The 134,361-nt window shown below is 37.1% G+C and overlaps 1 protein-coding gene across 1 annotated transcript; it reads right to left on the reverse strand.

The window, feature by feature from the left end:
- Positions 1-37,714: 37,714 nt before the first annotated feature.
- On the reverse strand, positions 37,715-110,138 carry NDFIP2 (Nedd4 family interacting protein 2). Its single transcript, XM_023185824.2, has 8 exons — positions 109,741-110,138; positions 72,494-72,659; positions 60,012-60,145; positions 53,651-53,744; positions 49,782-49,906; positions 45,153-45,219; positions 42,464-42,569; positions 37,715-41,067 (listed from the first exon to the last, which is right to left on the reverse strand). The coding sequence occupies exons 1-7, from the start codon at positions 110,062-110,064 to the stop codon at positions 42,466-42,468; spliced, it is 1,014 nt and encodes a 337-aa protein (XP_023041592.1). The 5' UTR covers positions 110,065-110,138; the 3' UTR covers positions 37,715-41,067; positions 42,464-42,465.
- Positions 110,139-134,361: the final 24,223 nt, after the last annotated feature.

Genomic DNA, 134,361 nt, shown 5'->3' on the forward strand with positions numbered 1-134,361 from the left:
TGGCGGGCGCCTGTAGTCCCAGCTACTCCGGAGGCTGAGGCAGGAGAATGGCGGAAACCCGGGAGGCGGAGCTTGGCGGGCGCCTGTAGTCCCAGCTACTCCGGAGGCTGAGGCAGGAGAATGGCGGAAACCCGGGAGGCGGAGCTTGCAGTGAGCTGAGATCCCGCCACTGCACTCCAGCCCGGGCGGCAGAGCAAGACTCCGTCTCAAAAAAAAAAAAAAAAAAAAAAGACATATTTACGAATCCAACAGAATTTGGAGGGGAGATGAACAAAGGTTTCTGACTTGAATAACTGGGTGGTTTGGGGAATAGTTTAGAAAAGAGACAGAAAAGATGGTTCAATATAGCTTATGTTGAATTTGACATGCTGCAAGGTACCCAAGAGAAGATGTTAAATGGGCAATTGGATACAAGTACTTAACATGTACCAGATTCTGTTAGGTCCTTTCACATGTATTTTCTCACTTAATTAACTAAAGACAAATGTAGATAGAAACAATTAACTATATGACCTAATTTTTTAAAGTACTTTCTACACTATGTTAATGCAGATTATGAATATTCCCATATCTATTTATCTGGGGAAATGAGCAATTTATCATGGAGGAATTTAAAAACTGTTTAAAAACTGATTTGAAACGTTTCATTTCTAAAGTATCCCTACAGCACAGTTATGGGAAGACTTAAAGAAACAAAAACTAGTACATGTGGTTGGGTGAATATTTCATTCCCATGGAGCAATTTTAGCCTGTCCTGTTCTTTTGCATGAGTAATCATGGGGCCCAGCTTATTTTAAATCAGCCCAGTTGAAGAAGAAAATATCCTATCAGTCCTACATCCAACAAGACTCATTACTCCCTATCACTTTCTAAATCAGTTTATTCAGGAGTTCCCTCTTCCTGCTTTTGGCAACGTATTAAAAGCCAAGTATGTGGAGTATTTCTTCTTCTTAGTTTATATATTTTATACATTTTTGTTTCTAGATTCAGCTTTATGCATTGAGGCTGCAGTTCCACTGCATCCTTCAAACCTTCAGATTCTAAGCCCATCAGCAATAGAGCTAAACACTTGACTCCATCATATTTTAGAACAGTGCTTCTCAAAGTGTGGTCTGTAGCCAAGCACATTGGAATCAACAGGGCTGCTTTCTTAAAACACATACTTGGGTTCTTAACCCCAGATCCACAAAGTCATCATTTCTCAAAATGGGGAAAGCTCAAGAATCTGCATTTTTAAATAGCTGCCCAGGTGACATTTATACACACTAAAGTTTGAAAATTTGGGTAATTAAAAACCATGCAAGGCAGCTAATTCTCATTACACACCTTGCCACCAATAATGGCTATGAGCTACCTTCTCACAGAAGTAATATACCAGAACAATAAATACATTAAATGAAGGTTTGAATTCAAGTAAAAACAAGAGGCTGCTTGAACACTCTGAATCAGACTCCATGAGAGACATTTTAAAAAGCTTTTATTTACCAACTGGTGCCACTACAGTAATTGCTGGAAAACTGAGTTACAGGTATTTTACATGGAGCTACTAAATACCAGATTAGTATTCACTGATTACAAAAAAATAAGCTAATTGAATGTAAACATAACCAAAGGGGAATGCTTCACATTTAAGATGTTTTATTGAGAATAGGGAAGATACACATTACAAAATGATTCCTAGGTTATGAGGTTTTAATTTTTAGATTTTGTTGTTGATTTTGTTTGTTTGCCTTTCAATGAAGTTTCCTAAAATGTATGGCAGAATTGATTGACTGAATTAAACTCAATTATTGCCCACAAACCTTTATTCAATGTCTTTATTGTTACTCGTAGAAAAATTGTGTGTATAATATATATAATTTTTAATACTCAATTCCAAATAGGGATATTACAGTTTGGTTAAAACTTTGGTTTTCCAAGACAAATAAATACTGTTATTTGAAAGATGCTAGGCAAATGGAAGTATATATGACTAGATTTCTGCTTAAGTGTCTAGTCTGTACTTTTTAAATTTGTAAAAGAGAAGGAAAAAATCATTTCTGTGAATATTTTTATTCACAAAGCTGCAGTCTTTTTTATTCAGATCCTAAGAGGTTAATTTTAAGTGCTTTTCTTTTGCAAAAGGAGTAGAAAATTCTATTATCCATCAATTAAACATAGGTAAGAAGTAACAGACAGCGAACAGAAGAGAGATACATATTATGCATGCAAGGAAAATTAAAACTCGGGATGTTGAGGGGCGGGGTGTGCTTTGATGTACAAAAGAACCATTGTTAATGTGGGACAAAACCTCCCCAGTATGGAACAGAGATAAAAAGGAGGGAGTTTCTAGCAGATCAAGGTCAACAGAGATATGTGAATAACATAAATGCTATTAATCTAGTACCAAATGAATCACAGGAGTTCAGCAGGGTATGCTTATGTGGCAGAGTTCATGGCAGGAGTTTTTTATGTCACTTTGTATTAGATAATGAACATATTCATCAGGATTCCTAAATACCATCCAAACTGGCATAGAAGAAGCTTTAAGGAGCTTGAGAGAACAAATCAAAGCACTAGATCTGAGGCTCGGAAAGGTAATAGGGATGTTCAAACAGTGCAGCGAGTTTAGATACTTGCAGGCATCCATACAATCTCACTCTGCAGGAAATGGCGTGAGAAAGGATTTCTTAGTTGGAAGACTAGCAGCTGATTATGTATAATGTCATTTCACTCATTATGTCCTAGTTTAATAGTTGGAAAAGATGCAGACAGTATTACCTTAAAAGAGTGTATGCTGGAAAACATGAAATTCTTTTCCTCTTATGACTCATTTAAAATATAAAATGAACTGCTTCTCCTTTCTTCAGATAAACTATAAAATTGCTAATTAAGTATCATCCTCTCTTCTCAGATTCTGCCCAAATGTTTCAGACCCCTTTGATCTAAATCTTATTTAAGTATACAAGACTTAAGTCAGATTTAAGTCTTATTTAAGTCATTAGACTTAAATAAGTCATATGTGTATATATATGATTAATACATATTAGTAATATGTACTAACATTTTATACATATAATTTATATATAATACTAGTATGTGTATATATACACACACATACATACACACACATGCACATCATTCTAGGCACATGCCTTTTAAAAGCACAATTATGAGGAATTGAAAAAAGAACTGAGAAGAAAACAGAACACTACTAGCTGGTAATCCAACAGAAAATAAAAAAGGAAGAAATCAAAGAAAGAGAAGAAGAGAGAAAGTAAAAGTAAGAATTTAAGGATAAGTTTTTCAAAAGTAGACTACAAAGTAATACTGTTTTCAATAGTAGGTTACATTTCCATCTATCCAATGAGGTGTAGAAGCTTATATAAATATATCGAAAACTCTAAGAACAGGCATCCCAGATTGGCCCATGAATGACATCTTAATTTGAATGTCGGCAACATGTAATGAGTTCCTATCATTTCAACTTCAATCATTTTTTAAAATATTAAGTGCCTTGAATGTACTAGGTATTGAGGATCCTGTAGTGAATAAGGCAGACACGATTCCTGCCCTCATAAAGCTTATTGTTTTAAGACTGCTGTTGGTGGTTACAGTAGGTTGAAAAGTGTAACTCAAAAGGTCATGTCCACTCAGAACCTCAGAATGTGACCTTATTTGGGAATACTGGTCTTTGTCAATATAACTAGCTAAGGATCTTGATTAAGTCACCCTGGATTTAGGGCCCTAAATCCAATGACTTGTGTCCTTGTAAGAAGAGCAGACACAGAGAAACACACAGAGAATAGGTCAACTGGAAGGTGGAGGCAGAAATTGGCCTGATGCCTCTATAATCCAAGGAAGGCCAAGGATTGCCAGCAGCTGCCAGAGGCTAAGAGAAAGACCTGGGATAGTTTTTCCGTAGAGGCCCCAGAAGGAAACAATATTTTCAACACCTTGATTTACTTTCTGGCCTCTAGAGCTGTGAGAGAATCCATTTCTGTTTTTTTAAGCCATGATGGTAATTTGTTATGGCAATGGTTCATGGTAATTTGTTACGGCAGCCCTAGGAAACTAATACAGTAGTGAACAGGGTTAATGCAAAAATGACTACCCACACTGAAGTCTGCCTTATCACAGTGCCACTGAGCACGGGCATGGCCTGTCAAAAACAAAGATGCAGATGTGGCATGGTCTTTAACAAAATCCTCAAAAAAGAAATCAAAGAATGAGGAATGGATTCACTAATAGTTGCAGAGGCTCTTAGTGTTGGAAGGGACTTTGAGACCAACTAGAGTCATCCTGTTCAGTTGACAGCAGAAGAAACTGAAATGAGTTGTCTCTTGGCTTTCTCTCCCCTTTGCCTCAGGAGAGATGCAGATGGTCTGTCTTATCTCCGGCAGGAAATCTCCATCTGGCTGGCACCCTAAGTGATTCAGCTGGATTCCCAGGGAGGGGGAATTTCTCATGAGTAAGATGGTAACCACAAAATTCATTTATTCCAGTTATTCTAGAGCATCTACTCTGTAAGTCACAATGGTAGAAGCAAAAAATACAAACTCCTATTTGTTAGAAACACATACACAATCCCAAATATAACCCCTCTTACATTTAAATTGTAAGTAAAGTCAAAACAAGTATATTTTTGGTTCCTTGGGTTAAAACTAAAGGTTGGAAACAAGGCAGACAAGAAAGGAAACTTGCCTTGGTCTTTTCTGGTTTCTATAATAGAATACCTTAGACTGGGTGGCTTACAAACAACGGAAATTCATTTCTCACAGTTCTGGATGGAGGGAAGTCTAAGAACAAGGTGTTCGCAGGTGTAGAGTCTGGAGAGGTCTCACTTCCTCACCAGACACCAAATCTGTCTGGCAATGGCAGATGGCAGTCTTCACATGTGTCTTCACATAGTGGAAAGGTAAGAGGGATCTCTCTGGATCTCTTTTATAAGGGAATTAATCCCACTAAGGGATTAGTTATGATCTCTAATTAGTTATGAGTGGTCCGATCTCATGACCTAATCACCTCCCAAAGGCCTCGTCTCCTAATGCCATCACTTTGGGAGTTAGGATTTCAACATAGGAATTTGGGCAGGGGGCAGGGGGAGGACATAATCATTCAGTCTATTGCAAAACTATAAAACATTTCCGACTGTGGTAATTAAAACAAGGGAAAGATTTTGCTTTCTGACTTATAGCAGAGCAATGCTTCTACTAGTTTTAGAAAAACTGGAAAAGAAGGACAACAAACACAAACACACAACCCTATTTAATAGCATTGAACTATAAAAGTAGTCAAACTTCAGGGGTAAAGATCCTTGATTTCCTTGTTTTTTCTTTCAGAAGAAGAAATTAAGCCTAAGTAGAGAGACTGAGAAGCTGAGCAAAGCTTTTAGCAACCCCATGGGGCTGGAGAAACAGAAATTGAAGTTCAAGACTATCAAGAGTCCCATGATGACAGGAACCAAGATTCTAGAGAGAAAGAGAATAACTTTGATATTCAAGCTACTATTCCTCTGGAGACATTCATCCATTTCTTTGTGGCTTAACCCAAGAGAGAGACAAGCTGATCCAAGAAGTGCTTGCTAGGTGGCTGAAAAACTGAGCAGAGCTATTGGCAATCTCAGTGTGCTAGGGCGATTTTTTTTTTTTTTTAGATGGAGTCTCCCTCTGTCACCCAGGCTGTAGTGCAGTGGCATGATCTTGGCTCACTGCAACCTCTGCCTCCTGGGTTCAACGGAGTCTACTGCCTCAGCCTCCTGAGTAGCTGGGATTACAGGTGCACACCACCATGCCCTGCTAATTTTTTTGTATTTTTAGTAAAGACAAAGTTTCACCACGTTAGCCAGTCTGGTCTCGAACTCTTGACCTCAGGTGATCCACCTGCCTTGGCCTCCCAAAGTGTTGGGATTACAGGCATGAGCCACTACACCTGGCCAGGGGATTTTTTTAAATGGCATTCAGGGACTTGTCAGGTGGAGGTGCTCAAGGGTATTATTAGTCCATTTACAGGCTGCTAATAAAGACATACATGAAACGGGGTAATTTATAATTAAAAAAAAAAAAGAGGTTTAATGGACTCACAGTTCCACGTGGCTGGGAAGTTCTCACAATGATGGCAGAAGATGAAAGGTACATGTTATATGGTGGCAGGCAAGAGAGAAATGAGAGCCAAGCATAAGGGAAAACCCCTTAAAAGATCATCAGATCTCATGAGACTTATTCACTACCAAGAGAACAGTATGGGGGAAATTGCCCCCATGATTCAATTATCTCCCACTGGGTCCCTCTCACAACACATGGGAATTATGGGAGCTACAACTCAAGATGAGATTTGGGTGGGGACACAGCCAAACTGTATCGTCCAGTAAACAAACCAGGGTTTCATTTGAGACTTTCTACACCCTAGACATAGGGTGAACCCAAGGTAGTCAGAGCCTTAAAGACAGGCACAGCCTCAAATGCCTTGCTCCCTAATTAGATGAATGTGATCTGCTGTATACTAACAGTCTCCCAGAAGATAAATAACACTCTTTCTGAAGAAACAGATCACCGTCTAGACCCTCTACCATTTTCCACACATAATGTCCAGACTCCCATGAAAGATTATTAGACATACCCAGATAGTCAATTAAGAAACAAACCAGACTCTGTAGTAAATCAGATATTGAAATAATCAGGCACAAACTTTAAAACAAGGGCAAATTCCACCCCCGCCCCCAACCACAGATAGTTTATAAAGGATCATAGATGAATTTGTAACACATGAAACTGGAAGGGGACCTGGCTAGAAATCTTGGTAACTCAGGAATGAACTCCTTGTTAACTCCTCTGAAGACTGTTGTTCTGAGTGAGTAGTCCTTGTTTAACAAGAGCGAACTTTGACTATTGCCCACAGGTTCATTTCTTTACTACCTAGTGATTGTTCATGAAGTCAGGACCTCTCAAAATTCTCAGAGTCTGGAATTATTGAACAGTACACAGTACTTGAATTTTTTTTTTAATTTTTTTTTTTATTTTTGAGATGGAGTCTTGCTCTGTCGCCCAGGCTGGAGTGCAGTGATGCAATCTTGGCTCACCACAACCTCCAGCTCCTGAGTTCAAGCGATTCTTCTGCCTCAGCCTCCCAAGTAGCTGGGACTACAGGCCCACACCACCATGCCTGGCTAATTTTTGTATTTTTAGTAGAGAACAGGTTTCACCATATTGTCCAGGCTGGTCTCAAACTCCTGACCCTGTGATCTGCCCACCTCGACCTCACAAAGTGCTGGGATTACAGTTATGACCCACTGCACCCAGCCAGTACATGAATTTTTTAATGGTAAAGCTGAATTGTGTGAGAGGCTGGGAAATTTAGGACAGACGTGGTAGGTGAATAATAAGGGCTCGGAATATCAACATTGTATTTCCTATGAGTTACAGTGGGGGTCAGACGCCAACACAGACTGTGGGAAGAAAGTAAATGGATTTCCCTCATATAGATTTAATCAATAGTCCTTTATTTTTATTCATCAGAGGATAAGAGAGAAAATGGGACAGGGGGCTCTGAAAATTGTAATTCCCTGTCCTATCTTCTGCCCCCACACTCATTAAGCCACAAATTGAAAATTAATAAAATTAAGACAAGCCTCCCCATTACCTGAATCAGTTTACTTTTTTTTGTCTTTTCTTGCTTGCTTTTCTTTCCCTGGTTTTCGCCATAGACACTGCATTTTGTGCTCTTCCCTGAAGATGTCCGAAAAGCTATGCACACTCTTCTATCTTCCCCAAAGTCCTGGCATGGAACTCTCCCTGAGGTAAGAGTTTCTGGGACCAAGATCAGCACAGAGGAAACGGGACAGGGTGGGGGGCACTCAGCCTCCTCCCCTGGCATCATTAAGAACTTTCAGAATAAGGGAAGAGCTCTAACCCTGACAAGTTCCTGCATGGGGAATGAACCACTCACTCTGCTGTAACAGGGCAGCTTTGCTCTGGGTACCACGTTTGTGCAATGTGTGTATTTCTAGGCTGAAAACAAAAGAGTTTTTTACCTTCTCAATCCTTTCCCATAATTACCTTTAGTGGTGAAGCAGTTAATGCAGTATTCCTCCTCTTGGCTAAAAGTTTTCATTTTTTATTGGCACTATTTTACCCCTGGAGACAATAGCAGATTGTTTCTGGTGTGTGCAGAAGATCTTGTTCTGGCAGGCAGGCTTCCAGTCAACAAGCTTAACATCCTCTGCAAAGAACGTGTGAGTGTCTTGTTCAAACCTGACTTACAAGTAACTTTTATAAAGACAGTCATCCTAATCACAACCTGCCATGGTGTTAGAAGCTGGTACAAAACCGAAACCAAAAATACGCTCAAGAGAGTCTGAGGTAGAAGTAAACCCAAAAGGGTAGGAGAAGGAGGCTATTAATGAAATCCTTGGGTTCAAATGCTTCTGACCTCAGACTCTCTTCATAGCACCCGATTAGAAAAAGCTTTTCTTTTTCTCATACCTCTGACCTGGTTAACAGCCTTCAAACATCTATATTGGGTAATCTTAACCACAGCAATCGCCCCAGATTGGGAGTGTACCAGGCAGAAAGGGAAGGAATTTAAAGCAATGCCGGGATCCTTACTGTCTGGGCCTAACTCTCTGTCCCCAAGGCAGAAATCACGGGCCTCCACCCTACCCTAATTATGGAGGAGGCCATAATTCCTCTTCCACTAATAGCTGCTCAAGTACTCCTGATACCCAGTGGAAAAGCATTGTTTAGGTGGCCTCCATGAGAGGATCTCTCTCTGGGGGGACAAGGAATCTGAATTAGGAGAAACAATTAGTAAGACCTTCATAGAGTCATACTCTATAAAGCATAAAGCATTTTGCCTTACCATATCTCACAAAATTATGTGAAGAAGGCAGAGTTGAAAGATAGGGAAATAAACCCAAGGTAAATGGACTTGCCAGAGATAGCATAGATGGCAAAGACAAAGCTGATTATTAAAATCAGGTTTCCAGGGGAAAAAGACCAATCTCCCATGAAGAAAAATACCAAATAAGTTATGGAGGTACTGTGTCCTCAAGGAAGTGGGACATAACTCTCCACTCCTTGAGTATGGGCTTGCATAATGATTTCCTTCCAAATTACGGTTGGGAGGTGAAGTCGTTTCACAGTGGAGAAGCCCAACAAACACTATCTCAAACAGGCAATAAAAGTGAACATCAACAGTGGTCCTTCATGTTAACAATATATACCCTTGAACTGTTGTGATAAGAATGGCGCTTGACCTCTGTGGTCTTCCTCCCAAACTCTTAACCTCAAAGTAATAATGAGAAAAACATCAGACAAATTTCAATTGAGGGACATACTACAAAATACCTGCCCAGTATTCATCAAAAGTGCCAAGGTCACAAGACAGGGATGCCCTCTCTCACCACTCCTATTCAACATAGTGTTGGAAGTTCTGGTCAGGGCAATCAGGCAAGAGAAAGAAATAAAGGGTATTCAATTAGGAAAACAGGAAGTCAAATTGTCCCTGTTTGCAGATGACATGAATGTATATTTAGAAAACCCCATCGTCTCAGCCCAAAATCTCCTTAAGCTGATAAGACTTCAGCAAAGTCTCAGGATACAAAATCAATGTGCAAAAATCACAAGCATTCCTATACACCAATAACAGACAAACAGAGAGCCAAATCATGAGTAAACTCCCATTGATAATTGCTACAATGAGAATAAAATACCTAGGAATCCAACTTACAAGGGATGTGAAGGACCTCTTCAAGGAGAACTACAAACCACTGCCTAACGAAATAAAAGAGGACACAAACAAATGGAAAAACATTCCATGATCATGGATGGGAAGAATCAATATTGTGAAAATGGCCATACTGCCCAAGGTAATTTATAGATTCAATGCCATCCCCATCAAGCTACCAATGACTTTCTTCACAGAACTGGAAAAAACTACTTTAAAGTTCAAATGGAACCAAAAAAGAGCCTGCATTGCCAAAACAATCCTAAGTCAAAAGAACAAAGCTGGAGGCATCATGCTACCTGACTTCAAACTATACTACAAGACTACAGTAATCAAAATAGCATTGTATTGGTACCAAAACAGAGATATAGACCAATGGAACAGAACAGACGCCTCAGAAATAATACCACACATCTGCAGCCATCTGATCTTTGACAAACCTGACAAAAACAAGAAATGGGGAAAGGATTGCCTATTTAATAAATGGTGCTGGGAAAACTGGCTAGCCATATGGAGAAGCTGAAACTGGATCCTTTCCTTACACCTTATGCAAAAATTAATTCAAGATGGATTATAGACTTAAATGTTAGACCTAAAACCATAAAAACCCTAGAAGAAAACCTAGGCAATACCATTCAGTACATAGGCATGAGCAAGGACTTCCTGACTAAAACACCAAAGCAATAGCAACAAAAGCCAGAATAGACAAATGGGATCTAATTAAACTAAAGAGCTTCTGTACAGCAAAAGAAACTATCATCAGAGTGAACAGGCAACCTACAGAATGGGAGAAAACTTTTGCAATCTACCCATCTGACAAAGGACTAATATCCAGAACCTACAAAGAACTTAAACAAATTTACAAGAAAAAATCAAACAACCCCATCAAAAAGTGAGCAAAGGATATGAACAGACAATTCTCAAAAGAAGACACTTATGCAGCCAACAGACACATGAAAAAAATGCTCATCATCACTGGCCATCAGAGAAATGCAAATCAAAACAACAGTGAGAAACCATCTCACACCAGTTAGAATGGCAATCATTAAAAAGGTCAGCAAACAACAGGTGCTGGAGAGAATGTGGAGAAATAGGAATGCTTTTATACTATTGGTGGGAATGTAAACTAGTTCAACCATTATGGAAGACAGCTTGGTGATTTCTCAAGGATTTAGAACTAGAAATACCATTTGACCCAGCAATCCCATTACTGGTTACATACCCAAAGGATTATAAATCATGCTACTATAAAGACACATGCACACATATGTTTATTGTGGCACTATTCACATTAGCAAAGACTTGGAACCAACCCAAATGTCCATCAATGATAGACTGGATTAAGAAAATATGGCACATATACACCGTGGAATACTATGAAGCCATAAAAAAGGATGAGTTCATGTCCTTTGCAGGGACATGGATGAAGCTGGAAACCATCATTCTGAGCAAACTATAGCAAGGACAGAAAACCAAACACCACATGTTCTCACTCATAGGTGGAATTGAACAACGAGAACACCCGGACACAGGGCAGGGAACATCACACAACAGGGCCTGTCATGGAGTAAGGGGATGGGGGAGGGATAGCATTAGGAGAGATACCTAATGTAAATGACGAGTTAACGGGTGCAGCACACCAACATGGAACATGTATACATATGTAACAAGCCTGCACTTTGTGCACATGTACCCTAGAACTTAAAGTATAATAATAAAAAAAAAGTGCCAAGGTCGCCAAACCCAAGGAAAGTTTGATAAACTAACAGCCAAGAGGCACTAAGAAGATATGATGACTGAATATAAATAATATGGTATCTTAGATGGAATCCTGGAGCAGAAAAAGAACATTATGTGAAAAACAAAGAAAATATGAATGGAGTATGGACTTTAGTTAATTAGAATGTATCAATATAGTCACACTAATTGTAACAAATATACCAAACTAGTGAAAGATATGAATACGAGGGGAAATTGTGCTGCACTCCATATATGAGAATGCTATTACTGACTCTCAGTTTTTCTCTAAGTCTAAAACTGATGTAAAATTAAAAAGTTGTTAGACAAAAAAATCAGGCTCTCTGTCCCAACCCTCAAATATTTCCATACAAGCAAACACACTGTTCTGCCTCGTATGAAGCAAACATTTTCCTGAGATGGCTGTAATTCAATTAATGTCTCCCCCACCAGAATCTGTAGGCTCTGGGAAGGGAGACCAAGGCAGTTTTTTCTGAGCATTAAATCTCTAGGACTTTGTACAGTGCTTATCATGTAGTAGATACTCAATAAATATGTGCTGAGTGAAGGTAATTAGGTCCAGGGTGTTTAGAACTGGTTTGTCTAAACGAATTAAATTCAACACATTCAATCCTAGGTCAAAAAGGATGCTAAAATATTTTAAATATCAAAATAGAAAAATAGAATTACAGAGCCTCTTTCAATAATGTTTTAATTCTATTAGTAGGGTTCAATATGGACATTCAAGAACAAAGCAGAAACTAGAGCAAAGTTAAAAGTGCCAATTAAGGCCAGGTACAGTGGCTCACACCTATAAATCCCAACACTTGAGAGGCCAAAGCAGGAGGATTGCCTGAACCTAGGAGTTTGAGACTAGCATCTCTTTCAAAAATTAAAACAAATAGCCCGGCATGGTGACATGTATCTTGTATTTGCAGCTACTCAGGAGGCTCAGGTGGGAGGACTGCTTGAGCCTAGGAGTTCAAGGCTTCCATAAGCCATGATTGCACCATGGCACTCCATCCTGGGCAACAGAGCAAGACCCTATCTCTAATAAATAGAAACACCAATTGGAACCCACATAAGAAAGAGGAGGAATAGAAGAGTCAATGAACAGTCCTGCCTTCAAATACATGTAGACAATATGGTTTCACATTAAAAGCCATTGATAGCAGTGTGTACCCTCAGAGAAAGGTCACAGTTGTAAGACAAAAATTATGCTTTCACTTTCCTTGGCTTTTTAGATTTCCTCAAAATTGTGTGGACAGTTTGAATTTCCCTACAGAAAAATAAATATGAAATATTAAAATTAAAGAATAAATAATACCCCTATGAGAAAAATCTCAAAAAGTTGAGACAGTTTAGCTAGAAAAAGGAAAAGTGAGTATGTGATTCAATAAATTCACTTAATATATAACAAGTTTTTGTAAGGAAGACACTGATCACTTCTACAGCATCACACAAGAACAGAGAAGAGAGAGATGAGCTTAAATTGCAATAAACCTTTAACAGTAGAAACTTCCTCTTTTACATCCTGGATAGCTTTAAAAACATAATGGTCAAACATCTGGTCTACGTGACTGCCATGGAAGAAGGAGGGTGCTCGTGAAAGGCCCTTTCACCATTGTCAATCCATGATTCTATTATATCAACTCTGTCTTGACTCTGCAACCAAAAATGATGGCTGTTATGCATTCTTCTGACACCAACCAGACCACAACCTTAATGTGGGCAGAAACCATTTCTGTTTTGTTCACCTCTCTCCTCCGCACCTAGCTTTAGTGCCTGGCAGTTGATGTCCAATAAATACTTGTTGAACAAATGAACCATCTTGAACGATGAAAGTAGATGACCAATTACATTTGGCCTTTTTAGACTCCTGAGAACATGATATAGAAGAACAGAAATAAAAGAATGTTGCTAACATCAATTTCTTTTTTTTTTTTTTTTGAGACAGTCTTGCTCTGTCGCCCAAGCTGGAGTGTAGTGGTACGATCTCAGCTCACTGCAGCCTCTGCCTCCCGGGCTCCTGTGATTCTCCTGCCTCAGCCTCCTGGATAGCTGGGATTACAGGTGCACACCACCATGACTAGCTAATTTTTGTATTTTTAGTACAGATGGGGTTTCACCACGTTGGACAGGCTGGTCTCGAACTCGTGACCTCAGATGATACACCCGCCTATGCCTCCCAAAGTGCTGGGATTATAGGCGTGAGCCACTGCACCCAGCCCATTAATTTCTATTCAATCATCTAAAAAAAGTAAGTAAATATTCTAAAGAAAATCACAGAAAAATGTATTAACAGGGCCTGACACATAATGGGCAAGTTGTATTTTCTAAAGATGGCCACACTTAATATCTATCCCATCCCATATGCTCTTCTTACAAAGTGACATCAACACACAGACCCTGTAATTGTCCCAACTGATAGTATGTTACAAAAATGAAGCTGCATGACTTCTGAGGCTAGATCATATAAGGCAATGCCTTCTGCCTCTCTCTCTCTCTCTCTCTCTCCCTCCATCTCTCTCTCACAAGCTCTCTCTCTCACACACATACACATATAATCTTACTCACTGGATGATTAACTTGGAACCCAGCCACCATGTTGGGAAGAATCCCAAGCCACATGGAGCTCATAATTTTTTGTTGATAGCTAGACATGATGAAGTAAATAGGTCTTTAATATGAGATTTTATGTTTGTCTGGCTAGGAGTTAGGTTGTATTAATAGTTTGCTGTAGACGTAGGTGTCAGAAGCTAAAATTTTTCCTAGTGTCCTCATTTTTTCCTTTTCTGTTGTCTTTGGGTTTCCCTAGAGACTCTTTCTTAAATAGAGTCTGAGGTTTGCAGTCCGTTCAGGTGTAATTCCTTGTTATTATATATACAGGGGCCTGATTTATGCAGTGGTAATGCGTGGTAATGCATAGGAGAGGGGAAACATTCTCCATTCATTAGGTCCCAGTCCTTGTGAGTCTGTCCCTGGGCTGTGACCTTCACAGTGCTTGTCAATTTTTTTTTCCTCTTTAGGTAAAATAGAAAGGCTATTTTAGAGGGGGATGCAGTTGTATATTTCCCTTCCTCTAGGTCAGTTAGGCTCTAATGAAACCTGTGATAATTAGGCTCTGGTATAATAATTTCCCTTGAGAGAAACAGAATGTTCTGGGCATATTTCAAAATGGCCACTCCCTTTAACTCTACTGGAAACATAAGCAGATTTTTCTCCAGTATTCATGCTGAGAACCCAGTGGGGCTCCTGGAAGTAAAATTCACACACACACAAAAATGGGAAACCCCTAAAACTTGTCCCCCAGAGTGTTTAACTCTTAAGTTTATCCAGTAATTTCTCAATTATAGTTCAAATCTTCCTACTCAATACTGGCTTCTGCTCACAGTAAGCTATGATTCTCTGTATTTGCCTGTCTCTCCAATTTTGTGGGCAACATCTTGCCCCATTACCTCAATCTTCTGACGGATCTAAGAAGAACTGTTAGTTTTGTTAGCTTTCAGTTTGTTTAGCTTTGTCTTATTGTGAGAACAACCATGGTGACTTCCAAGCTTTTTACATGTCAGACAAAAAACAAGCAGCTCACAGTTCATTCTGCAAACTTCTAAATTTTATAAATAAAACTTTATAATTAAAATATTTAAGTCTTGTTCCCTTCTACCTAAATAGCACACTTACAGCATCCATGGAAAAGGAAAGAGAGAAAAAATCAAAAGTAATAGGACTGTCTGGTACGAGGGGTTTGTTTCCTGATGGGCAAGGCATTGGCCACTGGTCTGGATAGGTCACTCCAGGGGACACAGGGGACAGAGCTGAGAACCAAAAAAAGAAAGAAAAAAAAAAAAGAAAAAACAACAAAAAAAAGCAGCTGTGCAGGAGGATGTGCTGTCCCATAAGTGCTCTCAAAACCCCTTTATTATTTTTCTGTAATAGTAAAAAATATACAATATACATAATCTGGCAGGAATAAGTCATAAAAGAGCACTTGGAATCTTAATTTCAATTTCAAGCCAACCTAACATTTTCTAAACACATCTGCAGATATGAGTGTTCTCTAAATCAGATTTGTAAAACTTTCAAGATTATTTTCAACTATAATCTGGGACAAGGACTAAGTTGTACAGGTCTGGCTCATCAACAATTGTGAGCTGATTTCAAAAAGAACACCTTGTATTATGTGTGTTCTGTATATGTTTGAAGAGGGATGTGAAAAGTCTTGTGTATTCAGGGAAATAGAGGCCACCACCCCAGTCAAAATCTGATTTCACCCAAGACATTGTAGTAGGGCCTTGTTGCCTAAGGTCAATTCTTTCTTTTCATTAAGTGAAGATATTGCTGTAAGAAGAACGATTGAGGACTCTTTCAGTTTTAAGTACCAAAAAGCAATGTAGCTAACTTAAGGAAAAACAATGGAAAGAGCTTTAGAATGGCTCATGAAATTCAAAGATTTTTGAAAATCAAGGCTTCAAGACTCCAGTGGGAACTTCACTACATGAGTTCCTTCCTCCCCACATATGTCTCAGCTACTAAAACTCCTAGTCTGTGTATTTTACATTTTGAATTTCCAGAAGAGAAAATCAGTTGTCCACCTTTGAGCCAGTTATCTATGGCCACGGGACTGTAGAAACACAACAGCTGAAATAGCATGTCCATGGTTTATGGGGAAGGCTCTTCTCATAGAAACAGAAACAAAGGCATCATTACAGGGACCCAGTATTTAGGATTTACATTTTCCCAAAAGGGGAGGGCAAAAGCCTAGTTGTAGCCTATTGGTTCTTCTGAATCAAGGTCTTCATTTAAACTTAGTTTTACATCACAATATTATTTTCTCCACCAAGAAAACTACTGTAATAGCACTGACATTTATTTCACAAGAACACTGTTGAAATTAGAATGGGAACTCTTTCCAAATATATTAAATCTTGATGGAACTAAGCTATAAAGTGAAAACCTCCTCCCCAAAGGTTGATATTTAAACTTTTATATATACTTTAAGATATTTTATTTTATTTGAATATGTAAGATTCTGATATAAATTTTTGACTAGATCTTTATACTAATAACTATGTAGAGACATTGAATCTCATAGGCTGCAATTCAGGCATGTAAAAAATATTTTTCCAGAAAATGGAAAGATGGCTGACTAGAAGCAGCGGCAATCAGAAGCTCCCATCAAAAAGAACCATAATAGCGTGCAAATCCTGTACTGGCAACCAAGGTATCCAGATTCTCTTATCAGAACCGACTAGGCAGTCAGTGTGATCCACAGACAGGAAGGAAGAGCAGCATGGTGCCCACCTGAGAGCCGCACAGGGCAAGGGAGACCCCACTGCCCCAGTGGAGGGAGGCAATGAGTGAGCATGCTATCCAGCTGGGAAAACTGCTTTTTCCACGGAACTGTGCAACCCACGGATTGGAAGATCCCACTCCCAAACCCATGCCACTGGGGCCTAGGATCCCAACCCCAGAGCTGCACAGATTATCAACAACTACAATCTGCTTAAGCCTGCCAGGTTCCTGGTGGGAGGGACAACCAGCACCACAGCTGTGGCTGCCTGCTGTCTAAGCCATTTGAGTTCCTTGGGACAGGGACAGCAGCCAGCACTGGGACTCATAACTGCCTAACTTGCTAAGCTCCCTGGGCAGGGGAAGGGCGACATCTATCTCTATAGCTCCAGGCTGTGCTTTTACCCTGCTGGAGCCAGGAAGGTTGGATGGCCTGGTTGCAAGAGGTGTCCCCCACAGCCCGACACACTGGCTGTGGCTGACTGCAGCCAGAATGGCTCTTCAGGCCTGACCCTGACTCATCCATCCTCACTGGGTGGGGCCTCCCTGCAGGAGCTCCAACAATTCCAGCCAGAGATTCAGGGACAGAACCCTGATCCCCCTGGGCCTGAGCCCCTAGAAGGAGGGTGGTCACAGTCTCTGCAGACAAGCAGACTTAGCCTTTCCTCCTGGTAGTTCTGAGGAATCCCGGCAGCCCAGAATAGTGGGTTTCCCCCAGCGAGGCACACCTCCTCCACCAAGGGACAAAGTGCTTCATTAAATGAATCCTGTTCCCCATGCCACCCAATGGGTGAGACCCTCCAACAGGAGTTCTCAGACACCCGATACAGAAGCAATCCTACTGGTATCCGGTTGGTGCCCCTTGAGGTCAGAGGTCCAAGAAGAAGGAGCAGGCACCCATCTTTGCTGTTCTCCAGCATCCTCGAGTGACATTTACAGGCATGGGAGCAAATCAGATAAATAGGGCCTGAAGTGAGCCCCCAGCAAACTGCAGCAGCCCTACAGAAGAGGGATCTGACTATTAAAAGAAAAACAAACAAGCAGAAGGCAACAACAACAGCTTCAACAATAACAACAAAAATCCTCCAGCAAAACCCCATCCAAGGGCCTCAAAAACTGAAACTAGACAAACTAATGAAGGTAAGAAAGAATCAATGAAAAAATGCTGAAAACCCAAAAGGTCAGAGTGCCTCTTTTCCTTCAAATGATCACAGTTTCTCTCCATCAAGGGCACAGAACATAATGGAGTATCAGATGGATGAACTGACAGAAGTAGGCTTCAGAAGATGTATAATAGAAAACTCCACTGAACTAAAGGAACATGTTCTAATCCAATGCAAAGAAGCTAAGAACTTGATAAAAGGTTGGAGGAGCTGCTAACTAGAATAACCAGTTTAGAGAGCAACATAAATAAATTGATGAAGCTGAAAAACACAGCATGAGAACGTCGGGAACCATATATGAGTATCACTAGTTGAGTTGACCTAGCAGAAGAAACAATATCAAAGTTTGAAGACCACCTTGCTGAAATAAGGCATGCAGACAAGATTAGATAAAAATAATAATAAGGAATGAACAAAGCCTCCAAGAAATATGGGACTGCATAAAAAGACCGAACTTATGATTGATTGGAGTACCTGAAGGAGACAGGAAGAACAGAAATGAGCAGGAAAACACACTTCAGGACATTATCCAGGATAAATTTCCCAACATAGCAAGACAGGCCAACATGCAAATTCTGGAAATATGGGGACCACCACTAAGATACTCAATGAGAAGATCAACCCCAAGACACATAATCATCAGATTCTCCAAGGTCAAAATCAGGAAAAAATGTTAAGGGCAGCCAGAGAGAAAGGCCAGGTCACCTACAAAGGGAAGCCCATCAGACTAACAGCAGACCTTTCAGCAGAAACCCTATAAGCCAGAAGAGATTGGGGGTCAATATTCAACATTCTTAAAGAAAAGAAACTCAAACCCAGAATTTCATATCCAGCCAAACGAGCTTCATAAGTAAAGGAGAAATAGAATCCTTTTCAAACAAGCAAATGCTGAGGGATTTTGTCAACATCAGACCTGCCTTACAAGAGCTCCTGAAGGAATCACTAAATATAGAAGGGAAAAACAGGTACTAGCCACTGCAAAAACACACCAAAATATAAAGACCAATGACACTATGAGGAAACTGCATCAACTAGTGTGCAAAATAAGCAGATAGCATCATGATAACAGGATCAAATTCACACATAACAATATTAACTTTAAATGTAAATGAGCTAAATGCCCCATTTAAAAGACACAGAATGGCAAATTGGATAAGGAGTCAAGACCCATCGGTGTACTGTATTCAGGAGACCCATCTCACATGCAAAGACACACATGTGCTCAAAATAAAAGGATGGGAGGAAATTTTACCAAGCAAATGGAAAGAAAAAAAAAAAAAAAAAAAAAAAAAAACCCAGCAGGTGCAATCTTTTTTTCTATTCTTTCCCCGAACTGCAGTAACATTATGTAGTCTAGGAAGGTGGGCTACCTGGATCTGTCCAATATTCTTCTATGCCTCTCATCTTTGGCATAGACTTCAGCATTCTGACTTTGACATCAATTTTCTTACAACTCAAAACCTTTATTTCTTATACTACTATCCTCGCCATGAATGCCAAGTTTGTGTTTGAGAATTTGAAACTGAATACTGACTTTTTTTGTTAGTTAAGGCCTTTACTTGCTAGTCTTTACACTACTATAATGAACACACCTTGAAAACTGTTGGTACTACCTTCCCTGCTGTCTGACTAGGGAGCACATGGCAGGAAGTCACAAGAAAGACCAAGGAATAAAGCACAGATTAACATTTCAGGCTATCATCTCATTGCACTAAAGAAAAGTATGTAATTATTCTTGATATTTTATTTTAAAATAAGTATGCCTTTAAAATTATAAGATATTTTCCTTTAACTTACCATAAATGAGTGAAATGGAACATTTATTAATGATATATCAATGAACAGCAAACTTATGCATGAACCGTCTGATCCATCTGTATTTGGGGGTTTTATTTTGACATATTTTAAGAGTCTTTATTAAAGGTAATGACGTTAATTAAAATATTTCTTAAACATATTTCCAGTGCAATGGAATATTCGAAAAGCATCTAAGGAACAACAACCAACCATATCCAATGAAAACCCAACACCTCGATTTGACTTGGCCAATTTGCCCAACCTATATGAACATTGTTCAGAACTCAAAGACACCCTGGCATCAGTCATAATCTTGGCTCTTTCTGTTGAAGAAACAATTGCAGTTTGTGCTCAGCACAGGCAGCTGAAAATTCTGAACTAAACTGAACCAACTTCACCCAGGCTGCCAGCATCCAACATTTCAAAGCAGTTTAATCCCGTCTCTCTACATTGTTTCTTTACCTATCTCCTCTTCTGGTTTCCACAGCCGGGTGACCTAAGTCAACGCAGCACATTAGTCCTTCCTTATAGAAAAACCTGACGGGAAAGAATAATGTCTACAACTTGTCCACTCATTTCTGCTTATAGTACTGCCAAATAAGGGGGTTTGTTTCACTTTTGTTTTACTCTAAATGTTCACAAATGGTTGGGCCATTCCTGGACCTCCTCTAGTTCTATAATTCAATCTGTTATGTGAGGATGTTTGTAAGAGACCTAACACGAGAGGCAGCACTGAAAGATGAATCAACCTCCTGTGAAATTCAGCTTAACGATCAGAGCCCTTGAGCTGACCAAGAGCCGTGATTAGAATCTTCATTCTTCCGGCTACTGTTGAAAGCACTGACATCATATTCCATCCAGTGTCATACAGGCCATGATTTACTACTGCCAGTCAAGGAATATGCTCATCCTGCTATTTTCGTGAATAGGGCTACCATGAACATCTTTATGTATTTTTTCTTCTGTTGAATATTTTCCATGTGTTAAATTCCCATAAAGGAGATTACGAAAATGATTACAAATGATAATTATGACAATTGCATAAAAATAGAATTTAAGATAAAACACTTAAGAAAAATAGAATGCAAATTTACCTGAATAAATAACAGTAACTGTGCATGTGGTTAAGGGCCTGGAAGGAACATGCCAAAATGAACATTATACCAAGATAATGGGGTTATAAATAATTTCCTTTTTCTTTAGAAAATTTATAAAATGATGTTAAATTTTGTTGGAATTTTTTAAAAGACCGCTAAAGTTTTCTAATTAGAGGAGCACTTTAGTTTTTCATTGAAATGATTGTTCTGATTCTGTAAAGAGCATATGGAAAAAGAATGACTTTTCTTTAGCGCATTATAGCTTTTTAATGACAAACTGTACTTGCATTGTTTGCTGGAGGTTTCAATATTTGAAAAGTATCGAAGGAACAATAACAGTAAAAAAAGAAATGGTACCCTTTTATATTGTACTACTCTTCCCATAATTATGCATATTTGGGGAGTTATAATATCAGCTGATCTAATTAAACATAGATGAATAGCAAGTTTTTATAGTTTAGTTCTTGTTTATTCAGATTTTAATTTAATTTACATTTTGTATATACATTTCAGAGGAAAGACAAAATAAACAATAAGAAAGAAATGAAATGGGGATGGAGTTTAGTGGCTATTCTTTGGGTGGATAAGAGAATAAGACATTTCCTGTATTTGTAAAATTATCTTAAGACAGCTAAGAGCCATTAATGCATGCTAGTTGCCTACTTTAAATCAAAATAGAGCAGACCCCAATTCTTTCTTTGTTTCCAAGTATCATTGTATGTCACTTTATCTCTACAATTCAACAATTAGGTAGGTTCTAGCATTTCATCGAGAGCTTTTGTTTTACATCAAAAAACTTCCACATGGGCAAAAGCAGATACTGTTAAAAAACAAAAACAAACAAACTAAACAACGTGCCTAATTCATCTCCCTCAGAAATCACAGCACAAAAATGCTGTGGACTGCTGCTTTGAGTGTTGTATTTTTTTATTTATTATTTTTACTTTTTAAAAGTTTTTTTGGCTGATGAGTTGTGTGTGTGTGTGTGCGCGTGTGTGTTCCCTCTTGTAAGATTCAATAGGGGAAGGTATAAGGAAAGAAGGTTAAAAGAAAAAAGGCATTGAAGTTCTCTATCAACTTGTAGTTGCCAGTCTGGAAGGGAGTTTTACAAATAGGTCACTCATTAAAAGTTTATAGGGTGAATTCAGGAAGGCTGATCCTGAGGAGAACAACAGTGAAGGTTTAATGGAGCATTCTGGGTGGGCATAAGCGTTGAGCAGAATCCAAAGCCTACAGAAACCATTTTTTTTTTTTTCAGATATTCATCTAGCCACTCAGTAAGCATTCAGTTAGTGCTTACCCTTAAGTAAACTCATCTAATCTCTGTTTCTTCTTCTCAGGAATCAAGAGAAGAAAAACTTGGTGACACAATTAATGAAGTCATTTCTCCCTCATACCCCTTCTGCAGATGTGTGAACGTTGATAAATGCCAGACCTAGGGGATGAGAGGATGTAAAATAAGGAGTTAGTAGTGCTTTTTTTTCCTTAAGAATGTCATCTTTTTCTATTTTAAAAACTGTTCAAAATTTGCCCAAAACTGTGTAAAAATCAGCAACAATGTACACTAGAGATAAAAATGTTTAAGATTTTTAAAACATTTTAAAATTGTACTAACATGGGCAACTAACATATCTACTTAGAAAAATATAAAAATCTTTTCCAGTAAAAGCTACAAATACTTCTCTTGTTTTGTTTTCCAGATATTTCTAGAAAAAAATCCAAGTATACAGGTCTCATTCTGTCTGGACACATTTCATCTCATCATTCAAGGTCACTACTTCCTGGTTCTCTGGATGATCTTGCTTCCTTTCCTTCATTCTCCTTCCAATCTCTCATCATGAGGGCTCTTTTATGCATTCAACAAAGCATCAAGCTCAAAGCATAATAATCACAAGGCTGTACCTGCTTCTCTCTAGTAACATTCTTCAAAGACACTGAAACAAATAAATAACAAATGACTAATCAGCTGTACTTTTTCTCCAATCTAAATCACTTGTGGTCAGGTGCAGTGGCTCACGCCTATAATTCCAACACTTTGGGAGGCCAAGGCAGGAGGATTGCTTGAAGCTGGGTGCTCAAGACCCCATTTCTACAAAAATCAATTAGCTGGGCCTGTTAGTGAACATCTATAGTCCTAGCAGCTCAGGAGGCTGAGGCAGGAGGATTCCTTGAGCCCAGGAATTGGAGGCTGTAGTGAGCTATGATTGCACCACTGCACTCCAGACTAGGTAATAAAACAAGACCGTGGCTCCTCTCCCCCACAACCCCCCCAAAAAACTCTAACAGTCACATGAGGATTTATGGATTTTTTTTTCCTGGTTTTAGATTTTTAGTAACTGCAAAACTGAAATCCTTGTTATGATGAGTAATTTTTGTAAAATCTGATCACTTCGTATTTTAAGGCTCTGAATGTTACTTAAACATTGTTTTTGCTGGTTTTCTCTAGCAAAGGAAGGGAGTTGTTGCTTCAGTTACTACCTAATGGAGGTAGAAGTCCCTGTTCTCAACTCAGTCTACTCTGATGCCTGAGAAGGGGCACTCCTCATTACTGCTGGGGAGGGAAGGGTGTTTCAGCTCCCTCGGTGGTCTCCACCCACACCAAGGAGGGGTTAACTTTGTTACTGCTGGGCACTGGAGAACGTCCTGATTCCCCACTAGGCAGCCTCTGATACCTTATTTGGTCTCCTCACTCCAGCTGGGGATGTAGGGTGCCTGTGACAACCTGGCAAGTGTGGAAGTCTAGGCTTCCCATTTCATTGGTGGAGGTACGGGTAGAACCACAACTTTTCCTGTGTTATTGATTGCAGTAGAGTGGCTATTGTCTAGAAGTTTTCCATCTGCTAGTCTGTTCCTTTCCTGGTCCTTTGCATAGAGAGGCCAGAGTTTTGCAGGTGGCCTTCTGTGTCTGTGCCCTTTGGTATTTCTGGGCTGCTGGCTTCCTCAGTCCCATGTCTGAGATAACTCAGACAACTCAGGGAACTGCACCTGTGTTGTTTCTCATATCATAAGGCCCCAAGCCAATGTACTGCCTTCCCTCCACCTTTTGATGTCTTCTAGTGTTCATTTTTTACATAATGTCCTGGGTCTTTAGTTGTACTTAGTGGGAAACAGGAAAAGTGTATCTACTTCATCCTCCTAGAAGCAGAAGTTCTCCGTTACTATCTTTTAACCTGTAGTATACCTAAAACAAATGGTAAAGAAACTATCATTACTATAGGACCATATTTTAAAACTCCATTTAACTTCAAGTCCAAACGTGTTGTTTTTCAATCAGTTCTCACCAAACATATGAAAGGTCATCCTAGGCAGGGTGGATCCTTCAGTTTGGTCATGTTTCTGGGACCAAAAAGTGTGCTAAAGATACCAATAATTTTCTGCCCACTTCTACACAAGAATATGTTCTTACCAAGGCTCCAAATAAAAGCAGATATGAGCCTGCCCTTTGCCCAGTGCCAGATGGCATTATGGGTGAATACAACTGGCCCACACAGTTGGAGGCTTCCTGGGAGAGAGGTGCAGCGGATTCTATCTCCTGTGAATTTGAGGTTGGGACTTGAGAGACTTCATAAGTTTGTTTCTGTCGAGTTCACGTGGTCAGGTCAACAAAGGGCTGAGCTAGGCATTTGGAGGTGACTGTGATGAGCCAGGCACAAGTGGAATAAACTGAAGAAACCAATCTACAGAAGGAAAAAGAATAAAGCAGACACCCAGAGAGCAGAAGAAATAAGAAACCATGGAGCTCCAGAGAGCGTTTCTGTGAATGTGTTTCTGACGTGGCTCCTCATCACTATTTCACTGCTAGTTCCATGTTCTTGTGCATCCAGGCTACATGCCCTGCCCTTGGGTTTCATGAGTCAGATACCCCTATATCCTTCCAACAGCTTGTTTATGTTTCCAATCTGTGCAAAGGCTGAGTGCAAAGACTTCTCAGCCTTTGCATGGAGTATCTCTATGCAAGATTCTGAGTGAGCATGGGCCTTTGATCTTGCTGCTGCACCTCTCCATATGGAGAATGTTTCTCACAATGGCTGTAGAGAGTCACTCCCTCCTAGTTTTCCTCATCTCTTCGTTTGCTCCACTTTCTCTATTGTTCTTCAACATAATTATGAAATTTTGAGAAATATTACATCATTTATGGGAAACAAAGACCAAAGAGACATATAACTTGACAAGACTTGCTGGAAGGCCATCAGAGAAGATAACCAAAACCAGAAATAATCATAACACATGGCAGAAAACAAAGCATTTTACAAAAGAAGATCCAATAGACAGGTATGGAAGTTCAGAGGAGAGAGACACTCACTCAGATCTCCTCCTGCTTCACTAATCTGGAAGTCATGTTACTGCAAGCATCAAGGACCCATTAGTATATGTCTAGCATAAACAATATAGACTGTAAATAGACACTGTGGAATACACTGACTATTGGGCATCCTAAATCCAAATGACTGTGCAGACATTATAAGATCGGTAAGTTGATTGTATTGGTTCAAGTGGTAAAACTATCAGAAGGGACAGTGGGTTATTTTTGAGAGGAAAACTTCTTAATTTCTTCTGAGCCTTCTACTTGAAAGTCAGGTGGTGTCTGTTTGATGATCTTGGAAAAGAAAAAAAAAAATCCTTATCTAAAAGACTTCAAATATAAGAGAATACAGATAGTCTTGCTTTTGATTCATTTATATTGAAGGTGGCTAATGGGGCCTCTAGCCAACAGCAGATCTAATGGGATGTATGTATATGGTGAGTCACTGAGGATTCCAATACAGCACCCTTCTTTCCCACCTGAGATATGCGTAAATAATGAAACAAAGCAGTGACACATAGACAAACAAAATATTAACTTTACTACTGATAAAAGTAGATTGGAAAAAATAGGTTAACTAGATGAATTCCAGAATTGGGCCCCCTTGTACCCTACCCAGGAAGTAGTGGACTATGAGCCGCTTCCCTGGGTGGGGATACAGGAGAGCCGATCCTGGAGAACACAGCATAGCAACAACTCCTGTGAACTGAGCTCCCCAAAGGAAGAAGACAAGCTGAGCAGAGCATACTCAGGTATTTACATCTCAAATTTACCCATCAAATAAACGACTCCCCTGGGGAAGAGCTAATAAAGAGGTGGAGGAAGATCAGGAGTTACAGTAATTACATTCCCTCCACATGGCAGAAACATCAAAAGTAAGAGGGGAACTTTTTCCCTTCCCACTGTCCAACAGTATACTAAACCTAAAAAAATAAAAATAAACCTTTAGTTCACAGACATGTAAGATATTAGCATTATGAAAAATGAGAAACATTTTGCTAGAATTCAAAGACCCGGAGATTTAACAATGCATATGAATGGCTAAGGTTAATATATTCATATTGCAAGTAATTTTTTTTTCATTTCCCTTCCAGATTTTTTTTTTCCAGAGACAGTGTCTCCGTCACCCAGGATGGAGCGCAGTGGCATGATCAGAGCTCACTACAGCCTTGAACTCTTGGTGTTCTGCCAAGAGTTCAAGGTGAACTCCTGCCTTGGCCTCTCAAAGCCCTGTGATCACAGGTGTGACCACTGCACCAGGCCTCTTCCAGATGTTTTAATATTTGGGCTTTACTCCTGACTTCAGGCAATGATACAAGAAAATGGTGAGAGGGAGGAGGGGAGAAGGAAGACAGGTCAAGAAGTAAGGCAGTAGGAACAAAAGAAGAAAAGAGTTAACACCTACTGTTAGCAAATAGGTGTGAATAGTCCTATACTTTTTCTATGCATCTCAACTGCATTCTACAGAGTTGAGAGAAGGTCAAATTCAGAATCTGGAACCTGAACAGGCAAGAGGGGTGTCTCTCTGTAGGACTTCTTTACATTTTTTAGCTTTTAAGTTCAGGGATACGTGTGCAGGATGTGCAACTTTGTTACATAGGTAAATGTGTCATGGGGGTTTGTTGTACAGAATATTTCATCACCCATGTATTAATCCTGGTATCCACTAGTTATTTTTCCTGATTCTAACTCCTTCCTCCTAACCTCCACCCTCTCCTTGGCCCCTGTGTGCATTGTTCCCTCTATATGTTCATGTGTTCTCATAATTTATCTCCCACTTATAAATGAGAACACGTAGTATGTGGTTTTCTGTTCCTGTGTTAAGTTTGCTAAGAATAATGGCCTCCAGCTCCATCTATGTCCCTGCAAAGGACATGATCCTGTTCTTTCTTATGGCTGCATAGTATTCCATGGTGTATATATGTACCACATTTTCATTATGCAGTTTAGCATTGATGTTCGGAATTTAGGTTGATTCCGTGTCTGCGCTATTGTGAATAGTGCTGCAATGAACATACATGCGCATGTGTCTTTATAATACTACGATTTGGGGTATATACTCAGTAATGGATTGCCAAGTCAAATGGTATTTCTGTTTCTAGATGATTCTTTGAGGAATAATCGCACTGTCTTCCACAATAGTTGAACTAATTTACACTCCCACCAACAGTGTAAAAGCATTCCTTTTTCTCCACAACCTCACCAACATCTGTTTTTTTGTTTTATGTTTTTTGGTTTTTTTTACTTTTATAGTCAAAATAATAGCTATTCTGACTAGTGTGAGATGGTATCTCATTGTGGTTTCGACTTGCATTTCTCTAATAATCAGTAATGTTGAGTTTTTCTTCATATGATTGTTGGCCACATGTATGATTGCTGGCTGCATGAGAAGTGCCTGTTCAGTCTTTGCCCACTTTTTAATTGGGTTGCTTTTGGCTTGTAGATTTGTTTAAGTTCCTTATAGATGCTGCATAGTTTGCAAAGTTTTCTCCCATTCTGAAGGTTGTCCGTTTACTCTGTTGATAGTTTATTTTGCTGTGCAGAAGCTCTTTAGTTTAATTAGATCCCATTTGTCAGTCTTTGCTTCTGTTGCAATTGCTTTTGGCACCTTTGTCATGAAATCTTTCCATGTGCCTATGTCCTGAATGGTATTAACTAGGTTTTCTTCTAGGGTTTTTATAGTTTTTAGTTTTACAGTTACGTCTTTAATCCATCTTGAGTTGATTTTTTTATATGGTGTAAGGACGTTTGAATTTTCTGCATATGGTTAGACAGTTATCCCAGCACCATTTATTAAATATAGGGACTCCTTTCCCTACTTTTTGTTTTTGTCAGGTTTCTCAAAGATCAGATAGTTGTAGGTGTTTAGTCTTATTTCTGAGTTCTCTCTTCTGCTCCATTGGTCTACGTGTCTGTTCTTGTACCAGTATCATGCTGTTTTGGTTACTGTAGCCCTGAAGCCTAGTTTGAAGTCCGGTAGCATGATGCCTCCAGCTTTGTTCTTTTTGCTTAGGATTGCTTTGGCTATTCAGGCTCTTTTTTGGTCCCATATAAATTTTAAAAAGTTTTTTCTAGTTCTGTGAAGAATGTCAATGGTAGTTTAATGGGAATAGCATTGAAACTATAAATTGCTTTGGGCAGTATGGCCATTTTCACAATATTGATTCTTCCTATCCATGGCATGGAATGTTTTTCCATTTGTGTCATCTCTGATTTCTTGGAGCAGTGGTTTGTAGTTCACCTTGTAGAGGTCCTTCACTTCCCTTGTTAACTGTATTCCTAGGTATTTTCTTTCTGTGGCAATGATGAATGGGAGTTCACTCATGATTTGGCTCTTGGCTGAACTGTTCTTGGCGTATAGAAATGCTAGTGATTTTTGGCCGGGCATGGTGGCTCATGCCTGTAAACCCAGCACTTTGGGAGGCTAAGGCAGGCAGATCACGAGATCAGGAGATAGAGACCATCCTGGCTAAACGGTGAAACCCCGTCTCTACTGAAAAAACAAAAAATTAGCCAGGCATGGTGGTGGGTGCCTGTAGCCCCAGCTACTCATGAGGCTGAGGCAGGAGAATGGCGGGAACCTGGGAGGCGGAGCTCGCAGTGAGCCGAGATCACGCCACTGCACTCCAGCCTGTACGCCTGGACGACAGAGCAAGACTCCATCTCAAAAAAAAAAAAAAAAAAAGAAATGCTAGTGATTTTTGCACATTGATTTTGTATCCTGAGACTTTGCTAAAGTTGTTTATCAGCTTAAGAAGCTTTTGGGCTGACACCATGGGGTTTTCTAGATATAGGATCATGTCATCTGCAAGCACGGATAGTTTTATTTCCTCTCTTCCTATCTGAATACATTTTATTTTTTTCTCTTGCCTGGTTGCCCTGGTCAATACTATGTTGAATAGGAGTGGTGAGAGAAGTCATCCTTGTCTTCAAGGATTCCAGTTTTCAAGGGGAATGCTTCCAACTTTTGCCCATTCAGTATGATATTGGCTGTAGGTTTGTCAAATAATAGCTTTTATTATTTTGAGGTATGTTCCTTCTATAACTAGTTTATTGAGAATTTTTAACATGAAGTGATGTTGAATTTTATCAAAAGCCTTTTCTGCATCTATTGAGATAATCATGTGGTTTTTGTTCTTAGTTCTGTTGATGTGATAAATCACATTTATTGTTTTGTGTATGCTGAACCCATCTTCCATCCCAGAAATGAGGCCTACTTCATTGTGGTGGATAAGCTTTTTGACATGCTGCTGGATTCAGTTTACCAGTATTTTGTTGAGGATTTTTGCATCAACACTCATCAAGGATATTGGCCTGAAGTTTTCTTTTTTGTTGTTGTACCTCTGCTCAGTTTTGATATCAGGATGATGCTGGCCTCATAGAATGAGTTAGGGAGGAGTCCTTCCTTTTCAATTTTTTAGAATAGTTTCAGTAGGAATAGTACTGGTTCTTTTTTGGACATCTGGTAGAATTTAGTGTGAATCCATCTGGTCCTGCCTGGCCCTTTTTTGATTGGTAGGCCATTTATTATTGCCTCAATTTCATAATTCATTATTGGTTTACTTAGGGATTACATTTATTCCTGGTTCAGTCTTGGGAAAATCGATGTGCCCAGGAATTTATCCACTTCTTCTAGATTTTTCTAGTTTATATGCATAGAGGTGTTTCTAATATCCTCTGATGGTTGCTTGTATTTCTGTGGGGCCACTAGTAATACCCCCCTTATCATTTTTGACTGTGTTTATTTGAATCTTCTCTCTTTTCTTATTAGTCTAGCTAGCAGTCTATTTTATTAATTTTTTCAAAAAACCAGTTCCTGGATTCATTGATCTTTTGAAATTTTTTTTTTTTTTTTTTTTTTTTTTTTTTTTTTTTTTAATCTCTCTCCCCTTCAGTTCAGCTCTGATTTTGGTTATTTCTTGTGTTCTACCTGCTTTGGAATTTGCTCTTGGTTCTTTAGTTCTTTCAGTTGTGATGTTTAGTTGTTAACTTGAGATCTTTCTAGCTTTTTGATGTGGACATTTAGTGCTATAAATTTCCCTCTTAATACTGCCTTAGCTGTGTCCCAGAGATTCTGGTAGGTTGTATCTTTGTTCTCATTAGTTTCAAAGAACTTCTTGATTTCTGCCTTATTTTCATTATTTATCCAACAGTTATTCAGGAGCAGGTCGTTCAGTTTCCATTTAGTTGTGTGTTTTTTAGTAAGTTTCTTAATCTTGAATTCTAACTTGATTGTGCTGTGGTCTGAGACTGTGTGGTATGATTTAGTTCTTATACATTTACTGAGGAGTGTTTTACTTCTGATGTGAGCAGTTTTAGAGTACATGATGTGTGGTGATGAGAAGAATGTCTATTCTGTTATTTTGGGATGAAGAATTTTGTACATATCTGTCAGGTCCACTTGATCCAGAGCTGAGTTCAAGTCCTGAATATCTTTGTGAATTTTCTATCTCTTCTAATATTGTCAGTGGGGTGTTAAAGTTTCTCACTATTATTGTGTGGGAGTCTAAATCTTTTTGTAGGTCTCTAAGAACTTACTTTATGAGTCTGGGTGCTCCTGTATTGGGTGCATCTATATTTAGGATAGTTAGTTCTTGTTGAATTGATCCCTTTACCATTATATATAATGCCCTTCCTTGTCTTTTTTGATCTTTGTTGGTTTAAAGTCTATTTTTCAGAAGCTAGGATTGCAACCCCTGCTTTTCTCTGTTTTCCATTTGTTGGTAAAATTTCCTCCATCCCTTTATTTTGAGTCTATGTGTGTCTCTGCCCATGAGATGAGTCTCCTGAAGACAGCATACCTTGGGTCTTGGTTCTTTATCCAACTTGCTACTCTGTGGCTTTTAATTGGGACATTTAGCCCATTTACATTTAAGGTTAGTGTGTGGATTTCATCTTGTCATCATGATGCTAACTGGTTATTTTGTAAACTTGTTTATGTGGTTGCTTTATAGTGTCACTGGTCTGTGTACCTCAGTGTATTTTTATAGTGGCTGGTAACGGTTTTTCCTTTCCATATTTAGTGCTTCTTTCAGGAGCCCTTGTAAAGTAGGTCTGGTGGTAACAAATCCTTTCAGCATATGCTTGTCTGAAAAGGATCTTATTTCTCCTTCATTTATGAAGCTTAGTTTGACTGGATATGAAATTCTGGGTTGGAGTTTCTTTTCTTTAAGAATGCTGAATATTGGCCTCCAATCTCTTCTGGTTTGTAGAATTTCCACTGAGAGGTTGGCTGTTAGTGTGATGGCCTTTCCTTTGTAGGTAACCTGGCCTTTCTTTCTGGCTGTTCTTAATGTTTTCTCTCATTTTGACCTTGGAGAATCTAAAGATTATGTGTCCTGGGGATGATCTTCTCATTGAATATCTTACCGGGGTTCTCTGCATTTCCCGAATTTGAATACTGATCAGTTTAGCTAGGTTGGGAAGGTTCTCCTGGATGATACCCTGAAATATGTTTTCCAAATTGGTTCCATTCTCTTCATCTCTTTCAGGTACCCTAATCAGTTGTAGATTCAGTCTCCTCACACAGTCCCATATTTCACTGAGGTTTTGCTTATCCCTTTGCATTTTTTTTTCTCTAATCTTGTCTGCCTGTCTTATTTCAGAAAGACAGTCTTCCAGCTCTGAAATTCTTTCCTCCACTTGGTGTCTTCTGGTATTAATACCTGTGATTGCATTGCGCAGTTTTCATAATGTGTTTTTCAGCTCTACCAGGTTGGTTATGTTCTTCTGTATACTATTTTGGCTGTCAGTTCCTGCATTGTTTTATCATTATTTTTAGCTTCCTTGCATTGGGTTACAACGTGCTCTGTTAGCTCAGTGAAGTTTGTTTTTATCCACATTCTGAAGTCTACATCTGTCATTTCAGCCATCTCAACCGCAGCCCAGTTCTGAAACCTTGCTGGAGAAATATTGCTGTTATTTAGAGGAAAGAGGGCAGTCTGGCTTTTTGAGTTTTTAGCGTTTTTGCACTGATTCTTTCTCATATTTGTGGGCTTATCACCTTCAATCTTTGAGGTTGCTGACCTTTGAATGGGGGGTTTTGTTTTATTTATTTATTTATTTATTTATTTATTTATTTATTTATTTATTGTTTTTTTTTAACAGTCTGGACACTTTTCCATAGGGCTGCTGTGGTTTGCTGAGGGATCCACTCCAGACCCTACTTACCTCGGACTTTCCAGTACCTGGAGGTATTACCAGTGAAGGCTGTGATTCAGCAAAGATGGCAGCCTGCTCCTTCCTCTAGGAGTTCCATCCCAGCAGGGCACAAACCTGTTGCCAGCCTGAACACACCTGTAGGAGGTGGCTGGAGGACTCGGCTGAGGTCCCACTCAATGCAGAATAATAGATCAGGGTCCCACTTAAAGATGCAGTTTGGCCACATCTGGCTAGAGCAGCTGTGCTGTGCTGGGGGATCCCTTCCACACTCAGTCTGTTTGGACTCTCCAAAGTCTGCAGGCTAAAATGGCTGAGTCATCCAAATAGCAAAGATGGTGGCCTGCTCCTCCCCCAAGGAGCTCTGTCCTGTCTCAGGTAAGTGCCAGTGGCTGGCTGGAATTCCAAGCCAGTCAGTCTTACCTTGTGAGGTGCCATGGGAGTGGGATCCACAGACCAACAATGCTCAGCTCCCTGGATTCAGCCCCCTTCCCAGGGGTATGTACGGACCTCCTGCCCTGCTTGAGTTGCAGTCACCTTTGTCAGCAATCCCAGATCCCAAGTATGTAAAGTTCTTAGATCTCTGTGCCTGCCTGAGTAGCTGTTTTGCTGAGACTCAATGCAGCTCTGTACGTCAGACCCAAGGCCCTGGTTACATGGGATCTCCTGATCTGAGGGTTGCAAAGATCCACAGGAAAAGCATGGGTTCCTGAGGTTGCACACTCACTGTTTGCCTGGGCCACGGATTGGGGTTCTCTTGGTTCCATGTCACTCCTGGGCGGGCCATCACTCTGTCTTGCTTTTCTCCATTCTCCATGGGTCGAGCCGTTTCCCTGATCAATCCCAGTGTGAGGACTTGGATGTTTCAGTTAATGGTGCTGTATTTACTCACCCCTTTTGCTCCTTTCTGTGAGTCACACATTGTAGCTGCTTCTAGTCAGCCATCTTGCTTCACTCCTGCAGTATTTTAACTCTTCACTAAAAACCCAACATTACGTATTTGGGAGCTGGACTACCATAAAAGGGAGTGTTGATTTCACCTGGCCATTCTGATTTGTTGTTTTTCCAAGCAGATATCTGAAAATGGCACCTGCTTTCCCAGCCAGGAAGGTGGCCAAAAAAAGAAAAAAGGGAAGGGAAGGGAGAAAGAAAGGGGACGGGGGGAAGTGGAGGGGAAGGGAAAGGAAAGGAAGAAAGAAAATGGCACCTGCTTCACTTGGCAAAGTTTTGTTGGTGGTTAATGTGGACACCATGGAATGACCTTTGAGATAGCTGTTGAAATCATGGCTGCTGACATTTTCACTAAGCCATTCTCCAGAAGCAACTGGGAAGTAGTGGGTTCCCAACTGGAACACAGTTGGAGAATAAAGAGAATAAAAGGGCGAGAATCAAGCAGACATAAACCCATTACTTAAACTACTTACACACTGCCACAGCAGTGAGTTGACTGAAAATAAAACCATGCGTGAGGAGTCTGGTCAGTAACCCCTGTGGGAAGGAAAGACTTGCAACTTTTTTGTTTTTCAAGTTGGTGGTTTGTGAAGGCCTAAGCAGCTCTCCTGTAAATTCTACAGAACATAGGTTACTGTAAGCACCTTTAAAAACCAAGGTGCAAGATTTTGCACATCACTGTGAGCCACTGGCTTAGTCACTGAGGATATTACTTACTTCGGTCATGTTTAAGAGCAATCCAAACTGTTTATCACTACACAGTATAGAGAACCCAAACTGTGTATCTGGGTCCCGCTTCACCTCCAGATACCATACTGGCAGTCAGGCAGGAAAAACTGGGGAAGAAGAAGGGTGTGATGGTTAATTTTACGTGTCAACTTGACTGAGGTAACGGATGCCCAGATAGCTGATTAAACATTATTCCAGGTGTGTCTGTGACGGTGTTTCTGGAAAAGATTAACATTTCAATCAGTAGACTGAGTAAAGAAGATCTGCCTTCACCTATGTGGGTGTTGCATCGTCCAATCCATTGAGCCAAAATAGCACAAAAATATGGAAGAGGAGTGAACTATCCCTCTTTTGTTGAGCTGGGACAATTCATGTTTGCCTGCCCTTATACACTGGAGCTCCTGGTTCTTGGGCCTTTGGACTCCAAACTTACACCATTTCTTCACCCCACTCCCACCTTCCAACTGGGACTGGGAGTTACACCATAGGGTCTCCTGGTTCTCAGGCCTTCTGACTCAGTGAATTACACCTCCAGCTTTCCTAGTTCTCCAGTTTGCAGACTGCAAATAGGACTTCTCAGCCACTATAATAACATAAGCCAATTCCAATAATAAATACCTAGACAGATGGATCTATTGACCATACATATATACATACATACACAGATCCTATTGGTTCTGTTTCTCTGGAGAACACTAATACAGAGGGGTTCTAAATGGCTGTAGGTTTAGTCAGAGAACAGTGACTGCCACATACTAGGACATGCTGGTCCTAAAACAAAGGGAATTCATTTGAAGTCCAGCATTATTTATTTATTTACTTTATTTTATTTTTTGAGAGGGAGTCTCACTCTGTCACCCAGGTTGCAGTGCAGTGGTGTGATTTTGGCTCACTGCAACCTCTGCCTCCTGGGTTCAAGTGATTCTCCTGCCTCAGCCTCCCAAGTGGCTAAGATTACAGGCGCCCACTACCACACCCAGCTAATTTTTGTATTTTTAGTAGAGACGGGGTTTCACCCTGTTGGCCAGGCTGGTCTCAAACTCCTGACCTCATGTGATCCACCTGCCTTGGCCTCCCAAAGTGCTGGGATTACAGGCGTGAGCCACCGCGCCCAGCATAAACTCAGCATTATTTGAGTCTTCTCTCAGCCTACCCAGGCTGGACTTTCTTGTCAACTCTGACCTTTTCTCTCCAAATGACCTCGTTTCAGAGAACTTCTCACCAAATGGAGTTGTGAGGAGTTCATAAAGTAGGACATTTACATGCTGCATATATCAGATCCCGGAATAGTTCAGCTCCCAAAGGCCTCAAAACCACAAGTCATCCTTCATCTAGAGACTAAAGGACCAAGAAAATAAACCTTGGTTTCTCAGTAAATAAACTATGTTTGCAATAAAGAAACACTACTCTCCCCCTGAGAGCAGTCTCCTATAATTACAAAGCAAGAGGTACACTTTTTCAGACCTTTACACCTGGGATCCTGTCACCTTCATAACCAGAAGTTATGCTGACATCATAGAGCACAGGATCATCCTAGTAGAAAAATCTATGTGGAAAACGTCTGTAAGAGTGTGTAATAAATTGTTAACAGTGGTTACTTCTAGAGAGGGAAGATAAAGTTGGCAGATATGTGAAAAAGATGTTCACAATTATTCTACATATTTCTTGTACAGTGTATTTGGAGAAGAGGAAGGTTGTACCACTGCAGAGGTAAAGTGAATGGCTCACAATGATGTGGAAAATCTTGATCTTTTAAAGGTGTTTAGTATGTGCTAGGCTCATTGGAGGCTATGACTCTACACCTCACACAGATCCTGCCCTCTAGCAGAAGTGGTGAGGCATGAATACACAGCACTGAGACACACAGTAGAAAGTGGTTTAATAAAGAGCCTCAGAAGGAGTGTTATGAGAATTGGAAAGATAATTCCTTCCTTCTGAGGAGAATCAAGGAAGGCAGAGAACATCATGCAAGAGATGGAAAAATATGAGAATGTGTGAAATGCTTAAACACACTGCACACTTCTACTTATTCTTTAAGATCTAGTTCCAGTGTCACCTCTTCAGTGAAGAGTGCCCATTTGCTCCTGGAGTTCAATTGCTCTGATCCATAATTTTTGTTCATACCTCAATATTAGCCAATTTTCCTCTTTATAAATCTTCCTCTATTAGACATTCAGTTAAAGGCCAGAAGACATTTTATATATACCAGTACAGTCTCACACTGGCATCCATCCTATCCAACCATTCACTAAATGTATTGAGCTTTGTGCTTAGGTGTTGTGGGGGGCGGGGGTGGTGACATGCAAAATTGAGTAAGATATAATAGAGGATAGTAACTTAAAAATTAATACTCCCAGGACTGTCTCGTAAGTACCTTGACAGAAATCACACATAGGGCTATGGAAACCAAGATGATGAAAATTAAAGAGGATGAGAAAAAGGTTTCCTGAAAGAGATAGCGATTAAGGTTTGTTTGTGTGTGTGTGTGTGTGTGTGTGTGTGTGTTTTCAAAGAAGGTGGAAAGAAGAATAGGGTAAAAGACGGATTTTATGTGGTAGTAACAGCATAATCCCTTCAAGAACTATTAACAGGCACTCAAAAATATTTCAATGATCCAAAGTATGATCAGGGTAGAGTCTGGAGAACTTGATTCCCATCTAAGTATTTCCCTTTTGACATAACAGCCATTTTTGAAAATAAACCCAACGTTGACCTATGATTTTAAGAGAAAGCTGGTGAAGTAATTTATCCTAGAATCAGAAACAACATGCCCACTAGCTTACTTCCTGATCACTTCTAACAAGGATTTCAGTGCAGTGGCTCTTTGAGCAAAATAAATGTGTCACTAGTTATAAAGTAGTATCATCTAAGTCAATTCAGAATGAAAATCTAAGGGACTGGCCTCTGGGCTCCCCACCTTTCTGCCTGGAGAGATCTGTCAAACTTCCACTTGTCCTACCAGCTAGAATGCTTTACTGCTTGGTAAACAGGCAACTGCCTTCCCCTTTTCACTTAATTGCATCCCTTAAGATCAAATGTCATCTAGGTAACTTTTGCTTTAATTCCACTTGCAGGAGAGAAGACATAAGGAGAAAATACGAAGTTAATTAGGGAGTAGTAAAGTGGTTCTTTGCAAGACTGAGAGATAGAAAACCTCTAAGATTCCGTGAACTGGAAGTATTGCTTTGGTGTGCGATAACCTCCACTGTTAAAGGAGTAATACCCCATATATTCTCTATTTAGGTGCTGAATTTTTTTTTTTAATAACAGTTTCTAATAAAACAAGGAGAATTTTTTTAAAGCATAACTCAATCTCTCAAAACAAAAATAATGAAATATAAGCTCAAAACATTAAAAAAGTAAAAGCAGCACATACTCTGAGCTTAAAATAAACTTTAAAAACATGTTTTTAAAAGTATGAAATGAGTTTTCTATTTTTCTTATTTACTTGCTGGAAATTTTTGCATGTTAGGTATTATGTCCCACATAAGAATTAACACCCATAAGCAGGTCTGACCTACGTGACTAATGATACTTTACAAAGTAGAAATGAACAAATTATTTCCAAAAAGCTGGTATTTTGTGTTTATTAAAATTACAGCCACAATTTATCTCCTGACATACAAATAACTGAGAAGTTAAAAGATGTTTAAACTCCAACCTAATTGCACAAGTGTTGTTTTCATCTCCAATCTTGAAAGGTTTGTCACATAAACAGTTTAGTGAGGCCAAAGTGGTGATAATAAGTGAATCTTAAACTGATTTTGAAAAGGATGCATCACAGGTTCACACTTCCACATCTGTACAACTTTATTAACAAGTAAAATACATGCCAGCATGTTTTATATATGGGCAAGGACATTCCTATGATAATGAATGGCACGTTATCATCTAACAATTGACCTTTATCAAATATATGTTAATATTTCATATGACTATTTGAAGAATTAAACAACTAATAAATGCTAAAATAACATTTAACAGCAGTTAAAAATATAAAAGCCATTCAGTTTAGTATTTACCATAAGCTGGAATCATTCAAATACAACTATTAAAAAAAGTACTATTTCTCTTCTACAGGCCAAATGGTTCATTAGAAAACACTGTGGCAATAATAACTGGCTCCTACCCTTACCCCAGTTCCATCCCTCAAAGGGCAGTGGAGCTAAGGTAGTCGCTTCTTGGTACGGTCTACAATTATACACAGGATGATCATATAACTTATCCTCCAAATTAGAACACTTTTGAGAGTACGATGACGCACTACTAAGCTGAGAAACCAGGAATAACCAGGACAGTTTTGAGCAAACTAAGGATATATATTACCTTAGTTAAGTACGGTGTCACATTCACTATCATTACCTTTTGCACTTCTTGAAATAGTGCATACTAGATGAAAAAAATTATATTAAATGAAGGAACTCTGAATTTTTCTCCAACTGGATATTTTGAACTCCACTTTTCCTGTTAGGAGAGATTTTACTGGAAATAATATTGTTTTAGCAGGTAAAAATATGTGAACAACTTCAAAGGCATGTCTAAAATGAAATATATCTTATAGACTTAAAATAATAGGCTAAAGTTTAGTATTTTTTTATATTAAGCAGAGATTTTCATTTTAATCAAATGTAATGGGATTTCTATTTTAATCTGTTTCTAAAATCTATCCTGCATACACCATATATAAAAGTGTATTTTTGCCTTAAAATTCAGTTTATTGCATAAATACATGAAAATGGATTATCCTAGCCATGACCAGCTTATTCATTTACAATAGAAATAATTTGAAAATTTTTTGTATTAACTTCCAATCCCCAGTTCACACTCAAAAATGTTTAGATACCCTAACAAGAGTTTTGATTTTTCAATCTTTAAGGCAGAGTGCAAAGATGATCAAGCATCCCCAAAACACAACAGCAGCTGTTCAAGGTCACAGGAAATGAAGTATGCAGGATTTGATATATCTGAAGGGAACATTAAGTTCTTGAAAATAACATTCTGATTCCCTTGCTTACGTGATGAGATTTAAGGCTACCACTGAATTATGCCAATTACAGAGGATTAAGTCATATGTATACTTGAATCTTATAGATTTAGGGGGAAAAAGTCAAAACAAAAAGTGAAGTTTTGATGCTGGATCAAAAGTACCATATCCATATTCAGAAAACAAGCACATATACCATAAAAGCTAAAATGAAATTCTAGTAAGTTGATGTTTGATAGCTAAGCTTCCTAGTAATTATTTACCATGTAGCAAAGCTTTAATTTCATTTAAAAATTATTGAAAGAATAAAGTATAGGTCTATAAGAAATTAATATGAAAGAGATACAGCATGAGTTTGAATATGTTATTAGTACAGTTTAATTTTAATTAATTTCCAAATTAGGCAACTAAACCAAATATTTTTTCTTTACCCCATGCTATTGTCTTACTTCAAGGGTTGTAACACAGGTACTTTAATACAACAATAAAAATTTTAATACAACAATAAAAATTCTATGCAGGAAAGTAAACTGAATGAGACAAAACAAAAAATAGGCTATATTAGCAAAACTAAACTATGTTTTATTTATCAAAGACAATGAAACAATCAGAAAATACAGAGAAATACAGAAGAGGTTATAAAGCATAATAAATTTTATTTTTTGGAAATGGAAAAATGTCCCTGAATAGTTAGATGTACCTTTTAGTAGTAATGTCTAATAATAAATAAGAAATCAATTTTATACGTTCCATATAGCTGTATTAAATAATTTTTAAGTTTAAAAGATAAAATACCATCATTTTAAATGTTGGTATTTAAAACCAAAGATATAACCGAAAGGAAAAACAGATGAGACATAAAACGATTTGCAAGATGGGAAACATAGTAGTTTATGAATGTAAATTAACTTCCAGTTGTAATAATGGTTACATACTCTCACTACAAACACAGACCCCACTGTCCTATATGCCACAAACACATTTCCATAACTTGAAAATGAGTGTTTTGCATATCTCAGTTCAGGATATGTTTTTTACAAGTTAATCCTAAAGTCATAAAGCAAGAAGCTATTAATAGTACAAGATTTTATTTGCTAAGTTTTACAAATTAAACTCTAAAAAAATTATTACAATGATACTGACAGATACTTTATTGGCTTTGTAAAAGACAAACACAAATGAGAATTATCTTATTTAGAAAATTAACTTTCAAAATTATCTTAAATGAAATAAATATAATACCTAATACAATCTCTTTCTGCAAGAATCTCCAAGACGGGCAATCCTAAAAACCCAGCTTCTCATCTGAAAATCCCTAAAACTAGTATGCCCCTTAAAAAATTTTTTTTTATCTTATAAAGGACATTTGGTATTCCCACATTTTCTTAAAATTTGTCCTAAAACAAATTCTATCTTTAACACTCAGGTTTCTAAATATATATATATGTGTGTGTGTATGTGTGTGTATATATATGTATACATATACATATATATATTTAGTTCACTTAATTTAAAATTAATGAAAGCTATCTGGACACAATTTCTAAGAAAACATTGCAGAAAGTAAGTTACGTATGTATTTACAGGAAGAGTTTTCCTAAATAATAATGTAAATGTCCCGTTCAAAAATCTGACAAATCCTTTCTAATAATCAGCACTGCAGGTTTCAATAAACCTTATGTAACAAAAGATGCTTCATGTGTAGAATTACCAGATGAGTCTAAGAGCCAGAAACTAAATCATTAGACATGGTTAATAATTTCATTTTTATTATACTAAATGTCAGGTCAGAAGTCAATGGCATTTACAAGCTGGAAGACTGTTTATCCACTCAACTCTTTCAATTATATCAAACACTGATTAACCAAATGTGACTGGACTTAACTGCTACAACTTTACGGTTTCCATCAAGTATATGCAAATCTCTCAAATGGGCACATATGCGTATGTGCAAAACAAGTGAAATACAGATACTTAAAGAATGAACAGAAATGGCTTGTAAGCATAAACCACCCTGCCATTCAATTTTGAAGCTCCGTCTTTTCTTCACTAATTTGTCTTCTGTTATTAGTAGTCTTCTATTAAAGTTGTAGGTTTACAGATGATCTGGAAATTTCACATTGGTATAAGAAAGGAATGTCAGGTTGATGCAGTCTGGAGGCAAAGAAGGAATTAGTCTTAAAATGTATTAAGTTGTCTTTATCTAAATCATAGTATAATACAACACATTTTATAGAAGAATTACATCAAGTATATAATATTCTTTTGATAAAGTCTATATATCAGAATATATTCTACAGTGTAAGGCTTCTATAGCAGACTTTCATCTAGAAAATATTTGCATTGTATTTTACACTCTTCGAAATGTACAGAAGATAACCACACAAATTAGTAAAATAGCAAAAGTACTTTGCCTTTTAACCTTATTATTAATACTGACAAATTCTTAATGCCACTGTTTGCGAAGATATTTTGCTTGTTAAAATAAAGTGACAGCGACTTCTTTGGGAGTGGTTGGGGGAGACTTTAATAGAACACTTAAAATGATACTTAAATATGATCTAGAAATACAAGTGTATTCATAGTACTCTAGCAGAAATAAGTAAATTATATAAGCTTATGTATAACTTACATAAATGATAAAATGTAAGCAACCAAATCACAAAGAATACAATTTATTTGAAAAAAGAATACTTAGTAAACTTGAAACACTTTGTTCTTTATAGTCCTACATTCAGAAGTTAAGTACTAGTAGACATTTTGGTTATGGAGTTCAAATGCTTTATCAATTTACATTATTTATAGGCATAAAGTATATGGTACTTGCTTTAAAAAATAGAATAGGGAGTATGAGGTTACTTTATGTAAAGATACTCCTGCTGCACAATAAATAAATACTATCACTATATCCATGGCCTCCAGAAATCCACTGGATAACTAGTAAGACAACTTCTACTCATTTCTTCATATTCCTACTTATTCAAGTTGTAGCCTTCATAGTTGATAAAAACCAGCACACATTAAGAAAACAATAACAGAACTATTTTCTTCACATGACTTTTATTCCTTGATCCAGACTGTTAAAAGGACTGCAAGACAAATTGTCTTTCAATCACAGATTTTTTTTTTCCACCAGATGTCTATGTGAATTTCACATTGTTTTATACAAAAATGCCCATTCCTTCAGTCCAAGTACTATGTCCTATTTTGTTGTTTTTCAAGCCTTCAAATTTCGTGCTGGTGGTTACTTCATAAACATTCTATGGTTAGTCTTTACAGAGAAGTTTTTAAAGTCTGATTTAAAATTTCAGTTTACTCGTTATGTATTTTAAAAATTAAAATTTATGAAATTCAATTTTAAAAATCTAAGAGTTATCTAAAAAGGTCTATGACTTATTAAATTTCAATAAGCTGACCATTAGCAGCATTAAAAAATATTAAATATGCTAACGGTAAAAATCATGAATACACATTAGGCATTTAACACGTTATCTGGTAAATTTGAATACATAAAGGGAATAGGCAGAGTTCACAGATTAATATTTCTTACCTCTATAATAAGAAGAAATACCTTGTTCTATGAGCAGCTGCCATACTTTCAGACATGTTTCTGACTTTTAGATAATTAACAAATCCTCTGAAGAAAAGGAGCAGACCTGAGAACGTTGAAACAATATGGATATACTATGTTTTTATACAGAAAGGGGCAAGATTAATTTAAAGTAGACAATTATGAACAAGATCCTCTTGGCTTAAGGAATTTTATTTGCAGACTTCCATTCATTTCTGTAATATATTTTACACTATAAGGATAAATTCTGTCACAAGGAAATACAATTTTTCAATTTGTTAAGCCTAGATATAACAAAATTAAAGCAAATCTAGTTATAAAAATCCAGAATTACATAAAAACATACATTAAGTAATTTTCTTAAATAGCGAAGTTACCTGATGCACTTAAACTGATTCAACTCATAAAACCCCCATTGAGCCCATGGGTTCAATCTTTTCAATTAATATAACTACTGAGTGAACATAGTTAATATAAAGTACATAAAAAGGAAAAATATACATGTGGTTGCTAACAACTGTGGGGAAAAAAACAATAAGCCTGTATAGCAGTATCAAGTGCCTGTCATCTGTGAAATCCGTATTTGAAGATATGTGCATTATGTACATATTTTCAATTATGAGTTCTTATTTTGAAGTAATAAGAAATTAACATAATAAAAAATTAAGAAGAGTTAGAAAAGACAACTTGGAAGACAGTTACTCTAATGATTTAGATTATTTGGCATTCTTCTTATATCTATCTCAGTTTTCTCCTTTGTAAAGTAGTATTTTAAAATCACCACCACAGATATATTTAATAATTTAAAAAGCAATACCTGTGAAATTCTCTAAAGTTTCACATAACAAATATTAGATCAATATAAAACATTACCATTATTAGTACAAGCCTTTGAAATACTTAAGCATATGATTCTTAGGGAAACATTAACCCCAGTAAATTTTTAATCAGGAAATTGGGGTGGGGGATCCAAAAACAAAAACAGAAGATATCTACTGTATGTGTATGACTTTCCTCACCAGGAGGAAAAGGAGTTTGTGAATTTAAAATATAAAGTCTCAAACTAAATTTGTACTCCAACTGCAAGACAATAATCAAATTACTAAAAAAAGAAGCATGTGTGTAGTAAATTGGAGAAGACAGACAGAAGAGAGATACAAATGATGACTTAAAGGGTACAAATTTCAGCTAAACCCAATTGCATCTGCTTCCCATATCCTAACTCCCTCTGTTTGGGACTCCCTCTGAATTCCACCCTCATACCTTTCCAGATGCTGTTCAAAAACAGTAATACTGTTATCCAAATGTAAAAATATTACTGCAAAATGTAAACCAACTTATTTATGGGATCCCTTCCTTTCTCTCTAAAGCTGCTGTTTTCTAACACACATTTTACTTCTCAGGCATTTTCTAAAAGAAGTCACCCAGTTCATATCAAAAAACCAATCACTCAGTGGCTACTGTTTCTGAGCATTCTACAAAATGCTCAACGTTCTTTTCAGCATATGTGAGAGCAACATTTTTATCATTTATTACATTTTCACATTCCCCTAAATGAATACTAGATTACGGCTCTGAAGTGGAACTGGCATTGTCCTCTGTATTCTACTCTGCCCCACACTAACCTCCCTAAGATTCCTCCAATCTCTAAATAATATATATACACACACAAATGTACTCATTTAATATACTTAAATACTTAACAGACTTTATAAACCTTCTCACTTTTAGGTAAGAAACTCAATAAAGAACATGGCATTCAGGCAGTTAGAACACAACAATATAAAACTGGCTTCACCTCCAGATGCATCTCAACAAGGTCACAACACTAAAATAATTTCACTATAGCTATTAAAGAATTAAGTGACCTTATCTAACAATAATTTGTTTCCCAAAAGATCCCACAGTACGACTAAATAAAAACTCAGAGAGAAGACTGCCACCTACTGAAATGCTGTTATTTTCTGGTACGATTCTGAGTGAAACATGGGCTTTTAATCCTAACAAGAAACAAAATGTATTCCTTATGTCAGCAAATACATCTGAAAAGTGGATTAAAGGTATAATGTGATCTAATGATTAACTTAATTATCTCACATCGAAGGTAAAAAACAAAAGGGAACAAAAATTGAAAATCCATAAAATTCCATCAATATTAATAAAAAGACATGTCTTATAGAAAGACAACTCAACAGAAGTACTGTGATCATTAGGCATAAAGCCTTTCCTTATGCCTGGCTGATTAATGATTAATTCAAGGCACAATTCAAAAGCATAAAGAATGTTTCCAAGATCGAAAAATAAGAGAATAGATAGACCAACCAAACTATCCAACTCTCAAATTTCCTAAGATCATTAAAAGAAGTTATTTGTGTATATTTTCTGAGATAAATGCTAAGACAATTTTTTTATCACGTTGTTATTTTAAAATTTTATGGCATTCAATGATCATCCCACCACTGACTCTTTACACTGATAGCCTCTGGACTGTAAATCTAAGAAATCTGTAGTGCTGTGTACAATAGTTTAAAAATGTGAGATGATGTGTTTGCACATGAGAATTTTACAGAAGAAAAATAATTTCCACATAAATTGTGCCATAGTTTATTTACATTTACAGTTTTTGGAAATATCAAAGTTAAACTAAATACATTAAGAATAAACTTACCAAGTACAAGAAATATCCACCAAAGCCAATACTGTCCATTGAAATATCCAGTAAAATAATCAGAAAACTATGGAGTGAACATAAATATATTAACCAAATTTGTACACCTGAATTTGAAAATCATAGATTATCTTCAGTTTCAGAATGATTTACCTCAAATAATCTTTAACACTTAAAAATAGCACAAAGGAAATATAAAAACACTTAATGGCATACATATATATAAATTATTTGAGAAAAAAATCATCTTATGCAATAGGAAAAAAGAAAAAATTAAACGAAGTATTTTGGAAACAAAAACCAGTTTCAAACTCCCTGCAAGAAATACAATGTTGTATGTCTGAATCACACATTTTCTTATGAAAAATTTCACGTCAGTCCTTCTTTCACAATCTCAAAACCACAACTACCATCCCAAACACACTATAGCAACCTGCTGCTTCAGATATTAACACCAAAAGCTACATTAGTTTAATCTTATCAGATGGGGGTATCCTGCTGACCTCCAAAAAGAAGAGCTTTTGACCTTCTGTACACTCCCTACTGCTAATCACTGCCAAAAATACTAGGTGCATAAAGACCCCCATTAGAGTCTTTCTATTTTCAAACTAGATGCTCTAGCATTCAGTTCCCAACAGTGAGCTGAGAACAGCTAAATGAACCTTAAAGTGGCATTTCAACAGTTCCTATTAGTGGCCATGGCAGACAGTTTTATATTCTCTGTGGTGTGGGAATATGAACAGGCAGATGGAATGCAGTTTGATGATATTTGACACAGTTACCTTTTCCTTGATTAGACTCTAGACATCACACTTCATTAATTTTAAAAGGCTTTTTAAAAAATCAATCTGATTTTCTTTAGTTACTTTAGATAACTTTAGCACCTAAAACAATGCCTCAAATGACTATTTTTTTAAAAGTGTTTAATATAACCTACTCTAAAATTATTAAAAATTAGCTTGTATTTACCCACCCTGTTTCCACTGGCCTGCAAATTGAATCTGATGTAACTAAAAATGATTTCATTAAATGCAGACTTGCTCCCAAATCTGATATTAATTAAAAGTATTTGTAACTTTATAGGTAAAGATTTCCAATTATTTGTTGGTAATTTCCATATAAGCTTAAAAATCCTAGGTTTTGGCAATAATAAAAAATGCTTACAAATTGTAAATAATGTTATTTAGTAAGCATATCAAATAAAGATTACCTAAGTCTACTTTTTATAGCCTTTTAAGTATTTTCTCAGGAAGTATTTCTAATTAATAAATCAACCATTTATAGTAATTTCAGTATTTACAGTAATTTCATGTTTTACATTTTATAGTACTTTTTAAAAATGTATAGTAATTTCAGAGATTTAAAATTTCAAAGTACTACTAAACACAGAGATCCCACGTACACCTACATCTTTAAAATATGTGTACAATGAAGGAGGGACTTGAAATGGAAAAGATGCAGCTTACACAGGACTGTACTATACTATCTTTCAATCAAGTGATTCACAGTTAGAAATAAAACACTTTCATATAGGTCTTGAAGGCTTTTCAAGAACAAAAAAGAATAAAGAACCAAGGCAATACGTTTTTATTTTAAATTTCTGCGTGTTACCCAGTAACAGGCAACCTGAACAGCCAGAACAGAGTCTTTCTTCACCAAAATATTTTGAAAGAGAAGGATTCGCTATGTAAAAAGGATAAAATAATGTTGGACTCATTACTGTGTTAGCAAAAATGTTTTAAAATACTAAAATCATAAGCCTAAGCCAACTGTTGTTTTTTAATATAAGTAAACCAATCATGTTGATTAGCCAGTCACAGGCTAGAGAAATCAAATTTTGGAAAATAAATTAATGAACATTAAGAATTCGTCTGATTTTATTATATTAATACATCATCACTATTTCATTGTTTACATCCTACTTTTGAAATGTAATTTGTTAGTTTTTAATAAAACACATATGCATTTTTAACCAAATAATAAAAACCTTAGACAGAAGTAGTATCGGAAGCCTAGGCTAAAGATATTTACACAAAATCCGAGGTTCATGGCAGCTCAGACACAAAATGGACAGCAGCAGTATGATTTATAAATTACTTATTGTCTAATGAAAGGAAACACCAGGGTTTTAGGGGAAAACTTTTCTCTCAGCACTAAACTCTAAAAGGAATGTTTTACTTGGAGCATTACAGTAAAAGTCAAAATACAGTGTAACAGAGGCAGTATAGAAGTAGGGACATAGGCGATGAATTGAGACCAAGGTAGATGCCAATTCACATTAAAAACTGTGGGACTGGCTGGGCACGGTGGCTCACGCCTGTAATCCTAGCACTTTGGGAGGCCGAGGCTGGCAGACTGCCTGAGCTCAGGAGTTTGAGATCAGCCTGGGCAACGAGGTGAAACCCTGTCTCTACAAAAATACAAAAAATTAGCCAGGCGTGGCGGCATGTGCCCGTAGTCCCAGCTACTTGGAGGCTGAGGCAAAGATGGAGCCACTGCACTCCAGCTTGGGTGGCAGAGTGAGACTCTGTCTCCACAAGAAAAACAACTGTGGGACCTTGAGCAAATTATTAGACTCTTTTTATTCTTAGTTTCATTACCAATAAAATGGCTAGATCATCACCAGCATCAGAGATACAGTTAAAAGTCTGAAAACTCGTTATTTGTAACAAATTATGCCTGGCACACACTAAGGGTTAAATGAATGACAGTTATTGTTATTTTATACAAAAGATTTTTAAAAATCCTTTTCTTATAACACTTCTTAATACACACTAAAGGCATAACATTAACTCTAACTCAGTAACAGTATTTTAAGGGAAACTAAACAGTCCTGGAGATCAAACTTGATGACAGTATATACCTTACAAAACTGTAAGAAACTCCAGTCCTTGAATGTAAGTTCCCCATCTTATCACATCAACTAGAGTTGATAACTAGATAATCTAATCCCTTCTCAACCTGAGGTTCTTATGAGAAAATTAAGCTGTAATACTCTAAGGGCATAAGTTGTATAGGATGCATTAACTTCTTTCTTATACATCTAGAATGATACTAGCAATTTACTAACTGGGAGAATTGAGAAAATAGTCCTCATATAATTTTGTATGTTCTGTGATTTAGATGAGAAATCCCATTTGAATAATAGTGCTTAATAGTATCATAATCAACGTTGGACTTATCTAGGCCCAACTTCGAGGTATTTTAATAATAATTTCTATAAGGGAAGGGATTGTGTCTTTATCTTTGTATGTTCTGTAACACCTAATAGATTTATACTTGTGTTAGGAACCCACTGCACATCTTTTGCAGTAAAACTAAAACAAGAAATTGTCAGGGGATAGTTCTTACGATGGCTCAAATTTTAATTTTCTTAGAAGAAACCAGTCCATGGGTCCCAATCAATAATTAACTGATTAATAACCAAAACCTATGGATTACTGAAACCCTGGGAAGCTATAAGTTTTAAAATAATGAAGAAATGCATCACATCTATAAACATTAATATTTTCATAACGGGTACTTTTAAATCAACTTAGTAATATAGATATATTATCAAAGTGAACCTTTAAGAGAAGCTAATATATTTGATCTATGATTCTACTAAAACGTTTAGGAGGATTTAGCTCATTCAGTAAGAAATGAATGTTTAAATGTAGAACGTATATATTTTATTAATTGTATAATAGCATTCAAAATGTGTAGGTAACTTTTCAAAAGACTTACTAAAACAATAAATAAAGCCATTCTTGATCATTCTCCTAGATCTTATCATAAAGAAAAAAAAAACTAGGAAGAAACATTTATAAAAAGAAGTGAACAGAGGCCTTCAAAAGGCAAAGGTAAAGAGCTGGGGGAAGATGATGCTAACAACACTAACGCCTAAGCAATTTTTATAGAAAACTTTTTTGGGACTAGAAAAGTTGTTGAAGTGGGGAAAAGGACTTATCACTGTCTCCCTACACACTATCTTGTAAATGATACGAAGAAGGCAGAGGGTGACTTCAGGGAACAACAGGAAAATAAGGAAGGCTTAGAAGAAGCATGAGGGAAAAAAAGAGTTCTGATAATCACTTCATAGGCCTTTACTTTTGAGCTCCCAATGTTTTCAAAAGAAAAGAGTGAGAAAATATTTAAGTTCATGATAATGTGAGTAAACGAGAAATTTTTATGTTTTAACTGATTTTAGGCATACCTGCACTATATCACAATAATAGTAGCCACGATTTACTGAGCACATATATTTGTGCAGTAACTGGATAAGGTACTTTAATTACATTATTTCCATACCTCATAAAAATGCCATAAGGCAGTTATCATCAGCCTATTATAAAGAAACTAATGCTCAGAACAATTAAATAAAGTTAAAAGACATATAAAAAAGTTGAGATTCAAACTTAAATTTTTATGATTTCAAAGTTCTTTCCACTATATTAACAACTTCTCATATGATAAAGTTATAAAGTGTTCATACCGCAGAGCTCACTATAATGATTAAATATAGGATTTAAGAATAAGCCTTGAAATAACAGAATTCATGAAAATAAAGTGCCCATTTATGAATCACACAGAAAATTTCATACATCTCATTTTAGAGATAAAAGAGATGCAGGCTATCAAGACACTCACCCTGACAATAAGGATCCATTTGATCAAGGAAAGGCCAAATCCGCAGATAGCACCATACCTTCCAGCTATGGTATTGGTGATACAGAAGGATAAACAAAATCCAAGCCAGTTGAAAATAAATGCCACTAAAAGTAACAGAAACAGTTATTTTATAAACCACAATTTGGAAACAAATTAACATAGACATATCAATAATATTTCATTGCTCAATGGAAACAGCAGTTCCCTTTCTTTTAACTCTGCCAATTAAGCCTTCTTTATAGACTATAGCCTACTTTTTGCAAACAGCTGATTTGCTATACTGTATATCAACAAATGGGTAAGCTTGGTTTCTCGTCAGTCTGGCCAACAGGAATCCATTCCTGAAAGCTTATCATTAATAGTTGAAACTGCAGTTTTAAACTAGCTTAAAAGCAGATCACAATGTAGCTCACATGTGGTTCCATGCAAGAAGTCCAGCCTAAGCAAACAGCCAACAAAATTGGCTTTTTAAAAAAGGTAAAAGCAGGCCGGGCGCAGTGGCTCACACCTGCAATCCCAGCACTTTGGGAGGCCGAGGCAGGGGGATCAGCTGAGGTCAGGAGTTCGAGATCAGCCTGGCCAGCATGATGAAATCCTGTCTCTACTAAAAACAAAAAAATTAGCTGGGCGTGGTGGCAGGCACTTGTAATCCTAGCTACTCAGGAGGCTAAGGCAGAATTGCTTGAACCTGGGAGGTGAAGGTAGCAGTGGGCCAAGATCATACCACTGCACTGGAGTGTGGGTAACAGAGCAAGACTCTGGCTCAAAAAAAAAAAAAAAAAAAAAAAAAGAGAAAAAAAAAGGTAAACAAAACAATAAAATTCAATACTTCACAAATACTTTATGGGTTTCTTCAGTTGTAATTACAATTCTTAGATGTTCCTTTTCTGGATTTACTTATGCTATGTAATGTCATCTAAAAGCTATATAAAAAACAACTTTTTATGGACAGAATAAGTCATCAATTTTTGTTTTCCAAGATGTGTAGTGTCCAGATAACCCCTTTAAAAACTGTAACTTTTTGACTTGTATACGGTAGGTGTTCAAAAGAATGAATTGAATAAAGATGCTTAACATGAATTGTTAGAGAAATAAAATTAAAACACAATGAGATACCATCACCAAATTATTAGAATGTCTTTAAAAAAATTCATCAACACCAAATACTGGTGAGGATACAGAGCAACAGGAACTCTCATTCATTACTGGTGGGAATGCAAAATACTACAGCTACTTCGGAAGACAGTTTGGCAATTTCTTACAAATCAGAATTCACATTTCAAAACACTCTTCTAATTCTTTTAAAGTTACAAGTATCTTCTCTTTCTGTTTCCCTCAAGTCTAAAATGAGAATAATGCAGGTGATTACTTATTACCATGGCATGCTGATGTGAAGATTCACACACGGTACAAATGGCTAAACCTCAGAAGAAAAGTTTTCTAAACAGGATCAAATAAGAGCCCATTACATTTTAAAGTACTAAAATTTAAGGTCATTTCCATAGACTGTCAATTATCTGTAAACTTTTCATTTCTAGTGTTTGGCAAATAACCAAATTCTCTTCCATTCTCTTAGAAAGTTTCTTAAAAATAAGATCAGAGATATGCATATTATGCATGTATCTGAGGCATTTTATGGTAACACTTTAAAAGGATTTTGAGAGAAAAGCATTATTACAAACATTTCTTCTTTTACATTTTCTGAACAAGAACACACAATTATCTCACCAAATTTAAGTGTAAACTTTTTTTAGGGTTATATGAGGTAAAACACTAAAAATAAAGAAGGAAACAACTAAACCACCAAAAAGTTTTAATTGAAATAGTCTTATTGATATTCACTGTAATTTTACTTGTGCAAGTTATGTAACGTGACATGCTTAAGTTATAAATAAACCACAGTAAAAATAAAAACTTTTTCTGGACCGTTTTACCCACAGTAGCTATTAGATATTTAAGAAACATGGAAAATATAGCAAGTTGCAATTTCAAAACCAGCCACTAGATGGTAGTGATGACAAACAAACTATGCCTATCAAGCAAATAAACTCTAGGCCTACAGCCTAGCAGGAAAAAAAAATCAGGAAATAGAGGTAAAAATATAAATTTACTGTTACAATATTGGTACAATATTTGTAAAACAGGAAACGTTAAATATATGAGTTGTGGAAACAATTTAGTAAAAATTTAGTAAAACAATTTATATTAAATCTATTAAATATAAATATATACATTTACATTATATTAGCTAATAATACTATCACTGGCTAAGAATGAAGTCATCCAGTGTGTCTAAGTTATCATGCATTTATAACACATCAGTGAAAGGCCTTCAAATCTAAAAAATAAAAATTAAAAAGAAGACACTGGTGGTAAGTGAAATAAACGGAGAAACAAGATTTCTGAGTTGCATAATTAGAAGGTGTCAAATAACATGTTTTTATTTCCAAGAAACAGGTATTTATACTAAAAATAGTACAATATATTTAGATCCTTTCTTTTCTAATTAAGGTTTCTTAAAAGGTATAGTAACAATCAAAGCAATGAATGTTTAAGCTACTCTTTTTTGTAAACAAACTATGTGAGAGGTTTGTTATTAAAATGTTATTAATATATAGGATTACCAGTTAAACCAAAATTAAGATAAAAACCAAGGTTTACAGGACTAATATTACAAAACAGCACTCATTTGTAACCAGAGTTTATTGCCTTTTTATTATACCTAACGTATCTAACTAGAAATTGTAACTAAAACCAATTTAAGATTTAAATCTTGCATATACATTTGCTGGTTGACAACCAGAATACTACAGTTAGTAAATTCGAGGAGCTGCCTGCCCTCCTTCCTCATTCCTCTCCCCCTCTTTTCTTCAGCAGATGAAAACAGAAGGGAAGCAAGAAACCATTTCAAACTTGGGAGGACAAGGTTTACATGAACTTTCAGACTCAAAAGTGTCAACAAATGAAGTCTGTATTTTCTACTTTTTAAAGTTGAATGTGGCACTTTAAATAAGTTTATTTCTCGGTTTTATGATCATAATAAAACTTATAACTAAACTGAATTAAATCAGCATTCTATCCAAGAATGAAAGCTTGATCATTTAACCAGGTGGAGGGCAGAAATCAACTATATCATAGATCAATAAACTTACTTAAATGGTTTCTACCACTGGCTTTAGTAATTTATTGGGCATCTTATTATTTAATGAGTTTACTATGTCAATCCCTGTATTAGGAATTGAAATAATGAAGACTTTGACACAGTCTTCCCTCAAGAAGATTAAATTTACTTTATAAGTCAAATACTAAGAATTCTGCAAGATGTTAAAATGTTACTAAGTTTCTGATCTTCTAATTCTTACCATTCCCCCAAATAAGACTTATACTTTCATAACTGTCTGTCTCAAGTGACACTGTTCCAATTGCCCAGAATGTCCGTTTTTTCCAATCCTTCTCCTAGCTTAAGGACACTCAAATGGAAATCCTCTGCCCCCAAAGCGGAATTTATAGTTTCATTCTATATGCTCCTACAGAGCTGAATGGGCACTAATATAGCAGTATTTCTCTTTAAAAATCTGAAATAGCTTAAATATGCTTACGTACTTTTACATGTCAGTGTCTTCATAATGGCTGCAATGCACATTTATGCAAACAGGAGTTTAATAAATTCTAGGATTTGTATTTAAACATATGATCACAGTATTCATTAGTCCAGTATCAGAAACAATTTACATTTTAAGAAAGGTAGACACATGCTAACAATATTTGCTTCTCTTCACTATGTTACTTTAATACACATAAAATCAATACATGCAAAAAAAGCAAAATAGTTGGGAAAGATTACTTACTGAAAAATGCCAGCATGAAAATGCCATCATTACCCACTCTGAGCTGGTCTGCATCACTGAAGTCATCTCTTGGTGGACACTCTTCCTCCTGAATCTGTAAATATGTAACATTGGAATAGTTCACTAAAAACTACAACTTTACCATCTTAAATGTAATAAGCATAAGAACTTCAACAAAATCTAATGTTCTCAATTTGTTGTATAGACAAATGAAATAATGAGTACAATGTCTGGCACAGAGTAATCAATAAGCATCAGCAAGTACTATTTTTTCACAGTCACATTTGAAGAGAGTAACTTTAAAGATAAACACAAAAAAGATAAAAGATGAGTAACATCAAACTCATAAAAATGGTATCAAGAAGAAACATGTGACAGTGCTGCATTAGTAATGATTGGGAAATAAGAACTTTCATAAACAGTGGTGGAGTATAAATTGGTACAACTTCTATGGTTGGCAATTTTGCAATAATTATCAAAAATGAAAATGTGCATACCCTATGATCCAGCCATTCCAGTTCTTAAAATATACTGCACAGATATTCCCTCTTATAAAAATGATGTATTAAAGATAATTCATTCCAGCAATGCTAATAAGAGCAAAAGATTAGATACAATCTAAATGCCCATCAACAGCAGACTATGTTAGGAGATAATTCTCCACACTTCTATCATGTTTCTACATGTCTTCCAGGTAGAGGCATTGGCGGCCTTTTTCCTGGAAAAGCTGCCGGCATTCAATGCCAGCCCTTGAAAGCAGCCACAGGAACTGTACACTGCAAAGCCTCAGGGGCAGAGCTGCCCAAGGCCTGGGAAGCCCACCCCTTGTACCAGAAAGCCCTGGATATGAGACATGGAGTCAAAGATTATTCTGGCCAGGTGTGGTGGCTCACACCTATAATCCCACACTTTGGAAGGCCGAGGCAGGCGATCACTTGAGGCCAGGAGTTCAAGACCAGCCTGGCCACCGTGGTGAAACCCTGGCTCTACTAAAAATACAAAAATCAGCCAGGTATGGTGGCACATGCCTGTAATCCCAGCTACTCAGCAGGCTGAGGAGTGAGAATCGTTTGAACTCGGGAGGTAGCAGTTGCAGTAAGCCGAGATCACACCACTGCACTCCAGCCTGGGTGACAGAGTGAGACTGTCTCACAAAAAATATCATTTTGGAATTTTAGGATTTAATGACTGTCATGCTTGGTTTCGGTCTTCCATGGGGCTTGTATCCCCTTTTGTTGACCAATTTCTCCCTTTTGGAACCAGAATATTTACCCAGTGCCTATAGCGCCACTTTATCTTAGAAGTAATTAACTTGTTTTTGATTTTACAGGCCCACAGGTGAAAGGGACTTGCCTTGTCTCAGATGAGACTTTGGATTGTTGATTTTTTGAGTTAATGCTGGAATAAGATTCTGGGGGACTGTTGGGAAGGCATGGTTGTTTTTTGAAATGTGAGAAGGACGTGAGATCTGGGAAGGGCCAGGGACAGAATTATATGGTTTGATCTGTGTCCCCATCCAAATCACATGTTCAACTGTAATCCTCAACTGTTGGAGGTTGGGCCTGGTAGGAGGTGACTGGATCATAGGGATGGTTTCTAACGGTTTAACATCATTTCCCTGGGCGCTGTTCTCATGATAGTGAGTGAGTGCATTATTGTTTTTTTCTGAGATCTGGTTGTTTAAAAGCGTGTGGCATCACCCCTCCACTCTCTCTCTTTCTCCTGCTCCAGGCATGTAAAACGGGCCTGCTTCCCCATCACCTTCCACCACAATCGTAAGTTTCCCGAGGCATCCCCAGAAGCTGCTATGCTTCCTGTACAGCCTGCAGAACTGTAAGTCAATTAAACCTCTTTTCTTTATAAAGTACTCAGTCTTGGGTATTTTTTTATAGCAGTGTGAAAACGGACTAACATGGTACACATCATCTCAGTTGAGTGTGAATAACTCAATTTTGTGAGGCCAAGTCTGAGAAGCTAGGGTTCTGCTCAAGATCACATAATTAGGAGGGTCAAAGTGGAACCTGAATCCAGGGCAATGATGTTCTTTCCACACAATCATGGTAGCCTCACTAAGCATACTGCTATCCTGAAATTTAAAAACTTTCAAAATCATTTTATATTGCTTATTATTTGGGTACAAAAATCCCTTAAATTGTGCAATCATATATCACAGGTAAACTCAATATACTAAATTTAATCACTGACCATGACTAAGTACATATTTATAAAATTTTATATAATTTCAAATTAATTCAAGGAATAAACATTAAAGCATAGTAAGAACAAAAAACTGTCAGTGTGATGGCAAAAAATATATTTCATACTGTGTATTTTAAAACATCAGTACAGGCCAGGCACAGGGTCTCATGCCTGTAATCCCCGCACTTTGTGAGGCCGAGGTGGGTGGATCACTTGAGGTCACGAGCTCGAGACTAGCCTGACCAATATGGCAAAACCCCGTCTCTATTAAAAACCCCATCTCTACTAAAAACACACAAAAAAATCAGCCAGGCATGGTGGCATGCTCCTGTAGTCCCAGCTACTCGAGAGGCTAAGGCAGGAGAATCATTTGAACTGGGGAGGCAGAGGTTGCACTGAACCGAGATCGCACTACTGCATTGCAGCCCGGGGGACGCAGTGAGACTCCGCCTCAAAAACAAAACAAAACAAAACAAAACAAAACGACAACAACAACAAAATCAACACAGAAATTTTATCAAAAGTCATTAAGACAAAAAAAAAAAAATTTAAGGTAAGATCTCACTCTGTCACCCAGGCTGGAGTGCAGTGGCACAATCATGGCTCACTGCAGTCTTCATCTGGGCTCACTATAGCCACAATCTCCTGGGCTCAAGTGATCTTCCCACTTCAGCCTTCCAAGTAGCTGGAAGTACAGATGCATGCCACCACACCTGGCTGAACTTTTTTTTTTAGTGGAAATAAGGTCTCGCTATGTTGCCCAGGCTGGTCTCAAACTCCTGAGCTCAAGCAATCTGCTTGCCTCAGCCTCCCAAAGTGCTAAGATTACAGGAGTGAGTCACTGTAATATGCCCAAAAATGTCTTTTATAATATTAATAGAAAAAAATCGAAACACAAACATTTGAAAATACTTTAATTGTTCACTCTAGAGGAATGGCCACTAAATTTCAATAGCATATTGATTCCAGGGAATTTAACTCAACTATTAAGTAACAGGAAAATGTTTATATATGTAAGATGTTTAAAAAATAAAATGGTATCTAGGCAATAATTTCAACTACATTAAACATTAATTTCCGAATCCTAAAATTGGTAAAGACATCGAAATATTTTAAAATAGAGAGCTGTAATAGAACACCTGTGGTATTTTCCTCTTCCTATTTTCCCACATTGGCTAATACAGAGAAAGCATTCATTAACATAATTGACTGTCATTTACTAAACAACAAAAATGTGCCTGATAATAACTAGGTACTGGGAATGTAAATGCAAGATCTCTGTCCTGGAGTTGCTCATGATTTATCTAGTGGTAGTTCTGATGTCAAAAGACAAGTTACTGCAACAATTTAAAACAAGTTACAAAAAAAGAGCCCTACCTATTATAAGATGATGAAATGAGCCTACCTGAAGAACAATGTTCTAAACATTTTATAAAATTAATGGTTTGGAATTAGCATTTTTCATAGAAATATTAAAAATAAGTTGTCATTTTCAGAAAACTACTTAACCATTTCATAACATACATGCAATTCTACGCATCAGAAATAGGAAATAGTAAAAAACAGTAGTCTTAAAGTCTCTTGACTATCTATATTCTCCCAATGAAAGTTGATTTAGGACATAAGCTTTCACACCCAGCTGAGACTCATTTACAACTGAATGTACTCAAATGCTAATTTGATGAGACTTTTTTTTTCAATTTTAAATTTTGTAATTGACAAAAACTATATATGTATGATGTATAACATGATGTTCTAAAATGTGTATACATTGTGGAGTGGCTAAATTGAGCTAATTACCATGCACAGTACCTCAAATATTTTTTCGTGGTAAGAACACTGAAAATCTACTCTCCTAGCAATTTTCAAGCATAGACCAATATTTTCATCTCAATCAGGTAATGGAGACTCATATGCAAACATTCATACTCTGCACAAAGAGGGTGCTGAAGCACTGGTTAAGGAAGCACTGGTAAATTTAAAAGATTTTTTACAAGACCTAAGTTAGCGTCTCTTGTACACAATTCTATTAATACTTTGCTGTCTATGAAATTTTCCACAATGCTCACAAGCTGGAGTTACAATGATGTTAGAAGCAGGTAAAAACAGAGAATTTTTCTTTATGGACATGTTCCAATTCCGGCTGAGGATTACATTTACTTTCTAAAACAGGGTGCTGGAAATGATGACCAAGAGGAAACGGAACAGTAACACTTCAGACTTTTCTCTCCAAAAGGAGTAAAATCAACTTTCCTCAAAGCACACTTAGCAAGACTTAGTACTTCCTACATTGTCTTTAGAACTCTATCCTATTGTATGGAAGTTAGGGCAGTAAATGATCTAAGGTCCATAATACTCTTTAAGGACCTTTGCCACTGCCAAGGTCTCTAGGGAAATACCCCTTGAGAAAAGGAGTTATTGGGACTTTCATAGCTAGAGAGGACTCAATCTACTTCACTGAGAGATGGGCATGTGCATTTACAAATACATGTGTTCTAAGTAACCTAGAATTGATTTAGACAGAAACACCCTATTTAGATCTATCCTCCTCCTCTATGATGTTCCCCTCACAGCAACAAAAATTCTTATTGACTCAGCTATATTATGCCACTCTGTTAAGAGACTTACTTTCCTCCTCTGTGTTATGCCAAAAAGGCATAACAAATAAAACTGGAGTTTACTTTCTTTATATACCTTCATAACTGTGTCCAAAGCTATTTATGTTGACATTTAACCCTGTGTGTGCCGGAAGAGGGTAGTGGGAGCAGGCATAAAAAGGGTTGTTGCTGATAAAAGACACACATCCAGGGCACATGCTCATCTCTCAAGAGGATCTGCTCGCTGGGCTCTGACCTCATAGCAGCTAGAGGAGAATGCCATACATGGAAGTACATCTCTCTCCCTTGATTCCTCACCTAATTCTAGCTTTCCTGGGTGAATTGATTTTTTTTCTTTTCCCGAACAAAATGGGGTGAATCCAGGGATCTGAAATGGCATCTCTCAAGTCTGAAGCAAGAAAAAAAGGCAAAAAATTCTAGCATTCCTTTCAGCCACACTAAAATGTAAATAATTTCTGCCTCTTACCTGGCTGCAGAATAGCAGCTGTGTATGCATGTCACTGACTCTCCATGACTGAGACAGCCACTCCTTTTACCAGAGCAAAGAATAATATACATGTATCTCATTAACTCTATTACTAAAACAGGTAGATGAGGAAGACAGAATGCTTGATCATCATTCCAAAATTCTAGAGTAGAATATGTTATTTAAAAAAACAGCTGACAAAAATAATTTGAAGGCCTTGTAACATTTCTCTGTGTTTTTCGGCTACCTTGAGTTTTTTCACAGTCACTAAACTGGCTATGCTAATACAGAAAACATAAATAGAAAAAAAAGATGATTCACAATTAAAATGATAGGCCATGGAATTCAAACTATGTAAGAAGAGAAATAAGTACATGGACATCAAAGAGGTCCATGGACTTGAGGTCCAGGCAAAGAGAAGAACTTTCCAAGTGGTGGTAACCAGAGTGAGTGAGTTAGGATGCGAGGTGAAGGCTAACACACGAGGTGCTTGAAATCAAAATTTAGAAAATGATAAGTGGGGAAGAGCAATAGAAAAGAGGAAGTCAAGGGATGGAGAAGGTGAGTTTAACTAGGAGAATGTCAATTTCAACAAAAATGACCACACACATAAGCAACAGTGGAACAAATACAGTAACCCTTCAACAACACAAGGATTAGGGACACCGACCCACCTGCATGTGGTAGAAAATCTGAGTGATTTGACTTCCCCAAAACTTAACGACTCACAGCCTGCTGTTAACTAGAAGCCTTACTGATAACATAAACAGTCAATAATACATAAACTAGTATCTACATACATTTTATACATTCATTACATGCCTTAATTTTTTCAATATTTCTAGGCTACGCAATTCATCCCAAGTTTTTTCAAATTACTGCAGATCTCCAAAATATTTTTCCAATATACTTATTTAAAACAATCTGCATACAAGTAGACCTGTGCAATTCAAACCCATGATGCTCGAAAAAAATCTACATACACACTTAAACACAAAGAACTATTTTTAGTATTACTAAATGTACATATCAATTAACAAAAATAATTTTATCGAAAGAAATGATAAAATTTTCTTACTCTTTGAGATGTTTCTGCTGCTGCAGCTGCCATTGCAGCAGCTTTAGCTTTCTCAGCTTCATCGTATGTAGGAAGAGAGGTAGCAACGCTATAGGGAGGTGGCACAGGATAAAACTCACCGTAAACTTCTGTATCTGAAGAAAGAATTCAAAAAGAATAACCAATAAAATCTATTTAATTTTGTAGCCATACTTAACAATTTACAATAGGCCACTAATATGGGACTACTATTATAGTCCTATGTTACAAGCTATAAATTACTATTACAATCACATATCTTATTTTAGTCCAAATTTATTATAAAGAGAAAGAATGGATAAATACCATTTAAAGGCTAATACACTAAACAAGAACCTCTAGATTGAAATTCTGAAAAAGAGTGCCAGACAAGAGAAGTTAAGAATCTCACAATACTTATTACTCCTGTGTTCACTGTAGTAGCACTTTTAATTGGCTTCAGGAACTTTTCCTCTGCATTCATAACTTGGCAGTTTGGAGCAAGAGGTCTGGCTTTTGGTGTATCGGCTTTTGGTGCACATGAGCATCCTCTACGTGCTTATTAGTATGCACAAATAACTTAGTTTACTTGCCTACTATCTCACAGCCAAAGAAACAAAAAGTCAGGAATAATAATAATAACAAAACATTTACATAGCACTAACCATTTCATATACCACTTCTATATACATTGACCTTAGCATCTCTGAGGTTCAGAAAAGTTGCTTGTACAATATTAAACATTAAGTGGCAGACACAGGAAGCTCCTGACCCCAAATCCTTTGCTCCAATAACATACAAGGGGTAATTTTTTTACATATGGTGATTTCAACAACTATCCTAATCTCTTAAGCAAATTCAGTATTTCCCTTTGCTAAAAGATTGAAGTTTTACTTTTTCACTCTTGTGCCTTTCTCTTCCCATTTTTCCTTTATCCATCTGGTTCTTTAGATTTTCTTTTATAAAGTATTTCTTTCTCCAATTTTTGAAATACAATATCCAGAAATACATTACAATAGAAAGTACAGACTGCTTATTTTAAAAATAAAGCCCATCACTTATTACAACGTAAGTAGTAAAGTAAAATGCTACACGTCAATCAACTCATTAGACTGATGCTAGAATCACCGACACACACACAAAAAAGTAGGTTCTGGCCGGGCGCGGTGGCTCAAGCCTGTAATCCCAGCACTTTGGGAGGCCAAGACGGGCGGATCACGAGGTCAGGAGATCGAGACCATCCTGGCTAACCCGGTGAAACCCCGTCTCTACTAAAAAATACAAAAAACTAGCCGGGCGAGGTGGCGGGCGCCTGTAGTCCCAGCTACTCCGGAGGCTGAGGCAGGAGAATGGCGTAAACCTGGGAGGCGGAGCTTGCAGTGAGCTGAGATCCGGCCACTGCACTCCAGCCCGGGAGACAGAGCCAGACTCCGTCTCAAAAAAAAAAAAAAAAAAAAAAAAAGTAGGTTCTAAAAGTAGCATACACCACATTGTCTGACATCACTTTTGTATTTTCCTCCACTATAACTATGATAGTTTTCTATAAGCATATCTGGTTTTATACACTTTGCTTTAGTGCATTTTGCAAATACTGTATTTCTTACAAACTGAAGGTGTGTGGCAATTCTGCATCGAATCGACAACATATCGAATTCCGATAGCACCATTTTTCCAAGAGCATGTGCTCACTTTGTGTGTCTGTCCTACTTTAGTACTTCTAGCAACATTTCAAACGTTTCCAGTGCTATTATTATATCTTTTATGGTGATCTGTGATCAGTGATCTTTGATGTCACTATTGTAATTGTTTTGGGGCACCACAAACTGTGCCCATAGAACACAGGAAACCTAATTAATAAACACTGTACGTGTTTTGTCACATGTCTCTCACTCTAATTCAAAAGCTAGAAATAATTAAGCCCAGCAAGGACAGCATGTCAAAAGCCAAGATACACTGAAAGCCAGACCTCTTGCTCCAAACAGCCAAGTTATGAATGCAAAGGAAAAGTTCCTGAAGGCAATTAAAAGTGCTACTACAGTGAACACATGAGTAATAAGAAAGGGAAACTACTTTATTGCTGATTATGGAGAAAATTTTAGTTCCAGTTATAAGATCAAACCAGTCACAACATTTCTATATGCCAAAGCCTGGTTCAGAGCAACGTGCTAACTCTCTTCAATACTATGAAGACTGAGAGAAGTGAGGAAGGTAAAGAAGAAAAGTTGGCCGCTGGCAGAGGTTGGTTTATGAGGCTACATCAAAGAAGCCATCTTCATAAAAGTGCAACATAAAGCAGCAAGTGCTGACGTAGAAGCTGCAGCAAATTATGCAAGAAGATCTAGCTAAAATCGTTGATGAAGGTGGCTATGTTAAACGACAGATTTCCAATGTAGATGACACAGCTTTCTACTGGAAGATGCCTTCTAGGACTCTGATAGCTAAAGAGGAGTCAATTCCTGGTTTCAAAGCTTCAAAGGACAGGCTGACTCTCTTGTAAGGAGTTAATTCAGCTGGGAACTTTAAGTTGAAGCCAATGCTCATTTACCATTCTGAAGATCATAGAGCCCTTAAGAATTATGCTCAGTCTACTCTGTGCTCCATAAATGGAACAACAAAGTCTGATGACAGCACCCCTGTTTACAGCACGGTTTACTGAATGTTTTAAGCCCATTGTTGAAAGTTCAGGAAAAAAAGATGTCTTTCAAAATATTACTGCTCACTGACAATGCACCTGGTCACTCAAGACCTCTAAAGGAGATGTACAAGAAGATGAATGTTGTTTTCATACCTACTAACACAACATCCATTCTGCAGCCCATGGATCAAAGGGTCATTCTTTCAAGTCTTATGATTTTATGGCTGTATTTCATAAGACAATTGCTGCCATAGATAGTGATTTCTCTGATGGATCTGGACAAAGTAAACCGAACACCTTCTGGAAAGGAGTCACTATTCTAGATGCCATTAAAAACATTCAGGATCACAGGAGAAGGTCAAAATACGAATCTTAACAGGAGCTGGAAGAAGTTGATTACAACCCTCACAGATGACTGAGGGGTTTAAGACTTCAGTGGAGAAAGTAACTGCAGATGTGGGAGAAACAGCAAGAGAAGTAGAATCAGAAGCGAGGCCTGAAAATGTGACTGAATTGCTGCAATCTCATGGTAAAACTTGAATGGATGAAAAGTTGCTTCTTATGGATAAGCAAAGAAAGTGATTTCTTGAGATGGGAGATACTCTTAGTGAAGATGCTGTGAACATCGTTGAAATGACAAAAAAGGACTTAGATTACATAAGTTTAACTGACAAAGCAGTGGCAGGGTTTGAGAGAACTGACTCTAGTTTTGGAAGAAGTCCTAGTGTGGGTAAAATGCCATAAACAGCACTGCACGCTATAGATAATTCTTTCGTAAAACAAAGAGTCAATGGGTGTAGCAAACGTCATTGCTGTCTTATTTTAACAAATTGCCACAGTACCTATAATCCCAGCTACTCGGGAAGCTGAGGCAAAAGGATCACTTGAGGCCAGGAGTTTGAGACCTGCCTGGGCAACATGGGGAGACTCCATCTTTAAAAATATTATTATTTTTTTTAAATGGCTGTCCCTGTAGTACTCAGGAGGCCCAGGCAGGAGTATTGCTTGAGCCCAGGAGTCCAAGACTACAGTGAGCTATGATAGCGCCACTGAATCCTGTCTCTAAAAAAAGAAATGAAACTGCCATAGCCACCCCAACATTCAGCAACCACCACCCTGATCAGTCAGTAGCCATCAACATTGAGGCAAGATCTTCCACCAGGAAAAAGATTATGACTCACTGAAGCTCTGATGATCATTAGCATCTTTTAGCAGTAAAGTTTTAAATTAAGATACACACATTTTTTAAACACAATGTTACTGCACCCTTAAGAGTATAGTGTAAACGTAACTTTTGTATGCACTGGGAAACCAAAAAATTCATATGACTCTCTTTACTGAGATATTCGCTTTACTCCAGTAGTCTGAAAATGAACCAGCAATATTTCTGAAGTATGCTTTTATTTTTTTACATTTGTTTACAATTTTCTCTAACAGAATTTCTTGCATTTCCAACCTAAAAACCCATTTTACTCTAGCAATACTTCTACCGTACTTTCATGCATATAGGTCTTAAAACAATTTTTAGTGCTGTCAATAAGAGCTAAGGACCTGAAGTTAGGTCATTTTTAATTTAATCACATGGAATTGGTACTAGCAGTGTAATACTGAATGTTATCAAACACAAGAGACAAGAGTCAAATTCTTAGAAAAGATTTATTATCAGAATGTAAAAACATTAAGTGGTCAAGTAAACAGATTTCTTTAGTTCTGAAAGAGTAGAAGCAAAATCTAAGTAAAAATGATGTTTACAAATTTTAAGGCAGTAACATTAAAACCATAAATTTTAAAAACTGGAACAATGGCACACATTATCCAAGGAGATATGATCTTTCATAATAACAAGGATGTAAATTTTTGAAAGGTTTTAATACTCGAGACAGGAAAAAAAATCCCTACCACTAATAGATGAAAGTTGGGTAGGAAAACTCAATTGCTACAGCTTTAATTTTCACTTTTAAATTTTACTTACTTTTCTCTACCCTTTTAAGAGAGTGGTTCTCAACAAAAGGATTTAAAGTCTGGCGAGCTCCAGCTCCAAATTCTCCTCGTAGAAGCTGTGTGACCTCAAGTTAATCACTTAAGCACTATAAAGCTCCACTTTCTCATCCATAAAACTGACACAGCAGGGCTATTACTTGCTATTACGGGATAAAATAGAAGAGTATTCAAGAGGACTCTGTAAACTGTGAAGCATTACACAAATGTCACGTATTATTATTTACGTTGCTCAGATCTATTAAAAACTAGCCAAAAAGTGACCTAATGGAGAATATAATCTCTGCAAAATCTAGCACAGTTCATGTTTAAAATACAGTCATGCATCACTTACTAACACGGATATATTCTAAGACATGTGTTAAGCAATTTAGTCTTTGTGGAACATCTTAGAGTGTACTTACATAAACCTAGAGTGTAGAGCCTACTACACAACTAGGCTATATGGCACACAGCCTATTGCTCAGACTACAAACCTGTACAGCATGTTACTGTACTGAATACTCTAGGCAACTGCAACACAATGTTAAGTATCTGTGTTATATAAATACATCTAAACATAGAAAAAGTACAGTAAAAATATGTTCTAAAATATTAAAAAGTGGCCTACCTGGATAGGGCCCCCACAATGAATGGAGCTTAGAAGACTGGAAGTTGCTCTGGGTGAGTCAGTGAGTGACGAGTGAACGTGAAGGCCTAGGACACTACCATACACTACCACAGACTTTAGAAACACTGTACACCTAGGCTACCCTAGATTTATTTAAAAATATTTTTCTTCCTTCAATAATAAATCTCAGCTTTCTGTATTTTTACTTTGTAAACTTTTAAATTTAACTTCGTGATTCTTTTATAAGAACACAGCTTAAAACACAAACACACTGTACAGTGTACAAAAATATTTTCTTCTTTATATCCTTACTCCACAATCTTTTTTCTATTTTTTAAATTTTTTAAACTTTTTTTTTTTTTTTTTTTTGAGACAAGGTCCCACTCAGTCACCCAGGCTGGAGTGCAGTGGCACACGGCTCACTTCAGCCTCAACTTCCCAGGCTCAATCAATTCCCTCACCTCAGTCTCCCAAGTAGCTGGGACTACAGGTGTGCATTGCCACACCTAAATAATTTTTGTATTTTTTGTTGAGAGGGGGTTTCCCCAAGTTGCCTAGGCTGGTCTCAAACTCCTAGGCTGTGATCCTTCCACCTCAGCCTCCCAAAGCACTGGGATTATAGGGATGTGCCACTGTGCATGGCTAGTTTTTTTGTTAAAAACTGCAACACAAACACACACATTAGCTTAGGCCTACACATGGTCAGGATCATCAATATCATTGTCTTCCACCTTCACATTTGTCCCACTGGAAGGTTATCAGGGGCAATAACACACATGGAGCTGTCATCTCCTATGACAACAAACGCCTTCTGGAATACCTCCTGAAAAGATCTGCCTGAGGCTGTTTTACAGTTAATGTGTTTTTTATAAGTAGAAGGAATACACTCTAAAATAATAATTAAGATTAATAAATATACAAATCAGTAATATAGTCATTACCATTATCAAGTATTATATAATGTACATAATTGTATGTGTTAGACTTATACACAACTGACAGGGTAGTGGATTTGTTTACACCAACACTGCCACAAACACTGAGTAGTGCAACCTTACGACAGCTACCACGTCACTAGGTGACAGAAATTTTTCGGCACCATTGTACATGCAGTCTGTCACTGGCCAAGATGTTGTTATGCAGCATGTGACCGTATCTCTTTAAAGAAAGCGAAAACAACCCAATTACTATACCATCCAGACTAAGTGATTATTTTTAACATATCTTGGAATTTCCTTTACATGGAAATGTTCATCTATTTCTTAAATAATGGGGATCACATCATATATGTCATTTTATATTCTACTTTTTAAATTTGCTGTTTCAAAGTGTGTGATATCAGTAAACAGTCTTCAAAAAATCTAATTTTAATGGTTATTAAATATTTAAATATACTATTATTTGAAAATGTACTTAATGATTCCCCTATTTTGAGCATGTGTGATGCTTCCATTTGTTAGTTATTAAAGTCACTTGCTGTCTTCGCTTCCTCCCTACCTGTGTGCTTTTTTTCCCATTATATGCTAGGTTTCTAATCGAAACACTCCAAAGAAACCATTATGGCAAAACTCACCAATGACCTTCAAATAGCCAAAATCATAGGACACTGCAATCATAAAACGTGACTGTGGACTTTAGAATTAGATACATCTGAGTTCGAATTCTGTCTTTACCACTGAGAAGCTATGTGAACACGAACAAGTTATTTAATTTTCCATGACTGGTTTCTCCTCTGTAAAATGAACCTCATTTTACAGATGTGATTAAAATCAGATGAGCTATATACCTAAGAACTTGGAGAAAGGGCAGGTATGCAGTAAGCACACAGTAAATGCTAGGTATAATCTTTTTAAATTCTTGACCAGCCACTTCTTTTTAAAATTCTCTCCTCTCTTGGCTTCTAGAATATTCTTTTCAGAGTCCTCTCCTACCTGCCTAATAGTTCTTCTTTACTTGTGCTGCTAGTCTTCAAGGTTCTCCTGTTACCCTTTATCTAACTTCATTCTCCTGAAGGTCCTTAGATGACTCTATCTTGGTGTTTCTCATACCTCTCCAGCTTCTCTTTTGCTGATCTGCTAATCTTCCCCTACTCACTGTTAAATGTTGTAGTTCCTCAACGTAGACAACTTCCTCCTCCTCTCTACTCTCTCCCTTGCTATTTCATTCATGGATTAAGAATTCAACTACCAACTACACACAGTTGATTTGCAACATTTATTTCTAGCCCAAACCTCTCCTCTGAATTTCAGGTTTATTTGATGTAGGTCTATTTGTTATCACTTGACTGCCTATTTGCTATCTCCTCTTTAGTTCTCAAAGGCACCTAAAATTCAACATGGCCAAAAAATAACATTTTGATCTTCATCCCAAACCTGTTCCTTTTCAGTGATACTTGGGCATCATTCTTAACCCCTTCTCCCTCATTCTGATCCAATCTGTCACCAAGGCATTGATTTTTACTTCCCACATATTGCTTGAATCCACATACTCTTCACCACCAGCACTCTAGTCCAAACTACCAGCATCTCCTGTCTGAAGTTTTAGCAGCTCCACCTCTTCTCTCCATCTGCTAAGAGCATAAAATTATAGATCTCACTAATATTGTAAAAACTTTAAAATATTCACAAATCTAAATCCAGAAGAGACTAGAACATGGCATGAAAACTGTGTATTTCAGAACATGGAGATGGACTGGCTTAAAGACATATAATAATATATTTCATTTCATCAAAAATTAAAAGAGAAAAACCATATACAATAGTTCTACCTTAGGCATGGTTTTGCTTTCCACAGTTTCAGTGACCCCAAGGTCAACTGCAATCCAGAAATATTCAATAGAAAACTGTAGAAATAAACAACTCATAAGTTTTAAAGTGTGCGTTGTTCTGAATATCATGATAAAATCTCACACCAACTCACTGTGTCCTGGCCAGGATGTGAATCATCCCTTTGTCCAGTGTATACATGCTGTCAACACTACCCACCCATCAGTCATTTAGCAACTCTATGTTATCAAATCTACGATTGAAGTATTGCAGTACGTGTGTTCAAGTAACTCTATTTTACTTAATAATGGCTCCAAAACACAAGAGTAGAGATGCTGGCAATTCAGATATGCCAAAGAGACCCATAAAGTGCTACCTTTAAGTGAAAAAGTGAAAGTTCTTGCCTTGATAAAGAAAAAAAAATAGTAGGCTGAGGTTGCTAAGATCTACAGTAAAAACGAATCTTCTATCTGTGAAATTGTGAAGGAAAAAGAAATTTGTGCTAGTTTTGCTGTCACATCCCCAACTGCAAAAGTTTTGGCCACAGTGTGTGATAAGTGCTTAGTTAAGATGGAAGAGGAATTAATTTGTATGTGAAGGACACAAGCAGAAACATGTTCCGATTGACGGCAATGTGTTGCACCAGAAGGCACTGAGCCTATACGAAGATTTCAGCAAGGAATCTCCTGAAACCAGAGACACTGAGCCATTTACTGTAAATAAGGAATTTTCACACAGATTGAGGATTAGGTTTGGACTAAAAAATAAAAAATTACGAGAGAGTCTGTGTCTACTAATGAAGAAGCTGCTGTCGCATTTCTGGCAGAGTTGAAGAAGCTGATTAAGGAGAAAGGATACCATCCAAACAAGCTTTCAATTGCGATGAAACTGGGCTCTTCTGGGAGAAGATGCCTGACAGAACTGACATTTATCAAAGTACAAAGGAGGCATTAAGACATAAAACATGGAAGGACAGATTAACTCAGGTACCGTGTGGTGACACTGCAGGGCATATGACAGAGCCAGGTATACTGTACAAAGTGAAGAATCCATGTGCCCTCAAAGAAAAAATTAAAAATTATCTGCCCAAATTCTGGCAACATAATTAGAAAGTATGGGTGACAGCTATCTTGTTCATGGAATGGTTCCACCAATGCTTCATCCCCAAGTGAAAAATTACTTGAAAGAAGACAAGTTGAAATTTAAAGTCCTATTAATAACAGACAATGCAGCTGACCGTCCTGAATCTGTTTGCTATGAAAATGAAAATGTCGAGGTTTTATTTTGACCTCCAAATATAACCTCATTGCTTCAGTCCCTTGCCCAGTGCATCATCTGGTCTGTCAAGGCCACATATACTTGCCTAGTATTTAATCACATTTGATCAGCAATTGATGCAGACCCTAACATGGACATAATACAGTGCTGGAAATCACTATTGCTGACGCAGTAACATTCATCAAAGCTGCAACTGATGAATTAAAACCAGAAACTGTAGATGTCGCCTTGAAGAATGGTTGGAGTAAAGTTATGAAAGGCTTCTTGGGGATCAATGGAGAGAGAAGTCAGGAAAATCACACAGCATGACCAGTTGGTAGAGAAGGTCATAACTGAAGGCCATCAAGAAGTGTTAATAAATGAGGCCATGGAAGAATCAGAGTCATCTACAGAGGAAGAGGAAGACGAAGAATAAAATAAAGCAGAATCAGTAATGTTGCCATTACCAAAATTTGCTGAAGTGTTTCAAATTGCACAGACATTAAATGTCAAAATTATAGAATATGATCCTTAATGGGACATAATATCAAAGTCACCCAAATAATCACTGAAGCACTACAACCTCTGCAGCAACACTTCAACAAGTTAATAAAAAAGAGACAACAACTTCCAGTTACAATGTTCTTCCAAAAGGTTTCAGCAAAATAACCTTCAATTATCAAGGATCCCCACTCATCGACATCATGATGGTTTTGCAGTCCAGGATCACCTGAAGTGGACAATCCCCCTTCTGACATACCATCATCAGGTCAATAGTAGCCTACCACTATATCACAATGCCTATGTCATTCACCTCACTTCATCTCATCATGTAAGCATTTTATCATCTCATACCATCACATGAAGAAGAATGGGTATTCCAAGAGAGAGAAAGAGGGACTACATTCACACAACTTTTATTACAGTATATTGCAGTAACTGTTCTAGTTTATTATTAGTTGTTGTTAATCTCTTACTGTGGCTAATTTATACATTAAACTTTATCATAAGTACATATGTACTTAAAAAAACACAGTATGGGCTGGCACGGTGGTTCACACCTGTAATCCCAGCACTTTGGGAGGCCAAGGCAGGCGGATCACCCGAGGTCAGGAGTTCGAGACCAGCCTGACCAACATGGTGAAATGCCGTCTCTACTAAAATTACAAAATTAGCCAGGTGTGGTGGCACATGCCTGTAATCCCAGCTACTTGGGAGGCTGAGGGGGGAGAATTGCTTGAACCCGGGAGGTGAAGGTGGCAGTGAGTCAAGATCACGCCATTGCACTCCAGTCTGGGCAACAAGAGTGAAACTCATCTCAAAAAAACAAAAACAAAGAAAAAACAGTATGTACAGAAAAAACACAGTATTTATAGGGCTCAGTGCTAGCTGTAGTTCTAGGCATCCACTGGGGTTCTGAGAACACATCTCCCTTGGATAAGGGGGCTTGCTGTAATTTTAAAATCAGGTACCAAAATAAGACTCCAAGGTTTCTGGCATACTGAAGTCATTTATTAAAATAGGAGAGACTGTAGAAGGAGAAGGTTTGGTGCTACAGGGAAGGGTAAGTATGCAGTTGTGACAATTTTAAAATTTAGTCTTCAAGTTCTTTAAAACTCCTCTCATCAAGAAGTAGAGATGAATTCCTCTCCTCTTGAATAAGGACTAAACTTAGTGACTCATTTCTAACAACCAAATATGGCAGAAGTAATACCATGTGACATTTGAGACAGTATCATAACAGGTGATACAGCTTCCATCTGACTTTCTCTCAGAATGCTTGTTCTTGGAACCCAGCCACCATCTACCGAGGAAGTGTAAGCCACAATAAGAAGCCACATTTAACTGTCTTGGCCAGTAGCCCCAGCTGTGGTCCTAGCTGAAGCCAGTATAAACCACCAAACATGTGAAAAAGGAATGATCTCTTTTGAGATCATTCCAACCCCAGCCACCATCAGACAACAGTCACATAAGACTCTAGGAGAGAATAGCATAGTTCAACCCAGTCCATGCCCAGAACAGTAAGAATTAACAGTAATAAATGATTGATATTTTACTCTATTACATTTCGGGTAGTTTGTTACACAGCAATAGCAATGGTAGTCACAACAAAGGGATCACAATTTCACTCTTAAAATCATTCACAGCATCTTTCATTACTCAAACATCAGTGGGAAAACAACTCATTTTCTTCAAAATTACAGTCAAATTAATTTTTTAAATCTAAGGTAGCAAAGTCTTATTATTATATTGTGAAAATTTGTAAAATATTGAAGTATTTAACATATAATAAATTTTAACAGGCATCAAACTAGCTGTTAAATCTTAAAGACAAAATTGTTATCAACATAAAAACTGCATAAAACTGGGCAATGAGCAAGCATATTCATCAAATAAACATTTTATACATATAAAAGGAGTAAACATGTATTAATTTCATTAGTGAGGACACCATGAAAAAATGATTTTCAGTAACTACACAAAAAAAGTAAATGAATTTGGTAGAAGAAATACTGAATTTACACATTCCAAATGTAAAAACGGTAACCAGAGAAAGTTGGCATTAATTTGAGAGCAGTAGATGATGTTAACTACAGAATAAGATGAAGTTCTAGTGAAAAATTTTTTCTTTTAAAAAGTTTTTCAGTAACTGATTTTTCAAATGAAATTTTTTCATAATGAGTATACAAAATATTTAGGGAAGTTATTTAGAATTTATTTAGAAATTATTAGACTAGAGAAGTTATAATCACATACAAAATTAAACAATCATCAGATAGTATACAAAATCACACTGGTATACAAAAGTGATTAAACTGAATAATTTATCATTGCTTAGGAAATAAAAATTGTAGTCAGAAAAACAGATTAGTTCTTTAGAGGGACCTGAATAAGATGAACAGCAGCAAACAGGAATTACTGACTTGTATTCAAGAATTATCATATGTATGGGATAACACTATGTACACCCTTCACCTACAGTCACACATAGCACATTCTCACTCACACTCATCATTATCTTGTTTTATGGCTATATAAGTATGTACACATATATGTGTGTATACATTTGTATACTTATATGTGCACACAGTATGCATACACATATATAAATATCCATGTGCATATATGTTTGTAAGTCCATTAACAGACTTGGTAAGTACACAAAACCAAAATGTCAAAAAAACAAGAATTAATAAAAACATTACTAGCTGTTTCATACCTGAAGTTGTAGGTACTTCCACAGTAATACTACTATATGGTGGAGGGGAAGAGTCAGTTTCAAGTGCTGGTGCTGAAGAGGCAGCCTGCACAATCTGCGGTGCTGGGTTTGAAGTAGATGGCTGCTCTATGGCCGATAATTCCGAGTTATCCTCTTCATTAAGAAGCTAAGAGAACAAAAGAAAAAGAAAACATTAATGTAATGCTAATTATTTTTTAAATTTTAAGCTGATTTTATCATTTCAGACACAGGATCACTTTTTGGCAGAACACAAAGTAAAATGGCATTTTTAGATAGTATACAAAACCACACTAGTATTTCAAAGTTTTTGAAAAACAATTTGTAAAGATTTAGTTATTAAGAAGTTCAGAATTTTCCATTTCTTTACAATAAAGTTCAAATTAAGAATTTATAAAGAAAATATGATGATTCAAAATAGATACAAATTCATATGATCCTACAGTAGATATCAAAGGTCTACCACATCTCTTGGATAAGGGGGCCTACTGTAATTTTAAAATCAGGTACCAAAAGAAGACTCCAAGGTTTCTGGCCTATTGAAGCCATTTATTGAAATCAGAGAGACTGTAGAAGGAGAAGGTGTGGTGTTACGGGAAAGAGGAAGTATGCAATTGTGACAATAGAGTTATTACATACTACAAAGAAAAGCAAAAATCCTAATAACATAGCCACGATACCATCTCTACTACTTATGAGCCTCCTGAAAAAATGTGTGAATCTAGAATAATTAGAAATGAAAGCTGAATTAATGAAATGGAATAAAACAGATAAACATTCTAAAAATGTGGATTACTCTAAGTAGGTTTTCCCAAGTACAAAAAAAATTACTACAGCAAGGCAGGGCGCAGTGGCTCATGCCTGTAATCCCAACACATTGGGAGGCCAAGGCGGGTGGATCACTTGAGGCCAGGAATTTGAGAACAGCCTGGCCAACATGGTGAAACCCTGTCTCTACCAAAAATACAAAAATTAGCTGAGTGTGGTGGCGCACACTTGTAATCCCAGCTACTCGGGTGGTTGAGGCAGGAGAATTGCTTGAACCCGGGAGGCAGAGGTTGCAATGAGCCAAGATTGCGCCACTGCACTCCAGCCTGGGCGACAGAGCGAGACTCCATCTCAAAAACAAACAAACCAACAAAAAAATTACTAAAGCAAAAAGAGTTGATGTGTATATAAAACTCTAGCAAATGTTCTTCATCTCAGCAAATTCACTGAGAGTTCAATAAATGTTAACAACATGTTGAGATCTTTAATCACTTAACTCAATCTTCACAAAAACCTAGGAGATCCTAGGAGACACAGACTGTTATTATCACCAATAAAAGGAAAACAATAAACAAACAGGAAGTACAGAAACTAACTTGCCAAACATCACAACAGTAAGAAAGGGTAAAGTAAGGAAGTAAAGCCAAGCAGTGTGACTGAAGACCTTTTGCTTACTTATGGTAATCTTTGAAATGGTCATTCTTCAGGAACTGGTAATAACTACATGCAGACAAACTAAGATGAGTCAAAGGCACCAATACTAACTATAAAAAGTGATTCATCAAGAAGCACTTTGATCCTTAAATATATTTGGCAAAAAGTCTTACTAAAAATTTTAAGATGCTTTTAAAACTGGAATCTTTATTTCAAAAGAAACTACTAGTTTTCTATATTATTTAATTTTCATATTTTGATTTATTCCCGTTACTCTAAGAAATTCAATGTTAAAAATAATCCCCCAAATAAATTTTGTCAGAGCTAGTATACATACCAATTTGAATGTGAAGTAGCAAAATGAAAATGAATTTTGGAATTCAGAAAGAGCGTTGGACTGTGTGCAGAGGCTTGCACCTGTAATCCCAGCATTTTGGGAGACTGAGGCAGGCGGACTGCTTGAGCTCAGGGGTTCAAGACCAGCCTGGGAAATATGGTGAAACCCAATCTCTACCAAAAAATACAAAAATTGGCCAGGCCTGGCATGTGACTTTAGTCCCAGTTACTAAAGAGGCTGAGGTGGGAGAATCATTTGAGCCTAGGAGGATGAGACTGCAGTGAGCCATGATCATATTACTGCACTCCAGCCTGGACGACAGGGTAAGACATTGTCTTAAAAAGAAAAAAGAAAAGAAAAAACAAAAAAAGAAAGATTAGCATGTAAATTTTTGCTCTACCATTTAGGACCTCTGATAAAATGTTCTCCATGCCTTAGTGTTCACCTATTAGCTCTGAATGCAGCCAAAATCCTCATAGGGTTGTAAAATAATATTTGGAAAGCATCTAATATAACAATCAACACACTGAAGGATTTAACAAATACTATTCTCCCACCTCTTCCCTTTTATTTAGTTTAGTTCATCACCTCAAAGAGAAATTATGTGGTACTCTCTAACAATCCAGTCAGTAGTCACTCATCTTTAAAATAAATAAATAAATGCAAAGTAAAACAAGAGGTCAATTTACTATACATTGCTTTTCCATGTCTTGGTAAATGATCACACTAACAAAACATTTTTGTAAGATAGTAAATGTATTATAACTTAACAAAACTGTCACAATCATGCCTAAAATCATTTCTGAAGTTACTGAGACCACTCTTTCCACAAATATCATAACATTAAGATTTACATAATTAAATCAATTGACATAAATTGAATTCTAAAACCAAATACACATTAAGTGAATTTTATGATTATGAGCCTTATGAAATTTATATTTCTTGCAGCACTTTCCAGTTAGGCACTCAATGACTACCCTCTTAACTAGCGACATGTCGCACCTGGTATTACAATCTGTCTCCCGTGTCTTCCTACTACATGGTACCCAGGAGAATTTCTCACTTAATTATCTTTAGGTGATAATATTTTAAGACCAAAAATGTTAGATGAGCAAGGTAAGCCAAATAAAAGTACAATACAGATATCTACTTGTTAATATCACCTAAACAATTAATTGTGAAGATGTCAAAAAGGGAAAACCACTTTTCCATATCTCTTATTAAAGCTGCAAATGTAGATACAGCGAGCTTTATATGCAAAACAGCATTCATCTAGTTTCCCATAAAAAAACACTCTTTACCACATTGAATACATAAATGTGCTCCCCAGAATGACCAACTTACTTTCAAAAACTGTCAGAATTTACTCAAATAACTAAAATGAAAGGAATAACTACAAACACTTTTATATATAAGCTCCAAAATAAAGCTTTGGAGCCTATAAAACATGCCCTAATTTATTTCAACTGCCCTATCTAACACCTACGGTTTTGACAAAATCATAATATGTGAATATTACCATGCATCAACAGTAAAACTAACTCAGTCAATGACCTCTACCTACTGTAGCATATATAGCTTTCAATTTACTTTAAATAAAATTATGTAATTTGGTATCTTTGTGCCAGCAATAAAATTGACTCTATGAATTAACCAACTTTGATTGCCTTTTAAACAAATTCATTACAAGGGTTAAAAGAAAATCATATTTATCAAATTAGACAATTCTACTTGAGAATAATTTCTCTTAAACATGTTCTCCAATGGTTCTATTTGACATTCATTAACAATTACCTAAATAGCAAAAAGGGAGGAGAGGGGAGGCAGGAGAGGAGGGGACCTACTTGTATACCGTGATGTGCTAAGCTCTGTGCCCGATTTATACATCACCTAAAAAGCTTCCAGTTTTACCTACTTATGAGTCTTCTGAAAAAATGTGGGCAATATAGCACATGAAAACTAAACTGTCTTTAATATATCAACCAGGGTGGTGAAAAGTTGCATAGTGAATGAACCAAAATTTTCTTTTTTGTTTAAAGAAAAAAAATGACAACAGAGCTGTCTTAAAAGCATTTGTAGCTAGTCTTTACAGATGTATACTGAGTGTTTTTAGTAACAAGAAAACTGTAAGCATTATGATTAACTCTAGCTGGAAGCACAGCCTTCTAGTGTATAAAGATTGTTTCTTTTACTTTTATTGGCATTTATCCTATATAATAACCTTTCATTCTATCTTAAGGTGATAAAATATTAATGTAATAACTGGATGCTTTGCTTTTGAGAAGCTAGAGACCTCACTGAATGTTCTCTAAAAGTACCAAGATAAGACTGTGCAGATGCGCTATCAAGTGTTGCTTGGCAAGTAGTCACTACATTAGAGCCTGGTGGGTCAGCCAGCAATGTGACCTCTTCTCATTTCTTTTCTGTTTTAATTTGGATGTAGGTTAGACCTACAGGAAGAGAACTGTAATTTCTTAAAAATCATTTTTAAAGTAGTAAAAAAAAAGTGATCTAAACAGCCTATGAATATGTATACTATCATATTATCACTATATTTAGTATCAGAGGGCAGATCCAGGAATAAGAGGCGTTGCAATGAGATAAATTTTAACTCAATAAAAAACTTGGCTGAGTGTGGTGGCTCACACCTTGTAATCCCTTTGGGAGGCCAAGATGGGAGGATCAGTGGAGCCCAGGAATTCAAGACCAGCCTGGGCAACACGGGGAGACCCTGTTAAAGTAATAGCTCTCCGAAAGTGGAGGTTATGTCTGTCTTGTTGAACAGTCTGAAAATATTAAATAAAAGTAAGTCCCCCAAAGTACTCTGATTCAGCTTTGGTTAAAATTAAAAGAAAATATAATATAGGTCACCAGTCATAATGACATAAGATGGAAAGCCCTGAGAGAGAAAAACCTTGCTAACACAAGTATTTTGACGTCTCTAACAGTTAGTACTACTTTCCTTAATATGTTGCCATTACTTTTAATGGCAAAATCGCAATTACTTTTGCACCAACCTAATAAATTAAAGGAGACAGGGCGGGAGAACATTAACTTCTCAAAGACCTCCAAGGAACAAAGTCAAACGGGTGGAATAAAGATCTTATATAAATTTCTATTTAAAAAAGAATCACAACTCTGGTCAAATTCCTTTTCATGTGTTAAAACTGCAACATAAATATACTAAATACCAAGATTCCCTCCTGGAACACCACATGCTCCCTATGGCACATTCATTAGTTGTGTTTACACTCCTTTAATTAGGAGAGATATGCTTCTTGAAATCTTACAAAATATCAACAAAAACATACTCTCTTCAAAATTCTATTTACCTTACTCAGATTTTATCTAAGAAAAAAAGTATTTACAAATCTCTCCCACAATTATGACTTTTTATCAATAGGTCAGTATGATCTGAACATATTAATAGCTTGCTGATCTCCTAATCCTTAATGGAAAAAAAAAAAAAAAAAGAGAGAGAGAGAGAAGAGAAAAAACCAACATAAAGGAGAGAAAACATCTGAGTGTGCTGGGTTGACACCTTCTCAGGCTTTCTTTCCCTCTAAGGTTGTCTATCTTCAAGGACGCTGCTCCCTGCTAGACTCTACTCACCCTCTCAAAGTCTTCTGAAAATCCAACAATCTAGCTCCCATCAATTTATCATGAAAAGCCCACAATGTATGTCATTAATGTCTATATGTTGCATCATGGGATGATGTTCAGCTCATTTTTTGTAGTTTTGTATCACAATATGTGTTAGATATATTTAAAGTTTACTTTTAAAAGATGGCATTTTTTGAAGTCTGGCAACGAACTTGAGTTTGTGTCTCTCCACAGTACAGTATCTTGATTTCATTAAGGCCTGGAACTTTTTGAATATTTGTTGGCGACTATGCTGTGTGTTAAACAGAGTAGATGTGTGATTGTCTCCCTAAAATCCTTTCCATAACTCTTTCATTGTAAGCCCACAGTAATTTCTGTGGGAATTAACCCACCCTAGTCCAAGGCTAACCCCAACTACATTAATCAGGATACTCCTTTGGCATGATCACTGGTTCCCAACCAGCATGGCTCTCTTCCTGTGCAGGATACCTGGGTCAAAGGTAGGTGATAAGGTAACCTAAAATGATCCAATTAAAGACGATGGCACATTTTAATACTCACATAAATTAATTGAGCTAATTTCCAAGACAAATATGGTTTTCATAAAATTGTTTTAATAAAATGACAACACAGAGTGATTCTAGTTTTTAAGATTTCCCTCCTTAAATGGCTTGGAGACCATAATTTAGAAACCAAAATGGAGAAGCTACAACCACAGGACCAGCCCAAACTGAGCCTATTCTGTCAATAACAAAATGTCAAGTACCTTTTAGGTGTAACAGATTCAGAGACTGCAAGACATGTAGCCTGGGCATGTGCAACAGAAAAAGCTTGACTTCTAACAATTCCCACAACCAAAGAATCCTCCCCTCAGAACCAAGAAGACTGGGATGTGACCAAAAACAGGGGTCCATTGGCCTGGAAGATCTGAGACTACAATCCAGATCAATATACCTTTCCACAAATGGTCAAATTCGCAGCTCTCCAATCAGACCCTGCCAAGCCAACATTCCTAAACCCTTTTCCCGGCCCTCTGATCCCTTAAAAAGTTGCCTTAGAGCCTAAACTGGGGAGATGGTTTTGAATCTGTTCCTATCTTCTCGCTTACCAGTTCTGTAGTAAAGCCTTTCTTTTCTCAAAAGCCAGTTCCACATACTACTGGGTCTCTGTGCATCCATCAGGCAGCAACAGCAAGCCCATGTGCTTGATAACAAGGCTGCTTCAATGCATTTTTTAAAAGCAGAAGACATTTTAAATGACAGTGTTTGAATTTATAAAACTATTTAAAGTTTCAAGTTTTCAAAATATTCCAATGCTTTGGTTTTCACAAGCTAACATACTAGTATTCTATCCAACAAAGCCATCGACAATATGATAATGGTAACTAGTAATCAAAGGTTTTGTTTCCTTAATCAAATTAAGTAAGGACATTTTGACAGATTCTCCAGAAAGTTTCTGATTTGCATGTACCAAAAATTAAGTCAAAAATGGGGTGGCTAATAAAGTTTGAAAGTAAAATTGTGCAAAGAAAATATACATAAAAAGGTCTCACACATTAAAGCATAGAAAAATATCAACATATTCAGCAATCAGAATCTGAACATTAAGAGGTTTTAAAAGCAAAACTATTTAGGGAGAAGAACAGAAAACAAGAACTAGTAAATTCTAATTGCAACCATTTCCTTCCAGGAAACACTCATTCGCAAGTTTGTGCTGCTTTCTCAGTCTCTGGGGGCTTAGGGACACCTGGCCATCTCTAATTAGATTTGGGAATTATGTCTGCCTTCCCAATCAGATCATAAGCTTTTGATATTTAGGAAATACGCTTTGTTCATCTTGGTATCCCCTAAATCAGGTAACAGAGTTTAGGGCATAGAATTGGTTTCACATTAAATATACTGTCCTCTAAACCTCCTAGAGTTTTTCCCTCATGGAAATGGGAGCTTGTCAAATAATGGATGCAATATGCACTGAACACATCAAGATTTAGTATTATACACCTCACAGATTTCTATGATTCCCACAGTGCTTTACATATATAAACTTGAAATATTTCATATTCAACTGTTACGAAGCAGTCACCATAATTTAGTAAGTAAATATGTGCCCCTAAAAGTTTACTAAATTAAACAATGGTTTCTGAAGACTACAGGTCACTCAGTATGTATCCTAAACAAGAATGTAAATTCTAACCCCACATCACCCAAGTCTTTATAATAACTACCACTTTGGTGATGGCCATGCTTATCATAGCTAGACGAGAGAGCTAAGGAAATCAAACTATTTTACCCCAAATTATACGGCTTTGACATAATTTGAGATTGCTATTCAGAGGGCCTGCAAACAGAAGTAGCCCTGAAAAGCTATCTTTTGTGGGAGATTTCTATCTACAGAGAAAATCTACATTGATGCAGCCAGGCTTTCTCTGAGGGCCTTCGCTTGTCCAATCCAGGAAAGTTTAACTGAGACCACTGTTTTTTTTTGTTTTGTTTTTTGAGACAGAGTCTTGCTCTGTTGCCCAGGCTTAAGTGAAGTGGCAAGATCTCAGCTCACTGCAACCGCTGCCTCCCAGGTTAAAGCGATCCTCCTGCCTCAGCCTCCCAAGTAGCTGGGATTACCGGTGTGTGCCACCACACCCTAGGTAATTTTTATATTTTTAGTAGAGACAGGGTTTCACTCTGTTGACCAGACTGGTCTCGAACTCCTGACCTCATGTGATCTGCTTGCCTCAGACTCCCAAAGTGCTGGGATTACAAGTGTGAGCCACCGCACCCAGCCAACAAGACCACCTTTGATAGCCAAGTCCTCCTCTTCTCTCCATCCCATTACCTGTTTTGTCACTATAACCTCTTTTGCCACAATCCAAGCCCCCATTCTTTCTATTCAAGATGGTATAGAAGCTTCTGAATCCACTATTGGATTGGCAGTAATCACTCCATGGTTTTCCCCTGTGTGCATCTTAATAAATTCTTACTCCATTTTTCCTATTAATCTGCCTTTAGTCAGCTGATTTTTCAGAGAACTTTCAGAAGGCAATGGGGAAGTTCTCCCTTGGCTCCTACACAGCCAATAGTAAAAAGGGTCAAAAAAAAAAAAAAAATCACTATGGGATCACCTTCTCCCATCACAGAATCAAAGAGCAGGCTAAGGTCAGTGGATTAGGGATTAACTGCCTAGCACTTTTAATATACTGATGGAAAAAAGCATCAGTGACTTACAACATAGCAATAATAGCAAATGTTCATATACAGGACTTCCGCCTGTCAAAAAAAAAGTACACTCTTAAAAATATATGAAATATATGAAAAAAAAACAAAAATAGGTCACAAAAGGGACAACTTTTTATGCAAGTTAGTATAAACCAAAAATAAAATTCTAGGCCCCCCAAGCATCTGAATGGACTCCTGTGATGGGTAATACTGACTGTCAACTTGACTGAAGGATGCAAGGTATTGATTCTGGGTGTGTCTGTGATGGTGTTGCCAAAGGAGATTAACATTTGAGTCAGTGGGCTGGGAGAGGCAGACCCACCCTTAATCTGAGTAGGCACCATCGAATCAGCTGCCAGCACAGCTAGAATATAAAGCAGGCAGAAAAATGTGAAAAGACGAGACTGGCCTAGGTGCCCTGCCTACATCTTTTTCCTGTGCTGGATGCTTCCTGCCCTCAAATATCGGACTCCAACTTCTTCAGTTTTGGTACTCAGAATGGCTCTCCTTGCTACTCAGCTTGCAGATGCAAGGCCTACTGTGGGACCTTGTGATTGTGTGAGTTAATAAACCTCTCTCTCTCTCTCTCTCTCTCTCTCTCTCTCTATATATATATATATATATATATATATATATATGACTAATACAACTCCTCCCCTTGGCCAAGGGCATTCCAAAGTTAACCTGTAAAACTAAGTCAGGCCATGATGAGAAGAGGGAGTAGACATGCCTCATTACCATTAAAATCAACACAGACCATAAGGCTGATAGAATAGACTCTTTAGGTCTGATAAGAAGCATTTATAAACTTTAGGTCTTATAAGAAGAATTTATAATTCTCTCTGAAGCCTGTTACTTGGTGGCTTCATCGGAATGATAAAGCCTTGGTCTCCGCAACCCCTTATCATAACTTCTTTCTATTGATTTCAAGTCTTTAGATAATAACTCAACCAACTGCCAATCAGAAAATCTATTAATCCACCTATGACCTGAAGTCCCCACTCTCCACTGCCCCCCTACCCATTGTCCCACCTTTCCAGACCAAATAAATGTACATCTTACACATACTGATAGATATCTTATGTATCTCTAAAATATATACAACCAAGTTGTAGGCCAACCACCTTGGGCACCTGTTGTCAGGACCTCCTGAGGTTGTGTCACCAGCATGTCTTTAAGCTTGGCAAAATAAATTCCTAAATTAATTGAGACCTGTTTCAGATACTTTTTGGGTGACACAGTAAAAATGCCAACTCTAGAATAATTTTATTACACAAAACACATGAAACAACAGCACACAGAAGAAATGTAAATCAATAAAAACAAAATATTTCTAGTAATAAAGGAAGTAAAACTGCACGTTGGAAAGAAGAAAGTTGGAGTTGAATTAGCTAGTAAGAGTATAAATAAATTCAATCACCTTGAAGAGCAATCTGGTAATTCCTATTGTCAAGAGATGTTTGAACCAGAGCAACTCCATCTTGAACAGGAACTGGGTAAAATAAGGCTGAGACCTCCTAGGCTGCATTCCCAGAAGGTTAAGGCATTCTTAGTCACAGGATGAGATAAAAGGCTGGCACAAGTTACAGGTCATAAAGACTTTGCTAATAAAACAGTCTGCAGCAAAGAAGCTGGCTAAACACCACCAAAACCAAGATGGCCAAGAGAGTGACCTCTGGTTGTCCTCACTACTACACTCCCACCAGCAAGCAATCTGACAGTTTCCAAATGCCATGGCAACGTCAGGAAGTTACCTTATATGGTCTAAAAAGGGAAGGCATGAATGATCCACCCATTGTTTAGCATATAATCAAGAAATAACAATAAATATGAGCAACCAGCAGCCCTCAGGGCTGCTCTGTCTATGGAGTAGTCATTCTTTTGTTTCTTTACTTCTTTAATAAACTTGCTTCCACTTTATGGATTCGCCCTGAATTCTTTTCTTGCATGAGATCTAAGAACCCTCTCTGATCCAGACCCCTTTCCAGTAACACTAGTAAAGGTAAAAGTGTGCAGGACCCAACAGTTCTACTTCCAAATGTTAACAGTAGGAAATTCTCACATGGAAATAAAGAGGCATGTACAAGAATGTTCAAGGCAGCAGTATTTGTAATGGTGAGAAACTTAAAACAACTTTCTAGCCAGTAGGCAATAAATAACTATTATCCCATGATTTGTAAGACTAATTAGATCTATATTAACCATCACAGATAAATCTTTAAAACATGCTGAATGAATAAAGTTCAAAAAGTATAAAACAGAATACTATAACAAATACATTTTCACATAATCTAAAACTAAAATACATATTATAGTAAGGCATACATGTAAGTATTAAAAGAAAAGCAGAAAAACATTCACAGAAATGATAAATATCAACTTCAGGATAACGTTAAGAGGATAAACAGATGAGGAAAAGCATAGAATGTAATGCTTTATTTCATTTCTTTACAAAAAAAAAGTTCAAGATCTCAAACAAACATACAGCAAGATGTTAACACCTATTATGTCCATGGTGGATACAGAACTATCTTTCACTTTATGTTTGAAATGTTTCATAGTTTTAATGTTTAAATTTTAAAAAAAGTTCATCCTGCCAAGTTGTCTTCCACGAATAGACATTTTTAAACATGAAAGAAGACAGAATACACAGCACCCATGTGTCCTTGAAAACGCAACTCCCCGTGATGAAAACAAGACAACTAAAAACTCAATCAGAACAAAAACCACAGAAACAGAAAATCCATGGAAAAGATATAATGGTAAGCACTAAATCCATTTAAATATAGACCTAAGGCTAAACATAGAACTAAAGACTAACTTCTGGTAAACAGAAAGCAAATATTATATGCCCTAAAAAAGCAAAAATAATAAAATTCAGAACTGAAGAAAGAGATGACAGAACGTATGAACAGTACTCAACTTCATCTTTCACGGCAGGGATTTCGTATCTCATATCTAAACTTTAAACATGTAGTTTTTTAAAATACTCCCATTTCTTACTGTTTTTTATAAATCATTTTCCTAATTTTAGTGAACTCTTACAGAACCTAAGATTTTTGTGGCAAAGAAGCCTTTACCTAGAGTTCAGCATTTACCTAGAGCTTAAGGTATTTTTCCCTTGTTATTAAATTCAAACAAAATCATAAATTTTTGTTTTTTAAAATAGCATAATCCCATAATTATGAAATTATTCCTGTCTGTCTATACATAAGCACGAATAAGATGATGTTCACCAAATGTTAATATAGGTAAGATTTGGGTGCCTAGAGTGCTTATCTCTTTATACTTATATGTACTGCTATATTTTTAAAAAACAAACTATATATCGCTTATTTTTCGAACACAAAACACTCACACATGTCAATCTAACACTTCCCATTTTAAAACTATACCCTAGGGAACTAATCAGAAACTTAAACAAGATTTCTTTCTAATGTTGTTCATCATGATGCTACAGTAATAGGAAACTGAAGAAAAAAAAAAACCAACAAAAAACTACTTGTCCAAAATAGAAGAGTTAAACAAACATGCTGTATCAAGGTAATAAAATATTATACAGCCATTTTAAATGGTGTTTTGAAAGAATCTTTACCAGTGTAAGGAAATGTTCATGAAAAGATGTTAAAGAAGTAACAGAGTTGTGTCTGTGTGTCTGTCTGTGAGAATCATATATTATTCCAATTTTAAATAAGACAAAAATGTTAACAGTTTTTAAATGACTGTTAATAGACAAAATAGGTATCATGGTTGCTTACAAGTTGCATTTTCTTTTTTATTTTTCACTTTTCTGTATTTTTTCCAAGTTCCCTAGAATAGGGATAAAGAAAGGAACATATCTTTCTGTTTTTAACGTAGGACAGAAGGTAACATGTTAAAGAGATTTCCATCTGTGCTTAAAGGAATAAGTTTCTACAAGTCAGAAAACTCATATTTGTTAAATTTCTCCATGATGATAAACAAGATCATCACAGATTCTACAACCATTCAAAAACCTCTGCTAATTATTTTCATCTTCACAAGAAAGTCAAGTACATAAACACAGATATGATGTTGGTTGCCATCAATAATTTAACAATAATAATACATAGAGTAAAAACCAGCATGTATCTACTTTAAGGTGATGATTTTCTAATGAAACCCAGTTTAGAAGTTACAATGATTCGTAAGGGCTTTTTTTTTTTTTTTTTCTCTTTCCCACTTGTTACAAGATTTTTCCTCATAGTGCCCTTTTGCTGTAACTAGTTATTAGCCACACTGTATATTCATTTATATAATCTAAAATGGCATTCTAGTTTTACAGCAATACTACCTATTCTTTGGGAGCTTTCTGGATTTTGGGGTTTTTTTTTAAAGGCAAGTTCTTTCTCTGTTGCCCAGGCTGGAGTGCAGTTGCACAATCATAGCTCACTGCAGCCTCTAACTTCTGGGCTCAAGCAATCTTCCCGCCTCAGCCTCCCAAGCAAGCAGCTGGGACAAGCAGACACCATCACGTCTGGTCAATTTATTACGTTTTTTTTTTTTTTGTAGAGTTGAAGTCTTGCTATGTTGCCCAGGCTGGCCTTGAACTCCTGAGCTCAAGCAATACCCCTGTCTTGGCCTCCCAAGGCGCTGAGATTACAGCCATGAGCTGCTGCACTGGCAACTGCTTATTCTTTAGAACTCCAATAGTAAGGATGACACACCCACGTTGTGAGCAACATGCCACCAAAGTTCCAACTGCTTTATTCAACAATCCAGCTAATAAAGGACTCTAGCAACCTTTCCACAAGTAACTCTGTGAGAAAATGTTCATTAAGCACCTAGCACAGTAGCAGTAAGCTATTGTGGCAGTAACTATTGTGTTGGTCAGTATTCTCCCATTGATGCCGCATGCATAAGTGTAAACAGTGCTTCTTCAACCCAAATTAAACTCCAGTAGTCAGACATATTCACATTATCTGAATGCTCTATGGCAAGAAAGTACAAAAATGTCAAGAACATGTTACAAGGAGGCAAGAGCAGATGGAACAGGCTCCTGCTGGCCAAATCGGAGATAATCTGAGCCTCAAAATAAATTATGACAGTATCAGATTATAACTCATAGAATAAAACATGAATCCATGAATACATACTGATATAAATTAATAGACTGGGAGCAAGAGAAAACTCTTACAGAATTCTAATTAATAAACATAGAAAAAAAAAGGAATTAGGAAATCACCATTTGACAACCACTAAAGTTATAACTATTTAAGGCAAGAACCACCAATGAATTTTAAAATCAGTGAGTGAAAGTATAATAAAACAGAGCTACAAAATAACTGACCTGAACCTTTCTAAAACATTAATGTAATGAAAGACAAAAAAGAAAAAATTAGAGAACTGTTCCAGGTAAAGAGACTTGATAACTGAGTGTAATGTTTAATCACAGATCAGATCCCAATTTTTTATAAAAATGTATTTTCTTTTGCTGTGTAACGTTAGTAGGAAAACTGGTGAAGTATGTTTAATACTGCACCAATGCTACAGATTTTGATAACTGCACTCTATATAAAAGAATGTCTTGTTTTTGGGAAATACACACTGAAACACTTAGATACAAAGAAACATCATTTCTGCCATTTACTTTAAAATGTTTCAAGGAAAAAATGTACTTGTATATAAATATACATAAAGAACTCATCACAAAACAAATGTGGTAAAATATTATTTGGGGACAATGGGTAAAATATACACAGGAATTCTTTGTATTATTTTTGCTACTTTTCTGTAAGTCTAAAATTATTTTTAAATAAAGTTTAAAAAGCAAAATGCTATATAGTAAGAAAGTAGAATATATTGTATAAAAACAAACACATTAATTTAAAACATTATGATTCAGTATCTAAAAATTTTCACTCTATCTCTAGAACCCCTATATGATGATTAACTCCTCTATACCTTCAGCCATTTTATAAAATGATCTCTCCACATTTAACTGAACTCCAACTTTCCATGAATGGGACTACATCCCTCAGAGCCCTTTCAAATAAGACTGCTAATCCTCACCTCTCTCCCTCTTATCTGGGAACAAGACAAGGAAAATTTTCTCGGATATTTTCAATTCTAGATCAAGAGGCTCTTTTGAAGTTCACACTGTCCATATAGCCTGCCAGACTCTCTATCACCCTATTCTTATCAGTGGCATTGACAGGAGTCCATTTATTCCCAGGGAGTAAGATTTATAAGCCAGCTCTCCACCCACAATATCATCCCCTCAACCTTAAATCCTACTGTAATATAAGACAACTAAACCATCCTAACACCTCAGCTACAAAACAAGAAGTAATGATATCTAGAGTTGGGTGGTTCAGTACACCTCAGTTCTCTATCCTCTGACAGAATGCCTGATCTGGTTGGTCACCCAGAACTGCTTCTTCTCAAAAACATTACATTCACACAACTTGGTTCTTGATCCCAACCTCCTGGCCTCAACATTTTTCATTCCTTACTTCCACTGAGCCTATTTTCTGCGCCCTCTATTCCCCCCTACATGGTTTTACCTTCTACCCTATGTAGTCTGGACTATAAAATGCATAACTTGCATGACATTCAACTGCACCCTCAGTTCTCTAGTCCTCTTATCCTTGGCCACATCTATCCCATTAAGACTCAATTTGGGATAAGTCTGCCTACTGCCTTCTGGTGGAAGAGGAAAACAAACCACGTGACTATGTAGATGGCTGCCACAGCAAATTTAGTTTCCAATTCCAACAAGGCCAACAGAGTTCACTGACATCGTGGCAGGTGTTCCAATTCCACCATTCTCCACTTCCAACCATGAGACTCTCAGTCAAAGTCTTTGCTTCCTATTTCATGTAGGAAAATAAGCTTTCAAGCAAAAATTCCTTTAACTTCTCTCCTCTGCAGCTCTAAACTTAGCATTATGGCATCCATCCTAACTTATGTTCTTCACTCCCAAATGCCAGACAACTGTACAGAGAAGATCTTGCCTCCCAAAGGACTGTTTTTTCTTTAAATTCTCTCTCCTTCCTTTTCAACACTGACTTCTTTCTCCCTACCCACGTGTATATTCTATTCACACCATAATTTCAAGAGAGGAAAAAAAAAAAAAACCTCCCCCAGCTAAAAATAAACACTTTTTCTTCTGCTTTTTGAACTATTTCCATAGCTCCCTTCTTTCCTTTAGTGACAAACATCCTGAAAAGAAATACATATACGTATGTATATACTCCCATTTTCTGCACTTTTTTTATTTCCTCACCAATTCATGACCATGTGGCTTTCACCCAAATATCTCTTGCTTAGAACAATGACCTTCTAATTATTAAATCTAAAAGCCTATTTTCAGTCCTTATACTATTTAAATATTTAATATACTCAACACACTTAACTGTACTTCTAATTAGTTTTTCTTTAACTATTCCCTTCTGATTTTTCCTCTATCTTCCACCATTCATTCTGTTTCTTTTGTAAGGGGCTTTATTCTCCTCAGCCAACTTTAAAGAGTCTTATCTAAAACTAAATCCAGAACTACGGATACTGTCTCTGACCCAGGGACTGGACTGAAGCTGGATAGTGTGTAATTGGTTTGGTTTAAGTTTCATTTGCAAGGGCATTAAAGCAATTAACCCCATGTAATACTGTTAGAGTTACCATTAGAAAAATTATTTTGTCCTTTTTAAAAATTAGCATGATGTACTGTCTTATTTAATTTCACATCTTTTTAGAAGAAAAGTTAGTTGCTAAACGAATAAACTAAAAAAAGAACACGATTTGATGCCAGGAAATCTAAATTTAAGATATAGATCCACCACCTACCAGCTGGATAACCTTGATGTTATTAATCTCTTTGAGCCTCTTTTTCTTTCTATGATTCATGCATTTTCATTCAGTCAATTAATCATTCATCATTCAGCTAACATTTACTAAAAGCCTAATATGTTCCAGGTACAATATTGGGTGTAGGAAATAGGTGCAAATCCCATCTCATTAATCGCTACAACTTCTAGCTTCTAACTAGAAGCTCTGAGGCAAGGCCATAATAAGTATGACTTCAGCAAGAGGGATAAAGGAAAAGTCAACATATTCTATCATAGGCAAACCAAGGAGCCGAAACCAGTAAGGACCAGGCCTGAAACACCAACTTCCTTCACAGAAAGTTTCATTCTTCCCTCAACAAACTCAGAGAAGCTAACAACAGAATACTCAAGCAAAATTAAATACAGTAACATCAATTACTTAGACATACTGTTGTTAGTGATTCATCCAGGAAGCATAGCAAATGCCAAGACACCACTACAGACGATAGTTAAGGGGTTGATCCATCAAAATGTTATATGCTAAAGCAAAAACTCCAAAGTTGGCCACTAAATCTAAACACATAATTTGAATAACTTCAGAATATCGAAGACGAACACACATACACACACTATCACTCACTCTTTCTGTTTCCCTCTCTCAAAGTTAGCAATCATGTAACCCCCATACTGATTCACCAAATCACATTTTTTAACACACTTCACTTTTTAGAGATTTAGATTCACAATTAAAGTCCACATAAGGTACAGAGCTTTCCCATATACCCCCTTTCCCAACACAGGCAACGCCTTCCCCATTAGCAACATTCCTCATCAGCAAAACATCTGTTATAACTGATGAACCTATAGTAACATATCATTTTTACCCAAAGTCTACAGTTTACATTAGAGTTCACTCTTGGTGCTGTTTCTATGGGTTTCGACAAATGTATAAGGCATCCACCATTACAGTACCATACAGGGCACTTTCACTGTCCTAAAAATCCTCTGTGCTCCACCTATTCATCCCTCCCTCCACACTAACACCTGGCAACCACTGATTGTTTTACTGTCTCCATAGTTTTGTTTTTCCAGAATGTCATACAGTTTAAATCACATAGTATACAGCCTTTTCAGACTGGCTTCTTTCACTTAGTAATATGTATTTACATTTCCTCCCTGTCTTTTTGTATTTGGACAGCTCATTTCAATCTGGTTCTGAATAATAATCTGTTCCCTCTCTGTCTCACAGTCTATCCATTCATCTATTGACAGCCATCTTAGTTGCTTCAAAGATTTGGCAAATATGAATAAAGCTGCTATAAACATACATGTGCATGTTTTTGAATGGACCGTAAGCTTGAAACTCCTTCAGGTAAATATCAAGAAGCATGACTACTGGATAGTATGGTAAGAGTATGTTTAGCTTTATAAGAAACTGTCAAACTATCTTCCCAAGTGGCTGTACCAGTTTGACTCCCACCAACAAATGAGAGTTCTTGTTTCACATCCTCACAAGAATCTGTTGTCCACGTTCTGGATGTGGGCCATTGTTAACAGGCATGCAGTGGTCCCTAGTTGTTTTAACCATCATTTCAAAATGATGCAGAGTATCTTTTCATTTGCTTACTTGCCATCTGTATATCTTCTGTGGTGAGATGTCTCTTAAGGTTTTTGTCCTGATTAATAGGGTTGTATTTTAAGAGTTCTTTGTATATTTTGGATAGTAGTCCTTTATCAGATGTCTTTTGCAAAGATTTTCTCCCAGACTGTGACTTTATTTTCTTGGCAGTATCTTCTGCAGAGCAGAAATCATTAATTTTAATTAAATCTAGCTTTTCACCTCTTTTTTTCCTAAAAAATCATCACCACATCCAAGGTCATCTAGCTTTTCTCTTATGTTATCTTTTAGGAGTTTCATAGTTTTGCCTTTTACATTTAGATGTGTGATCCGTTTTGAGTTAATTTGTATAGAGGGTGTAAAAGTCTGTACTTAAGTTCTTTCTTTTTTTTTTTTTTTTTTTGCATGTGGATGTCTAGCTGTTCAGCACCATTTGTTGAAAAGACTATCTTTGCTTCACTGTTTTGCCTTTATTCCTTTATTAAAACCAGTTTACTCTAATTTTGTGGGTCTATTTCTGGGTTCTCCATTCTCTTTCACTGATCTATTTGTCTGCTTTTTCCCCAACACCACACTGTCTTGATTACCATACATCTACAGTTAACTCTTGAAGTTGGGTAGTGTCAGTCCTCCAACTCTGTTCTTCTCCTTTAATATTGAGTTGGCCACTCTGAATCTGTTGCCTCTCCATGTAAATTACAGAATTTGTGTGTCAATATTCACAAAATAGTTTGCTTGGATTTTAATTTGGATTTCACTGAATCTACAAGTCAGGTTGTGAAGAACTGGCATCTTGACAATATTGAGTCTATCTATCCGTGAACATGGAATATATTTCCATTCATTTAGTTCTTTGATTTTTTTCAAAGTTTTGTAGTTTTCCTCATATAGATCTTATCCATATTTTGTTAGATTTATACTTAAGTATTTCTTTTGGGGGGATGCTAACAGTATTATGTTTTTAATTTCACATTCCACTTGTTCATTGCTAGCATTTAGGAAAACAGTCTTTTGTATATTAACTATTTATCCCGCAATCTTGCTATAATCACTTCCAGGAAGGTTCTGTTTTATTTTGGTTTGTCTATTCTTTCAGATTTTCTACACAGATAATCAACTCCTCTGTAAACAAAGATAATTCTATTTCTTCCTTCCCAATCTATAACTTTTATTTCCTTTCTTGTCATATTGCACTAGCTAGAACTTCTAGTAGGATGTTGAAAAGCAGTGAAGAGGACATCCTTGCCTTGTTCTTGTTCTAATCAGGAAAACTTTCAGTTTCTCATTACTAAGTACAAAGTATGATATTTGATACAGGTTTTTAGTAGATGTTCCTCTCTATCACTAGATTGCTTAGAATTTTATCATGAATGGGTGTTGGACTTTAATGCTTTTTCTGAAGCTGTTATATGATCATGTGATTTTTCTTCTTTAGCCACTGATGTAACGGATTACATTAATTAATTTTTGAATGTTGAACTACCCTTGCATACCTGGAAAAGATCCCATTTGGTCATGGCACATAATTAATTTTACACATTGTTGAATTTTACTTGTTAATTTTGTTGAGGACTGTTACATCTGCATTTATAAGAACTATTGGTCTGTAGATTTCTTCAAATGTCTTGTCTGGCTTTGATATTAGGGAAATGCTGGCCTCAGAGAATGAGTCAGCCTTCAATTTTCTGGAAAGACTGTAGAGAATTGAAATAATTTCTTCCTTAAATTATTGTTAGATGCTATCGTTTGAGCATGTCCTCCAAAACTCCTGTGATAGAAATTTAATCTCCAGTGCAACAATGTTGAGAGATGGAATCTCCAAGAGGTGATACGGTCATGACAGCTCCGTCCTCATAAACGGATTAATGTAATCAGTGCAGGAGTAGGTTCTTGATAAAAGGATGAGTTCAGTTCCCTTCTTCTTTCTCTCATACCCTCTTGCCTTTCTACTTTTTGATGTGGAATGACATGGCACCAAAGCTCTCAACGGATGGCAGTACCTTTAATAATGAACTTCCCAGCATCCAAAACTGTGGGAAATAAATTTCTTTTCTTATAAACTACACAGTCTGTGGTATTGACATGGCAGCACAAAATCAGACTAGGACAGAAGAAATCTCCAGTGAACCCATTCGGGCCTGGTGCTTTCTGTTTTGAAAGGTTCGTATTTCTTTATTTTTGTATTAATAATACCCATTTTCACGTTATACTGATCATTATAATGCCATATCTCTAAAGGCACTAGACAATTTAAAAACACTGCCATACTGAGGTTTTTAAAGAAAACAACATGACTAGCATTTTCTAGTAAAAATGTAAAAACCTGAATTTCATTACTTCATTTGTCTGCAATAGGAACTAAGATGAACAAGGTAAAAAGATTTACACCCAGGTTTAACGGTCTCTAAATTCAAGTTCTTTCTATTTTAAGATGCCTCCAATAAAAATTCACAGGTAGTAATCTACCCTGCCCCTCCCTCTCAGCACAAATTGACCTTTATGAGTATTTGTAAAGCTGATTTGAATGTACACACTCAAACACACACATACACACACATCTTTGAATCCATCCACCCACTTCTCCTTAGTGACACTACCCTAATCCAAGCCACTATTATCCTTTACCTAAACTACTGCCATAGCTTCCTAAATAAATTGCAGACACTGACATCTGGGAGGGTCCCACAGAAAAGGCTGGTTCACCAAGACATGATAAAACATCGAAACCAAGATCAACAAGTACACACACACACACACACACATCACAGATATAGGATATAAATGGGCATGGAAGGAACACCCAAATTTAAAGAAAATTTCCAACATGAAAGAAAAAACAAAAATACTAGGGGGAAAGTTAATGCAGTGAGTATGAAAAAAAAAAAAAAAAAAAAAAACTCAAATATCTACAGTTGGTTCTACTTCCAGCATGGCAGTAGCCCCCTATAGTCCAGCCTTCCCAACTGAGAGCAATTATGAACTTAGGACAAAATATAAAAAGAATTTTAAAAAATTAAAAAAATACAACTACCTGGGCATTCTCAATATTAAAAAAAGACAGGCAAGGATGTAGAGGGAAGCTAAAACTTGGAAAAGTAACCTGTACCAGGTAAGTTTCCCTTTCTTTTTGCAGCTTTGTTCTAAGGTAAAGCCACAGTTATGGAGAGGAACAGAGGCATAGGATGCTAAAATCCCACTAGAAACCCTATTCTAGCCAGAGGAAGCATGGAAGGGAGCCCATGCAAACTAGAAAGTAAGGGGAAACCATTAACCCTTAAGCCATGCATATGTAGGACTGATCCAAAACTGATACTAGTAAAAGCCTAAGGACCTGAGCTAAGATTTGAATCACTGCACACAGCATAAGAGACCCAGCTTACAATCTGAATCTATGAGAGCTGATTGCCTGCTAAAACAAAACAACCAACATTCTCCAGAGGACCACAGCAAAACATTCAGAAGATCCAGAATAAAATCTAAAATTACTAGAATACTCAAAATACAAATCATTCTCTGGGGGAAAGGCAATTAGCGGATGCCAATCACAAGGCAATTCAGGTTACAGTTAACATATAAGGATTATAAAGCAAGTATTATAACTACGTTCCAGGAAACAAAGTAAATTACTTTGAAATCAATTAAAAGACAGGGAATCTCAGCAGATACACAGAAAATATAAAAAATAAACCAAATAAATATTTTAATATGGAAAAATATATGAAATAAAAATTCACTAATGGGATCAATGGCACAATTAAGAGGAAATAAATGGTAAAATTATAGAATTTACCCATTATAAAAGGCAGAAAAGAAAAAAGATCGAATGAAATTGTAATACAACAGAGCCACAGTGAGTTTAAACCCTTTAAAAGTTTTTTAAATGTAGAATTTGGGGCTGAAAGGAAATGACAGAGATCAGGGCAGGAAAAAAAATTTGAAGAAATAATGGCCATAATTCCTCACATTAGTAAAAGAAGTCAATTTACAAATTCAACTTTAGTGAGGCCAAAACAATAAATTTAAAGAAAGTTACACCTAGTATTATCATTACACAACTTCAAAAAAATCAAAGATAAACAGAAGTTACTAGATGCAGCCTCTATACATATATAGAAACCATGACTCAAATAATTACAGCTTTCTCATCAGAAACCATGGTGGTCAGGAGGAAATGAAAGAATGTCTTTATAGACCTAACAGATAAATACTCAGCCAAGAGTTCCATACCCTAAGATATATATCTAGACACTTAAGGAATGAAGGCAAAATAAAGACATTTTCAGATTAAGGAAAGTTCAGAGAATTGACAAGCAGCTGATCTGCACCTTAAAAAATGAAGTTCTTAAAGAAGTTCTTCGGATTAAAAAGAAATTAATAATACAGGGAAACTTGTGTCTTCAGGAATGAATACAGGGCACAGAGAATAGTAAATATCTCAGGAAATATAAAATATTAATTTTTTCTCTTAAGTTCTTTAAAATGTTATGATTTAAAACAAAAATTATAACATTATCTGGTGGGATTTCCAACATAATACATATGACAACTATCACACTGAAATTAGAAGGTGCTGGAGAGTAAATGGATCTATGTGGTTAGGAAGTTCTACATTTTATGTGAAGTAACACAATATTAATGTTAAATATACATGCCTAACCTTCACACTTTCTTGTAATCTAAGAGCAAACGTGGAAAGCTAAAAGGCAACAGAAATATTGAAAGGGACACTAAAACTTTTTTCATAAATCAAATGATCCAAAAGAAGACAGAAAAGGGTAAAAAGAGGAACAAAAAATCAGAAAAGATAAAAAAAACAATGTAACAGTAGACGTAAATCAATCATATCAACAATTACATTAAATACAAACACTCCAATGAGAAGGCAGAAGCTGTTAAAAGTAGGACCTAACTATAAGGTACCAACAAAAGACACATTTAAAGGACCTAGATAGGTTGAAAGTAAACAGAAAAAGATACACCACACAAAAATATTTAGGTTGTTGCAAAAGTATTTGTGATTTTTGTCATTTGAAAGTATTTCAAAGCAATGGCAAATACTGCAATTATTTTTGCACCAACCTAAATATAAAATAAGAAGCCTATGTTAGTATCATGTAAAATAGACTTGAAGACAAAGATCACTATCAGAGATAAAGTGGGACATTTCATAAGAGAGCAAAATTTAGAAAACAAGAAACAGAGCATTAAAGGATCATTAAATCATTTCAGATTTTAATAACTCTTCTTCAGCAATTAGTAGAACATAAAAACAAAATCAGTAGAGACATAGAAGATCAGAACAATACTATGAACCTGATCTGACATTTTTAGAACACTACATCCAACAACTGAAGAATATACATTATTTTCAAGTGCACACAGTATATTATCAAGTTGGATATATTAGCCCATAAAAATGTCTCAAGAAATTTAAAGTGAATAAAATCAAATTAGAAAATTAGATTTCAAGAAAAAGATCAAATAAGTAGAAATTAGACACACAAAAAAAGTAAACCATAACACAAAGAGAAAAACAGTAAATAAGGTAAAAACAGAAATTGGTAACACAACAACAGAAATTTAACAAAGTCAAAAGATGATTCTTTAAAAAGATCGATAAAATTGACAGAAAATCACAGCTAGACCATTTAAGGAAAAAAGAATACAGAAGATCTCCAATATTAGGAATGAAAAAGAGGTTATTATCACTACAGGTATTACAGACATTAAAATGACATTAAAATGAGCTTTATGTCAGCAAACTCAATGTCTTAAAAAATGTTTAACCTCCCAAGTATCCCTTCTTAAGAACCTATGGGAAAACATCTTCCAGCAAAATAAACGAGTAAACAAAAACAACGAAAGACTTATAGTGCAACAAACAGGAAATATAACACATCTACAGGGAAAAGTCTCAGTATGACCGCTGTGCATCAGGCCTAGACAGCAAACAGTACAGTTGAAATAGGAGAATAGAGGGCTCTAGGAAGAATGTCTTCAAAGAAAAAAGGAAATAATCCAATGCCTCTGACCATGCAAAAATTAACATGAAAAGTAAGTTGGGGAAAGTCACCAGAGGATATGCAAAAAATTAACAATAGATATGTAGATAACTAAAGAAATAAAAATTAAGCAACCCCATGAAACATTTTTTAAATTATACAAAATATACTGCTTAACTCAGTGATGAGTTATTTTTTCAGTCATAAAATGTAAATATTAGTCACTGATTTAAGCAAAAATTAGATGGTTTTCATACATTTAATCCTCACAATAATTCTGAGATAGAATTCTGTACTGTCCGTACTTTACAGATGAGGAAACTACAACATAGAACAGTTGGCCCAAGGTCACAATGTTTTTGAGAAGTCAAGACTTGAACTCGAGGCAGGACTACAAAGATCATGATTTGGGTAGGGAAAGCAAGGACATGTAAGAAAGCAAAATAAAATTAATAAAAATAAATTAGTGGCTGAAACTGTGTATGTTAAAAATACAGAGTAAAATAAAGCAGCTGAAATAGTTCGAAGGTTTTCTGGGTTCTTCCCCTACAAGGAGAAAAACTTACAAGATAAAGGGTGAAAAGGAGATTGCTGTTTTTAATTATTTGTCTTTTGGTGCTCGGAATTTTAAAACTGTACATGTACTACTTGACTTTTTTTTAATATGACAGTTAAAGAAAACTTACCTACAAGCTAAACCCAGCCCAATGAAAGGTTACTGAGTTGTGGGTGCTACACAATCGGCTGGGTTCACTGTAGCAGACTTTTATGCTATACCATCCATGCTCCCTATGTCTGGCATTGTCATAAATAAAATAAAGTTGGCTATCATAAAGGTTTTATTTCCCAGGATCCTTGATGTATTTTAACTCTGTTGCTATGTTTACGGTAATAAAATTTGTCCTCTAAGCTTTCCTGCATAAACTTGAACAGAAACTCCCCTGGATAGTCTTCTGTAAAATGAGTACATTGAAGAAAATGATCACTAAGGACTCCTCTACTTCCACAATATCTGGAAACAATTTCCTTTTCTCTTTTCATGGGTAGACAAAATAACCTAACCATGGTTACTGTCTTGCAAATGCAAGCCATGGGTTACAAGAGGAATTATTCAAAAATACCAGAACTCATCTAAACTGATTAATCAGCACTATTATAAAAGCAAAGGATACATCCTAATTATGAACATCAAGAATATCAACAGTATATAGGCTGTGCAAAACATTATTACTTTTATAGCACAGAATTCTGTAAAACTACATATCGCTTTATAAACATAAGAAAATATACCAGTATCGCCATGCATACACTTGGAGTCATTCAGAAAAGACATCCATTTATTTCTTTAATAAGTATTTATTTTTCACCTGTAACAGGACCAGTACAATGACATAAACTATTATAAACCAGACAGATCTAAGCCCTGCTTCCCACTGAGTTTACAATCTAGTGAGGAAGTACACACCATGAAATAAGGGCTATAACAAGGATAAGTGCACACTGTTAAAAGAACACACAGAACTTGAAAGTAAAGAGCAGGAAATGGAGATGGGGAGGTAAAAGGGAAGGAAAGGTTTTTCGAAGAAAATAACATCTAAATATAGATCTGAATACAGAATTGAAATTAGTCCTGGAGGAAGGAGGGAGAAAAGAAAAAATGGGAAAGATACATTTAAAAGCTACAAAGCAAGAGATAGCATGATTTGGGATGGTGATAGAAGAAACAAAAGCATTATAGTTTAAAACATGGCCAAAGTACGCAATGCAACAACAAAGTAGGCAGGGATGAGGTATGCAGGTGCTCCTGTTACTCTCTAAAGGTTAAAAACAAAAACTTAAAAGGGTCTTAAATGTGTCCAGGAACAGTGGCTCATCTATGTAATCCCAGCACTTTGGGAGGCCAAGGCAGGAAAATGATTTGAGAACAGACTGGGCAACATAGTAAGATTCTATCTCTAAAAAAGAAAAAAAATCAGCCAAGTGTGGTGATGCATGCCTGTAGTCTTAGCTACTCAGGAGGCTGAGGGGGAAGACTGCTTGAACCCAGAAGGTTGGGTCTGCAGTGCTGTGATCCACCAGACTGCACTCCAGCTTGGGTGACACAGCGAGACTCTGCCTCAAAAAACACAAAACTCTCAAGTGTTATGTCAAGACTCTTCCCTTTGGAGAGAAATCACACAAAAAGTCATCTGATATAGATGAAAGCTCTCCCGAGGTGAGGAGAACAAATGTTCTATAAAAGCTGTCACTTTGAACACTTGTAAAGCAAGGAAGAAAAGAAAAAAAAAGGTGTCACTACTGGATTTCCTCAGTCCAATATCCAACAGGCTATATGTCCTAAGACCCCTAAAATTAGTAAAGGGGTTAATACCATCACATTGAAAGGTTCTTTTACACAATGAACTCCAGTTCACTCCCTTATTCTCAAAACCTCTGTCCAAACAGCACAATTTCTTTACATAATGTTATGAGTAATTCTGGAGAAACATCATAGACGAACTAAACCACAGCACATTACTGAACTTTTAAAATATTAAACTGTACATGTTCAAACAAATCTTAAAAGCAAGCAAGTCAAAACCCTGAAATAATCTGATAGTAAATCTTAGACTACTGCAGCATTTCCCAACTTGCATTTAGCAAGTCTTTAACAAGAATTTTACCCACACCCTAATTCCGGCTAAGTGATCAAACATCTGAAAGTTCAAAACCATAACAACAAGGCCCAAAAACAGAGACATACAATGATTTACAATTACATAGCCTTAATTACAGTGATCTTGTCAGTAAATTTACACTGACTAAACGTCAGCATAAGATTCCATACCATTCCACAGTTAATTAAACTCAAGTTAGGCCGACATATATAGAATACAAAATCCTAAAATAACATAATGTGGATACACATACAATTGAGCAATGTTTTAGAATGAAAGTCAGATATTAAGAAAATAGTAAGAAGAAAATATAATCAATATAAAAAAGATGAGGAAAATCAAACCAGTATTCACAACTCCAAAGTTTATGAAAGTGATAAGGAGGGCCACTGCATATGGCTTCATGGGCTACTTATTGAACAACTCTACAGGACACCATTCAGAGAGAGAGGAGAGGCGGAAGAAGACTAAGCAATATATTTTAAGCTGGAAGAGAATGCAAAAAAAAACAACCACCACCATCACCCCCGCCTTAAAGAGCCCAGGTCTCAGTAGCAGAGACAGAACAAATATAAAAAGGAATGAAATAACATAGGCAAAGTTTTATGTCTATAAAACTGGCCTTGAACTAGCACCATTCATTCACCTTTATCAAATACTGAAAGTCTACCACATGCCAGGTATGGAAAGATACACAGTAGTGAGCAAAACAGACAAAAATCTCTCTATCATCATGAGACTTAAATTCAGGGAGGAAGAAGGGAGGTAGGAAATAAATAAGCAAAATATTTGGAATACCAGATGGTGATAAGTACTCTGGATAAAACACAGTGATTTAAAATAAGGTAGTCAAGAATAATCTCAGTGAGGCGATCACACTAACAGAATGAAGATTCCACCATATTTGAATAAGCTGTCTTTGCCACTCTCACAGGCAGTATTATATTCTCTTCTACTATCCACTCATATATCCCCATTCTAGGGACAGACTAGGTGCTTGACTGATTATCAGGTGCAAGTAAGGGATGCAAAACAACCTCACCACATCGTCAGGAATTTATTTAGAGACTGGGTGAAATAAAAATTTAATTTTTCTGGGCCGGGCACAGTGGCTCACGCCTGTTATCCCAGTACTTTGGGAGGCCGAGGTGGGTGGATCACGAGGTCAGGAGATCGAGACCATCCTGGTTAACATGGTGAAACCCCATCTCTACTAAAAATACAAAAAGTGAGCCGGGTGTGGTGGCGGGCGCCTGTAGTCCCAGCTACTCAGGAGGCTGAGGCAGGAGAATGGCGTGAACCCGGGAGGCGGAGCTTGCAATGAGCCGAGATCGCACCACTGCACTTCAGCCTGGGCAACAGAGTGAGACTCTGTCTCAAAAGAAAAGAAAAAAAAAATTAATTTTCCTGAAGCGCCCTTCAACATGCCAAGCTTCAGGACTATATGAGGTACATTCCTATAACATCTACATTGGGGTGGGCAAACTAGAGCAAGCAGGCCAAATCCAGCACACTGTTTTTGCAAGTAGTTTTCTGGAACACAGCCCATTTGTTCATTTTCATATTTGGTATGGATACTGTTGCACTACAATGGCAGATCTGAGTAGCTGTGACAGAGACCACATGGCCTATAAAGCCTAAATACTATGTGGCCCTTTACAGAAAGGGTTTACTAACCCCTGGTCTACATCATCACCACCACCATCCTAAGTAACACAACCTTCAGGGCCATCTTCATGAGCATGTGATCACTGCAGTCACATGGGACCACCAGTCAGGAGAAACTCATGATTGGTGTTTAATACCCTGTGATCACTGTCTTAAAATTCTTAATAATTTTATCTCTAAATATCAGTTTTGTAAGTAAACTCCAATAGGACTCCAATGGAGCATGTGCCGGGGCCTGACACCTCAGCTCACCAGCAGTCTGCCTCTCCAGGAAGTGTTCTCACTCAGTTGAACCCTTCTGCTCAGTCTGACCTCCCAGTCCTCAATCCACAACTCGGGGAAAGGCAAGGTGACAGCCATCTCCACCCTAGGCTAGAAGCACCCTGGCAAATTTCAGAGGGTGGCCTCTTGCCTATCACTGATGTAGGTAATGAGCATGTCCTGACGTGGAGACTCCATATTTGCTTGGGGGTCCGTAGACCTGTACAAAGACGAGGTCTGCAGAAAGGGGAGCTTGACTTCCTCATCACAGGCCAGGGCCCCACATTTTCATTCAGCATTAGACTTTGCAAATCATGTAGGTGGACCTAACTGCTTTCACAAAACAATTATAAACTAGAGTTATAAATGAGAGTTGCATTCGTCTATCAAATCCAGCATGAAATTTGTTTCTGTTTTGTCCCATTCTACTCTAGGCCATCCCCTTAACTTTGCTGCAGCCATAGAGCTTTCCTCCTATATCTTCAATCAACAAACTCATTTCCACTACAGGTTACTATTACATTTACAATATTCATCAACTAGAACTAGATCTTCACATTTCAATCAAGTCTGCCTGACTGTCACAACTTCAGAGTGGATGGAGTTCCCTGACTAAGCTGATCCCTATCTACTAAGGGGTCAAATTGACTGGTGTGGTACATCATCTCCAAAGATGGCCACTATCGCTTTCTTCCCTCCATGTATGTGCATGTTTCTCCCCCACTGACAGACGGAATTTATTCCTTCTTCCTTTGAATTTAGGGGGTCTTACAACTGCTCTGACCAGTAGGACACTGCAAAAATGACATTATGAATTTCCAAGCCCAGGCCCTGAGAACGGCAGCTTCCTCTTCCTTTTATGCTGTGGGAAGCCAAGGTCACATCAAGAGGGCACACAGAGGAGAACTGAGATGCTCAAGTCAACAGTCCCAGCTGAGCTCCCAGAAAATAGACAACATCAACTGCAGTCAACTGAGTGAGATATCTTGGAAATTCCAACCCAATCAAGCCCCAAAATGGCTCCAGCCCCAGCTAACACTATGTAGCTAGACTCAACAATTCCCTGATCACACTCAACCCATGGAATCTTAAAAGAAAATAAAATGCTTGTATTTAGAGATGATTGTTACACAGCAATATAAAACTAAAACACCCAAGTCTGAATACCAACTCCATCACAGCTGGGCCTTTATTTAACTTGTGTCTCAGGTTTCTCATCTGCAAAATGAGGATAATGACATTATCTACTTCATAGAAGTGGAAGGATTAAGTGTGCTAATATGTATAAAGCATTTAGCAGCATTTTATTAATATCATGTAATTACTGTTCTATTATTGCTATTTCATAATTGATAGAATGTATTATTTATTCCATCAACTTGCTTTATTTTCTTCAAAGAATTTATTACTATCTGAAATTAGGCTTACTTATCTATCTGCACTCCCTCCACCAAAGCATGAGCCATGAGACAAAAACTTAACTGTCTTATTCACCAACACCTAAAACAGAAGCAGACAGAAGTACTTCTTAAGCTATTATATGCCAGATGAATGAGTTATAGGATCTTTGTTTCATAATTAATAACGATATCTAAAAACTGCTCCCATATCTTTAGCATAAATCTGACAAAGGGCACTCAAAAACATAAGCTATAAATTATAATATGGTATTTTCATGATACAATTCCAATGCATTTATTTGCCACTACACATATAGTCCTCCAGTACTAGATCATGTACTGCTCAAATGTACCTAAGCAAAGGCTACCATTTGATTCAGCACTGTTCAGGTGTGTACTCATTTGTATAATTTTTTTTAATGAGCTAAACTCAAACAAATAAATAACATATTTACAGTTAATATCATGACATGCACAAAAATAGCAAGAGAAACTTTAATCTGGGGTATGTTTAAAAGCAATTTACCCTCGCAACCCAAATTAACATAAAACTGGTCTTCAAGTTAGAAGCAACAACTTGGTATACAACACATTTGAGTATCGGTGTACAACTTGGTGTACTACTTAGTATACAACATATTTGAGTGTAAATTTCCTCAATTAGTTTTTTCAACATGTAAAGATCTATTTTAAAGATGAAATAAAAATCAGACATTGAGAGAACCCTGACACACCTTTGAGAAAAAGCAAGAGTCTACAAGGTTAGCAAGACACACGAACACATAATTCAGTATAACAAATTATCCTAACTTTCTTCTGCCTTGATGCTGATGACAGAGATAAGAAGCTCTCTTTACCTCCCTCTTCCAATTATAGATTCGAAGGAGTTTTTACATTTAAGAACAGGATTTTATGAGGCAAACAAACCAGAGAGAGTACAGAACTTCAGATGAGAAATGAGTGCATAAAAATTAAGAAGACAGATTGCTGAGGTATGTCACTGTGCAGGTAGGGGGGCCCATTCAAAAAAATCTGTATGCTAAGAACAGAAATTTTAAACTTCAAAAATGTAATAAACCCACCAGAATGGTTAAAATTAAAAAGACGGACAGCAGCAGAATGTTTGCAAGTGTGTGGAGCAACCAAAACTTTCATACATTGATGGTGGAAGTATAAAATGGCATAACTACTTTGGAAAAAAGTCTGGTGGTTTCTTATAAAATTTAAACATACACCTACCCTATTACTCAGTAATTCCACCCATGGAAAATAAAAACATATGTCCACAAAAAGATTTATACAAGAATATTCATATCAGCTTTACAAAAAGATTTGTACAAGAATATAACAGTTTTACTCATAACAGCAAAAGAAAACTAAAAACAACCCAAATATCCATCAATAGCAATGGATAAACTGCAGTGTATTCATATGATTTATATGATGAAAAATATACAACAAAAAGGGATGAGCTACTGATATACACAAAAACATAGATCAATCTAAAAAAGCTCATGCTGAATGAAAGAAGCTTTGTAGACTACACGCCATATGATTCTAGAATAGGCAAAACTAGGTAATTTGAAGTGAAAAAATCAGAACAGTCACCTGGGGGGTAGGAATTGATCTAGTAAGGATAATAAAGGAACTTTCTACGGTGATGGTAATGTTCTGTATCAGGTCAATAAAATTTATCTGTAAAAGGTAGTGGTACAAACTGAATGTCTGTGTCTCTCCAAAATGTATATGTTGAAACCCTAATCACCAGAGTGATGTTATTTGAAGTTAGAGCCTTTGGGAGGTAATTAGGTTTAGATGAGGTCATGAGGGTGGGGTCATTATGATGGATGAGTGTCTGTGGTAACATCACGGAGTGTACTTTTGCTAATCTAGATTGTATATATGGCCTCCTACACACTAGGCCGTATGGTCTAGCCTATCGCTCCCAGACTACAAACCTGTACAGTAAGTTATTGTATTGAATACTATAGGCCATTGTAACACAACAGTATTTATCTAAATTTATCTTACAGGACCCCAGTATATGAGGTCCCTCATTGAATGGAAAGTCATTATGCAGTACATGAATGTCCTCAACTCTACCACTGTAAATGAATGGGCACGGCTGTGTGCCAATAAAATGTATTTACAAAACCGGGAGTTGGACCATAGTTTGCTGATCTCTGCTCTACATGTCAAAGGTGGTTTGGGTTACATGAGTATATGAATTTGCCAAAGTTCATCCACTAGGCCATATAAGATTTGTGCATTTCAATATACACTGATTTTACCCCAAAGAAAAAGAACCATAAACAAATATTAAAATGTAGGCTAATGAAAAATACGTGGCTTGCATGCAAGTACACTGATCCCTGCAACTTCCTTCAAAAGGATCAAACAAAAAAAGATGGATTGATACACAAAACAAATAAAATAAACTGTTAACAACTGTAGAGCCTACAATTTGTATGGAGGTTAACTGTACAATTCTTTCAACTTTTTTATAAATTTGGAAGTTTAAATATTAAATGTTATTAAATGTTGGGGGCAGGTTCAATAAGGGGCCACTGAAGGTTTTTGAGCAAAATAACAAAAATAAGATTGATACAGGTTGAGTATTCCTTATTTAAAACACTTGGGACCAGAATGTTTTGGATTTCAGACTTTTTTTTGATTTTGGAATATTGCATACACATAACAAAATATCTTGGGAATGGGTCCCAAAGATGAACGTGACTATATGTGCATGAAACAAAGTTGTGTTGAATATGTACGTGTGGTATTTTCCACTTGTGATATCATGTGGTGTTCAGAAAGTTTCAGATTTGGGGGCATTTCAGATTTCAGGTTTTTGAATTAGAAATACTCAACCTGTATTCTACAAATATGATTCACATAGTGCAAACAATTCCTGAGGGATGGTCAAATGAGGAAGAAAGTTAATAGACAATATTCCATGCCAGGTAATGCATCAATATTTAAGGAGAAGGAATTAAGTACAAAAAGAGTTCACTAAGACAAGAAAAGTCAGAAAAAGTCAAGAGAAGTAGGAAGTTTCTTATTATCAGGAATAAGGATGGACTTTCAAAGAACGTTCATACTGTCAATATAACAGAGAAATCAAGCAACATGAGAACTGAAAAGTAGTTACTAGACCATGCAGTTGGGTAACCTCGATAATGTAAAAAAGGTGCGGTAAGAATATAAACCAGATAAAATACACTGATAAATTCCAAAGAAACAAATAAGAGACGATCAAAGGAATAAGGTTGGCAAGAAAAGGTGACAACTAGACAGTAAGGAGAGATAAGAGGCTGCAACACTTCCTTCCAATGGAAAATGAAATGACTATACTGAAAACTCATTATACATTATCTTATCCAGAACATGCACTATTGGGTGAGGCAGTCAGCCATGGGCCTGAATGTCCCTGCACATTCTTGCTGAGTGTGTCAGTCTGTAAAGCTTTCCATTTCCTGATACTGAGCTGTTTCTTCTAATAAGTTACATCGGGAACAAAGATCAGGCAACCACAGTGTGTAACTACCATCCCAGGAAAAGGTAAACTAGTTTGTTTTTTGTTTGCTAAGATATTTGCTGCTTGAAAAACAAACAAACAAACAAAAAACACTGCACCCTTGGTTCTCAGTTCCTCAGCTGTGATGCAAACCCACTGCACGCATCCACATGGACACGCAGCCCCTTTGTGGAATTTGGTAGCTAAGAAAACCTACACAAATATGCTGATGTTCATGCTGCTTGCTATGCCATGAGTAATGATCGGTCTCTAACCTGGAGGTCACCTCTTTTTTGCCAGCAACCGTGAAACATTAACACACTAACTTATTAGCTTGTAAAAAGGGTACTTACTTATCATGTACCAGTCTTTATATGTTTTACACACGTATTATATTATCTTTCACAATAATCCTAGTCAGGTAGGTACTAATATGAGGAAAATGAGGCTTCAAGATGTAAAGTAACTAAGCCAAGGTCTCACAAATTGCAAACAGCACCATCTAATATATAAGCCCAGATGGCTTTAAAACCTGCAGGTTTTTTACCCGCTAATAGGCCTCCTTCAAGCCTCCTTCCCAGCTGATTTATTGAGGGCAACTCTAATTCCCCAGATACAAGAGCAAAGTACTCAGATCTTTGTAGAATGAATACTTCAAAATATGTTCCACAGAAAATTGATATTTTGGAAATGTTAACATAATCTTAAATTTTTAAAAACAAAGAACAAAACAAAACAAAGATTAGGAAGAGCTAGGTTAAAGAAATCTAAATCACTGTCTTTACTGCAGAATTTTTCATGGTTTTAAAATGCTAATATATTGTAAATCTTCCAGTTACACTTACTATCATTCTGAAATATAGTTTGGGAAATTACTGCTACAATCAACATGCCAATTTAACTTGTACACAGAATAAGAAGTCAGCTTGGTACAGGTACAATCTTAGAAGTCAGCTTGGTAGAGGTACATAATCCTTTAAAATAGAGAACTTTGGCCGGGCTCTGTGGCTCACACCTGCAACCCCAGCACTTTGAGAGGCCAAGGCAGGCAGATTATTTGAGGTCAGGAGTTCGAGACCAGCCTGGCCAACATGGTGAAACCCCATCTCTACTAAAATACAAAAATTAGCCAGGCATGGTGGAGCACACTTGTAGTCCCAGCGACTCAGGAGGCTGAGGTAGGAGAATCACTTGAACCTGGGAGGCAGATGTTGCAGCAAGCCGAGATCACGCCACTGCACTCCAGCCTGAGTGACAAAGACTCCATCTCAAAAAATAAATAAATAATAAAATAAGAACATCAAAGTTAGAATGTGGTCTAGCAGCTGCAAGCCAAGTCAACTTCATCAAAGTTAGCAACACTGCTCATTTACAAACGAACAAAACTGAATTTCCCAGAAAATTATGTACCATACCTAGCTTTTTCTGAAATTAGAAGGGAAACAATCAAGAATTTTTGTAGCTCTAAGCTGTTAACTGCTTTACTTAATAAATTTTGGGCGCTTTTAACAATGAAAGGAAAGAAGAGATCACAGAAAAAGTTTCTAGATAAAGCTTGTGTATTGGCTAATGGTAGTAGGTCGTTCTGATGACCCTGAGCATCACTGCTAGCTTTCCAGTATGAAAAGTTGTATTTAAATTCTTTAAATAAGTGAAAAATTAACATTGCATACCATCTCACCCCTAAGTATACTTGCCTATCTCCTGACTTAGTCATCCCTTAACATTCAACAACTCAAGTTGTTTATTGCTCCAGTTTATTAAACATTCCAGTTTTCCCAAAAACTGAGCTAAAGGCAACCACAAAATAGTTATGTTCATCATATAAGCCAGGCGTGAATATTGAGCTGAATATTAAGCCAGTTTAAAAAGTCTACTGAAAACATCAATTCAGCTTTTTCTCTGGCATACACTTAGATGTTATTAATCAGGCCATTATAAACAAAACCAAGAGTTATACTGGATAGATTAAATGACTATGTAAGTTGTGTAACTCTAACACTGTTGCCTTACAAGGAAAACAAATCGATGTCCTACCTACTTAAAGTATTATCTTTAGAGGGACTGGTAGGCATTATCTTTGGAAGAACTGATTTTTGCCCTCTGCTCTCAAGGAACATTCAAAGTCTATGTGGGACACATGGTCAGTTTGAAAAAAATGAGGGGAGGGGGCAGCAATAAAATATGTCCATTTATTTTGAAAGGAGCTGTAGGGAAAACAAGTATCTTAAAACTGAGAGCTACATAAATTAACAGTGTTTTGAGTAGTGACGTGTGTGGGAGAATATGGTTGATGTTTCTAATCTAATAGAAAGCTTAGAAAAATGAAACAAGTTCCACTGCTGATATTATTCAATATTTGTATCATTTTATTTTTGCTAACATTTACAAACCTAGAAATGCCCTTCAAACCATCAAAAGGGTGTACACTTGAAAAATTCTTTCCATACTGGCAGAAACAGTATTTCCCAAGTTGTTGAGAAAAGCTGACAAATTTTCAAAGAATTCGGAATATGGACCTTTTGTAGGTTTTAAAGAATGCAAACCAGTTGAAAAGAGAAGCCTCATGAGCTTTTATCTTAGAAAAATGCAAAATTACATACATTGGGATCTCATCTTACAGTGTCCTTCATTTGCCAAAATGTACTTATTTTGTAGTACATTTTTAATGTAGAAAGTCTTGGCTTATAACTAAGTCTTACATGTGCAAATAGATTTGAAAGTTGAAACCCAGCGCTAACATACCTAAATTTGTAAAATTTTATAAACCATAAATTGCACCACCACTGCTATGTATTATTTATCTCGTCTCCCTCAGTAAATGGGCTGAAAGTTTGTAGAATGACATGCTACGTAGCTGCAACAGCACAACAGCACAGTCTATTGCTCAGTCCATTTTTAACTAAGGTTTACAACAGGAATCTCCAACGTTACCACCAGAATACACAAAGAAAAATATATTTAAAATTTGACACTGAAAATATAGAGGAACACATTTCACTTTTTTCAGCATACAGTTACCAAAGTTTACACAGTTAAGCTGGAAAACCTTGTATTTAACGAAAAATAATTTTTCGAACAAGATTAGAATTTGTTCTACTAAAACTACCTCTGTTTCCCCTCTAGCCAAACAAACAAAAAAGTGGGGATTACAAAAAATACAGTCATTTTTAATACTAACATAATGGAAAAGGACAAAAATGACAAGGTTAACGAGCAGACAAGATCAGCACTATGGCCAGTCTTTCTCTACGGTTCCACAATTCCTAACCCACATTTTTGCCAAATCCCACTCTACACAGTACTTACACCTTCACCCACCTACCCACCCACCCACCCCATTTATGACGGCGATCACCTTCCGGGCAGGTATGTGAAGTCAGCCCCACTTCCAGTAGACAATCGACTAGAATGTCTCAGAAGTGACTGAGTCAGAGAATAAGAAAATTATAAACTGAGCAATTAAAACAGATACAAGTCGTAAGGTGTGCGGAGGGAGGGTGTCTCATAGGGGGCTAAGGGTACGGGTGAGGAGCTAGGAGGAGACTCGGGGCGACAGGGAAGGGTTTCGAAGCAGTCCTAGACAGGAGTGCGCAGGAGAGGCGAGTGAAGCAGCTCCAGTCAGAAAATCCAAAAGAAAACAAAACAAACGCCATAGCGTTTCCTCTGGGAATAACCTGATGAAAGGGACTCTCAGGACGCCCCGGCGGGGGGCAGTCCCGGGAAGCACAGGAGGCCGGGAACTCACCACCTGGTAGCGCCCAGTCCCCGGCTGGTGGTGATCCATCCTGCCCGGCTCTGGATCCGGCTTCCGAGCGGGGGAGTTCTCTCCGTGCTCAGCTCCCTCGGCCACCCCCGTCGACGACGTCGTCGCCGCCGCAGGGCCCCTTCCGCCTCCGTTCCTGCCGCCGCGGTCTCCCGGCGGAAGCTCTTCACTTCCTGTGGCTCCCGCAGCGGCCGCCGAGACCTCCGCGTTGGTCGCGGTTCCGCGGAGGAGCACCGGGGCGCCGCGCGCGCTATTGAGCATGCTCGGACCGCTCGCGCAGACTCGCTGGCTCCGCCGGCGTCCCATCCGCGCCGCCAGTGGGAGGGTATAGCTGGGTGGGAGGAGATGGAAAAGTAAGGCAAGTCCGGGGGAGCTGTCTAGGTTGTCAACCTGTCGAGTGGGCGGTCGCAGAAGGCGCGCGGGGGGCGGGAATGACCCGTCCTTGATTGGGCTTTTCTATGTGCGCGAGTCTCGCGCAGGCACGAGCCAGTGCGCCTTCTCACCACACAGAGACAGAGGCTGACAAGGGATGGGGCCGCGTTCTTAGAACACCTGAGGACAGGTCGCCCGGGTACCCGACACTTCCTCGTATTACTCACCCAGCGTAGGACGTGGGGAGGAGATTCATCTCTAGAACATTGCTAAAACGCTTATTCAAAATCATTCGTAAGATAGGGGATTTTTTAAAGACTAATATAGAGTAGTTCTAGTTTACAGCAAAATTGAGAAGTTACAGAGATATCCCATATACACTTTGCTCCTACGCATGCATAACCCCACCCCCACCCCCGCCATTATCAACATCCCCCAGTAGAGTGGTACATGTGTTACAATTGATGAACCCGAATTGACACATCATCATCACTCAAAGTCCATAGTTACCTCGGGGTTCACTCAGGTTGTTGTATATTCCTCGAGTTATGACAGATGTATAATGGCAGGTATTCATCATTGTAGTATCCTACAGAGTTATCCACTGCCCTGAAATTCTGTGGGATGATTAGAGATGGGGTCTCACTATATTGCCCAGACGAGTGCAGTGGCTGTTCTCAGGCACAATCATGGCTCACTGCAGCCTCGAACTCCTCGGCCCAAGCTATCCACCTGCCTCAGCCTCTGGAGTAGCTGAGACTACAGGTACCAGCTCTTTGGTTACTTTTTAAACTTTTTTCCACTTTTTAGTAATAAGAGATTTAAAAATCCAACGGACTCTCTAGACAGCTCTCAAAGGAAGAGGTCTGCAGAGTTCTAGGTTACTGGAAGGATGTCAGAAGAAAGTAATGAAATCAGATAGGATTATTTTGTGGTAATGCTCAATAATTCCAATGGATTTAACAGCAAGGAATCACTTGGGAGCATTGTTAATAGCATCTCAGTGTCTGCTTAACCACACATGACACGGCATAAAGCATATTTCTCTAGCAAGTAGAAGAGTATGACAGAGCAGTGAAAAGTACCTTTTAACCTGAAGACTAACGTTCTGTACCCTCAAAACTATGGTGCTGCTTGATGTGGCCCAGTTATGTTTTTAAGATAATACCACATTTTCCCTAAATGATCTTACAGTGGAGCCCCCTGAAGGGAAGGAAAGGGATCTGGAGCCCCATTTACTTTATTTCCTTCCTGAATGTCCAGAGGGCATCCTTGAAATGAAGACTGCCACTGGGTGAGCCTAATCAACTGGTTAAAATAGCAAGATACAAAGAAAACCCCAAAAACTCTGAGAGACAGACAACTAAAAAGGTAAGCCTTCCTCGTAGTTTTTAAAGCATTCATCAACTCTTCCTATTTATGCCATTTTGATATGTCTAATAGTAGAAAGCATTACTGTGCTAACAGTAAGAGGCAATGATATCTCATACTTAAATATTGTTAAACTTGCCTTGTTTTGATCTTAATATGTTTTAGTTTCTAAGCCAATAAACATATGCCATTTTATTGGTGTAACTGGTATAAACACTCACTCTCACAATTTCACTCCAAATGGTATTGCTTCTCGATGACCAAAACAACAGCCAGTGTCAGCAAACTGAAATTAGATCCTTATATCACTTACGATCTATAAGATTTATTTAGAACTTAATTTTATATGCATATGTGTTTTCATTAATCATTCATGTGTTCATTTGTTTCTCAAATAGACGGCCACTCAGAGCAGAGACCATTTCTTACACCCAACGCAGCACTGAGAAGATAACCATAAAAATCAAAGACCTGATGAAAAGCAGACATCTCGAATCCTAATAGAGTAACAGATTCTATTTTACCCTCCTCTCAGATTCCCTGAACATTTTGCTAATCTAGTGAAGTAACACATTCAGCAGGAAAGTGTATTTTTAATGAGGAAGAGAAAGGGGAAGGAGAAGTAGAACAACAGCTTACTAGTATAGAGCCCTTTCTAAGCCAGTACTATGCATCTATTATTTTAGCCTCACCACAACTTCATGATATAGGCACAGTTGCACTCCTGGGTTAACAGATGAAGAGGGAAAATAACGCACAAAGAGTTTCATGAACTTGGCTAATGCCAAATCGCTAGTAGGTGATGACAGACATCAGAGCCTCCACCATATTAAGCACTACATTAAGCTGATATTAAGTGTAATGTACCTAATAAAAACAGTCCTTGTCTCTTTCCTCTTCCTAGCCACCACTACTGTGAAACGTGCAGAAGACATAAAAAGATAGCAATGTATCACAAAGAGCCAATCTGACTTCTTTAAATCCCACCTTCTTGATCTATGTAAAATAATGATTCTTATTCATCATCCCCAAAAGAGGCATTCTGAGCTTCTTTTGCCCACTTTACAGCTAAGCCCGTGTGACCTATAATGGACCATTACAAGCAGAGGCACTGAGTTGTCCCACTAGGAGAAACTTACTTGAGACGCGATGGAATAACAATATTCTTTACCATTTTACAGACCTTAAGCAACATCCAGTAATATTTTCAGTCTCTGGTATTATGGTGACAACTCTAGTTATCTAAGGAATTTGCGGTGGTGCAGCACTAGAAGCTACCTCAAGTAGAATTGTAGAATTTTAGTGCACTTCACTAACACCTCTCATTCTGGCCTGATCAATTTTCATCTCCAAACACACAGCCACCCAACATTTTACTAGTGCTGCTCTGCAGTACTGGAGAAGACATGGAGATAAGCTGCCCAGATTCCCTTTCAAGAAAGCACACTCTGCCCAGCTGGAAGGAATGTGGCTGTCAGACAACTTCCAGTTGGTTGCTTTGTCAGGGTCTCCCTCAGCATTCAACCTGAGGAGGTGCTATTTTCAGGGTGGCACCCAGCCACTAACTGAGCAAGGCAGTAGTACAAGGCTCTGGCTATTTTTGCTAGACACTGAAGCCCTTTAAGGGACAAACTTTGCTTCAGAGTTCCCTGTGAAGCTGGCAGAGACTTTTCCAGCTCTGCAGCATGTTGTGACAGCTTGCCCTGCCCAGTCCTTTTTCTTTTCACAGATGTTGCTCCCCAGTGAATCTCTTACACTTAAAACTTTATATCAGCATCTGCATCCTGGAGAACCCAACTAAGACAAGTACCAAGATGTATAGTGATAGGGGAGTATTATCAAAATTGTGTTAGATAATTACAACTATCATTTTCAATGGTTGGTGTTTCATCTTCAGAATAACTCTCAGCACTCTACATTGTTAGCATTTTCTCAGGTGGATTTAATGTATCCATAAGCCTTCCTACTAAGAATGACTTTGATGTTGTTCTATAGTGTGATGCTGTATAGAGGTCATGGGGATCTCTTTGCCTGGGGTATACTTACCACTGGGAACCCCTCCCACCTTCCCAGAAGCAGGGTCATTCCCTCTAGAGGTAAACTAGCAACTTAACATTCATCCTCTTTCTTATATTGTCAGATATATTGAGCTGCACACCCAAATGCCAGGATTCTTTGTTGGGATTCCCACCAGTTAAAGAGCAATAAGACATGCCATTGCCTACAGAAAGCCATCTACACAGGCCTAAGTCACAGGGAGGCGATGTTCCAAATTTTCCTTACTACTTCACTGGTTTTTAGTTTCTTATCATTTCCTTTACCACATAGAACTACTCAAAGTAGCTATTGACGGTTAGTGTGATCACAGATCTTAGTAATGAATCGCATTTGGAATATGTATGGTTTTTGTATAATTACCTGTAGAATGACTAGAAAGAGGTAAAATTATATTATCTGAAAATTTCTATTTCTACCTAATGAAAATTCACTAGCAATCATTTTCTGGACATTAAATTCTAAAGTACATTTTAGAAAATATAAGAAACTATTGCTTTTCACATATAAATGAAAATTAACACAATAATGACTCTAGTTTTATCTCTGAAACTTTTATAATGTGTGTGTATATATATATATCTTTTAATCAGTTTGTAGGCTTGAACCTCAGTTCAGCTTCACATAGTGTTTCTTATTTAACTGGTTCTGAGATTCCTGTCATCTGTTCAGCTCTATAATTTTAGAGAGGATATCTAAGTGAGCAATTTTAAAATCAAGTAACCACTTCTTTTTCCTCTCTTTATTCTCCTCCAGTATGTTGGAAGAATCTGAAATAAAACTTTTTATCAGTCAGGATTCAACTAGAGAAACAGAGTCAGTAGAAGACATATCTTAAGAGATTTATTGCAGGGAATTGGCTTACAGTTCTGTGGGCTGGTCCAACAAGTCCAGAATCCACAGGGCAGACCCCTGTAACTCTAGGGTTGGCGTTGAAGCTGCTGTCTACAGGCAGAATTTCTTCTTCCTCAGGGAATCCTCAGTTCTGCTCTTAAGTACATTTAACTGACTCAATCAGACCCACCCAGATTATTGAGGATAATCTTCTTTACTTAAAGTCAACTGATTCAAGACTTTAATTACATCTATTAAATCACCACAATGCCTATGTCAGTGTTTGAATAATTAGGGCTACAATCTAGCCAAGTTGATACAGAGAAGTGACATTCCCTGTTTATTTAAATACAACAAACTAATATAGTATCTATATAATAAAGATAAAAGTAGAGGAAGGAACAGGAGAAAGGAAGGAAGTACCACAGAGTTAGCTTAGAAATTTAAATGAATTTCCTAAATTTAAGTTTTCCTATCAGCTTTATATAATACATATAGTTATATATGATGGCATCACCAGTAAACACTTGGAAAAGATATGAATTCTGATAAGCTACATCTCAGTCCTAACAATATTTTTATTTAGCATTTTCATTTTTCCCTTATTTGTTAACGGGCAACAAATGTGAGCAAATCAGTAGCCATTTTGCTTTGGGGAATTCATATTTGAATTTGGAATAACTCATAAGTTATTAAAATAATCTTTGCTTTACCTTAGGTATGGAAGGCTGTTCTTTGGCCATACTAAAGCAGGACTTTCTATGTTGTTATCTCCTTTTTATTCTATAAGCCATAGAAGAGCAGCACAGTCACTGAGCATAGGGCTGTTATGACGGTGTCCCTTAACTGGCTAATGTGATTATTGTATAAGAAGACAGATACTGTGTGTGTGTGTGTGTGTGTATGTGTCTGTGGTGTGTGTGTGTGTCTGTATGTGCAAGATATTAGGAAAGAGAAATGTGTCCTGTGCACCCAGCTCTTCTTAATATGTTAATGTGCATTTGCTCTTTTTTATTTCTTAACAGAAACCAGGCCTCATTTGTTTAACACAGTCTAATGTCAGTACACTGCCTCACCATTAGCAACATATTATGACACAACAATAAGATCACCATATAAGAAGGTTGCCTGATTTCAGTCCTGATGATAAAGGTCACTAAATATCTGAAGAATAAAATGACAATGATAATCAGATGGAATAACTTACCAGATGCTGCCTTTCTAGAACTATGAGGAAAATTATACCCATTTCCTGGCTTTAACATTCAAATAGGGGAAAAAACTACTGGCCTGACAAAGCTGAAGTAAGCCAAGATAATGTTTGGGGAAAAAAAGGAAGTTCCTTTTGTATCTGGCAGGTATATCCTAGAAAAAATAAAATATTTATATTGCATTTCACTTCACCTATCAATTATATGGGAAATTTTCATGAAATACCTATAAATTCTGTTTATGAAGATGATTATTGAGAAATCTGTCATGATTTCCCCAGTAAAGGTGAAGACACCAAGTGCAATTCCAGATACTGACTTTAAAAAAAAAAAAAGCATACATTTAAGTCTTTAATTCATCTTCAGTTAATTTTTGTATACAGTATAAGGAAGGGATCCAGTTTCAGCTTTCTACGTATGGCTAGCCAGTTTTCCCAGCACCATTTATTAAATAGGGAATCCTTTCCCCTTCCTTGTTTTTGTCAGGTTTGTCAAAGATCAGATGATTGTAGATGTGTGGTGTTATTTCTGAGGCTTCTGTTCTATTCCATTGGTCTATATGTCTATGTTGGTACCAGTACCATGCTATTTTGGTTACTGGAGCCTTGTAGAATAGTTTGAAGTCAGGTAGCGTGATGCCTCCAGCTTTGTTGTTTTTGCTTAGGATTGTCTTGGCTATGCGGGCTCTTTTTTGGTTCCATATGAACCAAAAAAGTAGTTTTTTCCAATTCTATGAAGAAAGTCATTGGTAGCTTAATGGGGATGGCATTGAATCTGTAATTACCTTTTCTTCCTATCCATGAGAATGGAATGTTATTCCATTTGTTTGTGTTGTCTTTTATTTTGTTGAGCAGTGGTTTGTAGTTCTCCTTGAAGAGGTCCTTTAAATGTAAGACCTAACACCCTAAAAACCCTAGAAGAAAACCTAGGCAATTCCATTCAGGACATAGGCATGGGCAAAGACTTCATAACTAAAACACCAAAGGCAATGATAACAAAAGCCAAAATAGACAAATCAGATCTAATTAAACTAAAGAGTTTCTGCACAGCAAAAGAAACTATCGTCAGAGTAAACAGGCAACCTACAGAATGGGAGAAAATTTTTGCAATCTACCCATCTCACAAAGGGCTAATATCCAGAATCTACAAAAACTTAAACAAATTTACAAGAAAAAAACAAACAATACCATCAAAAAGTGGGCAAAGGATATGAACAGACACTTCTCAAAAGATGACATTTATGCAGCCAACAGACATATGAAAAACTGCTTATCATCACTGGTCATTAGAGAAGTGCAAATCAAAACCACAATGAGATATGATCTCATACCAGTTAGAATGGTGATCATTAAAAAGTCAGGAAACAACAGATGCTGGAAAGGCTGTGGAGACATAGGAACATTTTTACACTGTTGGTGGGAGTGTAAATTAGTTCAACCATTGTGGAAGACAGAGTGGCCATTCCTCAAAGATCTAGAACTAGAAATACCATTTGACCCAATGATCCCATTACTGGATATATACCCAAAGGAGTATAAATCATGCTACTATAAAGACACATGCACACGTATGTTTATTGCAGCACTATTTACAATAGCAAAGACTTGGAACCAACCCACATGTCCATCAATGATAGACTGGATTAAGAAAATGTGGCACATACACACCATGGAATACTATGCTGCCATAAAAAAGATGAGTTCATGTCCTTTGCAGAGACATGGATGAAGCTGGAAACCATCATTCTAAGCAAACTATCACAAGGACAGAAAACCAAACACTAATGTTCTCACTCATAGGTGGGAGTTGAGTAATGAGAACATATGGACACAGGGCGGGGAACATCACACACTGAGGCCTGTCAGGGGATGGGGGACTGGAGGAGGGATAGCATTAGGAGCAATACCTAATGTGGATGACGAGTTGATGGGCGCAGCAAACCACCATGGCACATGTATACCTATGTAGCAAACCAGCGCATTGCACACGTGTACCCTAGAATTTAAAGTATAAATAAAAAAAGCATAAATGTTACAAAACCACACACGCACACACACACACACACACACAAATACAGCACGTGTACTAGAAAATCAAAATTAATTTTTTTATCTAAATGAGACAGATGATGTGGCTCCCTGTAGTCCCTGTACGTTCTTTAGAACTCAGTTGTCTAGAAAAGAGAGAAAATGCATGTTTTCATAGAACAATAAAACTTTAGCCTTTATTTACCCTGTAACTTTGAGATCACCTACCCCAACAGCTTGATTTTGAAGATATGGAACCTGAGGCTTAGAGAGGTAAATGCAGCCTCAGAGTGATATCTAGGAAGCAACTGCCACCCCATTTCCAGCTTGATTCAAATGTGGTAACTAATAGAACAATCCAAAATAGTCCGTTGACCGTTCCTACCTCATCCAACTAGAAATAGCCCTCCAAAACAGCACTAATAAAAATCAAAATTAGAAGAACTCAAACACATTATGAACTCAACATGTCAAAAATGCTTTTGGAAGAAACATTGCAGGCATTGTATTGTCACCAAAAAGGATAAATTCTAAGATAGTTGTGAATCCTCTCAGGGGTTGATGCTTTAAAACAAGTAAAACATTAACTTTTAAAAGTACAATAAAAAGTGTCCTCCACAAATAATCATTGAAAATACGATAGGTACCTAACATTAGTTGTATGTATTCAAGCTTAAAAACCAAAGAATCCCAACTCCACACATACATTTCCATTTTTGTAAGGTTGGGATAAAAGAGAACCTGAACACGTAAAGTGTGTGGGAGCCTACGTCGCTTAGTCCAGCCTCCAAATTTTGACCATGGAACTTTACCATGATTCCTGAAACAATACAGCTATATTGTCCAATATAGTAGCCACTAGCCACATATGACCACTTAAATATAAATGTTAAAATATTAAACATTCAGTTCTTCAGTCATACTGGCCACATTTCAAGTGCTCAGTCACCACATGTGTCTAGTGGTTACCATATGGGACAGAGCAAATATAGAACATTTGCATCATCACAGAAAGTGTGTTGGACATCATTGCTGAAGCAGATATTCTCTTGCTATTCGCCTTCCATTATTCTCCTTCCAGCTGGGCTCACACTTGTAATCCCAGCACTTTAGGAGGCTGAGGCAAGAGGATCACTTGAGCTTAGGAGTTAGAGGTTGCGGTGAGCTATGATCATGCCACTGCACTCCAGCCTGGGTAACAGAGCAAGACCCGGAGAACAGCCTCAGCAACAAAGTGAAGCCTCTGTCACTACAAAAAATAAATGAATAAAAAAATTAGACAGGTGCAGTGGTGTGTACCTGTGGTGCTATCTGCTTAGGAACTTGAGGCAGGAGGATCCCTTGAGCCCAGGAGTTAGGGGTTGCAGTGAGCTATGATCACGTCACTGCACCCCAGCCAAGGTAACAGAGCAAGACCTTGTCTCAAAAACAACAACAACAAAACATCTCCTTCCTTCACTTCCTGAATTATCCAAATAATTTTGTAATAGCCTTGGTCCCAACTCTGCTGTATTTTAGCAAGGTGACCCCAGATAAGTCACTTAACCTGTTGAGCTGGTTTGCTCATCTTTAATATCAGAATATTAATTCCATCCCTATCTGTCTGGTTGTTGTGAGGCTCAAGTGAAAATATAACCATACAAATATAAAGGCATATAATTCCTAGAGGCCCTTTTCCTTTCTTTCATTTTCCAGTGGCTCCCAAAGAAGAAAAAAAGAAAAATTTTAAAATATTTTGCACTTAAAATATGGAGTAAAAATTGTAATTCAGGGAGGATAGAGGCTATCTAATAGAACAGACAAGTCGGTTAGGTCTCCCAACTTAGCTCCATATTTTTTCTAGGCTATGTGTCTGAGCTTTTACCTTACATAATGACTTATCACAAAATTCGTAATAGATTCCAGTGTGTGCAACCATGGAAAATATGTCACTAGTTGTTTATCCAGAAGTGAAACTATTATATAATATGTTTATTGATCATAATAATTATGGCAATAATAGCTTACATTTATTGAATGCTGCTAGCATTTTGCTAAGTGCTTCATATGTATCAAGTCACAACTTCATTGTATCAACTCACAACAAACATACAGAATAAGTACTATTGTTATTACCATTTCACATAGCAGGAAACTGAGTCTTAGAATCTTAAGAAATTTTAACAAAGGTCACAAACAACTAGAGAAGGAAGATTTGCTGGCTTTTTTTTTTTTTTTTTTTACTTTAACAACGTTTTATCACAATATACATCAACACAAGAAAGTATACACCTTATGTATACTTTAATATACTTGTACACCTTGATGATTTTTCCATCAACTGAACAAACCCATGAAACCAGCACCCACATTAAGAGACAAAATATTTCCAGAACCTCAAAAGACCCCAGTACACTTCTTGCCTCTACCTTTGTGCAAAGGGTAACCATTATCCCGACTTGTAACACCATAAATTAGTTTCTACTGTTTTTTAACTTTATGTACATAGAATCATACTATATGTATCCTTTTGAGTCTGATTCATTTTCTTCATGTTTGTAAGATTTATTCATATTGTTGGGTGTAGTTATAGTTGATTCATTTTTGTTGCTGTATAGTACTTCATTGTGTAAATACACTGTGTATTTACCTGTTTTACTAAATAAATATAACTGGTGAGCATTTGAGTTGTTTCCGTTTGGGGTCTTGCATTAGTTTCCTAGGGCTGCTGTTACAAAGCACCACAAACCAAGTGGCTTAAGCAACAGAAATGTATTGTCTCATAGTTCTGGCCAGAAGTTCTAGCCAGAAGTTCAAGATCAAGGTGTCAGCAGGGTTGATACCTTTGAAGGGATGTAAGGAAAAATATGTTCCATGCCTCTCCCATAGTTTCTGGTGGTTTGCTGGCAATCTTTGGTATTCCTTGGCTTGTAAAAGTATCACCCTGACCTCTGTCTTCATCTTGATATGGCATTTTCTCTATGTACATTTCTATATCCAAATTTTCTCAATTTATAAGGTCACCAGTATAGTGGATTAGGGACCTACACTTCTCCTGCATGGCTTCATCATAACTAATAAAATCTGCAACAACACCATTTCCAAACAAGATCACATTCTCAGGCCACGACTTTAACATATGAATTTGGAGGGCGGAGGGAACACAGTTCAACCCATAAGAGAGCTATTACAAACAATACTGCAAAGAATACTCTTGTACATGTTGTGGTGAATATATGCGCAATTTCTGATGAGTATATTCCTGCAGATGAATATAGTGTGTATATATACACAAACACACAGACACGTGTGTGTATATTCAGCTTTAGTAGATGCTGCCAAATGGTTTTGTAAAATGGTTATACCAATTTTTCCTCCCATCATCAATGTATGGGAATTCCAGGTGAGCCACAGCTTCACAAACATTTTGTTTTGTCTCTGTTTCTTATTTTAGCTATTCTGATGAGACTATAGTTGTATCTGGTTATTTTAATTTGGATTTTCCAGTGACTGTTAAACTCTTCTTTATATGCTTCTTGACCATCTGGAGGTCATCTTTGCTGACCTATTTATTTGTCTGTTTTTGTATTGAGTCTCCTACTTTTTTTCTTGGATTTGCAGCAACACATTGTTTTTCTGGAAATGGGTCCCTTGTTAGATATAGAAATGGAGGTAGAGATATTGACGTCCCTTTTCATTCTTCTTGGCTTTAGGAACCAGGCTTCAGGCAGATGGTCAGATGTGGTCGATTTGCCTCACTTTCTGCCTCTTTCTCTATGCCTGTGTTGAAAATGCCCAAGGTAGAAGAGGAAAAATCACACTACAAAATAGGGAGAGGAGGAACAAATTGGTACAGAACTGTCCATCAGCAGATGGTCTCTTTGAAGTTTTGTTTTGTTGGTTCTTTATTTGACCTTAGTTTCAGGGAGTGTGTTTGTCCATGTGAACATCCCAGTGACTATCTGTCTCTTTCTTTTGATGTTCCCTTCAGAACACTTTATCAGTTTTGCCTGCTTACCTCTTTTCTTTATAATTTTTTTTATCTCGGCTTGCTTCCCTTGCCTTCCAGCTCTGGCTGCAGAGGATTGGATGTTTCCACTTTCAATATCTAACATAAGACCTGCATAGAATAAACCCTGTTGCGGGAAGTCAGGGACCCCAAACAAAGGGACTGGCTGAAGCCATGGCAGAAGAACGTAAATTTGTGAAGATTTCATGGACATTTATTAGCTCCCCAAATTAATACTTTTATTATTTCTTATGCCTGTCTTTACTGCAATCTCTGAACATAAATTGTGAAGATTTCATGGACACTTATCACCTCCCCAGTCAATACCCTTGTGATTTCCTATGCCTGTCTTTACTTTAATCTCTTAATCCCATCATCTTCGTAAGCTGAGGAGGATATATGTCGCCTCAGGACCCTGTGATGATTGCGTTAACTGCACAAATTGTTTGTAGAGCATGTGTGTTTGAACAATGTGAAATCTGGGCACCTTGACAAAAGAACAGGATGACAACAATGTTCAGGGAACAAGAGAGATAACCTTAAACTCTGACTGCCAGTGAGCTGGGCGGAACAGAGCCATATTTCTCTTCTTTCAAAGGCAAATAGGAGAAATATCACCAAATTGTTTTTCTCAGCAAGGAACATCCCTGAGAAAGAGAATGGCCCCTGAGGGTAGGCCTCTGAAATGGCTACTTTGAGGATGGCTGTCTTTTACGGTCAAAGACAAAGGGATGAAATAAGCCCTGGTCTCCTGTAGTGCTCCCAGGCTTATTAGGATGAGGATATTCCCCCCTAATAAATTTTGGTCAGACTGGTTGTCTGCTCTCAAACCCTGTCTCCTGATAAGATGTTATCAATGACAATACGTGCCCAAACCTTCATTACCAATGTTAATTTCACCCCATCCTGTGGTCCTGTGATCTCACCATGCCTCCATTTGCTTTGTGATATTTTATTACCTTGTGAAGCGTGTGATCTCTGTGACCCATACCCTATTCGTACACTCTCTCCCCTTTTGAAAATTGCTAATAAAAACTTGCTGGTTTTATGGCTCAGGGAGCATCACGGAACCTGCCAACATGTGATGTCTCCCCTGGACACCCAGCTTTAAAATTTCTCTCTTTTGTACTCTTTCCCTTTACTTCTCAGACCAGCCAACGCTTAGAGAAATAGAAAAAAACCCACACTGAATATTGGGGGGTGGGGGTTCCCCTGATAAAGGCCTCATTATTGATTTGTTGACTAAACTTGGTTGAAGTTTCCCTTCCATTGCTAGGTAGAAATAACCATAAGATGCTGTGTCATTTCTTAAGAATTTTTAATTTCAAGAAAGGAATATTCCAGGAGGTTTAAAAAAAAGTATCATACTTTGCAAATGAGGTTTAGAAAACTTCTGATAGTTCTCCACGAATTTTTCTCTGATTTTCTCTAAGTGTTAAGTAGAGTTCTCTAAATTTTTCCCTGATTTTTCTCTAAATGTAAATAGGTCTGACCACTTAAATGGTACCTCATTAATGACCTCCTTTTATTTATTATTACAGATAGTCTCTTGTGATCCTCAACCATATGTTGGCTCTATAATGAGCTAGAACTGTACTGAAGAGACATTATGGGTGACTGTTTTACTGTGAAAAAATATAAATAACATAACATTTATGATTGTAACTATGTTTAAATGTACATTTTAGTGACATTAAGTACATTCACATTGTTATGCCACCATGGCCACCACCACCACATCTCCAGAACTTTTTTATCATCCCAAAATGAAACTGTGTACCCATTAAACATTAGCTCCCCATTCCCATCTCCTTCCAACCTCTGGCAACCACCTTTCTACTTTCAGTCTTTATGACTGTCACACTTCTAGTTACCTTACATAGCTGGAAGCAAGCAATATCTGTCCTTTTGTGTCTGGCTTATTTCATTTAGCATAATGTCTTTGGGGTTCTTCCATGTTGTAGTATATGTCAAAATCCTATTGCTTTTTGTTTGTAGTATGTGTCAGAATTTCATTCCATGTTGTATTAAGTGTAAGAATTATTTGGTTAAATAATATACACTTGCATTATAAACCACATTCCCTTTATCCATTCATCCACGAATGAACGTTGGGTTGTTTCTACCTGAGTTACTTTATTTAATCTTCATAACTACTGCCCTTGGCAGAGCCAAATTTTAAAGTTGGTTCTGTTACTTACACAGCAGCTGGCCCTGGCCAAGTTGAATTTTCACTTTGTATCTTAATTTCCTCATTGTAAAATGGAAGTGAAAATATCTACCTCACTGGACTGGAGTGAGGATTTAATAAAATAATGAGATACCTAGAATAAACCCTGCAAATAGTAGTATCCAACAATTAGCAGCTAGAAACATGACTCCTGTCGAGAGGAGAAAATTCAAGACAGTTCCATACATCTCAGGAGTCCAGACTAAGGTATGCAATGTGTCTCTTGCTTTATTAAAAGTCATCTTAGGTTGTGTATATGTGGCATGTCCTGAAGATATTTTTAGCTTGTAAAATACTGAAATCAGTGAAGGAAGACAGGAATCATTTGGGAAACATGAACTTTCTCTTCTACCCACAATCTATTTGGTAACCTCAGAAAGGTCAAGTCAAAAAATTCAATTTAAGGAGTACCAATGATTTGTCTTTGGGGATAACTGTTTTACTTTGTTTATCTGAAAAATAAAATCATACTTTTAAGAATATAGACTTAATAACTCATTATAAATAAAAGCATCTTTAGACTCAACTAAAACTAATCTAATTATCAGGGTAAACATCTGGGAAAATAAATGGCCAAATCTTTTCAGCTGGATTTTTAATGAACTTTTACAACAAACTAGATTTAGATTGCGTCTAACTTTGGTTATTAATACAACCATAAATAACTTCTAAATATTCTTCATAATTTTAATAACTAAAGTTCCTGCACATGTGTCCCAGAACTTAAAGTAAAATTTAAGGCCAGGCACAGTGGCTCACACCTGTAATCCCAGCACTTTGGGAAGCCGAGTTGGATGGATCACAAGGTCAGGAGTTCCAGTCCAGCCTGGCCAAGATGGTGAAACTCCATCTCTACTAAAAATACAAAAATTAGCTGGGAGTGGTGGCAGGCACCTGTAATCTTAGCTACTCAGGAGGCTGAGCCAAAGAATTGCTTGAACCCGGGAGGCCGAGGTTGCAGTGAGCCAAGATCGTGCCACTGCACTCCAGCCTGGGCAACAGAGCAAGACTCCGTCTCAAAAAAAAAAAAAAAAAGGAAAATTTGGTAGCCATTGTAGGACTTTACAGGGAAGAGGAAGATAAACAAAGGAAACATGAGAGAGCCAAGGGTACAAAACAAAACAGGAAACAGTTAAATACACTTCCAGTTGGTTTTAATGAGATGTATGTGTAAACCTGAGTTACGTTTTTTTGTTTTTGTGTTTCGTTTTGTTTTGTTTTGAGACAGGGCCTCACTCTGTCACCAAGACTGGAGTGCAGTGGTGCAGTCTTGGCTCACTGCAGCCTCTGCCTCTCGGGTTCAAGCAATTCTCCTGCCTCAGCCTCCCGAGTAGCTGGGATTACAGGTGCCCACCACCACGACCGCCTACTTTTTTGTATTTTTAGTAGAGATGGGGTTTCACCATGTTGGTTAGGCTGGTCTTGAACTCCTGACCTCAGGTGATCTACCTGCCTCGGCCTCCCAAAGTGCTGGGATTACAGGCGTGAGCCACTGCACCTGGCCCAGGGGACAGATTTTCAACAGGAAGAGGACCTCAGATCTGAGACAAGAAGAAATGACTCAAGGATAGGAAAACAGACACAGACATTTGAGGAGGGAGGGATAGGGAATAGTCTGAGGGAATTCTACCTAAGCTGTCCCTGCTTCCCCTTTTCCCTTTTCTGAGAAAGCTAAGATGTTTGAGAAAACTATAAAGGTCATGGAGAAGATGAGAGGGGGCTCATAAAAGAGAGAGAAAAGTTCTATTACTAAGGCAGCAGAGTGGTACATGTATATAGTCCCAGCTACTCCAGAGTCTGAGGCAGGAAGGATCTCTTGAGGCCAAGAGCTTGAGTCCAGCTGGAGCAACATAGCAAGATCTCTGTGTCTTATAAAAAAAACAAAAAGGTGAGGTAATGTCCTGCTGAGGTAAGGAACTTTATATTAGTCATGGTACCAGTAGGCACAATTGTGTGATTTTCTTCATGTAAGTTCACCCAGTTCAGGAAATAAAAATTCAGTTCACCAGTTAAATTTGAATTTCAGATAAACAATGAATAAATTTTTTAGTATAAGTATGTCCTATGCAATATTGCAGACATAAACTAAAAAAAATTCCTTGGTTATTTGAAATTCAAATTTAACTGGGCATGCAGTATTTTATCTGGCAACTTTATATGAGAACTTGAAAAATCAGATGCGAGGATTATGATTTAATACTTAAAGTTGGAATTTACTATGCAAATCATCTTCATTTATTAATGTTTATTTATTTGCAAGCATGATTCACTGCTAGCAGACAGGGCCATGAGCACACACTCATAACATGGCAACAAACCCAAGCAGTACTGATTAGATCACGAAAGCTGAGCTGCATCGCTCCTCCTACTTCTGTCTCATTTCCCAAGACATCCACCTTCACCTCTGACCCCAGAAATCAGCATTTTCTATCCCAGTCTGCCTTGACCATGCTGGAGTCCTTCAAGCCCCTATCTCTGTGTTTATCATTAAGCTTTAAATTCTCACAAGAATTATAATACTTCTCTCCAAAAAAACCTCATCTTCATGACTTCTTTTATGTAAAATGTAAGATTTTGCAAAAGAAAAGGTACATTTTTCATATTTCATTCTATATCACATTCTAGGTCTTAGAACATTCTCTTGGGAAAAGCGTGTTAATTATCAGATCATATTTTTTCTAGGCTAATTATTAGTGATGTAATTTTTAAATGATTGGATCAAGGAAAGAGTTGATCCTCACATATAGGCTAGCTTCATCCCTTATATATATTGTACCAATTTGGAGATATCCTATGATCCTTCAACTTACAGAATGACAAAATACATATATGTATGTACATATTTGTGTACTAAATGCAAAACATAAATGACTGGCCACCTGTTTTACTTTCAGAACTCAAAAATCTTAGTTTTGTACCTTGAGGTTAATTACCCTCATACAAACAAACTTTAAGAAAACCTGCATTCTACTGGCTTCGGCATATCTTTCACAGGGGAAAAACTGAAGATAACTTAATTTTGGAGCCATGCTTTGATCAATTAAACCATTATTGTGATGACAATGTTAGAGTTCTAATTTACAGTTATGAAAGAGACAAGCTGTCAAACAAATATTGATTCTCTTCTTCTATATGATCTGCTGAACTACTCCTTTTCACAGCCTCCATGGCAGCTGAACACGAAACTTCCAGAAAGGCTTCTTAAGAGAAGCATAGCCAGATTGCACAAACTCTTTTATACTTTTGTCCCTTTCCCTTGCTTCTTACCTGGAATTCAAACATGGTGGCTGGAGCTCCAGCAACCGCTTTGGACCATGAGAAAACCTTAAAGATAGAAGCACACTACAAATTACACAGTAGGAATATAAGAAGAGACTGGGTCTCTGATAAGTATGGTACTACCTTATGGGGTACAGATCCATTAACCCTCAAATTTCTTTTACTTGAGACAAAAACAGTTAAAGATTACGTTATTTTTGTTGTTTGTTACTAGCTATCAATGTAAGTTCCAACTGACACAGATGTTAATGGTAAATTTAAAAAGATGAGTATTGCTTGGCTTAGTAATAACAGTAAAGGTTATTGAGTGTTTACTGTGTGCCAACCTCTGACATACTTTCTAAAGGTTATCTTATTTAATCATCACAATAACTCCATGAAGTAGATACTGTATTTAGTTCATCTTTCATATGAGAAAACTGAGCTTAGGAGTAACTTGCTCAAGGCTATAGCACTAGGAGGTGGTGGTGTTGAACTCAAACCCAGACAAGGTTCCATAAGAGCCCTGGCTCTTAACTTCTCAGAGATGGAAAGAATAACATTTTCAATGACAGAAAGCAAAGCACATTTTACAATGTTTAATAGATCAGCCATTCATTTGTGAAAATGTTGTTGAGTATTTTTAATGAGCCTTACTTGTTAGTAGAAACTGATTATGTAGAAATGAGTAAGACACGTGTCCCATCTTTGTAGCTCCTGGTTGAGGGGAGAGAATGGTTAGGAAATATTTCTTATATCACTAACATCTACCTCAGCACCATAGGAAAAGTAAAAAAAAAAAAATCTATTGAATATCCCTAAAATTCTACTTTAATAACCTTAAGTAAATTATGAGATAGGGAAAGTTTTCTTTAGGGCCCTCACAACCCTCATCAGTCCTATCCCCAGCTTTAGTTATAGGCAGGGCTATTGCATATAGTTTTGCAAGATTGTGCAGTGCTGGATTCTGGGGAGAGCTGTTCACATCCATTGTCTTCATTGAATTTTGGTATTTATCACCGTGATGTTCTGGCTGATGGCAGTAAAATGTCTTGAGAAAGGGTGTTTTTTGTTGTTTGTTTGTTTTTCTTTTTCTTTTTTTTTTTTTTCGAATTTGCACAAGGACGCTCTTTGGACTAGTGGCAAGTCTGGTTATATGCTTCTGCTTCCCACTTCAGGCACTCTGGCTTGTGATCTTCCGCTGAAAGCACCCCAACATCCCTAACCCAGTCCTATTCCAACCTGAACCCAACAAGCTCTGTTTCAGAGAGCTTACAATGTATTGGAATTAACTCTCTCATCTGACAAGTCAATGAAGTCCATAAACTCAATTACCATAAAAGTAGAAATTAGTCTGTATTCTTGGTTTTCTCTCTTGTCAAGACACACTTGCATAGTCAAAGTCTTAATTCAGAGGGATGTGTGTCTGAGAGAAAGAGAAGTCTTAGTGAAGTACTGTAATAACAATTTTAAAATTATGGTACTCCTGTAATCCCTTGCCCAATTCCATCTCATTTCCCAGAGGAAAATATCTTCAACTGTGATCTGAGAGACCAAAATAGATGCCCCTTTATCAACTAAGATGAACTCTAAGGTTAAGGAAATGAAAGGTACCTATGGGTGGAAGATTCAGGGCCCTGCTGGCATGGCAGATTTCTAAATTCCTAGGGCTACAAGAAGAACCACATTTTTGTTAAATTCCACATAGCGGCCAGCCACAGTTGCTCATGCCTATAATCCCAGCACTTTGGGAGGCCGAGGCGGTTGGATCACTTGAGGTCAGGAGTTCAAGACCAGTCTGACCAATATGGTGAAACCCCACCTCTAGTAAAAATACAAAAATTAGCTGGGCCTGGTGGCAGGCACCTGTAATCCTAGCTACTCAGGAGGCTGAGGCAGGAGAATCGCTTAAAAGTAGGAGGCGGAGGTTTCAGTGAGCCAAGATCGTGCCACTGCAACAGAGCGAGACTCCATCTCAAAAAAAATAAAAAATAAAAATAAAATTAAAAATTTCATATAGCTCCTATCAGACCCCTCCTAACTCTGATTTACAACACAGACCACCACAACACTGACTGGACAGAGGACTGGCCTTACAAACATTCTTTTCTAATAAAAAACTGCAAACCTTGAACCTGTTTCAGCCAGCTTAGAGGCTGAGCACAAATTGTCTTTGTGTCTAATAGTTCACCTTTTGACATAAACAGCCAAATTTGACTTTGTTTTAATGCTAAAACTCCACCCAAAGTGAATATGGCATGTATGTTACATTTGTGTTTACCTATTGCACATGTGTTTGGCTTCTCTCATAAACATGTGTAGCTTTTCCCCCTAAACCTGTTAAATATGTGTACTGTGTAATATGGGCAATCTGAGGCATCAAAACCAAACCCACCCTTCCCTTCTCAAAGAGAGACCACCTTTAGTACATGCTGGAGACTCTCTCTTTCTGGTTTGCAAGCTGATATTGCTAATAAAGCTCTTCTTTCTACTATCTAGCCAAAAGACTTTGGATGACACAACTCATATGGGGTTGTTTTGGTATTTACCTCCATATTTCCAAACAATCTGCATATACGGGTATGTCTTGTTTATCAATTTCAAATTTATTAATATCCTATTAATAATAAATATGGATGTACACCTCATATACCACCAATCCCACTTTCCTTGTGTGTCTCACTCTCCCGAGATAGTTAATTCAATATTTCTCAGAGGTAGAAGGAATAACAATTTTAGTGACAGAAAGCAAGGAGGATTTTACAATGTTTAATAGATCAGTCATTCATTTGTGAAAACTGTCACTGAGCGTTTATTATGAACCTTGCTCATTAATAGAAGCTGATTATGTAGAAATGAGTAAGACATATCCCATCTTTGGGATTTTTAGCTATGCCAGTATTCAGTGTTGACATTTTTATGAGTGGTAAATGTTGACCCTTCAGAGCCAAGTTCTTTCCTATAAAACACTGTTTTTCCTAGTGTTAATAATTGCTAATAATTGCTGCATTTTGTCATTTCTTAACATTAATAACTGCCTCATTCCTCGATTTCTCATGGAAAATTTTTATACATGCTCTATCACATCTCTCAAATACTTCTCAATATTTTTCAAGTGCTCAGATATATCAGATAATCTGTCAATCCTATTTTTTCCTGGAGGCTCTTCCCAGGCCTCCTGCTCCAATCTTGAGTTACTGATTTCTGGTTTGTTACACAGCAGTCATGTAGGGTGCCCTTTGGTATTACGTGAGAATATCCTTTGCCTCCTGCCTGCATTGGATCTCTTTCTTCTTGTGGATCCTGGAGTCCTCTGTCATGGATACTCACTCTTCTGTTGGCATATATTCTCCAGTTGTTTCCTACGAAAGTTATATGTTTGAATTATGTGTCTTCGGATGTCTTTATTTACCCTCATACTTGACCATCAATTTTTCTAGGAGAAAATAATTGTCTCACAAACATTTGAAGTACGGCTTCATTTTCCTCTAGCATCCTCTAGGATGCCAAATTGCTGCTAGCACACTTTGATGCCATGTGGATTTCTCTTCCCTCGCATGTGGACTAATTTTAAAGTCATTTTCAAGATTTGTTCATCTTTGGTGTTCTGAAATTTCATGACAGTATGCCTTGGTGTGGATCTTTTATAAATTTACTCTGCTGATATCAGTGGCCTTTCAATCTGTAGGCTCATGGCCTCAATTCCAAGAAATTTTTTCTGCTTTTCTGGACTCCCCTCACTTCAGATGTTCTTACAGTCTGATCATTAGAATCTATTACGTTTTCTCTATGAATGCTTTTTTATTTGTTTTTTTTTTTCTTCTGTTTCTCTGGGAGATTTGATTAACTTTAATCTCTTCTATGAAAGGTTTTATTTTTTATATTATACTTGTAATTTCTGAGCACTCTTTGTTATTTTTCATTTTATCCTGTGTCTTTGTTTTTTATGGATGCAATATCTTGTGGAAGGAAAGGTATATAACAGGATATGGTATTCGGGGATCAGGTTGGGAAAAGATGGTTGGCAGCCTTCTTTAGAGAAATCTGAGGACTTAAAACACTATAACACTTTCTATCAAAATACCAGGAATAACATAGAATCAGACTTCTTACTTCTCAAAGTGGCTTCAGGACTGTGCTTATTTAACGCTATTGAATAATGGTACGTTTTTCATTTAGATATAAGACAAATCTGTGATTAGGTTACAACGGGCATTAGATACTCTGATGGACTGGATAATGATTTCTAACCAAATAAGATTATTTTCCTAGTATTAGGCTCTCACCAATAACAAACAATCCAGTTAGATTTCAGTTTGTCTTCCAATTTTCTGGCTGCAGGATTCCTTAGTTCAGAAATAATTCAGACAGCTTTGCAGGGGAGAGAAAAATGGCTCCCCTCCATCCTTGTAGGTTCTTTGGCTGGGCTACAAATTAAATTGACATAAGACAGATTCACTGAAGAAAAACCATTTTAGTTATGTGCATATGCATGGGAGTCCCAGAAAACATGAGACTCGAAGAAAGGCCAGATGATTGAAGTTTATATAGCATCCTGGGGCTTCTTGTGGTAGGAGGCACCAAGTTACGGAAGGCTGATGGGCGAAAATGTATGGTAAATGAAGTTGGTCTTGTTACGCAGATAAAAGTCTCTTGAGTAATAAAAGTTGTATGGAGCAGCCCTCTTCCTGATACCAATATTTTTGATAACTTAGATTTGTTTTATAGATGTAAATTTCTTTTACACAAGGGGAGCTTTTCAGAGCTACTCCTGTATCTGTAGATTCTCAGAATAACTAGCTCAAAATATTCCAAAGAAGCATATTTTGGCATGGCATATTCCTGTCTCCTCCAGTCATATTTTGGGATGGTATGTCTGAGTCCCAACAATGTCATAGAGATTATAGATATTTGCTCAGTTTTCTCGGTTTCAGGAAACACCTACATGCACAATAATAATTGAGATTCACAACTTTATCACACTGAATGATTTTCCTCAGTTTCTTGTTTATGACTCTTATAACTGGGTAAATCTTACGCTCTCTAGTTTGCTTCGGTTTTTTGTTTTTTTTTTTTTTGTTTTCAGATCTGTCTTAAAAGAACAACCAAGTAGGCAAAACTCTTTGTACCTTATCTAGTCATCAAGTTAAACTTGATTAGTATCTCTCTCTTTCTCTTCCCCTAAAAGATCTAACTGTATTAATTTCCCTTTATGAAGTTCTACACCAGCTTGATCTGGGACAAATATCACAGCTTCATTCCAGCTAATGGACCAAAGTTTTTACAAACAGGTGGAATGGCATTAACATGAAGATTAGTGGCAACTGAAGTGTTGTTTAAGAAGAATAAGGGAAAGACAGTCCAACCTTTTCCTTTGAAGATGATGGAGGCTGTCATGTGCTGATAGTGTAGATGCAGATCTCACATCTGTCTTTCCAAGTGGCTGAGCCATTTCCTCTCTTGATGAAGAAAGTCTCTGCCCTGAGTCACCACCCTGTTTTTGCTAGGGGCTTGTTAGCTGCGTGGTAACACTCTCCACCGCCACCTCCCACATACTGAGTTCTGGGGAAAGGCCCCAATTTTCAGCTCTGCTGAGGTGGTTTGTGACTCATCTTCTTTTCTCTTTAGTGACCTTTTAAAGGTCATTTCTCTTGTAGGACTTTTTCTTAAAATTTATTTGAACACAAGCAACAATAGTCTAAAACCGATAAATTCATTTTGCATACCATTTATATAAAATTGGCTTTCTATTCTGCTTCAGATAAACTATTTACTTTCCATTAGGGAAAAAACAGTGCAGGATGATCTTATTTCCTATGGGACAGTCAAGATTATATTTCCGAAAAATGTTATCAATAAGTGTCCAAAACAAGGTAAAGAGCCACAATCCTTGGAGTCTTATTTAGAACCTGTTTATTCCTAGCTTTACATACAATACCTTCCCTGGAATGAATAGGATTGCCAGTGCAAGCAAAGTTGAAGCATCCAATCTTTGCAATATTTTGCAATAGTAAGTAATTTTTTTAAATCTTTTAAAAAATTTTGTATAAATTTAAGGGGTACAAGTGCAGTTTCATTACACAGATATATTGCATAGTGGTAAAGTCTGGGCTTTAAGTGTAATGATCACCTGAATAATGTACATTGTGTCCACCAAGTAATTTCTCAACCATAACTTCTCTCCCACCCTCCCACCCTTCCAGGTCTCCAAGATCTGTTACTTCTCCACACTCTATGTCCATGTGTATAAATTATTTAGTTCCCACTTATGAGTAAGAACAAGCAACATTTGATTTGTTTTATTTAAGAATTTAATCCTCGTGTATATGTTTCTCTGTTTTATTTTATTGTTATAGTTTAAAGATGTTATCATAGTTAAATATCCTCCACCTTTTAGAATTGAAAACCTCCTTGCCAATATTTCATAAGTCAGAATTCTTGGCATGCCGACTAACAATTGAACTCCCCATACAGAGGAGAATATATATGGATGAGATATGGAAGATGTGTTTTGCTATGCACTTAACTCTTATCCCTAGGAACCAACTGGGCTAGAGAAGTATAAGCAGCTCACGTGTGTTGGAATATAAAGTGTGAAGGTGAGAACGGTCAGTTATATAAGAGAGACAGCATTAAGGAGCTTACATTTTTGTCATTTCATTTTGAAATTTATATTCTCAAATTTAGGAAATTGGTAAAGTTCAGAGGAAAAACATGTAAGACTTTTATATAATTCAAGACAGTTAAAAACTACAGGAATATATTTTTCATTATATAATTCAAATGGCACAGTCATCACACTAATACTGAGTAGATACTAAGTAAATGTTCTATACTAGAGTTTCATGGGTTTAGCATATGTATGAGTCTGAGAGTGAATGGGGAAATATCAAAAGAAACAATATGATTCAGAGTATACATTTTGATAATCTCACATTTAAAACTTCATAGTTTTATTTTGTATACACACATGCACACACACACACACACACACACACATAGACATGTATACATTGTGAAAATAAAAACACATAACCAAGGCAACCCTAGGAGTCCTAGGATACCAAATGCCTAAATAATAAACTGAGATTAATTTTTAAATACCATACCTAGCAAGTTGTTTCTTTCCTTCCTGCTTGCCTCCCTTGTTTGCGCTTTCCTCTCTTCTTCCTTTTCTGTTACATTTCACAACAGGATAGAAGGAAGGAAGGAAGGAAGGAAGGAAGGAAGGAAGGAAGGAAGGAAGGAAGGAAGGAA

Source organism: Piliocolobus tephrosceles, chromosome X (assembly GCF_002776525.5).
Source record: "Piliocolobus tephrosceles isolate RC106 chromosome X, ASM277652v3, whole genome shotgun sequence".
Lineage (NCBI taxonomy): Eukaryota > Metazoa > Chordata > Mammalia > Primates > Cercopithecidae > Piliocolobus > Piliocolobus tephrosceles.

What these genes read in the sequence shown, in the direction of transcription:
- NDFIP2 (XM_023185824.2), bottom strand. Translation starts at nt 110,064, where the DNA reads ATGGGACGCCGGCGGAGCCAGCGAGTCTGCGCGAGCGGTCCGAGCATG. An exon ending in GGACTGGGCGCTACCAGGTG is followed by an intron (nt 72,660 to 109,740) that starts GTGAGTTCCCGG and finishes TTGTTCTCTTAG; the next exon opens with CTTCTTAATGAAGAGGATAA. An exon ending in CAGCAGAAACATCTCAAAGA is followed by an intron (nt 53,745 to 60,011) that starts GTAAGAAAATTT and finishes ACATATTTACAG; the next exon opens with ATTCAGGAGGAAGAGTGTCC.